Source organism: Acanthochromis polyacanthus, chromosome 2 (genome assembly GCF_021347895.1).
Source record: "Acanthochromis polyacanthus isolate Apoly-LR-REF ecotype Palm Island chromosome 2, KAUST_Apoly_ChrSc, whole genome shotgun sequence".
Classification (NCBI taxonomy): Eukaryota; Metazoa; Chordata; class Actinopteri; family Pomacentridae; genus Acanthochromis; species Acanthochromis polyacanthus.
The window spans coordinates 23,859,563-23,981,458 of NC_067114.1; the positions used below are offsets into that span (position 1 = coordinate 23,859,563).

General features: G+C 40.2%; 5 protein-coding genes and 1 long non-coding RNA gene across 6 annotated transcripts; 1 reads left to right on the forward strand and 5 right to left on the reverse strand.

The window, feature by feature from the left end:
- Positions 1–8,059: 8,059 nt before the first annotated feature.
- Positions 8,060–20,006, reverse strand: LOC110960333 (synaptotagmin-5). The gene is made up of 6 exons (XM_022207535.2): positions 19,369–20,006; positions 18,760–19,047; positions 16,102–17,102; positions 11,248–11,419; positions 9,758–9,924; positions 8,060–9,613 (listed from the first exon to the last, which is right to left on the reverse strand). The coding sequence occupies exons 2-6, from the start codon at positions 18,779–18,781 to the stop codon at positions 9,464–9,466; spliced, it is 1,512 nt and encodes a 503-aa protein (XP_022063227.2). The 5' UTR covers positions 18,782–19,047; positions 19,369–20,006; the 3' UTR covers positions 8,060–9,463.
- A 9,365-nt stretch (positions 20,007–29,371) lies between these two features.
- Positions 29,372–30,485, reverse strand: LOC127532655 (uncharacterized). The gene is made up of 2 exons (XR_007940188.1): positions 30,180–30,485; positions 29,372–29,561 (listed from the first exon to the last, which is right to left on the reverse strand). It is a non-coding gene; the product is annotated as an uncharacterized LOC127532655 (long non-coding RNA).
- Positions 30,486–30,572: 87 nt separating this feature from the next.
- LOC110960335 (semaphorin-7A) lies at positions 30,573–47,062 on the forward strand. The gene is made up of 14 exons (XM_022207537.2): positions 30,573–30,758; positions 32,614–32,747; positions 32,841–32,885; positions 32,979–33,077; positions 33,426–33,534; positions 34,741–34,848; positions 34,948–35,090; positions 35,223–35,401; positions 36,095–36,194; positions 36,696–36,885; positions 38,501–38,616; positions 38,853–38,998; positions 41,321–41,397; positions 43,363–47,062. Exons 1-14 carry the CDS (start codon positions 30,659–30,661, stop codon positions 43,716–43,718), a joined length of 1,902 nt encoding a protein of 633 aa, XP_022063229.2. The 5' UTR covers positions 30,573–30,658; the 3' UTR covers positions 43,719–47,062.
- Positions 47,063–47,703: 641 nt separating this feature from the next.
- Positions 47,704–106,556, reverse strand: LOC110966484 (AT-rich interactive domain-containing protein 3B-like). The gene is given in 10 exon segments (XM_051944912.1): positions 47,704–51,836; positions 51,926–52,018; positions 52,554–52,826; positions 54,403–54,662; positions 62,775–62,960; positions 80,268–80,338; positions 80,952–80,984; positions 80,986–81,027; positions 104,303–104,935; positions 106,207–106,556. Coding segments are annotated over 10 exon segments (1,821 nt in total). The 5' UTR covers positions 106,243–106,556; the 3' UTR covers positions 47,704–51,642.
- A 2,772-nt stretch (positions 106,557–109,328) lies between these two features.
- On the reverse strand, positions 109,329–116,970 carry fam219b (family with sequence similarity 219 member B). Its single transcript, XM_022215852.2, has 6 exons — positions 116,735–116,970; positions 116,134–116,242; positions 113,769–113,862; positions 113,589–113,666; positions 113,172–113,223; positions 109,329–111,709 (listed from the first exon to the last, which is right to left on the reverse strand). Exons 1-6 carry the CDS (start codon positions 116,807–116,809, stop codon positions 111,560–111,562), a joined length of 558 nt encoding a protein of 185 aa, XP_022071544.1. The 5' UTR covers positions 116,810–116,970; the 3' UTR covers positions 109,329–111,559.
- A 1,543-nt stretch (positions 116,971–118,513) lies between these two features.
- Positions 118,514–121,694, reverse strand: LOC110966480 (cytochrome c oxidase subunit 5A, mitochondrial-like). Its single transcript, XM_022215854.2, has 5 exons — positions 121,528–121,694; positions 119,802–119,918; positions 119,498–119,619; positions 118,813–118,935; positions 118,514–118,642 (listed from the first exon to the last, which is right to left on the reverse strand). The coding sequence occupies exons 1-4, from the start codon at positions 121,658–121,660 to the stop codon at positions 118,822–118,824; spliced, it is 486 nt and encodes a 161-aa protein (XP_022071546.2). The 5' UTR covers positions 121,661–121,694; the 3' UTR covers positions 118,514–118,642; positions 118,813–118,821.
- Positions 121,695–121,896: the final 202 nt, after the last annotated feature.

A 121,896-nucleotide genomic window follows, 5' to 3' on the forward strand; every position in this document is an offset into this window, starting at 1 on the left:
GCAAAAACGTTTCTTTAGGGTTAGGCATTGTTTGGTTTGGGTTAATGTTAGGTTAGGGGATATTTCGGCTCTCCCGAAGGGGGTGCCAGTACGAAATGTGCACTGGCTCAGCCCTGGCTCAGGGGGACCTAACTGTCCGTACTTGGTTCTCATGTACTCGTGAAACATAATCATCCAGACTGCATCGGACCAGACTAGTGTGCACAGATATGAATCAGTAGATAGATATATATCTATCTATTTGAGTTGCAGCTCAAATTCAATTCAATTCAATTCAATTCAATTTTACTTATATAGCGTCAATTACAGTCAAATTGTCTCAAGACGCTTTACAGAACCCATATGCCTGACCCCCAGAGCAAGCCCAAAGGCGACAGTGGCAAGGAAAACACCCTTTTAACAGGGAACAAACCTCGAGCAGAACCCGGCTCTATATAGGGAGGACCCATCTGCCTGCTGGCTGGGCGGGTTGAGAGGACAGAGGAGGGCAAGGGGGAGGGATGGGAGAAGAGGGAGGGGTGGGAGAGCAAGGAAAACACAACACACTTTTGGATACATGTATGACAAGATATGTGACACAAACAAAGTATAAGCTAAGCTAAGTATAAGCTCAAAGTGGACTGGAGGATTTTATTAGAGGAAGTCAGACACAGTCACACAGAGAAACATGAGAGCTCACACTGAACCGGAGCTACAGTTCTGTGTCTTGTAGAAGATTTATTTTCAAAGCTACAGCCTTTGATCCACAAAACGTTATGTCCCAGCTGTCTGAAGTAGGTGAGGAGCAACACAAAAACAGTCCAAGCGCTGGTTTCCAGTGGGTTAGACGAGTAACTTTTTGAAAGAGTAAGTTTACAACAACACAACATGTGAGGGGGTTCAAAGCAAATGGGTGTTAGTAAAATAAAAATAAATAAACAGAACTAAAAGTGAACTTCACATTGACATTGATGGGCATTCCAACCAGGAACAAAGTAAAAGATAATCAATACAAAAAAACCTCTTCCTGTTCACCTCTTAACCCTTTAGGCACCAGAGTTTTTTCAATAAAATATTCAGTTTGATATCATTTTTTCTAAAGGTTGTAACTTGAAAATGGTTGGAGATAAAGGCAAAGTGTAAATGAGAAAAATTATCAGTATGACCCAAAGTTTGTGATGGGAGTCAATTCACTCATCTAATTTGCATATTATGACGTCACCAGGCGGCGGACATATGGATTACATAACTTTATTGATGTTTATTGATCAAGATGGCATTGTTTGGCTCAGAATTTGTCAGATCCCTGTCTCCACGATACCCAACAGGCTTATCAAAATGTGTGATCCACTTGTGAAACTCTTCCTCATCTGTCAAGCAAACCCAGCCATCATCATCGTCATTTACGACGGGGCCGTGAACGCCACTGCAGCCTCCACCAGTATTATCAGTGCATTTTCTCCCTTGTCTGCTGCTATTTCCGCGTTTTTTTTTCAACCCCCGCTATCCCCCTCGCCATTAGCGGTGTTTTGACCACCCCTGCTACACTCACCACGTCCCCTCCTGCCACCCCGGACCCATGAAGCAAACCATCGGCGCCAGTATGTGCTGCTTGTGAACTGTCATGGCACCACCGACCCGCTGCCGTTACGCACAGATGCAGCGTCACTTTCTCTCTCACTGGACGACTGAACATCTTCATCAGAGGGTGAATATTTCTCTTCAGAATATGAGTAAGCCATTTTTTTACAAAGTACTTTGTCAGCGTTGACCAGACCTCTTGGTATGGTGAGTTTTCTCGCTCTAAATTGCGCCGTCTTGCGCTCTGTTATGCTCCGACGACGAGTCTCGTCTCCTCGGTTTTCAAACTCTATAAACTCCTAAACTTTGAATGACAACACGCCCACAAATGATGCTCAGATTGAAGTTCCAGATGTCCGCCATCTCCTGGTATAAAGTAGTAACTGCATGAGGCAGTATATTTGAAGCTGTGGCTTGTTATGTTCAGCAATATTGCTTGTCGCAATATTGCGACTTTGGCGATTAAAGGGTTAAAATCAAAAAACACACCGCAGTAGCACCCTAAACTAAAACTACCAATGGGTTCCCTGCAGTGGTGTAATTTAGGTAGGGTTGGTGGGTTATGAAAACCCATGGGCCCTCTTGTGGTGAAATCCTGAAAACCACCACACTGCCGAGGATTTTTGTTTGTTTGTTTAAATCCGAGGCGGAATGAGCGCAGCAGCTGCCTTCTCTCCAGCAGCAGATTAGCGCAGAGTGTAGCGTGACGTCAGACTGGGTCACTGTATTATGTTGCAAGGGGGGGGATACCCCTGCCAATTTGAGCTGATCCATTGGCCCATTGAAACGTGATTGGCTCAGCCGCGTAGTGAGCCAGACCAAAGACGAGAGATGAAAAAAATGACGAAAAGAAAGATGCCGCCAGAAAAAGCCACTAGTGGAGCGGAAAAGGCTAAAAAGAAAAAAATATTCAGAGAAGATGCAGCCAAATGCGCCAAACTTCCGGATCTTTTCCGCCACAGTGGGCCCCCCACTGTGGTGGAAACAGGCCAGGACAGTGACGGTGCGGGTCCGAGGACGGCGACCACAGCTACAGCAGATAGACATGCGGATAAACATGCACTGTCTACTGCAGTGACATGGTGCTACATCATCTCAGTCTGGACTACACAAATACGACATATTCCAAAATGCACATAACGGCTATTTTTTAAACCGATAAAAAGTGGTTGTAAACAGTAATGGCCCACATGTAACAGGCTATATGTTTGCACTTAAGAGTGTTTCCCATACATTTGTTAACTCGTGATTAGTTTTTTAATTATTATTATTTAGTTTCGAATCTGCATTTGCTTCTTATGGGCCATTGATGGTGCTTGCCTATAATGTTCCTCTGTGCTATTTTACATTTTTGGCTGGGCATGACATTTCAGGCTTCAGAGGTGATCGTTTACAGCTTTGCCATTCTGTATGAACAGAGATAATTCTGTGGTGTGGACAGAATTGTCTCTGACGAAAGTATCCACTAAAAAATACATCCATAAAATAATCCATATATGTGTAGTCCAGATAATTGTTCAGGGTACAGACAGAAAAGCCATACATTATAAATCATTAATTTTCTTTGTCAATAAAAATAAAATCCATAGGCTTTATTATTACATTTATTATTAAGGAAATATTGAGGAAGATCCCTGCGACAGACTGGCGACCTGTCCAGGGTGTCCCCTGCCTTCGCCCGAGTCAGCTGGGATAGGCTCCAGCACCCCTTGCAACCCTAGTGAGGATAAAGCGGTGTATAGAGAATGGATGGATGGATATTGAGGAAGAGCATGAAAGTGAGGCAGTGCTGGATAAAGAGGAGGTGGCGGTCAGCAAGGATGAAGAAGGATTTCATTCGGATGACTTTGCGATGAGGATGATGGCCAACACAAGCACAAGGAAGAGGTAATTCTTTTTTTTTTAAAAAAACTTTGTTGCTGGGTCAAAACATGTTGAAACAGTACCTGCAAAAAAAGAAAGCAAACAATTAAATAATACATCTCCGCATATTTTTGTGCAGGATATGGCAACTGAGGATGAGGCAGCCACAGACAAGCCACTATTGAACTACACCCAAGAACATCCCTCAGATCCATTTCTTTTTAAAGATGAGACTCTGAGCACAGCAAAAGTCAGAGCCCTTTTTCAACATGGTCCATGCCAACCTGGAAGGTAACTTTTCAGATTTTGTGACAAATTCTTATTATTTATCTTTATTTTGTTGTTGGCAATAAAACAAGGTGGTTATTGCAATTCTGTCATGGTCATGGTGATGCACTTTTTTGGCTTTTTTTTCTGTCCTCTATTCTTGTGTGCAATGCGGCATGCCAAACATGCGGGCCCCTTCGACACATATGAAAACCCATGTGGAATAGATCCCAGCTACGCCACTGGTTCCCTGTTTTCCTTTCTGAACAATTCAAAGGTCCAATGTAGGGAAAACCAGCCTCACCAACCGCCTGATCAAGAACCTACCCAACTGCTGCATGGTCCATCAGGATGACTTCTTCAAGCCCCAAGATCAGATTGAAGTTGGTGAAGATGGCTTTATGCAGTACGATGTCATCACTGCTCTGCTCATGGACGCCGTGATGAGTACGATCTACATGTGGCTGGAGAACCCGGTGAAGTTTGTGAAGTCTCGGCGTTAATAACACCCTGGACACAGAGATTGTCTCAAAGTCCGACCACAAGGAGGAGGAGGAGACTCACATCCTCCTTGTGGAGGACTTCCTGCTTTACACCTACAGGTCTGTGATGGATGTGCTAAACCAACCTTACTTTAATTCCGTCCCATATGAAGAATGCAAAAAGAGGAGGTGCTCTAGGAAGTAGACAGTGCCAGACCCTCCCCACCCACCCACCCCCCGGCCTGTTCGATGGTCACGTCTGGACCATGGACCTGCAACACAAGAACATCTGCTCACTGAGAAATATTATTGAGAGCAGCTTTTTGTGATTTCTATGCAGAACACTGTGCTGTTTGATGAGCTGTGCACTATTAAATGACTTAAGAATATGGAGTATTGTTGCTGTTCATTATTGTTCTCAGGTTTACTGTTAAATGTATAGTGTTGCTTATTGTATTTTATTGTATTTGATTTAAGAATATCGAGTATTGTTACTGTTTATTATTGTTCTCAGGTTTACTATTAAATTTATATAGGGCTACTTATTGTATTTTATTGTATTTTAAAATTTACATTCCTGCACAGAACAATTCAGATTATTTTACCACAGATCAAGGGTACAGATCATTGTTGTTCACTGTGTATTGGGTAGTGCTCATTTTGATTAAGACTGATTAGCATACAGAACCCTATGGTGTTTCTGGTACACAGCTGAGAACTAGTTGCTAAAAGTACAGAATATTATTTCTTATTATAGGTGTGATAATTGTCAGTAAACATTCTAAGAAGTGGAAATTGACAGGGCTGTATATAGTGCTGTTCTTGCACAATATTTGTCACTTAATTTCCCTCAGGATTCTGTCGTTGAGCTTACTAATTTTCCATAACAGGGAGAGGCTGCAACTAATGATGCTATAATTCACATAAACAAGTCCATAATTTGAATGTTAACAGTCCAAAATCAAAAGGTCATATACAGCTTTCCTATTGAGATCAAGAGCCAAAAAAAAAAAAAAAGAAAAATACTTTATAAAAGTGAGAGGTCGGTTGCAGCTTTAATTTTTTCTTGCAACTTTTCGATGGCGCCCCCAAAATATCTCTTGTACCCCGCTGTGCCCCCCCGAAAATGAATCTGAATCCGCCCCTGGTGTGCTGCAGCTGCTGTCTGGCAGTATCACTGCTCTGGATGTTGAAATGACAGCAGCAGGATGTAACACAGCTGTCAACCATGTTCTATCCCACAAATAACCTCCATCATAAACCACAGGCTGCACACTGAGTCTAATCTCATCGCCAAATAGCCAGATAGCGTTGATTGTGGCTTAAAATAGAGGAAATGGTCAGTGATATGATGCAAGTCATTTTTGAAGCTGACGCTGCTCTGAGACTTTCTGTCTTTAGAGCATTCTGGGAGTTTACTGTGGTTTCTGTGGTTTACCATTAATACAGACAACAGCAGCTCTTTATTGTGTCTGTCAGTTATGTTAGTGAGATGTAGGAATGTTTTGGTGAGATGTCTCAGTGATGTTTTTACAAAAGAAAACACAGTGAAACATAAATAATGTCTGAATGCACGCAATTCAAAGCCAATAGGCTAATTCACAGCAGACCTTTGGACCTGTGAAGGTTGGGAAAGCGTGTGTTTTTAGTAACTTAACCAGCTCTGTCCTAGTGGTCCCAGTAAGCCATGGAGTGATCCAGTATACACAACCGCCAGACCCCTGAAAGTGTCACAGCAGAGTAGAAATCAGCCAGCACCCACTTTATTATTTACACCTGTGCTTTTCCTGCTGTGACAAAATGTCTTCCAGCAAATGGGCCAGTGAATGCAACTCATCCCAACAGTTGATTCTCAAATCTATGGAGTCAGGCTGGCCTTGAACACACCATCATGAACTGAAATCCCTGTTTGATACCTTTTATTCTTCACTTTGTTGATTTTGGATTTTATCCAAATTCAAAGCCATCTACATTTGTTTAGCAAAATTTCTGTTTGATTTACTTTAAACGGTTCCCTTTAGAAGTAAAGACATTCATATACAGTGTTGTGAAGCATGGAGATATGAGATCCCAGAATCAGCCACAAAGGGGAGACTCTGACAGAACAACAGCTAAATAAGGGAACATTGTGATATTATAACCTGTGATTTAGGATCAGATTATGCCATAACCTAATGAATGAGTTTGAACTAACCAAGTGTCTATTTCTTACATTCTTTAATGTTGAAACTTTAGAAGTCAGAACAGCAGCTCACTGTGAAAGCTGATGTGTTTGATAGATTTGAGTAAAAAGAGGAACTTATGCTTTATGAAATGGGAATGCTTTTAAGAGTTTTGATTTGACTACTGTTAAGATAAGAGGGTTTTAACTTTGTATTGAGGTGAGAAGTCACGAGTTAAGTGAACTAGGGTCAAATGTTCACCGTAAAGATAGCTAAACTCAAAATAGATTGGGTTTTTTTAATAAGTCTGTACACATTGTCCAAAAGATTGCACAATGGGATGCCAGCGACAGTTAGAGGCTGACATCTGCGTTTCCATTTCCTGATCAGGAGCCTGTGCTGAGTTGCAGACAGGAGAGATCAGGGGGGGGGGGCAAGATGGGCTGTCTGGACAGTCCAAAGCAGATAGTTTCAGTTCCTTAAAAGTGGAGGTGATCATGGGGTCAGTGTATGGGGCAAGTGTGTGAGTTGGGAGGGGGTAGAGATGAAGTTATTGCTCAAGTTAATTTAGTATGAGATCATGGAGTCATGGCATATGCATAAGGTTCAGTAAACTATAAATTGCATCTGATCGAGACGCAAGTTGGGAGATTGTTGCGGGTATCTGCCTGGGTGCAATCCAGACATCAGTCTGAGCACAGGGGATGATTACCACGTAACTCGGACAGGGAATTCAACATGATCTGCAAAGGAATAACTGTTCTATTGGAATTATGGACCAAAGTACTGCGTTTCCTGCAGTGTTGGAGGATTACTGAACTGTGATCTGGAAATAATGCTGTCTGAAGGAACATTACTGAACTCTATTTTCCATGTGAGGAATACTGGACCAAACAACAAAAATGGATATATGCAGATCTAAATCTGGTCGGACCCCCGTCCACTTCCCCCTGGGCCCCGGCGGGTCTCAGGTGAGCAGCCGGGTATGGCCACACCGTGACTGCTCTCCCTCCAAATTATGTAATCTGGGTGAATATTACTTCTCTTTTATGAAAGCATAGTTCCACTAATGAGTCGTGTTAAACAATTGAAAGAATAGTGATGTTTGATTAACTGTCTGATGATTTATTGGCTATGCTTTTGCCCTGCTAAAACTATATTAATAAAGCATTATTCTGCAATTAAAGACAACAAATTGCAAGTGCTATTTTTATCCCTGAATGAATACTTATACATCTAGCTCTGGATGTAGTAAGTCAGATTACAGCGTGCATAACAATAGTAGAGGTTCTGAAAGGTTACCTAGTCATGGGGGCCAGGTTGGCCCTGTATAAACATATCCTAGAGGTTGTCTATATGTCCATAACCTCTGAATTAACCTAGCAACTTAACAAGTGCAAGATCTATGAGAGGAAAAGCTGTCGTTAACAGGTGTGTCTGGTGGTTAAATTTAACTATACCGAAGTGGCTACTCGGTTAAATTAATTATCAGAGGAAGCAGGGATAGGCATCTGGATGAAGGCAGTGAGACAGCTAGGCGAATTTTCCTCGTCAACCAGCTTAACAGTTCTGCAGCATCCCTCTGAGTAAGATCTCAGGGGGCAGTAGAACCGGACCCGAAGGATGGAGAGCTGGTCCGGTGATTCCCTGACAGCTGAGTAAGTTAATCAGGGGGTCACTGGCCCTGAGGATCAACAACAGTTGAGACAATAAATGCCACCAGCAGACATGGGTGGGATACTTTAAAACAAACTACACAAACACAACACAGCAATACGTTGCCTGAACTCCAAAAAAATAAACATTACATGTTAGTGTTAATAACATTATCATTATTAAGAATGATGCCCAAAAAAATTGAAATATTTGTTATGCTCACACCTCCTGTTGAGGAGATGTTAAGTTTTTTTCAAATATAGCACATTTTGAAATGAGATTTCTATTTTAAAAGAGGATATACTGATAATTTTTTCATGCCTGCCACTGTGGTGTTAAATCTGTGTTCAGCCTCATCCTAACAACTGCTGGTTGTGGTCACCAGCAAGAGAGCCATAGCGGATGAGAACTGCATTATGTGCAGTCACAGCGATTCACTTTACACAGCAACACAAGAGACAAGATGGAAGGTTCTGAAAAACAAACAGTTCTCATTATCATTAGCACTTGTTGTGCATCTTTAGGCTGCCTGCAATATATAACTGCTGTATAGCCATAGTGACTGTGAATCACAACGCTCCCACATGTTAATTGTAATATGGCCTGTGAATGTACAAAATTAAACAATAGTTCAGCAGCTGTGCCTCATATAGTGAATCCACTCTAAAAGACCCATCCTGAAAGCAAGATGTTAGTATGGAATGGCATTCACGGTTAATGGACAAACAGTGGCACAGTTATAAATCACAGAAAAAAAACACAAGCAGTGACAACATACTGTATATGCTTAAAATTTCTGTTCTAGTCAACATTAACTTTTGTAGTCTCTGGGCACGATACAAACAGTACAACATCAGCACAGGTTTCATACAGTACATCCAGAATGGGACAGTTTTACAGACTACAGTTTAAGAAGTCACAGTGGAAATAATCACAAAGGCAATGGGGGGATGCAAAATACTGTTAATCTGGAGAAAACTGCTACACATCACTCCTTACACCATACAGTGATCAATGCTTCTCCCTCTATAGGCCTCTGGTAAGTACACATGAGGCCGTTTGGCCACTGCAGGAACTTGTGGACTGTTTAATGGCAGCACAAACTCTTTGTAAGAGGTTCTGAATGCAGGAAGTTCCCCTGGTGAGGAACAAACACCTGTGTCAGGGTTGGTACTACTGAGCAGCCTTAAAAAACTGTTGGTCTTGATGCTGATTGTTTAAGTTTGAGAAGGACAAGAGGAGCGTGAAAAGCCAATTATGGGACTGATCCTGTAAACACTCACACCACCTCGTGCCTGCCCTGAGCTCCTGCAGTGGAAAGCAGCCCACGAATCATCAACCAGCATCACCAGTTATTCAATTCATCATCAATGTTTGTTGATAGGTTACATGAAAAACTGTTAAGCATCAAAAATCCACCAAACTAAAATAGCAGAGAGACCGTAGCATGTTCTCACAGTCTATCAGCAGGTCCTACAGCACATCTGATTGGATGGTGTGCCAGCGAGCAGTTTCCATTTGCCCTCGACTGCACATTTCCTGCCAGTGTCCCTGTCCTGCCTCTGAAGCGTCGCTGCCAATCAGCACACGGCCCAGAATACTGTTCTTAGTGTAGAGACGACCCTGTAGATGCATGATGATAAATGCATTAAAAATTGGAACTGTAAAGACACAAATGTTTGCCAATGTTTCAACCTTTTACCATATAGCTGCATGTTCTCTTTGATATGCACTGTATAAAGTTGGGACTTTTGTAAAACTTCTTACCTGCATGATGATGAATTCAAGAACCAATGGGAGCTGAGTGATGTCACCAGGAGGCAAGTCAAACAGGAAAGGAGCGTTCCAGATAGGGTTTGCACCACTGGCCCCTTTGGTCTCCTTGGTACCGATGACTTTCCCATCCTGACGCAAGTTAATGACAACGTAATGCTCTGTTGGGAAAATTGACATCCTCAGTTATGATTTTATTATATTTATTTCATTTTTTCTGGCCATGTTATAATTAGATTAAACCATTTAATTAGATTAAAACGTTTCTCCCTACAAAGGTCAACAAACCAAACAAGCAGCTAAATCATTTACATTAATATTTTCAGTTGTGTTAATGAAAAAAGCCGTCTCACTACAGTGTTGTGTCATTAATATTCACATCATATGACCTACACATGCTGATTTATATCCTCTGTGAACTCCTCTTGCCCTGTTACTGCTGCAAATCTGCATCATCACTTGCAATATGTAATTTCCATTCGAGCATGCTAATTGGATTTACTAAAATTAAAAGGGAATGTGTCACTATCGCATAAGAGTCATGCAAGGAGCACATATTTTCACAGATTTCAGGGACCGTGGGCCTCACAAGAATGACACAACTGGCCCTTTGCCTCAGAGTGTCAGGTTCAGTGTTGGAAACCAATGCTTCAAAGTTGTTTTCCTTTTCAAGAATCTCCTTTGTTCACCAGCATCATCAAAGCAGGGCTTTAAATCAGATGCCGTGAGATATCGTGCAGACAGGAGGGGAAATGACACCGGGCTGATGGGCTCCTAATCTGATTATATTACAAGCCAATCAAGGATGCAGTCTGTCTGACTGTAGCTGAGGGAACAGGAGACTGCAGTGTGTTCACATGCAGTGCTGCTTATACTGTAAGTATACTAACAATGTGATGAGGGGAAATCTTCACATAACCACTCACTGAGATGATGGTTCACCTGATCCTGTAGAGGTAAATACTCCACTCAGGGATCATGTAATGGACTAATCATTAATATGGGTCACTTATTTTGTCTGGAAATCCAGACCGTCCAAAGTCGTTTTATGTTGACTTGTGCTTGAAATGGCAAAATGTGAATAATGATTCAAATATGTAGTAATACATTTAAAATCTAAATTTATTCTTAAAGCTGCTGTACTTAAGATTTTTATTTTCACAACAGATCACGTGAATACTACTTTGTAAAAGAAGAGGCAAACCTAAAGAGAATTTCCACTTGAGCACTTCATCTTATCTCTCCTTCCTACCAGCTGCAATCAGGCTTTTCAATGGACAGTAATATTTTATCATGTATATGCTTTGCATATGGGTTTAATTTTTCAATTTAAAAAAATGTACATGCTATGCATATGGTCATGCTTGATGACTATTATTGTTGGTATTCTGTCAGGTTTGTGGGTTGTGTGCATCTGAACATGCTACTGTAACAAAGTAATTTCCCACAAAGGACCAATAAAGTATTATTCTATTCTTATTCACCTGGAGCTCCTGGGATCCGTGTGAGCTTGGCCAGATTTTCAGCCTTTCGAACCATCACCTTGATGCGCTGGGCCAATGTCTGGTACTGCAGCAGGATGAACAGCTGTCCCAACACCCGCGGCACACACACCGAGCTCTTCCTGCGACCCAACGTCTCCTGAGAACTCACACTCTAGTAGTGGACAACAAAAACACAAGGGACAAAGAAGGTTTGCATTTAGCAGGAGGAGGAAAGGACTTTTTCACTCAGCAGATGCTCACTTCATTCTTTGGGGGCTGGAATGAAACCAAAGAAAGAGAAAAGAACTGATTCAAGAAGGGAGGCACTGAATGAGTTGACGCTGATGCTCTGCGGTCAGAATCAGTGTTTCAGTTCCCCATCAGAGGGTTTCACTGTGAATCACTGCCTGTCATAGTAGGAGTTAAACCTGAATCACCTTTTCTTCCTCTCAACAGAGTAACCATGAGGCATCTCTGACCCAAGGAGCTCGGCAGGGCTATATCTGTATCACATCTTCAGCCACTTGAAGCTAATCGCTGTTATAGGCTGTCTTCACATGCAGCTGTCAGGTTTACACATTTCATTTGACCTCCCATCCTACAATAATGGAGACATTCATGTTCTAAGTCACTCTGGATAAAAATAAAAGCTCATGTGCGAGTCTGATGGTAATTTCCATCTGATTTCATGTCACCCCTCATTAGCTTGTATTGTTTGGGGTCTGGTGAGTCACATTCTGCTGTCAGCTGGCTGAGCGTCTGCCTGCCAGCGACTGGCTGAGGTCAGGGAGCACAGTGTGAAGACAATTTTATCCAGCAAGTGATTTCCGGATCACTGCCTCTGTCTGTCGCTAACACTTCACCTCAGAGAGCATCACTTACACCGCCTTTTAGAAGGAGAGACATTATTCTGCAGACAAAGAAACCTTAAAGCTACATTCTCAGACTTGTTCAACAGGCAAAGTCAAGTTTTTCAGATGTAATGGTCATTTCGCACTCTGTGACCATCAGTCTTGTGAAGGCTGTTCCTACAAAATCCAGAATTTTTCAAAGCAGGCAACTACAATGGGGCTATTACAACTACAGGATACAAAAGATACAGAATTACATGTTACACTTTCTTTTTGTAGCAATGACAACCTATAAATGACGTGAAAAGTTTCCTACTCTTGGCACAATCACCAAGCAGTAAAGATTCATTGCTGCTTCACCTGTGTCTCTTTTTCTCTAAACCTGCAACTTTAACTTCGGGGCTGCCAGGTTTGAGGTTTGTTCCTACAATCTGACCATAGAGTCACGTATTTATCAAAATTCACCTTTATTTAAAAGCATGCTCGCATTAAAAAGCCACAATATAGTTTAAACTAGAAAAGCACTCAGAGAGTGCAGACCTCCGCCAAGGATAGAGAGGAAAACAGGAAACCAATGCAGTAAAGGATCATGAGCTGGAATCAAACCTGCATCTCTGACACAGTTCTGTTTACGAATCACTTTCTTAACCAGTTGAGCTATCTGGACACCTTGCTCCAATTTGTTGGACGACATACTAACCTATGATGTTTTTGTCATATTTTGGACCACATACTAAAACATACTAAAAAATTCAAAGTGATCCAGAATCCAGGATCCTTTCCGGATTGCCACCAAAATTAAATCAGCTCTTCCTCTTACCATAGTCTACATCCCCTCAAAATTTCATGTGAATCTGCCCAGACGTTTTTGAGTTATCTTGCTAACAGACAGACGGACACACAAACGCCGGGTGTCACATAACCTCCTTGGCAGACGTAATTAAAATGTGATGACCTAATGTTCTGGCTCCTGCGCGTGCAAATAGGCCGTTCAAGTCTGTTATTATTTTGTAACTCTGCGGACTTTAGATATCTTGAGTTACATAACCGACTCAAACAGACTGATTCTGTGAGTCATTTGTTGATCTACAAAGCATTGAAGCCTTAAATGACAGTGGAGCGAGAAATATACGAATGGCACACTTCTTCCAGACTCCAAACTTCGTTATTCATGCAGGAATGACTGACTGAACCTTCACACGGTGACAGCCACAACTTCATATTCACAATTATTTATACTAGACAAAGTCTGAACACACAGAAATCAACCAACTAACTTCACCTCCAAGGTTTAACCTAAGATATCGGCATGTCAGCCAACAATAAACAAGATATTGTAGAATTGAAATGGTAAATGATTAATCCAGCTGTATGGAGTCACTGAGTTACTTTTATGAACATTCTTCCCTCTGCTGTAGGACTGCATTGTAAAACGACTGCCAGCCCAATGTCTGAGGTCTTGTGTGACTTTGCCAGTCAAATAAAGCCAAACAGTACTGGTCTGAATAAACCATAGGAGCATATTTTCAGAAAGTAGCTGAAACATGTCACACTGACACTGAAGCCTTGCATGAAATTGTGTGGAACTGAAGTAAATGAGAGTCCAAATATAAAAGGTCAACATCTACTGCAGCAGGCTAAAGAGACGCAGAAAATTATCTCAATTATTCCTCATGAAAAGCAAAACACGTGAACAGCTGACGGGAATTCCATTAGGATCAGCACGATAAAACAAAATATGGTGATATCTTGGATTTTCTGTGTACACATCATTTATTCCTAGTTCTGTTGGTATTTTTACGGTATATAAGGTTTTTCATATTCTTATTCCTACATTTTCTAACTATCCATAGAAAATTGGAGTTAGTGGTCTTTTGCCAGAGAGGATACATATCTGATTTAAAAAACTGATAGATCAGCCTGGTCACTCTACTTCTGCTAAAATTTCTGCCACGTCATGCCTCTTATCCCCATGAAATGCCAGAACGAGTAACGTAATGCAGATGAATAATCATCAATACTCCAGCTGGTCCCATCACACTGATTAAAAAAAACTGCTGTTTTACAATAAATCCAGAACGTGACGACATTTAAAGCTGGAGTCACGAGCACACAGTCTCTGTACACACACCCACTCTTTAAAGAATTATTCAGATTGCTGAGCAGCTCAGTTCTTTCTCAACAACCTCCGGCTGCACATCCTCACACATTAACACCAGGCAGCTGTTGTCACTGAGAGAGAGAGGATGATGTACAGAATAACATGGACATGAGGAGGAACCAAACGGAGTACACCTCACTCTGATTTTCACTTAACTGTAAAATGAGTGATGTGATACTGACTACAATGAAGAACACAAAATGTCTTCAAAATGATTCACTGAGCAATGTCCACTGAAACATCAGGCCCACCTCCCTTCAAAAGCCTCTTATTAATGACTTCTGGCAGAGTTTCAGCAGTGCTGCAGAGGGCACGGTGTGGGCACACCGCCAGTTTGTTGCACTCTGCTTGTTTGCTCAGCAGTCGCCAACAACAAAGTCACCGTGACTGACAACAGTGGAAAACTGGCTAATGGGAGAGCTGATTAGACGCTACATTCCTCCATGGTTAAGTGTTAGCGTGGCGCATGCGTGGGTTCCCTATCCGTTAAATCAACTGCAACTCAGGACTTTGCTTGGAAAGATTATTTTTAAAGAACTATAGTACATTCAGGGGCACTGTAAAAGTACGGTGGAGTTGCAATCCCAGTCAGCCACTGATGAAAACACACAAATGTACACCTAAGTGTACACATGCAGACACCCCATGTTCACCCTGCATTACACGGCACTTGAGGTCCTTGGGATTACACTTGATAAACTCAAAACATGTGCACTACAGCTCTTGTAGCACAGTCGCTACCTTACAAATTATGGACTGCATGCGAGTGTCTGCAGATGGGTAGGCACAGAGTCTTGCAGACTTGGGTAGCTGACAATATTTACGGCAATGTGGATGCTAGAAAACCCTTACTTAGTTGGAGATGTAGAAAGTGTAACACTGGCAATTTATTTTCTTGGTCTGCAAGAGTTTGTTAAGGTGTGCAGACATAAATTTCTATTCTAAATGGATCAATATGCAGATGTCAACGTGCAGCCCTACATATGTGAATGCTATGCTTGGTAGCAGCGTGAATGTGCAGAATATATAAACATAATTTACAGCGGATGTAAGGAACAGAGTCCTCTAAGTGCACTAGAAAGTACTATAAAAATAACTATGCAAACATGGTGTCCACAATTGTCTTTGTGCACATCCACATGGGGGTATAGCCAAGGTTTAGCATTGGCCTTGACCTAACCTTTGGCTTCTTTGTGTTTGCTGCAGCATTTAACTCCTGAATACAGTTGAAAGGCAACTATCCATCAATTACATTTTTCTGACTTGTTCGGGTTGGCACCTTACAAGTCAACAAGGCCTCTGTGTGAGCTTACAACACACTGAAAGCTGTTCATTAACACTTACTAGGCTCTGCAGACACATTTATTAAGATTTTAGTGCGTGTTTAGGCTCAGGTCCTGTCCAGGTATTCAGGTGAGCTGGGCTGTGTACTGGCACCGGTATAGTTTTGGTGAGCCGCTCTGGTTTGGTGATGATTTTGGTTGGGTTTTGGGCATGTGGATGTGGCTCAGGTGAGCTGCATTCATGATTATAGACCATGTGTTGGAACATAAATTTGGACTGGGCTGTTTTAGCACTCACATTAGGACCAGTGCCCTAGGCCAAATCATTTTTTTCTGGCCCACAAGATTTGGACCATAATGGGGCCAAACCAATTTGGCTCCTGGGAGGAGTTGAAAGTGAGTTCCTACTGGGTCAGAGTCAGAGGACCTCTAATTAGCCATCTGGTATGTTTTGGGACATTCCAATTGCACTTTTTGTGAATCCTTTTTGTATACACTCCCTTGAAGGCTGAATTCAAATGTCTACACCGAATGAATTAAAGAACCAGATACCAGGTACCTTTTTCAGCTTGCTTTTTGTTGGGTTGAGCTGCCTGGTGTAGGTCGCAGTGGTGTCAGGCTCCCAGTCCATCTGCTCACAGGGCAGCTCCAGCACCCCCAGCGCAGCCTCTCTGAGGCCAGAGAAGTCCCTGCTGTAGACAGCCAGTCTCAAGGTGCAGGTCCGCAGCTCTTCCACAGTTCCCACCTGCAGCACAAAGCTCTGGCTGTGGAGCTCTGGACTGAGGCTGCGTCGCCGTGAGGCTATCTGCTGAGGAGACGGACAGAGTGGAGGAAGGCTGGCCCGAACAAACATCCCACTACGCCTTCGACTGGCTCCCGAGAGCCCCAGGATGTTGACCACCAGATTGCCACAGGCAGAAGAGAAGAGCAGGGAGAAGTGCAGGACAGGAGCTGACTTGGAGAGAATGGAGACAGAGTTGGAGCCATACTGTGACAGACTGGCCTCCCCTTGCTGGACAGGAGATCTGGCGGCAGCAGCAGCCAAACAGCTGCTCTCACTGTAGATTAAACTTTCTCCACTCACAGTGCTGCGCCTTCCCATCGCCCGACGGGATTTAGACACAAAACTTAACTTAGTGATGGATGGCAAAGAGGCCCTGCCATGACTTTGAGGTTTGCTGGGTGAGCAGGGATGAGCTGGAGTGCTGAGGCGCCGCATGGGGAAAGAAGACCGAGACTGGACCAGCTCAGCAGACCTGGTTGGGCTGCGGTCGAAGGGCAAAGCAGTGAGGTCATCCTCGGAGGGAGAAGAGCTGCTTTTAGAGGAAGGAAAGTCCAACACATCCCCATCCAGCTCCTCATACTGCTGCTTGACAGGTTGCGTGCACAGAGATGGAGTCAGTGTCATGGTGACCCTCTCAGCAGGATGAGGAGACAAGAAAACTCCTTCCTTGTCATCCGATGAAACACTCTTCTTTCTGCGACAACAAAGGATGCAGCCAAGAACCAGACAATAGCAGAACACAGCCAGACCCACAGCCAGCACAATCTGCAGGTGAACTGGAGAACAGAGGTTAATATTGTGTTAGTGGGATTGCTGAAGAGCATAAGAAGGTGAGACAGAGTTCATCTGTGAGTGAGCAGGAACAGAGAAAAATTGAGTATCAATATAATTAACATCATCACAAACAAACAAATCCGTTTTTGAGTTTGACTTAAAATGAAGCAAAATTTATGACAAAAGATGTAACTCTAAACCATTATCCTGTTGTCTCTGCACTCTGTGTCCTTGATGAGATTAAAGAGGAAATGTAATCATAATTGTATAAATTATATTGCTGCAGTTGTTGTTCTGATCCAAGGCAGGAACAGAGCTCAGGAAAAGCACCGGTGACAATGCTTTGCTTTCAAATTGTGTGTGTGTGTGTGTTTGTTTATCATTCCAGCATCTGATTACAAAGTGATGATGGGCACTAGGTGCTTGCAGGATTCTCACAAAAGAAAAACAAGTTGAATTAAACATACTAGCAACCTTAAATATTGTGCTTTTGCATAATTTTATTCATATTACCTTCAACTTAACATCAACACACTGTAATAAACACCTTTCATAATGTAAAACCTTCAACAGAATATCGAACTAAACAGATTAAAAGTGTTAAAGTGGAACCGTGATGCTCATTTGGCACCACATATAAGGGTGCTCTGGGATGACTCATGCATCTGACACACTGTGGATAGTGACAAAAATAAGGCTGGAAAGCTGTGAGCGTCATCCAGTGACCACTGCAGCGTAAACAACTATCAATGAGAGCGAAAGCCATTCACCATAGAAGGATTCGTCTGTTTTTGGTATTCACTATTATGTCTAGATGCACCACATCTTTACTCAGAGCAGATTTTATTCACTTCACACTAAACAGGGGTGTGTCCCTCCCATAAATACATTCTCTCATCACAGCAGACTTATCAGAGTAAAAGCACACTGCATGAGGTGCATCCTCAGCTTCTTAAGATTCACAGAGATGAGATCACTATCAAAGTAAGTAGGTGCTAACTGCCAGTGCAGATCCATTTCAGGGCCGACAGACAACCTGTCCAGGAGCAGCAGCTCCTCCATTAGGAGATGAAAGTGCAGAGAGGCTGCATGCTGCTGGGATGTAAAATAAAGGCTGATGGCTCGCTTTAAAATGTGGCTCAGTCTGCTCAGCCAGTGGACATTTAAATACAATAAATGATGTAATGATGAAATGTAATGGGTGCCAATTCATCGTTTAATGCAGGATTTTTTTTTATTCCTGAAGAAAATATTTGCATCTGACTGCTGTCATGTGCATGAGCTGCTATTTAGACTAAATCATCCATAAAGTAACAACAAATAACATACAATTATTTTACCCTTTTGAGCAGAATATTCCTTTATCTGTCAACAAAACAAAGTTATCTAAAACAGTTTGGGACTTCTTCCCAGTGAGCTCCACAATACATGCCTCAGTTGTCTCAATGCAAAGACAATCCATTCTTTAAGCTGCCTCCTCCACTTCTCTCCAATTATTCTTCATGTTTTAAGTCACATTTACGGGATCAACCAGCAAATAAATAATTAAATAAAAGTGTTATGTCCTGGTATTGTATGTATATACCTGTGGTTTGCTCTAAGGTAAACTAACAAAAAGAGAAGAAGGAAGAAGCACATTAGCTCAAAAGCCTGTCCTACCTCCCAGAGTGAACTGCGACATGGTCCCTTCAGTTTGCTGAGTGGAGTCAGTGTGTGAGCTGGTGATTGCAGCTCTCCATCGTCAGAGCACACAGACCTGCAGCCTCCAGCCAATAGCTGTGCTGGCTCACAGAGCTTTTATTTCAGCGGCTCTGACTGCGCGTTGGAAGCAGAAAAGGTCCTGCCTTCTTTAGAACAGTTCAGCCCACCAGCCTCGGTGTTCACTCTCATTTTATCACAGCAGGTTAGCCATTTACTGTTTGTCCTCTGGGCTGATTGTGGAACAAACTGAAACACAAAAACAACTTGTTACGTAGCTCATCATCGTCTTGTAAATTTTTTTCCCAGCAAACTGACTAAATAATAAAGGTTTTTGGTAATTTATTATTACTTTATTATGCAGCAAGACCGTCCTGTAAAAGTACACTGGAACTCATAGAAGTTTATTTAACTAACAGTCATTTGACTGAAAATATGGAAAAGGTAATAAAGTTCTGTTTTTTTTAATTAAGTGTCAAAGCTGTTAAGATAATTACAATCTAAACTGCATAAGGCTGGGAAATGTAAGACTAATGTCCAAAGTGTGCTTTTTTTGTTCGGGACACCCACCTAGCTGAGACAATCCATTGTGTCCGTCTAGTCTTCCGTTTCTTTCTTTTGGCTGCAGGTTCTAGATCAGCTTTCATTGTTCACCAGTTTGTCTCCAGAGTTTTTTAAGTAGGTTTCATTCTGGCAGTGTTAAAGAATCTGTACAAGAGACTTAGCTTATATATTAATAAAAACATGCACAAACAATCCTTTCTAATGCATTCGCTTTTATACCGGCTAAACACTTTTCAGTGACAATAATATGACATATTTAAATTACTACAATATCAGTGCGAACATTTTCTGTTGGATCAGAATTAATTGGTGGTATTTGGGTGAATGGGGGCATTCATGTTGTGGAAAAGCATATACGTAGAAAAACGGATCTGCAGCCCATTATATTGCAAATGCACATTTTCCATTATCCAGATCATAAACCTATCACTGTCTGGAATCTACCACCTCCATGTTCACTACAACAAGAGAGAGTGCATCAGGTCTTTGCATATACAAAGCTGTTGTACACGTTTGTGGACATGCGTCTCTCCTCTTCCAGCTTCTTTTACACAAACAATATTTGGAGTGCAGGTTACAGAGAGCATCTTCATATGCACTGCTTTTTGTTCGGAACCAATCTGAGCTAATGCTTCATCACTGAATGCTGGAAAAAAAAAAAAAAAAAAAAACTCCTTAAAGTGAAGAGGTGGTTCACATTTCAGTGATTTCCGTGTTGATTCATGTCTATTCATCCTATGTTAGTTCACTCTACATGCATTCAAACAAAATTACACTATCACAATAGTCTGCGTGTTCACTCATGCAAATACAGTGTTCTTAATGAAACTATTTCTCTTTTAAAAAGTGTTTCCTTTCTGAACCGTAAATGACCAGCATGCTTATATTCTCTTATCACCCTCTTCTGGTGATCTCTCAGAGGATCAGGGGCTGAATGTGCTATCACCAACAACTGCGTTTAATGTGTTGTTCTGGTGACTCTGTGGGAGTTTGGGTTCAGAGACTCCTGATGTGTAACACTCTGCTTGATCTGCGGAGCTTAGGTGGGTAGTACATGTGAAACATCAGCATGAATGTCAGGAGTCAAGGTTTCCCAGCAGAACGTTGCATTATGACAAGATGATCGATGATATTCACTTCACCGGTCAGTGGTCTTAATGTTGTGGCTGATCGGTGTGTATTAGTACTGGTCTCTCAATCCATGGCCACTAGAGGGCAGAAGGGGATTTTCCACTGCATTAACTTGCAACAGGTTGCAGTGCATTTGATTCTAAGTATTGTATGAGTGTCCATTGTCCATTATTATGACTTACTTTGTCAGCCATCTGTATGTTCAAGAAAGCTCAGTGGAAGAAAATGTAAAGGTTACATAAAGGCCATAGAACCATCCTTGTCTCCACCTCTGATTTTTGGTTTCTGTCATTTTTATCTGCTTCTGTTCCATGTATATCATCTTGTGCCAGTTTTTAATCTTTCCAGTTGAGTAAAACAATGTGGCAAATTAAAGGTCTGTGTGCATGTGAATGGTACGAAATGAGCCTCCTTGTGTTGTTGATACATGAATGCAAAACTGTCTATTCATCAAGCTGTTTAGAAAGTGTAGCAGAAGACAGCAATTTGGCACATGACGGCAGCAGGCCTTTACTTTATGCTCGCTATTTTAAATATGAGACTAAGAGGCTAACAATGTCTTTGCAGGTGCTTTAAGACTTTGTTACTTTGGTAATGATATATTCCTGCCGTTTTCCAGGTTTTACTCTGATTTCACTAAATTATGTCCTTTATCTGATTCACTCGAGCTTTTATGAGACCAGAAATATTTCAGTGCGGTAACGAACATGTTTGATTTCATAGAAATTTTTATCCTTTCAGAATGCTTAGTTTTAACCAATCAATATTTTTTTTAATGCGGTTTGATGGTTCAATTAATTAAAGTGGTGATTTGTCAACAATTTAAAACAATCATACTAAATCTACTCAGGTATTGTTAATAAAACTAATTCTTTTCTGTATATTTTTTAAAAAAGTCAAGTTTATCAAATTATTAGCTATAAACAGAGAATTTCAAATATGTTGTATCAGATAAGTCAGTAATAAAGAGTGCTGTAGAAATAGAATAACACTAACACTTTCTTGTAATGGACCTGGTTAACAAACACTAGTTTCTCTGTCACAACCAAAAATTCTTGCAGGGATGACAAATGCGCACGCTGCATTCCACAGCCTGGATATCATCCACAATCAATAACAATACTGTGAGTGTCACTGTGTATCAAACACAATGAGATGCACAGTTACTTAAAACTGACTTTGGGATGTAGATGCTTGAGATGGGTCATCAACCTATTTTTGCAAGTTAGCTGTGTTGTGTTCATCCATTCATTATCTAAACATCGCTTAATCCTCATTGGGTTAGTGGGGCAAAGGCAGGAGACACCCTGAACAGATCACCTGTGAATCCACACTTCGATCACACTCACCTCATCACACATGCAGCCAATTTAAAATCACCAGTTAACCACAGCACGTTTATATACTGTGGGAGGAAGCCAGAATACCAGGAGAAAGCCCATGCACGCACAGGAGAACATGCAGACTCCATGCAGAAAGCCAAGCGGGGATCTTCTAACTGCAAGGCGACGGTGCTAACCACTGCAGCCCCTTAGCTGTGTTGTGTTTCTCAGCTAAATGTAAATAAAATGGACTATGAAGGGAATTCAGGGGGATCCAGTTTTTTATGTAAACAGTTCAAATGATCAAAGGTCATGACTGGTGATGAATCCACATAAAATTATTACTCAGTTCTGCAGTCTTTTGCAGCTCACAGCATCGTTGACACCTTTTTTGGATCCTGTGCTCACAGCAACCTTGTTTTGACCAGCTGCTATTGGTAATATCACTCTGAAAATCTCTATGTACTCTGCTTGCCAAGCATCAAGTCGCAACACACACAGATAGTGCAGTTCATTGTGCTACTTGTCTGAAGAGACAAATTTTTGTCCACCTCAACACCCTGTCACACACTTTAACTTTCCTGACAACAGACAGACAACAGTATGTTCTGCAGCTTGTAAGTGTAGTATGTTCTTTAAGTCCCTGGTCTTGGGGAGAATTTACATGCCTGGGGCTAACGGAATGTTTATCCATGAACTACAGGCTTTGTTGTGCTATAAATATGGCTGTCCTCAGGCCAGAAGAGCTCTCGACGGAAGCCATATGTCGCTCCGCATTAAGACATTATAGCACTTTTTTCTCCTTTGTGTGGGAGGATCTAATGTACATTCATCCGACTACAGATGAATGAGCATTTATTTCAACAATAAATGCACATTTTAATGTAGCATAGAATTAGCATCAGTGTGTGCTTAAAGTGCAACAAATTGGTTCAATTTAAAGGAAACTCCTTCCTGAAATTACAGTAATAGTCCGCTGTGACCAGACATTTTAGACAGAGAACATAGTAGGAATGTATTGTAGCCACATTTTGTACATATAATATACAAGAACAAACAGGTAAAATGGACATCTTTATGGTATGTACACAGTGCAAGAAGTAACAGATTCATTAGAACCTCAGCTCTTCCTCCTGGGAATCCCACATTCTTCACCTCTCTTTCTTCCTACACATAGACATCCACCTACACTTGTATCTACCTACAGAGAACTACAACAGCAATAACAGGCTTCTACCCACACAATGCAAGAAGTGAAGCTACCACAGGTCCTTCACTCCTTCAGAAGTCTGACTTTTTAACATATCAGAGACCTCATGCTGCTACTTAAAAACAATCACATAATGCAGCACTCTTACTCTTTAGAAAGTACAATACATGTGTGTCATAATTTTGCCACATTCATCCATCATGACATTTCTGTATATGTGAGTTGTTTTTGTATTATGCTTCATTTGTATCCAATTGCTGAGTGAACATGTCAATTTCAAACAAAGTTATCTTATAACAAATCAGAGAAGGAGCAGCAACATGACACCTTCCCTGGATCCCTTGGAGCAGAAAGAAATGACAACTTGTCACACAGGATGGTCTGGATTGTTCTCCTCAACGGGATGAGGCAGGATATATCATAGTAAACATCTGTAGGGAGCTTAGGATCTTCAGATCATTTTTAAAAAAGCGTTTAACCTAATCATTCTTTAAAGCCGACTGCAATATTAGTGAGCTTTGGATTAGTAAAAACATTTGTCCAAATGCTGAATTTTGGCTTAAAAATTAGTAACTTTCTGCTTTTGGGCCGCCCATAGGAGGATGTGAGCAGAGAGTGAAGGGACTAGAACCTCTTCCAGGCCCCTTTTTTTTGCAGCTGCCAAATTAAGTTCTTCCTCACAATGCAAAGCTAAAGTTAAATCTCAATATGTAATTGATTTAGTTTTTATTAAAATGATAACCAGTTGGGTAAACAAACAGGGCAAGAAAAAGAAAGCTTTGTCTCTTCCTCAGACCAGCTGATCTACTGACATGCGGTCACAAGATAACTTTGGCACATAAACAATTGACTTAGTGTGTCAAGCACGTTTACTTAGGATCACAGCCAACTTCCGCTGGTTGATGAAACTCCTCCACTATGACAGACTGTTGCCTCATATTAAACACTCCTTTTGTTCTTTTGCAATGTGCAATTCTTCAATGAGTATCATGACTCTCAACTGACTCAGCTCTAAAATGATAAAACACACACACCCTGATCTCTTTCTATGACTATACACTCCTCTCCTTACATTGTGTTTTTACATTTAACAACAGCTATTCATTTTTGGTGATCCACAGAACCAACCAACAATCTTCAGCCCAATGGAAGTCTCAGAATATCCTCATCCCAAGACACAAACATTTTATTTTAAAGTAAGTTTTGAGGATTTTTCCATCCATTGTGTTCATGTCCACCTTTATTGTGGTTTAAAAAATTGTTTCCTAAACATAATGAACCTACACTGCCATCTGCTGGAGGTCTAGGGAGCCTACAGGGCATTGCTTATTTATTGCAAGAAGCTAAACTATTAAGTCTTCAGTACGGGTAGATTGAAGGTACATCGAAAGCAAATTTAGATTACATTTATTTAAAAGGGTTTTGTATCAAGAAAAATAATCCACCAGGCAGCTCTCACCACCAAATGTAAATAATACATTTAATTTGATCAACATGCATTCACTGTATGCCACTGTGCCTCCTAGAAGCAGAACTTCAAAAAGCTGGTCTCTCCAAAACTAAAGAATCGTCATTGTCATTTTGGAAACTGTTACGCTCCAACTTCTAGGGTGGCTGGCTGCAACAAAACACCCAGCTGTTAATGGTTCAGGTAAATTAAGTTTCTTGCTCAATGGCTAACGGAACATAAAAGTGATCCCACAAAGAAAACAATACTGGTGTATGTTGCCAAATCAAAGAACAGAATAAAACTAAAGCTAACAGAGTTCATAACTAAGCTAAACACAAAACAAAACAACTAAACTCATTAGCCAAACTGAAATACAGGAACAACACCAACACCTGATATAAGTTACAAAAACTAATACAAAGAGTGCACAACACTAAACAAGACTGGTGCCTCTGAATACACATGGTACACAATGACTCTAAATACTAAATAGCTTCTTCCCTAAGTTGGCAGACTGCTGATTGGAGCCTCAGTCTCCACTGAGACTCCGGACTTCACACCAAATCAGGAGTCGCCAACAGAAGCTCAGATTTGTCCATAGCACCCACCACAAGTACTTACAGACCGAAGGACCATGCAAGACAACACTACAGAGACACCAGGGTGGCCTGGTGGCAAATACCAGCCACCCTGAGAGTTTGGCTGTAGATTTTCAGCTCTTCAGGTGTGGCTTGTGGGAGGAGGTATCATGGTGGCAGACCAATCTGATGGGCTGGGAGGTGTGGAGGACCAGGGCTGGGAGGAGGTCTGGAGCTCCAGGCTGAAGCAGTCCTGATGAATCCCAGGTGGGTTCGGTCCTCAGCAAGCTGTAGTCAGTAAGGCCCCTACATGTCAGGCTGTATAAAGTCCATCACCAACCACCAGTAGCAGAAGATGTAACACATCTATTGAGCATTTAACCTTTTAATCATTTAAAATATATGTACAAAATGTCAACAATGTGTCTATGAGTAATGTGCATATCTTGTTTTGTGTTTATTTCTTGTGGATCAGAGGAGTGTTACTATTTAAAAGAACTTAAAAATGGAAGGAAATATTTGTATTGCTTTATTGTGTAATCTCTTTAAATAAAAAAAAAACCCAAAGTGAGCTCATCCTTTCTGTTGTACCTGTTGGTCTTTACATGGAAGGTATCCCACATTTGGATGTTTCTGACACAAGTGAGGGTACAGGGTTGTAGATGTTTCTATCACACACTGAACTCATCTGCTGGTCTGTGATCTGCAGTTCCTCTAAGCTCCATTCAAACCTCATATAGTCTGTCAATGAAGAAGGAGCAGACTGCTCCTTAACCAGCCCTCAAACTGACACATACAGTTGCCACATGCACAAATACGCACAAATATGCACTAATACGCTGTTGGGCTGACTGATGGTGCATTCCATTACAGGACGTTTTATCTTGTCTTTTCATGATGCAATAGTTTGACTCTCTTATCGACCATGCAGGGGCGGATCCAGATTAATTTTAGTGGGGGGGGGGGGGGTGTACAACAGATATTTTGGGGGGGGGGGGGGGGGGCACTGAAAAGTTATAAGAAAAAATTAAAGCTGCTACCGACCTCTCACTTTTACAAAGTATTTTTCATGGTTTTTTTTTTTTGGCTCTTTAACCTAGCTGTATATGATCTTTTCATTTTGGACTGTTAACATTCAAATTATGATGGACTTGTTTCCTTGTTTATGTGAATTGCAACATCTTCAGCTGCAGCATCCGCCTGTTATGTAAAACTGGTCAGCTCAACGACAGAATCCTGAGGGCAATTAAGTGACAAATATTGTGCAAGAACAGCACTATTTACAACCAGGTAGATTTCCACTTCTTAGAACGTTTACTGATAATAATATTCTGTACTTTAAGCAACTAGTTCTCAGCTGTAAACCATGAACATCATAGGGTTCTGTATACTGATCAGTTTAAATCAAAATAAGCACTACCCAATACATAACAGTGAACAACAATTTTCACCCTTGATCTGTGATAAAATAATCTTAGATTTTCTGTGCAGTAATGTAAGTTTTAAACTACAATAAAATACAATAAGCAACACTCTATACATTTAATAGTAAACCTAGGAACAATAATAAACAGTAGCAATACTCCAGATTCTTAAATCATTTAACAGATCAGTAAACATCATAGTGTTCTTCATAGAAATTGGAAAAATCTGCTCCCAATAAACTTTCACAGTGAGCAATATTTACTCTTAAAAATTTCCTAGTGCTCACCTTCAGTCCTTAAGCATTTTAGTCCTGTGCAAAGTAATTAGTCCAGTGCAGGCATGTCCAAAGTCCGGCCCGGGGGCCAATCACAGCCCGCTGTAAGATTTCAACAGCTATCGCATCTCTTTCAATGGAATTTAACAAACACTTTAGGGATTTTGCAGTTATTGAAAAGGACGTGTTGCTTTTCTCTTCTCCCTTCTCCGTGGACCCGGATGATGCTCCTCCACAGCTGCAGCTGGAGCTCATTGAGCTGCAGTGTGATGATGTATCGGCGCGGTAAACACCAGCAGCTTTCTCTTGTTGACTTTTATGGGCAGCTGGATAAAGGCAGGTTTCCAGAAATGCGAACATTTGCCAAGAAAATGCTGAGCTTATTCGGCTCCAAATATTTGTGTGAGCAGACATTCTCTGTCATGAACAAACACAAACAAACATATTCTTGTCATAAACAAGAACCGAATGAGGTCAAGACTAAGTGACTCCCACTTAAGTGACATTTTGCGCATCTCAACCACTTCCGTCAAACCAGACCTGGCCTCTTTACCGAAATCCAGATCTCAGTACCACCCTTCTCATTACTGTCAGCAAGTTATTGGTTTCTTGAACAATCTGAAATTGAATGTTTTGAACATTAGCATCTGTCACTATTATCAGTGAAAAGCCAAAAGCATACTTATGCACTTGGATTTATGACACTTTTTTATTTTATTAAACATCTTGAATAAGATTTGGTTATAACTGTTGATGTAGTATACCTGTAGATGTGACACAAACTATTACTCTATGAAAGATCTTGTAAAAGACGAGAGCAAAATTTGCTTGTTTTAAACTTTAATGATAACAGACAACTTTGCATTACATATAACTCCTGTTTAAAATGTTCATGAGGCAAAGATATTTATCAAACTCATGGAAATTTAAGATATTCCATACAGTTCAATGTTCAGTGTTATCGGACTCTCCAGATATGAATTAAAGGCAGAATTGTGTTTTTAGAGTTGTTCACGTCTGCCTGAGTGGCTTATATTTGATTACACTGGCATTTGAAAAATAAAGAGAATTGTGACAATGAGAATTTTATTATAATAGTGTACATTTGCATGTAACTTTTGTGGTTAAAAAAACATCAGAAGGAACTACTGGCCCCCAGGCATATTCACTTTATCAAATCTGGCCCTCTTTGCAAAACGTTTGGACACCCCTGGTCTAGTGCAATTTCAAAGTTCTCTATAATTAGAGGCAAAACCACAGTAGTTTGCACAGGTGTTTACCAAACTCCATGCAATTCAATCGCTGTTTAACAGATATAGAACTGTCAGAGCCAGAAGCAGATTTCTAAAGGTATTGCCGACATCAGGGTGCTCTCGGCGGCTACAGTGAGCTCTGGCCGTCCGGTCATAGCCGTCTAACCTGGATGCTCACATCTCTGAAACCGTTGAATGTTTAATGAGGCTTTATCTGGATAAATTGACCACATATTTGACGCTACACAACTACTTTCTCACCTAAAATAATCTGCAAACTACATCTTGTATCATAATAACAGTAGTATTGCCAAAAAAAACTTCTGCTACCTCTGATGTTTTCTCCTCGGACTTTCCTGCTGGTCGGCGTTCTGGGTTTTTTGGCTCCCCAAGTCAGTTCTCGTCTGGTGGGATGCAGTCTCGATGATGACTTTTCACGAGAACGTGAGAACGCAAGTTGAGAAATGGCCAGTCTTCTTACCATAGATATGAAGAGTAGATATGCAAGTGCGCTGTAGCAGCCGGCTTAGCGACGTGCCTACGTGGCTGCCATCTTGGAGGGGGCAAAGTTCCCATTCAAAGCAATGCATCCATCCATTCTCTATACACCGCTTTATCCTCACTAGGGTCGCGGGAGGTGCTGGAGCCTATCTCAGCTGACTCGGGCGAAGGCAGGGGACACCCTGGACAGGTCACCAGTCTGTCGCAGGGCTACATATAAAGACAAACAATCACACTCACATTCACACCTATGGGCAATTTAGAGTTATCAATTAACCTTAGCATATTTTTGGACTGTGGGAGGAAGCCGGAGTGCCCGGAGAAAACCCACGCATGCACAGGGAGAACATGCAAACTCCATGCTGAAAGATCCCAGGCCCATCCTGGGATTTGAACCGAGGATCTGCTTACTGTAAGGCGAAAGTGCTAACCACTACGTCACAGTGCAGCCCCAAAGCAATGCATGTACATTGAAAATAAATCATAATTTGCTCATTTCTAAACCGATTTTCGTGTGGGTTACTTTATTGTTAATGTCAAAACATGTGCTATTGATAGAGAATATTTTAATCTGAAAAAAACACACACACAGAAAAAGGCATCCTACAAATGTAGCCTGCAATTTTAGTTATCTTATTATTTAGGTCCAGAGGCCAGGGAATCTTTTCAGTTCAGCCATTACATATATAAATGTAAATACTTAGATATGTAGAAAATGTTTTGAGATCAAAAAATTTAATTGCAAATATAATCTATTTATTTATTTATATTAATTTATTATATATATATATATATATATATATATATATATATATATATATATATACACACACATCTAGGCTGTTATATACATATAACAGGGAACTAGACTTGAAAAGGATAGAGTTTATTTACATTTACAATAAACAACACAATTACAATAAACAATATAATTATTATTAATATTAATCATTATTTATTTATCTCTCTCTCTACGCTGTTATATATTTACAGCAAACCCTTCTCTCCTCAGAGCTGCTTCCCACTTCTTCCTCAACCCATAGTCTTTGGGAAACCTACATGAAGTAAAGAAAAAAGTAGACAGAGAAGTAAATAAGTATGTACACGACAACATATTCAAAAAGAAATCATGCTCATAAATTAAGTACAAAGAACAGAATCAGCCAATATACTGGAGACCAAAGCTATTTAATTTAATATGTATAACATTGTTTGGTAACATTTCAATTATTTGAGAGCAGTCCTAAAGAATTGTTTGTAATCCCAATCATATAATGGGTTTGGAGGAATAACATAGATGTTAATCTGGATATATATGAGTTAGGCTTTTCAACTACTATTGGTAGTATTGTTGGTATTAATAGTAATGCGACTACTAGTGGTAATACACCAACTACTGCTGCTGATACTGTCACTGCTACTACAACTTGTAATACTAGTACACCTGCTAATACTACTTCTACGACTCTAACAGCTACTCATACTACTAATGCTTGTATTTTTCGTATTACTACTACTGCTCGTACAGCTATACTACAGCTACTATTAATCCTCTGGTATTTGGTTGTCCAGCTGTTAGCTCGTGTTAGTGTTTTGCTAGTGGCTAACTAGTTAGCTCTCATAGACTCTCAACAAGATTTAAAAATAAAAAACGAGCCAAAAACTATTCGTACCTGTGGAAATTTATCCCAAGTTTCCTTGTCTTGATCTTCCGACGTAGTGTGCAACTGTATGCAGGACAATGAGCCGACATTCTTCTTGTTTTAGTTTTCGTGCTATTGACATCAATGGAAAACACTGAAACTTTGCCCCCACTAGCTTAGTGTCTCCATAGGCACACCCATGTCCTATCTACTCTTCATTACCACAAAGGTGCATTCAGTTGCGGTCGGACAACGAAGTTGCGTCAGGAGCGTCGGAAATCGGAGTTTCAGTAATGTAAATTTTAGGGGGGGCACACGGGGTGGCCAATTGGATCACGGGGGGGGGGGGGGGGGGCACTGCCCCTCGTGCTCCCCCGAAGTTCCGCCACTGCGACCATGACATTTAAATGTAGGAAATATAACACACCCACCCCCGCAGAGAGACGGGCTTCTCGAAATGCAGAACAGTCAGACTCCACAGTTGCGTTTGAGTTACACTTCACAACACAATGGTTCTCCTGCTTACAGTATATTTATTACTTTCATGCCTTCGTGGTTTGACTGGGAGGAACTCTACACATTCACCAAGAATGATATTCACGGACAAAGGTAGGAAACGTTTCTCTTTGCTTCACTTACACATGTGAAGTCCGCATTTATTCTGATGGTTTCTATTCTGGGTTAAATCCAAAGTGACACGAACTACAAAAATGACTTCACGTCATGAAATTAAAGGGAAAAAAAAGTGCGTGTGTGTGTGTGTGTGTGTGTGTGTGTGTGTGTGTGTCTGTATATATATATAGATAGATAGATAGATAGATATACACACACTTTTTTCATTTTAATTTCACGATATATATATACATATATGTACACACACACATACATTGCACAGCTAGAATGTTCTCCCTGTGCATGCGGCTTCCTCCCACAGCTGAGGATAAAGCGGTGTATAGAGAATGGATGGATATATATATATGTGTGTGTGTGTGTGTGTATTCCGTTACAGTTTTGATGTATTCAATATATCAATCTATAATACTGAATTATTCATCTATAATGTACAAAATAATTAAATTAAAACCATTGAATGAGAAGGTGTGTCCAAATTTCTACTACAGAAAACATGGCATTGTCTATGTTACTCCAAAATTTTGAGGGTAAAATAAGCTTATTCTTTGAATTTTAAAAGTAGACATGATGCCTTGTCATTTAAACCTGCTGGCAAAGGGTGGGCTCTTGCTGTAAATATATATCTGGTTTCCCTTTTTTATTCTGTAGTGCTATTAAAGTCCCAATAATGTGATAATATCAAACCCTCTGCAAAGTGTCTACGTACCGAAAAATAAGAAGTGAAAACTAAAAGCATTTCATAAGGTTCCAGTAAGGGGAAGCTATCACTTCTCTATAGATATTTTGGCATTTAATACAGGCTGAGTTCTGTTTACCTGCTTCTGTTTCAAGACCTGCTACTGTCCAAGCTGGTTCTGTGTCCTGGTTGATTACAACAGGGAGAATAGTACTGAGTGTAGTTGATGTTATTAGTTACACTTGTGCTTCTCCTGTTATGCCAAATCACACATCTTCTGAGAAAAACAGAATATCCAATGAGCATGTTTCATGATGTGATATTCCATCAACAAAAGCTCACATCCATCATGCGCCCCCATCAGCAACTACCTGAGCCAGCACATGTAATATCTGTCCATCCACTCTCTATACACCACTTTATCCTCATTAGGGTCGCGGGGGGTGCTGGAGTCTATCCCAGCTGACTCGGGTGAAGGCAGAGGACACCCTGGACAGGTCGCCAGTCTGTCGCAGAGCACATGTAATATGAAAACCTGAAACTAGTTCACCTGAAAGGACAGCAGTTGTTTTTAATCATATCAGTCACAGCTGCTTTTTAGTGAAACTGTATCCTGCCTAAACTAGAACTTTGGTCCATCAGAAGTAGTTTAACTTGTAAAGTGAAGTTCCCTTCACACAGACTATTATAAGGAAACAGCCAAGTTGAACTATAGTTTACTGGGTCAGTGGCTCCTGTGTTCCTCTTAAAATACTTGCTGTTTAACCTGGGTTGTATGTCTCCTCTCTGCTGAAAAGGATTTGAACTGGCACTTGGAAATTTCAGAATATTAACTTTTTTCTCTTACAACAAAACCGTACTTGTTTGACCAGCAAAAACAAACAAGATTAACAAAAAACACCAAGACTTTTTTCAGCCTGCAGCCATGAACTAAAACATGACTGCATATGAGCTCCCCGAGTCACTTACACAAAATTCTTCTTTAGTTTTTTCTATTTTTCTCTCTCACAAATTCAAACATTGAAAGATGACATTACTAACAACACAGTTCTTCGCTCTAAACAAGTTTGTGTACTGTAGAAATTTGACCCTACTATGTCCACACCCACTTCACACCATGGTTATCATTCTGCATTTTTTTTTTTTAAATTGTAGACACTGCAGTTAAAAGGTCATCTCTACCTGAACACCACAGACCTGTTCAGATTCTCCTGGATAGACAGCCGGATTCTGTTACTGCTGTTGGACAAACACACCTGAATTGGTACAACTTTCAAAACCTCAATAAGGTATTGAATAACTATATTACAGAAAACTGAGCTGTTGAATTACTGCTTTGGATGTGGAGCAGAGTAACGTTCCTGCATTCTGTCTCTCTCCAGACTCCCGTAGAAAGGAAGGTGCAGTGGAAGGAATGCCCTACAAATGTGAGTGGTGCACAATGACGACAGAGCAGAGCATTTGGGTTGTTGGTTGGATTTGATCGTGGGTTATTAATGAATCTTCTTTTCATCATTTAGGATTGCGGCTATAACATCACCGTGGTCCACCAGAGGGAAGAAGGCCACAAAGTGTTTGTTTGTGGAAGCAACAGGAGAGCAACCCTGTGCTGTGACGTGGTAGGATACAGCAGAGATGTGCTACTGGGCACTGCTTTAACACTGGGAATAATTAGCGGTGGTAGAAAGTCAGCCCTAGATGTGTTTAAAAGGGCTTGACTCTCTCCACACTCGGCACTCCTTTGATTAAGACGTCTTTATTATGTTGACTTCTCCCAGTTGGATCCCTCCACGTGGACATCTGTTTAACAGTCCAGCAAGGAAAAGTCAATATAATAAAGAGCTTATAATCTCAAGTAATGCCTTTAGTTTAAAGAGAGTCTTTTTTTTCTGTTGTGCTGCCAATCATGCCGAGCATTGGTAATGTTTAAAATGTACTGTGTTTTTGTTTTTGCTTTCTTTTTGTAGAATTTATCAGAGTCGTCACCCATATGCAGTCCCTCTGAGAAAATGCACAGCTTATCAGAAACCATACAGGAATTTGTCATAAAGGATGGTGAACAGTTTGCACTTGTGGGTGGGTTTTTCTGCACACAGGATTTTTTTTTAAATCTGCTGATGAATCTCTGATTTCTGATTCACCAGTCTTCCATGGTGGCTGTTATGCACCGATCAGCCACAACTTTATGACCACTGACAAGTGAAGTGAATAATATCGATCATCTTCTTATAACGCAATGTTTGGCTGGGAAACTTTGAGTCCTGACATTCATGTGGATGTTTGACATGTACCACCCACGTAAGCATTGCAGGTCAAGCAACCCCTAAGCCCCCTATGGAAACAGCAGTCCTTGATGCCAGTTGCCACCCTCATCAGAGCAATGCATTCCAACACACCACAAAAGCGGCTCAAGAGTGGCCCGGGGAACACGACAGAGCTAAGGTGTTCACCTGGGCTCCACACTCCCCAGATCCAAAACTTCCTAAGTATCTGTGGGATGTGCCAGGCAGGATAAGCCTGATCTGGGTAGGTCCCACCTTGCAACCCACAGGACCCACAGAATTCACTGCCACCATCCAAGAGCCACACCACATCCCCAGAGGTCCTGTGTCCATGCCCCACTGGGTCAGAGCAGTTGTAGCAGTATAAAGGGGACCAACACAATATTAGGCAGGTGGTCATAATGTTATGTCTGATCGGTGTAAATCCATCCATCCATCCATTCTCTACACACCGCTTTATCCTCACTAGGGTCACGGGGGGTGCTGGAGCCTATCCCAGCTGACTCAGGCGAAGGCAGGGGACACCCTGGACAGGTCACCAGTCTGTCACAGGGCTACACATACAGACAAACAAGCACACTCACATTCACACCTACGGGCAATTTAGAGTTATCAATTAACCTCAGCATATTTTTGGACTGTGGGAGGAAGCCAGAGTGCCCGGAGAAAACCCACGCATGCACAGGGAGAACATGCAAACTCCATGCAGAAAGATCCCAGGCCCACCCTGGGTTTTGAACCGGGCATCTTTTTGCTGCAAGGCGAAAGTGCTAACCACTACGTCACTGTGCAGCCCGGTGTAAATCCTCAGTGGTTAATTTTCTGTCCTTATTCATCCTGTCCTGTTTGCTGAACATCTGCTCTGTTTTGAACTACTAACCTTCTTTGCTGAGCTCAATGTTGTTCTACTTCGCTACCATCTGTTATAATAAAAACAGCATTTGTGCCTCCTGTTTACAGCTACCTGTGATACCTTAACATGTGCATCTGTTTGTTCCAGAATCAGAAAAAAATGCAGATCTCTACATTACATTCTCTGGATCGCAAGGACATGTTGGCATTTTTAAGTTTGGGGAAAAAAGAGTCAGACCAGCGACCACTGCTAAAGGTATTTCTACAGAGAGAGCGACTCAAGAAGTTCATTTTGTTAAGTAGTGTCAACTTAAATGTTCAAATACAAATGATTCTTTTGTTTTTCTGTGTTTAGAGCAGTACTATGTAGGTCTGATGCTCAGTAGACGGAGAGAAGATCCCCTGCAAGACAGAGTTTATGCCTTTTATAAGCAGAAAAACAGAGACAAAGGGCTGTACAGTGAGATGTGGATGCCCTTTGTGACCCAAGTTTGCATGGTAAGAGATAATTATTATATAGTTTTAATATTCAGTATTATATATTCGATGTTTTTGTGCTTTAACCATGTTCGTATACTAGTCATGTATTATGGAGGAATCTTTGATGCTTTAGCTGTGCGTTGCTTCCAGGCAGATATTGGTGGACCCAAGAACAATCTGCAGTTCAGCTGGACATCCCAGATGTATGCCAAACTCTTCTGTGGAGACTCTGACAACAAACAGCATTTCTCCGAGCTGGTAGACACGGCCATTGTGCACGCAGACCGGTGGCGGGACACCAGAGTTTATGCACTCTTCAGAAACGAATGGTAGGATGCAGTTGTCACTGACTGCTTTAGAGGAAGCTTGTATAGGATGTTGCAAAGTAAAAACACTACTGATAGGTTATGATATTGCATCAGTTGAAGTGAGAGAATTATCTCATATCTAACATGAAGCACATGATAACCAGTCAGCTACTTGCGTGTTGACATCATGTGCTCTTTCCAAAGCGTCTACTAAGCTTTGCCTCAGAATCATAAGATTACACGCAATGATAAACAGTTAAAACCAGAATGATTCATCTGCCATGTTTAGTCTTTCTAGAAAAAAGCCAAGTCACTTGTTATGTTAGCTATTTAAACCAAACCAAATTCCACAACCACAAACCACCATGACATTGGAAGAAAAACCCTATAAATAGTTGTTTACACAGAAGTGCAGGGTAACTTGAAGACTTCAGTAGACAAACAGAACAAACTGTGGTTCAGCATCATCCTTGTGCTGTGGATATCACGTTTGATTTGTTAAAAACAGTGACACTTTTTTTCAGTTCCTCTTTTGTTTTGTCTACAATGTTTAGTTCTGTTTCCTTTTCTTCACTGCTATCATGTCTGTTCAGCTGTTTTTTTTTTTTGTCACAGTTTCTAACCAGCATGACTGAAATCTTGCTGACCTCTGTGCGGTGTCTTGTTGCTGCAGATGTGTCTTTGTAAACCCGCTGACTTCTGCTGTCTCTGCAGGGGAATGAGCGCTGTGTGTGTCTACACGATACAAGACATTGACGATGTCTTCAGAACTTCCCCATTCGCCCCAGACGACGAAATGAACCGGTCTAGAGAGGTATGAACCATTCTAATGGATCTGAAGTGAAAAGTGTCCTCATTTAAAGATCCCTGCTGTGTTTTGGCTTCTGTCTTTCAAACCATGTACTGATGCGGTGTTTGATAGATAAATCAGTGTTTCAGCACTTTGGGAAGCATACCATGACATTTTCACAGCTTTGCTTGGCCTTTTGCCATTTTTATTTTTTAGTTGTTTTAACAAATTAAAATACAAAATTACTCAAAGGCCTTGAACCTGTATAAAGAAAAGTCAATTCTAAAGTTAAAGAAGGAAGCTGGAGAGAAGTTTTACCACCAGCTCATGATTCTGGTGACAGCTTTAAAATGAAAGCTGTCAGAAAATGGGAAAATAAAATAAAATAAATTTAAATTTCCATCATTAATAATGTAAATATGCAGCATAAAAGCAGAAAGCTTGACAGCGAACAAGTTGATGAGAGTCATGGAATATTTAATTCGTGTGCAGCAGCTATTCTAAACATGCACCTTTTTTCTTCAGTGTGTTCTTGATAGCACCAAGATTTCCTCTGAGATCCTGAGGAACATCGAGAAGACTTCAGAGATGAAGGAATGGGTCAGGCCTGAGGGGGACTCTGGCCCAATTCTCTTTAATCATCGCAACTACACTCACATCTACATTGACAGTTCCCAGCACAACAGGAGCCACACAGTTTTGTTCCTGTCGCTGGGTGAGTAATACAATAATGTCAATCTGGAAGGAAGAAACTAAGAAAATTGAACTGTGTTGTATACTTGTGTGCATTTGAAGATGACGACATACACAAGTTCCCCAAAACAATTTGTTTCACTGAGGCAAAGCATCTGAACAACCTAAAAGTTTACTTTAGTACACAGTGAGACACAACACAGTACTGCAGCACTCAGTACTACAGAGCTTATTCAAAGTTTTCACGCCCTTTGAAGTTTCCTCCGTTAGTGCTTTTTAACCTTAAATCATGGTCAGTTTAATTAGGGCTTACAAGCAAAGACAAAGCCACTGTTGAAAAAGGGTCATATTGTATCTCAACCAAAGTTTGCCACAGGCCATGTGGGAGACTCTGAAGTCCAGTGGAAGAAGCTTCTTTGAATTGATGAGACCAGAATTGAGCTTTTTGGTCATCAAACTAGATGCTAAGTTTAGCAAACACCAAGCGCTGCACATTATCACAAACACACCTTTAACGGTAGTAGCAGCGGGCCCTGAAAGACTTGTAATGGTAGAAGATGAGATTAATGCAGCAAAGTAAAGGTAAATCCTGCAGGACAACACTGCTACTTGGGAGAGATTTGCTTTTCAGCAATATAATGACCTAAAGCAATGGTATTAAGACTAAATGAATGCAGTGGCTGAGTCAGAGCTCACACCTCAATCCAGCTGAAAATTTGGGACTTGACTTGAAAAAGGCTATTACCTCAAGATTTCCCTGCAGCCTTATAGTTTGATGTTGCAAAGACAGGTGGGGTAAAATTGTAATGTTTTAGAGGAGGTTAAATGAGACCTGTCCACACAGGCCTAATGCAGTGTTGTAATAATGGCCAAAGGTGCATCTACGAAATACTGAACTCATCATGATTAAGTGTGTTGAAAAGGAATAGAAGGGAAAACCCTCCATGGGGAGTGAATACATTTTAGAGGCGCTGTAGTATCTGGCATGGACATGTGTCAACAGAACAGGACTGAGTAGGGAAGGGGTGTAGAGAGGAGAAATAATCACCTCAAAGACAAATGTAGATGTGTGGTGGGACTTACTGAGGCCTCAGACACAAAAGGTTTTCTGTATGGATCCTCCAACTTAAAGGCTTGGCACAAAGGTGACCATTTACACAGAAAACCAAATGGAAACACAACACAAGTCTGTAGTTCAAGTAAACTCCTTAAAAAAGTTTCCACACTGCCCTGTGACCCAGAGTCTGGCCTCAATATATATGCAACACAATGAAAAAATATCTTTAATGTCGTTAATGTCATCTTAGAGCAAATGAAGTCCTATAACATCAGTACTCCGTATATCACCCTGTGAGCCTCATAACTGCACTAATGACCATACAGTGAGTGATGTGGGCAGTGCCAAGATCACACACAGTCCTCTGATAACTGTGGACGTATAAGGAAAGCTTGGAGACAGCGTTTCACAATTGCTCAACTGAATATTTTCCTTAGGCTAAGTTTTTATGACAGAGGGTAATGTCATTTAAGGTCACGAAACCTGAGGCGTGTGAGTGGGATGGTTGATGTGTGTCAGATGCTCTGGCTGCTTGAGTGTTTAGTAATCATCTGTCTTTCTGCCTTTTGCTCTCACATAGATAATGGAGCGATTCATAAGGTGATGCAGAGTGAAAACCACAGCTTCATCATTGCAGAGTATCGACCTTTCAACCACGGTGCGCACACTCTCGGAGTCATCTTACAGCCGTCCTCTGTGAGTAACACCTCGCTAGCAACACATCCGTCCCACACACCAAGACACGAAAGTTGGAGTGTGGAAAGGTTTCACTCATAGGGCAATAATGGTTTTAACTAGTGGAAATGATGATACCTGTAAAAGAAGAGCATTCAACTTTGTTCTTTGGATGAAGTTCAAACTTGTATTTTTATTTTTATTTTTGTCAGAATATATAAGCCCAGCACAATTAGTACATTTGTGTCTCATTGCAGAAAAAGCTGTATGTCTACTCGAGAAGTCAGCTGGTCCAGCTGGATGTGGCCAACTGTGCTCAGTATGGAAACACTTGTCAGGAATGTGTCTTATCCAGAGATCCTTTCTGTGGCTGGAACGGCACCCACTGCATCCCTCAGACAAAGTAAGACCACAGAGCTTCATGTAGCTGCACACCAGTAATCTACAGCCTTGTTTCCAGTGTGGGTTCTTTCCACAGTAACTAGGAACATGTGGAGGGACATAGTGTGTTTCCATTGCAGAACCTGGCATCTAAGTTTAAAACCCCATACAGTGAAAATGTAGTTTTTCACCGTGTTTAAATTAAAGAACTTAAAGAACCAATCAGCAGGGTGGAGCTTTCTGTATCAATATTCCTCTTCACAATCAGTTTGTATATGTATAACTGAATTACTCCAATATCACAACTTCCTTTTGTAGCATAGAGTAGTTTACAGTGGTTAAGTGTTTTTGCACTATTTGAGCTGCATGGACAAGGCTGATCTGCGCATCCTAGAATAAGTAATCATGTTGAGTTACATCTAAACCATTTGAAGGCAGGAAGGGATTATTTTCATGGAATCACCCACACACACACACATCGATGAGATTTTAGAGGGACTTTACATTGCAAGTAAATTATTTTACCCTTCAAAATGTCCCTGCTTGGTTTGGTATTACCTACTGAAAGTCCAGGAAATTTAGGCTTGGAAATGTTCAGCATGCAGCGCTGAAGATTTCTGACTGGTCGGCAGCACTTTATCACAGACAGTTATCTCATCTGAATCTACGCCGTAATTCATGAAATCTCTTAGCTTACTTCAGGGTTGCATCAGAGGCTTTTAAAATCTGCTTTGATGCTGCTGCTCTGCTTATTTCCAGTCAGTGACCTCATTAATAATGTGATGAATCCCAATCATCAGCCACTTAAATCTACTCCATGCTTGCTGCTGTTGCAGTGTAACCTGTCCCTTATTTCTTATCGTCATCAAATGTTGCTTAGCAGCACTTTCAGTGGTCAAAACTTCCTCAGCTCAATTCAAACGGATGTGAAACACCACAGGTTCAACCAAACCAGCCCTACAGGAACACACTGTATGCACACTAATGTTTATTGTGTCTTGGCATGCTCCATGATTTTAGCAACTACTTTAATAAGAACTTAGTATAAATCATTTTAGCACTTTTAAACACTGAACCAATACCAGCAGCTTGTTATCTAGTCGTCAGGCCCCGTGTAGCTTTTTACTCTGTGCACATTATTGAACTTTTAACAACCTCTTCCGTGAAGTTGCACTATGTTTCTTGTTAGTAACACCCATCTGCACGACTTACCTGCTAGCTAGCATCGAGCAAATAACCACCAGAGGTATGGTGTTGCTTTAGTAATAGAAAAAAATATCATGTTCAACAACTTTTATCAGTCAGGAAATACAAGCTTAAAATGTTTGCTTTTAACTGTCTAGAGGAAATATGATTTGCTTTAAAAATCTTATCATGTCAACTGACAAAGTGGGAATTTCTGGGAACTTTTTTGGGACTTGTTTTGAAACATGAACAGTCACTTAAACTTTCCCAGTATAACGATACTGCATTTTATTTATTTATTTTTGCTCACATGGCAGCTTTGTGCTTCCAGTATAATCATCATTATTGTATTCTCACTTTGCGTTGACAGTTTTGACCCACTTGATTGATTTTAAAATGTACTTTACCTCTATACATGACTGACTCACTTCTCAGAAACAGGAAGTAACACTTCAGTAAAAAAGAGAACAGGACAGATGAGTTAAACTTAGACTTCTCGGCATGTGTTAGCAAGCCAACAGAACAAGTAAAAACCTACTTGGCACCCATTAAGTCACACCTGTGATCACACAATATGAAAATCCAATCAAACAATGATTCACTCATGGGCTGCACAAGAGAGGAAATGACAGTGATATCGGTCATAGATTATATTTCCCCACATGTATGTGGGTGGACCACAACTGAAAACATTCACCATGTTCTTACTCACAGTATTTACAAGATGCAAGGAGAACTGTTTGCTGTATATAGTATGTTCTTATACACAACAAATAAACTATAATATCAAAAGCTACAGCCTTTACTTGCTGCTTTGCTATTTACAGAGAATAGGACTGTATGTGCAGTTTTTTTGATATGCCATTTGTTTCTTATGATAAGCAGGCACAGTCAAAGAGTAACAGAATAAAGGAATAATACTTGTTAAGATGTTTCATTTATATTATACACACTACCTAATGATGAATAATGCTCATTTGAAATGTTGAAAATCTAGCTCTAGATATAGCTGTGTTGTGTGAATTCAGTGTGAGACTGATGTTGTGTACCCTGTTTGAAGCTTTAAATGAAGTACTAATTCAAATGTCAGGCGTTCTTGCATACGGGTGAAGGGTTGCATAGGAGAGATACTAAATGATCTGCACCGTTTCCTTGACAGTACGACTCGACAGGATGTGGCTGGAGGAAACCATGCCATCTGTGCATCGCTGCCAAACAGTCATCGGCCTGAAAAAGGTATTTGGATATTTCTGTGTTTTACAGCTTGTATCATTCAGTAGCAGCGAACTATAAATGTATATGGTGAAGCAACCAAGAAGAGGGTCTGTTGATTTGTGACTTGATTAGCTTCAATGTGACTCTGTGGTTTAACATAAACAGCAACTACGGTAAATGCTCATTTCATGTGACTGCGGTGGAGTTTTCCTTGCACGCAAGAGAGAGGGAAAGAAAGAGAAAGAGAGGGAGTATTAAGACTTTTTAGAAGAATAGGCGCTCAAAACAGAAACAGAAAAACAGTTCCACCACTCACCACGCTACAACACTCCTTACAGTCTCTGTAAAAGTGAAAGGAGGGATTGTAGAGCGGGGGGTTGCTCAGAGACAGACATCAAAGAAAGGAAGGAAATGCCCTTTTCACAGCCACTGTCCCAAAGCAGGCAGGGAAAAAGACAGTCATCGGATTTATTTAGTGCCTTGTTCCCCATCCTGTGCATAAACCTCTTAAAGACAAATGTAATTTTCATGAAAATACCAACAATCCCTTTCTCTTTACAAAGTTCCTACAGCAGTGTTCTGTCTTTGAGGAGTGTACTCTACACTGGTATAACACAGGTCTAGAGAGATCACCCGGTACCTGCTGCCCTAAAACAGCGTTATTCAAATATACATGTAAAACATGCTGGAAATATTACCTCAGAGTAAACAGAACTTTACTTACTTTACTGCCTCAAGATCTCATTTTGTGCAATAGGGCAACATTTGGTACCAGCCTTAGAAACACATACTGCCCACTGTTGTCAGAAATCAGTCATCTCTAAACACACAGTCTAATACACCTGCCCACAGTGTTTCTGAAGACGTTCTTGTTAAACCAACCAGTCCACTTCTGTACTATAGTTTTTTTGTATATATAGTTTCTGAATCTGAGGAGTCCAACCTATTTATATATGTATGTATCTGTATGTTTTTATTTTACATGTAACAGCACTGCTTTTACATGTTTTTCATTTTTATGTAATTCCGCTCAAACACACTTTGTTTTTGAGTCTGTTACATTAGTGAGGAAATGAGGCTAATCTGAGCTGATTCAAGCCTGTGTGTTTGTTTAGGTTTTCATACGCCTCATTCAACGATAAAACAAATGTGTCTGATCTTTTGGAGCTCTGCTTATCTCACATCCTCTGTGGATACTTCCTTTACCAGCAAGAAACCTACTTTAATAACAGATGGTTAGATTCAGACTATGCACTAATATCAAACCATTGTAAATCAGCACCAAGAAACTGTTAACCTTCCTTCCTTCAATTGTTTTTCTTAAAACACAGATTGCCTGTTTTTATAGTTTTGTGTTACTTAAGTTGATGGAATCAGGAGGATTAGAGCTGTGAACAGTAGCACACAGCATCAGGACACCCAGATGTTTTCAAGTCAACTTGCATAATTACAATCAGAAAGTATTCCTCTTATATATTCGCCCATATGCTGATGATACATACAGCTGTTTGCGTTGTTAATCTCTTCAGAAATGGTGAAACCCACACAGCTGACCAACTTCTTCATTTTCAACAAAGCTTGTTTGACTTCTTTGCACTTTGCCTAGATTAATGTTCACATGCAAATGACAGTAGAAAGAACATTACTTCTGTTTTATATCCTATCATCATAACATTTGATTAAACATGCTCCCTCTGTATAACCACTCGCCTCACTAGTGTAAATCAGCCTTACTCCTTTGTGTTCTACTCTGATGTTAGATGCATTTTTTAATTCAACCTACTTTCACTGCACATTTGTTTCTCATTTTCTCAGATTCATTTTCAGGTGTAAAACCCTCCCGGCTATTTCACTACATCCTGAAAGAGGATCCGGGCACTTTGCCGCTCCCTAAACGAGATTGAAACCAAACGGGTTTCAGATTAAATAAAGGAAACAAAGTAAATGTACACCTTAAAGCTAAACATTCTTTTGTTTGTTTTTCAGTATTTAGGCATCCCACTAAAGCTCCACGTCCACAAGAGAACGTGACCAGCATCACACTTGGGTCAAAGTATTTCCTGCAGTGTCCGGTGTCATCGCGCCACGCCGAGTATAGATGGATGTGGGGCCGTAAAAACGTCACGTTCTGCAGCTCGAGGGAGGAGCAGTGCCTCCTTCTGATCGACAGCATGGGGCCTGAGCAGGAGGGAACTTACAAATGTGTGTCAGACGAGATGGGCTACAGCAAAGTTCTGGCACAGTACCAGCTGCGGGTGGAGAGCAGCGCAGTGGGTCGACTATCAAGCCCAGTGGTCTGGATTTGTCTGATGGTTGTTCTGATTAAGAATTTATCATGTTAATGCAGAATATTACAGCAGAAGTGAGTACATCTCCGTGTAGTGTCACTTAAATTTCAGGCCTCACAGTAGGAAGTCAATGTGACAAAAGTCAGTACACCTTTCATTACTGCTACTCTACTTTTGTCTTTAAAATACTCCAAACATGTTCTGGATGCCAGTCAGGTTACTCGCCTGTAGTAGTCTTGACTTATTTCTCTTTTCTGTCAATTCTTCTAACTACAACTGATCTCAGATGTATTCACTTTTTGTATTGAGTTTCTACTTTGGGGCCTGTATTTTCAGCATTGTCCTTTGAAACACTTTGCTTTTCCACTGCTCATGAGAGGAAATACCGTGAGAAGTAGTATAATTTTGACTTACTTAGCCAGAAAGGTGATATTGCACAGGGGTCTACTGATGTCTCTTGTAAACTGCATATTGAATTGAATTTTGTTATAAATAGTTTATTTTGCAACAATTTCTTTCCTTTAACTTAGAAAATTATTTTTACTGTCCTTTTGGCATTTACTGTCAAAAAACAGACCTCTCAATCTTTGCCAAAGGAATGTAGAAGAATAGAAAAAAATGTGTCAAGGCTCTAATGTTATTCACGCTTCTCTGCATTTGTCAATGTGTGTTTTATCCCTAAACCATGCTAGCCACGGTGCTAGCTTCAGTTTGTGACCGCCAGCTATTATTACATCGAGCTACGAAGTCAAGGATGAGTCTTTAAAACTGCATGCTTGTTTTGTATGACATATTTATACTTTTACAACAATGCAAAGTATTGAAAAATATGAATAATTGCATCTAATAATTAACCCTTCTGTTAGGTTTGTTTCTCAGGAACAGCAATAATGTTCCTCGGTCAGTTTAATTATTCAGAAGTGTCAGAAACCAAAAAATCCCACTAAACATCATTTATATTTCATTTTGACTCCCTTAATAGCCAATTTATCGATCAATATTAAGTGTAGTGGTGTTCTTTAGCTCTCACAGATCATGGTTCAATGAAGATAATTCATTAGTTTTTCATAAAAAATACATGTTAAAACTTTTTTTAATGTGCTTTGGAAAGATCTACATATAAAATACAAGTTTTACATGACACTGATTTTTTTTGTCTATATTTAGATTTTTTTCTTTTCATGGAGTGATGTTGATAAATTAACACTAGACACCTCTTCGATTTAGAATCAAATCGACTGAAAGTCAAGACAAACGACTTCTGAGGATTTGTGTAGAATATGCGTTTCATACTGAAAAAAATACTTTTATCAATTTTTAAAAGATTATTTATACTTTAAAATGGGTCAGTTTGTCCTGCAACGTAACAGGAGGGTTATCTTGCTACTGTCATACAAATCAAGCATGAAGAAAACCAATGTACTGCAGAAACTAGGCGCTTTAGTTTAAAAAGTGTGTCGAACCTGTTTACCTTCAGGGGTTTTGAAAGACTGCCAGATGCTTAGCTGAAATGCCAGTCATCATGATGCCCCTATAACAGTATTTCATTGTCTTAGTTCTTTAGAAAATCACCTATAAAGGTCTTCCGTCTTGTTTCCTTTGCTGTGAAATTCTGTTCAAATGAACATGATGCACTTTTTGATGATCTGCTCTTGTAAACTACCTCAGAGGCCTTTGGATGACGACAGACTGAGGCTTTTTTTTTTTTTTTTTTTTAAAAAGACTTCTCTCTTTCTCATTTTAACAAGTTCACACAGTGAAATACTGCTGAGATGTTGACTAATAGGAAGCTGTGACATCCTTTTTTCAGCTGCGCCTGTTATAGAGTGTGAATCTGAGCACAAATATCACAGCTTACCCTCCAACAGGGTTTTCATATAGAAAGCAATGTGCCATAATGCCTGATAGTTGAGCTTATATGAAAGCCATACTGTTCAGTGCAATATCAGTTCACCTGCGTTCCTATACTTTACAGCTTTCCGTTAACTTAAATTCAAGAAGTTGGGTAGCACTTTACTTTTTGTGTGTATTGAGTTTCACATTGTGTATATATGAATAACATCAATAAGGCTCGTTGGCTGAGTTGCACTTTGATTCATTCATTTAATCAATGAAGCAATACTCAACTATTGCACCACTGCAAATTGCACTCACATTATTATATATTTTTCAAATGGCAGTGTTCTCATTTTCTCACTTACCTCTGGAGGTATTTAGCCATGCAGACAGCTTTGGTTTCATTGAATGTATCCATCTCTTATGTTTGTGCCACCATCTGAAAACAATGAAATAATTCATTTCTTTTTTAATAATGTAATAGTAGACTCTAGTTTAATAGCTAGTGTCCTGTGTGAATGTGTCAGTGAGTGGTTGTGTGTCTGTGTTGCCTTAGGCCTATGACTGATGTTACCACTGTCTTGCTGTTGTCAGGGCCCTGCGACAGTTCAAAAGATAAGCAGGTTCATTTAACGCCTGGATCAGAATGTCAGCATTGCTATATCAGTTACTGCTTCTGATAAATGCAATTGTCAGTTTTTATGCAGATGCACAGTAAAGTATGTCATGCCATTGTTAAAGTTTACTAATATGTTGCTTCTGCTCTGTACATACTAGGGATGTAGAATATTGGATTTTTGACACATATATGAATAAAAGATATTTTTGGTATGATTCTGGATGATTGCAAATGTTCATGTTTTAAGCCTAAACTTTCTTTTATGATGGCCCAACAGCAGATGCAGTCATAAAATATCATGCCTTTAAAATATACACAACACTTACACTACTGTTCAAAAGTTTGGGGTCTCTTAGAAACATCCTTATTTTTGAAAGAAAAACATTTTTTTTCGATGAAGATAGCATTAAATTTGTCAGAAATACAGTCCAGACATTGTTAATGTGGTAAATGACTATTTCTAGCTGGAAACATCAGATTTTTAATGAAATGTCTACAAAGGGAAACACAGGAACATTTCCAGCAACCATCACTCCTGTGTTCTAATGCTACATTATGTTAGTTAATGGTGTTGAAAGGCTAACTGATGATTAGAAAACCCTTGTGCAATTCTGTTAGCACCTGAACGAAAGTGTGAATTTTCATGGAAAATCTGAAATTGTCTGGGTGAGTCTTTTGAACATTAGCATACATGTAAAACATGCCTTATTTATTTTATGCACCGTTCTCAAACCAAAGTGCCTGTCAATGTCAATTTTGTGCCAATCCTGATATTTAATTCTAAAGCTTTTTATTGGCCAGTGTCACGACCATTGTGCATCCAGAGTGCATAGCTTTAGGTTTTGCAGTGTTGTTTTAAAATGTTTTTTTGTAAGGTAAGAAAATATTTTAAATGTATTTGCATTTCTTTCTTTATATAAATAAAAATCTGTTTTCATTCTGATATTGACTGTAATTGTAATATTCAGTTCGGTCCTCCAATCTTGGCCAGATCAAGAGCTATAAAATAAGAAAAGTAGGCTGTGTATCCCCTCATGTTTTACCTTTAATAATGACATGCCACTTGGTCACTAAACACGTTTCAAAAACACACCTGTACTTTCAAGGGAATTTTGTCACCTTTAAACCAATGTACTCGCCCTAGTCTTGACGTTGTGATGAAAATAATACAGAACCAGTCCTTGAGTAACCAAAGTGCTAACGGGAAGGCCACATTTTCACAACTTCATGGCGACACTTCAACATGATGCAAAAGGAAGCTGTTGGTTTGGAATGTGACTGGTGCAAAGCAATGAGTCTGACACTTACCAAACCCAGAGTAAAGTCTATAAGAACGACTTCTGCTTGTGGAACAAACTGAAGTAACTTATTTCAGTAACTGAGACAGAAAGCTGCTTGTGTACCCTTTATCGAAATGAGCTTATGGGAGTAAAAATTTAAAGGGTGTAAAAACATGTCCAATCTAATCTTCGTGTTGCAGTGAAGCAGGAAAGCAAGATAAGCAGTGATGGGTGTGAATCACATATTAGCAAGAAGCATATCTGATGATTGCAGAAGAAGAAATAAAACAAACACACATGGAAATAAGATATAAAGTAAAACTTTATCATGACATACAAGTTTAAAGCCCTGAGAACCATATCTTTATATTAACTAATATGAACAAAACTGAATGTGTGAAAACCACTTTGGAAAAGTGCTCCTCTTAAATACAATCAGCACAAACCAGTTTTTACAAGCATTCATGTGTTTTGTCCCATTTTTTTGTTTGCTTTAATCAAAGAGAAAACTATAATAATATCAGTAATATCATTATTATCATGTCCATAATAATAACAGTACAAAAATATGCACAAACCCCACAATTGAATTAATATACGGAGCATTGTACAAGCCAAAACAACAACATAAAATTGATAAATGAGGTATTCGATAACCACTTGCATATGCACCTGTTTTTACACAGATCAGGTTAGTTTTTAAACAATTTAAAACAGAATCAACTCCACAATCATCGGAGAGACAAAAGGTTCCGTAGACTTCCAACTTCACAGCTTCCTGAGTGACGAGACCTTGCCTGCAGACACACAAAAAAGCAACCAAACCCAAAGTAGCATTCAGCGAAGTGACCACAGCTTCTGTCAGAACTCGTCTCTCAATGCAGCTTTAACATCAAACAACAGCGAGTGCAGCCCACTGCCCTGAGGTACTGTGGTGTGATGAGGTGGGGGGGTTTCTAACAGAGGACACACACACTGATTCACACACACAGATGTGGGTTTACAGGCATGGCACAATACACACTCATCCACACAGCAGGCCAGGCGACAGGAGCCTGGAAGTTAGCTAAGTGACCGGAGGATTGAAGCTTTGAAAGGCTGACACTGAGGAGAAATCCTACCAACAAACAGCAGAGGAGGACCGTGGCTGTACTGGGCAGTTTCAATAAAATAGATGCAACTGTGGCGCCTCCTGTAGTATCTATAATGTCATTACAAGTGTTGTCACTGCATATACTGAATATATAATATATCTGCTTGCACACACACAAACACAACCACACAAAGGCAGTGAAGCTACACTATCAAGCAGTCATTGCTTAGACTAAGCAGATGAAGCAGAAAGCTTGGACTTAGAAAACAGAAACTGTTTTAGTTACACAGCCTAAAAGACTAAGCTTAATTGTTACTAAAAACAAGGTCCACCAGGAAAAAACCCCAACACAAATAAATATCAAAACTCAGTTGTTAACACAACAGCATGAATGAAAACTCTTGTCTGATTAAACTGTTTCCCCCCAAAATAAGTGATGACTCTCCAAAGGATTAAGCTTGAAGAGACAGACTTTTCCCAGCCAGCTGAGTAGTGAAACCTGCACTGACCAGATCTCACCAGCAACTACTTTAAGGCAGCATCTATAATTCTCACTTTTATAAAATACAGTTATGTGTCGTACAGGGTTGTAAAGAGTACACTGAAAGACCAACAGCACCGTCCTCAGAAGTCTTCAAACCCTGAACTGTGATCTGAACTGCAAAACGTCTGCAAAACCTGACACATAAATGGCTAAAATACAATCTAATAAAAGCAACAAGGCTGCCCACATCAGATCGCATTGGGCTTAAAGAGGTTTCTAAACAGTTAAAATGCCTCACATTCAACACAGATAAAGCTAGAAAATTTGTTTTAATCCTTTGTGTGGTGTTTTAAAATGTTATAAAGTTACTGTAAAAAGGAGAAAAGTTTTTTACAAGAAGAGGTACAGAATAATCCAGCTCTCTGGATAATCAGGAATTGGATGTTTTAATAAAAAGGGCTTTTTATGGAGGCCACCGTCCACACTGATAGATGAGGACTGCATCCACAGTGGGTGCTGTGTTAAAAAGCAGCAACAATAGCCCTAGACTGTACAAGATTAAATTAGGGAACCAGCTCAGGAGCCCATGGTATCCGACCTTCTGTTCTGAATAATAAGAGTTGAATATCTGCTATTGATGACCTCATCTGTATATGTCCTTTAATCAAATTTTGAGTCTTTAAATCCAGTTTTAAAAGTACTTACTTTTACTGGAAATTTCCAAAAAGCAAGTCATGCCCTAAAATGTTGAAAAAATGGATTTACTACATCTCACCTAAAGGGATTTTTTACTTGTTTCAAGACGCACTAAAACCAGATTGAAAGAAGTAAGATGCAACATTTTTTGCAGTCTAAAAGAGACATCAACCTGCCTCGCTATGCACCACAGCAGGCGTGAGCAGGATTGTACATGGGATCATTCACCGACTGGGCTAGTCTTTGGTATCTAGCTGTGCAATAACCAGAGGATTAAGGTGTTAAAACACTGGTCACATGATTGTACACATGCATATCATTTTGCCACCGTCATGACTGAGATTTAGGTGTCTGCAGTCAAATTTAAGGTTGACAGGCTTGTTTTCATGTTTTTTGACCGCTGTGACCTTGAAACCTTTTAACAATCCTAAAAATCTGTCAGTGAGGAACAAACTTCTGCTCCTCTTCCCTGAAAAAATGCAGATATATCACTCTTCTCAGACAAGAACTTGAGAAACCAAAAAAAAAACCCAAAAAATTCAAGAAGTAGCAAGCATTAAACAGGTTCTACAAGTAAATACAGGAGAAAGAGATAGCAAGCCCGTCCCAGTTCTTTGTCCCCAAAAACCACCAGCAGTGTCAGCATGTCTGTGTCAGTTTCAGTTCAGGTAGGATTTGGGGCATCAAGTCTCGATGGCTTTGCAGCCGTATGAGGTATGTAGTGTCGCTCCCCTTCTCAAGAGAGTCTGATGAGGTATTCGTGAAACAGTCATGTAGGCTTGTGCATTCTTCAGGTATGAATCCTTTTCTGTTTCTCTTGAAATTAACAGTGATTCCTTGCAGTTGTCACATTGCTTCCTGAGAAAGACACCCTCCAGAGCAGAGAGGCCAGTATGAGGTGTGAGAACTATGCACTGATGATGACGCCTTCCCTTCGACTTTTAGCCATGTGGCTGTAGCTGGGGAAAGGATGCACGAACAAAACGGGGAACAATAAACTCATATCTGATTCTGTAGCAGGGGCAAGGAATGCCTCAGTATGACCTCTCTAGGAGGAGACATGAGCTCGGGGTCTACTAGGCTCGTTGTGGGTCGATGAGAGTTGCTTTTCCCCCAGCTTTGTGCGTTAATTCTTTAAAGACAGCTTGTTCGGACCTAGGAGGGGTTGAATTTTAGATTTGTACTCCAACCTGTCTTGTGAACTTCACATGATCTCAGCTGAGGGCAGTAATGAAATGAGGTATTTAATGCGCTGATCTACAGCATCTGATCATTCACTAGTTTGAATTCAGCATGAGGCTACAGTGTGGTATAGAAACCTGAGTGGACCCGGTTGGAGGCCTGTCACTGTGAGCTGGGTGCTCTGTACATGAGGTTCCATTGGTGAGAGTTACCCGACTTCCCCTGATTGCAACTAGGTCAAAAAGAATACAAAAATAAAGTTGATTCAGGTTAAATATACTGCAGCTCCTGAGGTAAAGACACCACTGCAGGTTACTAGATTTGAGGTATGTAAAAAGAGAAAAACTAAAAACAAAATCATCAACACAAAATCAAAAGGACAACAAAATGGCAACAAACAAACAAAATGTCCTAAGATAAAACTTTTCAAGTTCAGTTGTGACTACACCTGTCAGTGGGTTTTGGCTGAGCTGATTGTGTTTAGCGTGTATATTAGGATTAACAAGTGTGGATGTGTGTAGGCTGTCTGTGTGTGTATGTGTGCATGTATGTCTGTATGTGTGTGTTTTCGCTTAAGATTAAATGCATAGCAGTGCGTTTGGACACATGTCATTGAATATTCTCAGGCTCTGTGTTCAGGATTGGACAGCCAAGAGGTTGACAGGGTTGATGAGGTAATTGTTGTGCAACAGTTTCTTATTCTTTTCGGTTTCTCATTGTACTGTATTTTCATGCTGGCCTCTTGGAGGAATTGAGGCCTGGGAAGCAGGTACAAAGGGCAGCCGCAGTTAGGGTGACCCACTGGGGGTTGGCTCAGCCGAGCAAGGACCCTTGGAGGAGGAGGAGGACGTGGGGCTGAGGGTCTGAGCCTGGGGTGCGGAGAAGCCAAAGCTAGTGCTGGTTCCAGCAGGGGAGGCTGAAGCAGCAGCAGCCGACACTGCAGGCCCCGGGACCCCACTAGACTTCTGGGCAAACAAGGTTCCTTGGAAAAGAGAGAAGAAAAATAGTGTTATCATCACTTTAAGGCTACATTTGTAGGCACTGAAAATGGCATAACCCAGCCATACACACCTGAGTAGATTGTGCCATTAACCTCCACTGAAACAGCGATGCTGGCATTTCCATTGGTTGAGATACTCAGAGACATGTCCTGCGGCTTCTCATCTGTAGAAACAGAAATCACAGCACACTGATTATTCTTGTGTCTCTTCACACGACATTTTACTTCTAAATCCCAATATTAAATAAATAATACACGTGCTTATTCAGAAATAGATTCAGAAACAGTGGGCTTTAAAATACTATGTTTCCAAGCAATTTGAAATCAACTAAATACCAATCTGCAAGGGCTAAACACTTAGGTGATCATTTATTTATTTTTTTATTTTATGTGTTCATTATTCAGCTAGAGTTATAGGAATTGATTTTAACATTGGCATACATTATTTTGTTGACCTGACTAACTGAGACAGTATTTTGAAATTATCTGATGCTCGTTGGAGGTCTCAATGACAGGTTTCAAAAATGTTCACCCACATTTCTAGAAACACTGACGATCTCAGAAAAATGTCAGATGCACGGTTTCGTTGAAATGAAATCTGTCAAACTGTATACCTTGCTCCTCCTGTAACTCAATGAAAATACATGACATTTATAATATTTCCAGTTTTGTTATTAAAAAAAAAAAGGCAACACTGACCCCTGGTGGTGATGGTGGGGGCTCCCAGGCGCAGGTTCATGGGCATTTGGGAAGCCATGGCCAGCAGGTTATGTTGGAAAGCCTGTTGCATCAGGCGCTGCTGCTCTTCTGCCAGGCGGGCCATCTTCCTCTCTGGTCCCTCTCCACCTCCAGTCTCCAGCTTTTCTCTGAGCTGCTCCAGAGTGGCAGCTCTTGCCAAACCAGCAACCTGCTGCTGACCCAGGGCCAGCGCCATGGAGGGTCTCGCTGCCATGATTGTTGGAGTCAGGTCATCTGAGAGAGACAGACAAAAAAGATTAGTTTTATCAACTCTAATGCAATCATTTTTGAGTCTGTGTGGACTAAAAACTGAAATTCAAAAATCTACACAGTGAACATAAATTGTTTCTCAGCCCTGTGGTAGGGTGTGTCCTGTCTAAGAGTACAGAGTACTTAAATATCACTAAATACTTCAAATGGCATTTTCGTGTCAGAGTACATTTGCATTTTTTGGTAACAGCAGCTTCTGTCTGACATTTTCTGTTAAACAGTTATGAATAAAATTTTGTTTGACTTGAAACTCTGGTGGAAATGACCTGAAAGCACCACAAGTGCAGATAAAATAACCTGAATAGAACGACAACATACTCAGAGCACTCCCTACTTTCATGTGTTCTACTGACATCAAGTTATTCTTTCGTCAGCTAATTGACACCCTGTAACTTTTTCAAGGGACCCTAAACAGCTACATTTTGAAAACCACTGATTTAAAACAAGAGACCTCATTTGAAGGCAGCACAGCAGTTTTGCATCAACAGCTACTGGATCAGCAAAACTATGTACCATGTGGCTATATACTCACATAAAATACGTGACAAGTAAAAAACAGTCCATTACTCAAGCCAAACCACGGATACTGCCGGGGTCCACAGCAGAGTCACATTCCAAACAAGTCAAAGTGGCATCAGATAACACAGCAGTGTAATGACAGTTATCAACAGGATCCTACTGATGTGGACTAGACGCTTCAAAGTTCATAAAGTCTCCCCCCGGTGTGGGAACCATGTTATTAATCAGTAGTAAAGGTAAGGGCTCTCAGTAGCCTGAGGCAGAATCGGCTCACGCATGAACTTTTAAACACCCTTATGGACTACACACACAGGGAGGCATACACTCAAAGTAATATACACACAGATGGTGGGATACAGTGGAACGAAGGAATGTGACTTGTTAAGAGAAGATAATAGCACACCCTCATAGCACTACACACCCATACATTCACATCTATTAGACAAAAAAGTGAACAGGACGAGCAGGATGAGCAGCTCTAAAGAGGAACATTTTGGTCAAGTGTCAGGGACCATATATAATGAAAAAGCCTCCTTAAATTACAAAAAATAGAGCCTTATTTGTAAGTACTTTTCTATTTGTGTGCCATCCATTGCTATGCCTCAATGTAGTTTTTCAAAACTGTGACAGAGGGCAGTATTTCTCTACAAATACATTCAAGGTCTTGGCACATGCTCGTCAAACACTGTAGTCCAACCAACCAGTACAGAACAGCTACAGTCTGCAGAAAACATTTACTTGGTTTAATAACCTCCAGTAACCCAGAGAAGAGTTGCTGAGCATACATCCTAATTTCTTTTTCCAGCAACACCTGCTTCATCCGCACCCACAGGTGAACCTGAGAGTCTGAAAGCTTGCTGGCAAGCTTAGGATAAACCACAAATACTGTGAATTTATTTTCCCATCTTTTTAATGTATTTATCAAAAGTCCATATATCAAATAATGTAGATTTAAAAAAAACAAAACAGCAACCTACAACTGAAAGATCACAAACAATCAGCACAGTTTTAAAGGGCCTACCTTTCTTCAAAGAGGGTCCTGGTGAGGCCTGCAGGCCATTAAGGGCTGCTGAGGTCCCTACGCCCAGACCTGAAAGGTGCATCTTGGGAGGTGACAGGATGTGGGGGGCTGTGCTGGGAGAGGGGGAGAAGCGGAAGAGGCTGCTGCTGTAGCTTGGGCGACGACCCTCACGTCTGTTACTGTCAATGGCAGCCTGAAGCTCACCTGGGGAACTCAGACCTTTCCTCTCGCACTCATACGGGTACAGGTATTTCATGTACCTTAAGAGAAAATCAAACACATGGCAACACATTAGATAAGCAAATTACATTCTCATGGAAAGTATCAGCATTAATACTTCAATATTGGATAACATTAAATATTACTACCAAAAAATGAAAACCAACTGCATGGATTACAATAATAAATTACAAAATAATAATAAGTAAATTTACTTGTTTTGTCAATATGTTCACACATTTGACCATAATCTCCAATCAAAACCAGTAAACAAGGCTGTCCATTTTTTTGTCAATTAGTTTCATAGAATGCAGCTTTCTTAAACTTTTGTTGTTGTCAGTGCCATCTGACTGAATATGCAATGGAATGTACTGAAAGTTTTTAATGTGTTTATTCATTTTTTATAATACATGCTATTTATTTAATGATTTTATATCCATACATACATACATACATACATACACACATATAGACACTTATATATATGCATAGGTTGTAAAATCAAAGAAAAACAACATTAATTGTCTTAGTAAGGTGTTGTTCCACAGTGTGCTGGAATAAAAGCTTCAATGCTCCTTAGCACCGATTCTCCAAGTCTCTTAACCCTGCTCGAGAGACAAACATGTTTTTTTTAAAAAACAGTCCCTCATTTGGTGTTTTAATGATGATGCCAAAGAACACTATCAAATACGGCAGTCCAAAATCTCCGATAGGTGCTCAGTTAAGCTGGGATGCAGTGACAGTGAAAGCTGGAGTGTATGACTTGCATAATGCTCATCCTCACTAAACCATCCAGTGACCCTTCATTTACTATTGATGTGAGTATTGTCATTCTGGAAGAGACCACTCCCGTATAGAAATGTTTCCTCATAAGATAAAGGTGATCACCTCAGATCAACCTTTTACTGATTTGCAGGGACTTTTTCCTCTAAAAGGACAAGTGGATGCAGATCTAGGCAGAAAAACACCTCAGTGTTGCATTTTTTTTGTTACTCCATCAAGGAATGTGGAGTCATGTGATGACTGGCATTGGTTTGTCCGTCTGTCTGTTAGCAACATTACTCAAAAACAGACCGACGGATTTGCACAAAATTTTCAGGGACAGTCAGAAATGACCCAAGGAGCAAGGGATTAGATTTTGGCAGTGATGTGGCTTATAGTCTGGATCTATGGATTTGTTAAAGATTTCTGTATTATTGTGTGATGGCAGCACAGCGTCACTGTAATTATCCTACTACAAATTGACTGCTGCTGACTTATTGGGACGCATCCGTTGGAAATGATACAATGAACAATTGATTCAACTGTTGGGGTGTTTCTGAGTACTATCAACTATCGCCGTCCACTACATATACACACGTGGACAAAATTGTTGGTACCCCTCAGTTAAAGAAGGAAAAACCCACAATTCTCACTGAAATCACTTGAAACTCACAAAAGTAACAATAAATAAAAATGTATTGAAAATTAAATAATCAAAATCAGCCATCACTTTTGAATTGTTGATTAACATAATTATTTAAAAAAACAAACTAATGAAATAGGGCTGGACAAAAATGATGGTACCCATAACTTAATGTTTTGTTGCACAACCTTTTGAGGCAATCACTGCAATTAAACAATTTCTGTATTTGTCAATGAGCGTTCTGCAGCTGTCAACAGGTATTTTGGCCCACTCCTCATGAGCAAACAGCTCCAGTTGTCTCAGGTTTGATGGGTGTCTTCTCCAAATGGCATGTTTCAGCTCCTTCCACATATGTTCAATGGGATTCAGATCTGGGCTCATAGAAGGCCACTTTAGAATAGTCCAACGCTTTTCTCTCAGCCATTCTTGGGTGTTTTTGGCTGTGTGTTTTGGATCGTTGTCCTGTTGGAAGACCCATGACCTGCGACTGAGACCAAGCTTTCTGACACTAGGCAGCACATTTCTCTCCAGAATGCCTTGATAGTCTTCAGATTTCATCGTACCTTGCACACTTTCAAGACACCCTGTGCCAGATGCAGCAAAGCAGCCCCAAAACATTACTGAGCCTCCTCCATGTTTCACCGTAGGGACAGTGTTCTTTTCTTCGTATGCTTGGTTTTTGAGTCTATGAACATAGAGTTGATGTGCCTTACCAAAAAGCTCCAGTTTGGTCTCATCTGTCCAAAGGACATTCTCCCAGAAGCTTTGTGGCTTGTCAACATGCATTTTTGCAAATTCCAGTCTCGCTTTTTTATGAGTTTTTTTCAGCAGTGGTGTCCTCCTTGGTCGTCTCCCATGAAGCCCACTTTGGCTCAAACAACGACGAATGGTGCGATCTGACACTGATGTACCTTGGCCTTGGAGTTCACCTTTAATTTCTTTGGAGGTTGCTCTGGGCTCTTTGGATACAATTCCAACGATCCGTCTCTTCAATTTGTCATCAATTTTCCTCTTGCGGCCACGTCCAGGGAGGTTGGCTACTGTCCCGTGGGTCTTGAACTTCTGAATAATATGAGCCACTGTTGTCACAGGAACTTCAAGCTGTTTAGAGATGGTCTTATAGCCTTTACCTTTAAGATGTTTGTCTATAATTTTTTTTCGGATGTCCTGGGACAATTCTCTCCTTCACTTTCTGTTGTCCATGTTCAGTGTGGTACACACCTTTTCACCAAACAGCAGGGTGACTTCTTGTCTCCCTTTAAATAGGCAGACTGACTGATTATGAGTTTGGAAACACCTGTGATGTCAATTAAATGACACACCTGAGTTAATCATGTCACTCTGGTCAAATAGTTTTCAATCTTTTATAGAGGTACCATCATTTTTGTCCAGGCCTGTTTCATTAGTTTGTTTTTTTAAATAATTATGTTAATCAACAATTCAAAAGTAATGGCTGTTTTTGATTATTTAATTTTCAATAAATTTTTATTTATTGTTACTTTTGTGAGTTTCAAGTGATTTCAGTGAGAATTGTGGGTTTTTCCTTCTTTAACTGAGGGGTACCAACAATTTTGTCCACGTGTGTATAGGTCACACTATTTGGTAGATAACGTACACATGTATGACACACGCCTGTGCGCAGCACAAGGTCATTTTGTTTGCGAGTACATGCATATTAAATGGCCACATTCCATGTTGTTGTGATTTCTGATCATCAATAACAAACAAATGTTGCATTTCTGACAGTGCCATATCAGGGAACAGCCTTGGAGAAGTACAGCGCTCTCTGAATGCTTTTCTAGTTTTTTATTAACTCTCTCATTTCAAACTGAAATTTTCATCTCGATTGTCAGTCCTGTGATTTATCATCTCCATTTTAATTACAGCTGCTTAATTGGCATGAATATCAACTTAACAATATTGTCCAAGCATCAAGGATGGTGTTATTCCAAAAAGGGGAGAACAGAATGAAAAACAAAAAACTATTTGAACACATTCCTTTAATTATGTCTTTCTATTTACTTAGTTGAGGTACCAGTGGTTTCAGACAGCTTTTTTCATCTGCTTAAGTTTCACAGTCTAAAAATTATGAAAAGATAATTAGCAGTTTGACAAGAGAGGTGGAGCTCTACTATGTAATAATTGCTCACACCACAAAAAGATGATGCACTGAAGCATGTTGTCAGTAGTTTCACATATTTAACACAATATTACTGCAAAACCGGACAGGAAAAGAATTTGGTTGGCTTCTTCCTCCATTTCTTCAACAACACCTAAGAATTACCTCCTTAGAGTTTTTGCTTGAACAACAGATGTTTTAAAGAAACTTTTCCAACAGTACCAAATTAGGGTCATTCATTATCAAATCAGCAAAATGCCTGTCAAATTTACCTTAAACACATTTTTTTGGGTGCAAACTGGTTCTCAAAATATAACTAAGAAAATAATTTTGTTAATATGGACCATATTTATTTATTTATTAACTTTCTGACATCACTTTGAAGGTCTAAATGTTGGTTTGGAGGAGGCTTGTCTTGTAGTTTGCTGTAATTTCTTTAGGATTTTTTTACTGCATTAGGTCAGAGAATGATGGCAGCACAAAATCAAAACGACCAGATACAAAGATCTGGGGGATAGTGGGCTTTTTCAGGTGGAACATTTTCATGTCTTGGCATAAGTTTAATGGTAATCTGATGTACTTATTCCATTGGGAATAAACTTGGCTTTCCAGACCAATGACAAAAGCTTCGCTCTGTGCAGAAGGTTAGGGTGTTAGCACACATGTATTGATAATAATCGCTTAACAGTTTGCCTTAAAGCATCTACTGCAAAAGAAGAAGGGCAATGCATTGAGCTGAATATGTAATGTCCAAAACAACCTTACAAGCATGTAATAAAAATACTTCTCTTTGTTATATTTGCAGTTTCAGATTTCACTGTTTAAAAAAATGCGCTGAAAGTGGTTCAACATGCCAATAAAAATAAAGAAAACTTGGAAAGCACTTGACATATTAATCTAAAATTTTCAGTTTAAGCACCACTTCAAATTCCTATCTGCCTTATTCAGAGCACTTACAATAAGGAACCATTTCTTCTCCCTATCATGCACAGATGAAACTTCCTGCAAAGGCACAATAAAGGAATAAAATGCTTTAAAGAGCTTGTAAAAATGGTGTGTTTTACAGCTGTACAGAATTCTCCATCATAACAATCTAACCTATTCTGGTACTTCACGCACAAAGTTGTGCAATTTCCCTCTTTCCAAATTATTCCTCAATACCTCCTACACCACCATGAGAGAATCTTTTAGATACAAACCCCAAAGTGAGATGACTGATCCACAGGATCTATGGAAAGCTTCTGTCATTTGACAAATGGTCCCGACCAAAATAAGAGCTGCGTGGGAGCATGAGCAGGGCATAGAATTTACTGAGGAAGGGTGGAAAGTGGCTATTGATAGGACACACAAGCTCATTCATACAGTTTAAAGATTCATCTTTCTGAAGCCCAGCAACCTAAAATATATCCAGTAGTAGGAAACAGATGTGACAGATGTTATGTTTCTCCACGTAATTTAAGTCACATGTTCCATTTGGGTTCAGTGTTTTTCATTAATTTTTGACAGGACTATTTTGAGGAAGTCAAAAATGTAGAAAATTTTTGGTGATCCTCAAGACTGCAGTACTCTTTGACAGACATTTTAGCTTTTACATGTTTACCAGCATGGTCATGTCTATTTCTCGTTATCTTTTAGATGTCATGTTCTTTCCAAAACTAAAAAAATATTAGCTATGAACTGAGGATCAATTATGACAATTTATTAGGGAAATGGAAAACTTGCATACTGTACTTCAGCTAACTGTAGGTGCAACTATCAGACTACACTTCATTACATTTTTCTCCTTCTTGCTTTGATTGTAAATTTACTTTTTCTTTTATTCTTTTTCCTCTCAGCTCTGACGGGGGTGGGTAAAGGTGAGATAGGGGAAGACAAGCAATAGAGGGCAGGTGCTGGAATTACATTTTTTTTTCTGCAAAAAGCTGGACTCATTTATCATAGCGGTGTGTGAAAATGCAATTCAAAAAAGTCCCTAAAATATTGGTTAAATCTATAAAAGATAACAAATAAAGAAGTGATGTAAAAACAAAGTGCTTTATAGAAGGATTCAAAAAGGATTACATTATTAAAACAATAAAAAATAAATTAAATATATTAAAATTCAGGTATAAATGTTTCATGTGTAAATTGAAGGTTATACATAGAAGTGCTTGTAAAACTAAAAATTTCATACAGTCTCTAAATAAGATTTGTAAACCTGGACATATCATTTTTTTTGTCTTATTTATAACGACAGTTTGATCTTCTGCTACTTCTGGATAATACTTTTTCCCCCTATAGGAGTTTCTCATTTTTACAGTATATACATCCCCTGTCAAAAGTTTTAGGACACTTTGTCATTCAAATAAAGTAGAACCTGTCCTACAACTTTTGACAGGGGGTGTATCTACCAAATTTGGTACACATATGCAGCACATCAGGCTGAACAAAAAAGTCAGTGACAGCCACATTCCAAACCCAACAGGAAGTGAGCTATTTTGTGTTGAATGTCAGATTTTGCCCATTTTTCATTTTTTTCTAGAGCGAACTCCTCCTAGGCGGAAACTCAAATTCACCTCAAATTCAGCCAGTACATACAGGAGGCCTTAATGATCCAAAGTTATTAAAATCTTTTTCCAAAGTCAAAGGGCATGTCCGTGGCAGCCTCTGGAATTTTGATCCTTCGCCATGAAATTTCAAATGCTGTGTAAATGCCCTGAACATGCTCCAATCTGCCTGAAACTTTACATGTATGATCAGAGTCCTGCCCTGATCACATCCATATGATGAAATACACCACCTGTCAAAAGTTGTAGGACAGGTTCTACTTTAGTTGAATGAGACAGTGTCCTAAAACTTTTGACAGGGGGTGTAATTTTTGGTAGTATTTAATTATATTTATTTTTTTGCTGCTTTATACCAATTTATGAAAATGTTAGTGTTGCTGTTTATGATCTTTAATACATTACCTTTGTTATTCTTTATTTGCTCTTCATTCAAACAGTTTCCCAGCCAGTGTCATGGTACTTCTTTTTTGCCAAAGATGGGTGCCCTTTCTATTTGTTCCATAGCAACATGAGCTATTCTTTTTTCCTTCTTTTTTATAAACATTTTTATCCACTTTGTGTTTGTCAGAACATTTTTCAAGTCTTTCCTGAAGTCTGATTTGTTAATTTATAGAGTTATTTCTTTCCCTTTCTAATTGGTTTCTCTTGAATGAAAAAAGCTTTCATCTTCTTTGCAAATTTTTGAGAGATTTGAAAGTCTTATTTTCAGCTCAAGACATGCATTTGCTTAGATTGCAGAACAATCAGTTTTGTTTTGCTATCAGTGTTAGTTTTTATCTGAGCCTTAATTGCATTTTGAATAAAATGTTATACTGCTATGAAAAATGATCTTTCCTTTTATGCCAGAAACAGCTGCCACGGGGATTCAGCCCCTCCCTGAAACTGTTCATGCACATTCACACATGTAAAAAACACCTGGTTATGCGTATACATGGACATAAAGAACTGGCTTCTGCAGGAGGAATCTAGATGCATTAAGTGTGTTTCTTTAGTGTCCTGCCTTTATTATAAAATCTGGAACACTTGCTCACTTGGCATTTACAAAATTAAGCTATTCCAGGAAGCTGGTTTTCAACTGAAATTTAAAATACACAAACTAACACTGAATTTAATACAACAGGTATAACAATGACGCAAAAACATTTTGTATGCCGAGTATACTTGGATGACATCACAGCAGCAACGAGTATGCACAGTCACAGCTCTGTTAGGTTTTCCCTCTCATAAATGAACACACTTTATGTGTCCTGACTGTATAATGGTGGAATAGAAGCACCAAGGATCAATAAGCAGAAGGAACAGCAGCATCCATTAGATAGAGGTAGTGGAGAGACGCCACACAACAGCTCAGCAACATTAAAAATACATAAAGGTTCATTAGGGATATCTGCTGGTGGACAGAATAGAGAGGTGTTACTTCTACTGAAGGGTTTCCATCGAGAGAGTGACAGATTTTTCGTCGAGGCTCGGTATATAAACTGTCAGTCAAACCCCACCTTGGTCACTGTGAACTATGACCCAAATCCAGTCAATAAATCTATGGGAATCAGTGAGTTCTGTGTGATGTAATGCTTGAAGGGATTGAATGTGAAGAGGGAAGGTGGCCCGGTGGAGAAAACAAACATGCATGTGTATAAACACACAGGCACAGATTCGTATTGACATTCACGCTTATATCAACACACACACAAAGCCAAATACACCAACACAATATATAAAAGATAAAGGTGTCAATATAAAAGGTGTAGCATGAGTAGCACGTTAGCAGAGCAGTTCCTTTTGCGTCTACACAGGAGGCGGGTTTCCGTGGACAAGTAAAACGTGAGCTGTTGCGACGCCTGAGTAGACAGCTGGACTGATTAAAATAGGAGCGTATCCGTTCCAATGGGCACGTGTGAGACGGATGACGGAAAATCATGGCTGAAAGCTTTGTGTGTGAACACAGCTTAATGCTACACACATATATTCATTGCATTTGGAAGGTGTTGCGTTCTAGCTGAGAGACTATGCACTTGAGATTCTTTACGCAGTTTCAAAAAATGTATTACTTTGGTTGCTTTGTGACACAAATACAAACACTTACTGAGTACGCAGAGTAAAAGCTGCACTGGTGATAGAGGTAGGCAGGTTGAGTCCCTTTGTGATTTCTCTCCAGATCTTCTTGTTGATTACCTCCACAAGGCCTCCCTTCTCTGTCACTAGCTTGTACAACATGTACAGATCCAGGACCTGCTTGGCCATGATGGGAATACGATTGACTGGGGTTCCTGTGGCGGAGACACAAATAATAAGAGAAATCAATACAAATCATATATCTGAATGAGAATAGCTTAAGGCATGGGTGGATGACTGTATTTCAAAGTGCATTTGTATGTCAACTGTATGCACAAATCCAATAGAAGTGGAACCCTTAATGCTAGCAATTTTTTGTTATGCGGTCCCTGCAGAGACATTATAGCATGCAGGCAACACATTTAAAGGCTGCACGGTGAAAAATAAAGCAGGATGCATTCTAGATTGCGCATTAATTCATCCAAATGTCCATGTCGAATCATCCAGGATAATTTTGTGACTTCTGTACACTGATCTAAGTGCTGTCAGGATGATGGTAAGACAAGGGTGGCAAGCCTGCTGCCGGCACGCCTGTTAAATTTGGCTTCAAAACATATTAGCCCAATTAAGGCAATCTGGCTTGACCTGGAAAAGGGGATTCACAAACAACACAAAGCAAAGCGGCTCTAGACTTTTGATACAGATGCATTAATCTTGTCAACAGCTTATCTGCAGTGAAGCTTTCAGGGAGCGTGTGGGGAGTTGGTGGTGGCTCCCATATGCAATAGAATCAAAAAGTGCAATGTGCAACAGTGTAAGCATGAAGCATGATGAGGGGACTGGGGATTGTGACAACCTGCTAATCCATGAGCAGCTGTGGGTGGGGTCTCCTGGATAGGCCAGTATAATGAGGCTCATTTAGAGGATTGTGCCGAGTAAATCCACACCCCTGTGCTGATAGTGTTGCCAGACCCAGTACAGCGAGTTGTACAGATTTGCTCCCACAGTTAATGCCAGCCAATCCTTCAGCCACTCCACAGGCTGCTCTTAACCTGAAATTGGACTCATTAATGACTTTGTGAAATAGCAGTGTGATCAGGCCATGACGATTAGCCCCGATTCATTTTCTTAAGTTAGCAACATGTCTTTAAGCCATGTGCAGAGGGCCGAGGTGAACTCATGGACCCATGAAGTGTGGAGATCAGGAAGGTGCACTGTCAATGCACTATGGCTCTAAGTCTCGAAATGTACGATTTATTGTTGGTTATAGTGTTGGCGGTTAGACAAAATATTTTACTACTGCTGTGTCTACTGAAAAATTATTGCTTTTTTAAGATATTGTTTTGGGGCATTTTATACCTTTATTTCACAGTAGCAGTGGACTGAGACAGGGAATGTGGAGAAAGAAGAAAGAGCGAATGACATGCAGCAAATGGTCCTCAACCAGGGATCGATCCAGGGACTTGCTGTTCAGGGTATTTGCACCCATGTGGTATGCGCTCCAACTATTCGGCTATCAAATCACCCCCATGAAACCCCCTCTAATGTTTGTCTCAAAATACAACATGCAAGTGGGAAGGAGTAAAGGCTTACAGCCAGTTATGTACTGTATACGTCAATATAGAGCAATAGTTCTTTACATGGGGTTTGGGAAAACCAGTGAACATTTTGTTCATTTGGTACAATCAAGTGGGTTTTGAGAAAATTTAGAGAGAGAAAGAATTAGCTAGTTAAAGATAATCTGTTGCCAGAGATTTAAGCATTCAAACAGAGCAGTTAGCAAGCTGGTCGTGTAACAAAAATAGGAAATACACATAGGAATGCAGTATACACAAAGGAACCCATTTAGTATACCTGTAAAATCTAGTGCAATGTCTTACAACATCCCAAGGAAAAATACCTTGCCTTTGTCATTTGTTTTACACAAATGATTATTCCTTTGAATGGATTGCATTAGATGCTACTGATGTCCCTAACGATGCAACAATCATACAATTTATTAAACTAAAATTTCATTTAAAAGTGCTCACAAATACAACTTTATTAATCCCACAGCAGGGGGAAACTTCCCCACTGTGGGATTAATAAAGGTTTAATGTATCTATCTATCTATCTCTCTAATCATACATGTAAGACCTGCTCTCACCAAGTATTAATATTATCATCCATAGTACCACAGCACTGTATATGCAGTTAACATTGTTACTTTGTTTAAGCTGTAGAAAATTCTGTTCGGGGAAAAAAGGCATCTTATCTTCAGAGCCAATTAACAGATAAAAACACAAGAGGGCCACTGCCAAGATGCTGGCTTTTTTTTTTTTTTTTTTTACAGATTATCTGAATTAGCAAAGTACAGAGTGAGAGAGAGAGAAGGAGAGGAACAGTCATTTAGTTTGTAATATATTTTTAAACATCAGACCTGTATTCCATTTAGTTCATTCAGAAGTACTCTAAGTGCACATTCAGTCTCTTTATGTTTTACTTTTAGCAGTCAGTGACTGTTATTACCAAAAGGGAATTCTACAATTTTAGAATGACATCCACCTACAATATACCTATTTAAAATGAATTGCAGCCAAGTTAAAAGTATAAATACATGTGTATATAAACGCAAAAATTACAACTGCTCATGATTTAATAGTCAATTGTTCAATGAATCATGCATTTTAAAAATGTCCTGTCCACCTGAAGATTACAAATTTGATTGTTTACATTTCTATCACATTGGAAATTATTTTTTATTTGGAGGCACTGTAGATGTCAGAACTTTAACTACATTTTTGGGCAGCAACAACATTTCTAGAACACGCAGTGCATCAGTGCACCAGGACTGTTTTTCTCCCAGTGCTTAGTCAGTTATTTAATGCAGCGTTGGACATCATTCCTGCATTAAACAATTAGTACAACTAGAGGGGTCAGAGATCAGCCAGGGGTTATTGATGTGTGAATTAAACTGCAGGTCAGCAGGAAGCCATGTTTTCATACTGGCCTGGCCACGAACAATGACAGCACAACAGATGAGACACAACAGCACTGGCCCCATAGTGACAGGCCAGCAGTTAGTTAGGCTTTAATTCACGCCTCTGCTTTTGTCACCATCTGTTGTCAAATCAAAATCCGATTTTATGTATTTACAAGGCACTAATTTAGGAGCCCATAGCCACACAAAGAAAGCCAAAAATGTACTAGTTTCAGAGACGAGAGCAGCGTGTGGTTTGTGTACGAGAAGAAACCAAATAGCTATCTGTATATCTTAAGTGGACCAAAGATGGTTTTAAAACCAAAAACATCATTAGTCAACATGTGACATCAGCTGGATATCACATTTCAACACGGCCAGACCACATGTGAAAGCACTGGGAAAGAACCTTTGATAATACTCTAATTGACCAAAAATCACATTAGCAACGCTTGGGCAGTTAGCCAGAGAGCTCCCTCATTTGAGAGAATCAACATGTCGCCTGGCTTTGGTGTCCAACATCTGCTCCGTTTCCAACCCTGGAGACAATTAGCTCTAACAGGCTTAATTAGAACAGGCCAAAACATCTCTTTTGATCACAGTAACACAAGGTCTCTGCCTCATAACAGCTATATTCTGCTGTTATACTTGTTCCATTCAAACCTTATTGAAAAAATCCTTTAGTGATGACTACAGATAAAAAGATTGACCATGATACAAAACCACTTTGTGACATGAGGTCTCAAGTACACAACTATTGGGTATTTCATCTCTCTGTAAAGCCCTGATTTGTCCACTCCGCTGCTCTGAGCCAATCTGTAATTGGCTGCAGGCTTCACCTCCCATCATCCTTTGCCCTGGACTGATTTTCCCCCAGGGACAGAGCCATCAGGAGCCTAGTGATTAATGGCACCAGAGGTCAGAAGTCGCTGTGGTGGGAAGTGCCGAGGCTGAGGGCCCCTGAACCACTCCCTAAGTCCTTCCTTCGACTTCCACCATGAAGGCAAGAGCCACACAGTTAGTCTTCAAACGACTAGACTTCAAGGGATAAAGATAGTGAGCCAGACAGGAGAAAAAAAGCAAACACCAGTATTAACACTATATAAATCCTTAAAAGTTTGCCTTTCAAGGACTAATATTTGTAATTGTGCGAAGATAATCAGTATGTATATATTTTATGCCTGTGATGTCTTTCATAGAAGCAAAAAATAATTTATAGTATAAATAACAATGAAAAATTAATGTCTCGTCTGACACAGAATAAAATGGGAATAAAACACATTTGTGCTAACTATTATGCAGTAAAATATGTAAGTAAAAAGCTTTTTTGTCCATCATTTCAGAGACTAGAGATATTTATCAGGCCATAAGGAATTTGTGATCGAAACAGGCTGTCCATCTGAATGAAACAAAATATTGTGCCCTTGCATTACATGTCCAGCTTCCTATCTCAATGTGAGGCCACAAAAAAGGAACAAGGTCATTTTATCTGACCCCTGACCTATTTTTAGCAGGAAACAGCTGTTCACATTAAAGGGCCTCTATAATAAATCAATTTGGTGGCCCTGACGCCAGTAGTGGTAAATTAAATATTGCTGACTTCACTTGATGGGCATTTCTTTAAATAATTAAGTGACAAAGCGCCAGCCTCACAGCGGACAACACACAGGAAATGAATTTTTTACTAAATGAGCATTGGCTGGTATAAGGTTTCACTGGCATTTACAATAAAAGCGATAGCAAAAAGGAGTGGGAAAGAAGAAAACACCACATCATCTCATGGCCTGTGGTTGCCTTATGTCTTCTCATCAATTTGAAGATTAATCTAATTCAGTTTTTTGGTATGACAGTAGTTACCATGAGCATGAATGCAAAGTGAACACAAGACAGAAAAGCATGCATAGGAATTAAAAAGAAAGAGTATGAAAAAGCAAAAACTGAAGACAATCAGCACTTGCTCCATCGGAGGCAGGGAAGGAAGGGAGGAAGGAAAAAAAGGATGGAAGAAAGAAAAAGAAGGGGGAGGTGTAGTAGCTAGCCAGCTGGAGAAAGAGTGGATTACTGCTGTAAAGAAGGTGTCAGCCAACACAAACAGCCCCTGGCCTCATGGCAATGTCTGAGTCCTTTTAGAGCACCCCCTACACCTTCTTCCTCCTTTCTGCCCCAAACACCAGATCAGACCAAACCAGGGCCACGTCTCACTTCTATGCACTTCAGACCATTTCCTCAGTTCAATTTAAGCACATTCACTTGCTTTACATGAACAACTGCTGGTGAGAAACACTGAATAGCAACAAAATGACCACAAAATGTCAATTAGTTTATTTAGTTGAAGTTATAAACTGCACCAGTCTTGCTGCTGCTATTTTAACAGCCTAAAGTGTTGCAATACAGTATTTATGAAATACTACATTCTTAAGATGATGTGCTGTTGGAGATGCTTTTCTATATTTATATTATATATCCCACCATTTTTGTACTGTATATATAAAATAAAAAAAAAAAGAATTTTAGAAAGGAGCATCCTTTTAGAAATTGTTGCATGTATCAACACTGAGGCAATTTTATGCTTGCCACCTTGCAGTAAAAGTGTTTTGACTTTAAGAGAATACCAACACAGAACAGCCCATACCCTTCATTAAAATGGGGCAGAGAGATTCTGACAGGAGAGACGAGTGTCTGGGCTCCACATGCTGGGAGTTTACTTTATGTAGGCAGCCCCTGGCTGTTTAGTTTATATGTTCATATGTTGGGCCAGCATATTGTCAGGACCCTGCTATATGCTGGGGCATGTTTGTTTTATTTTTAATGCATGGTCAGGGACATAAAAGGTAAAAAAGCCTTGAGTGCATGGAATTTGCTATCTTTAGTCTAGGCAGAGCCACCACTCGCATGACGGACCAATTCATATCAAGTGTTAAGATATGCAACCCTCCACATAAGGGAAGTTAAATGTAACGTTACACTATAGATACATTGCTATTCTAAGCATGAAGCTAAAGCCACAGCTGGTAGAGACACATACAGCGAGATAGAAAGAGAAGGACAGTCATCTAATAAAGTCTACAATATCAGTCAGTTAAGATGCTCTAAAGCTTTACAGAGGTTGCATTCATGTTGTGTCAATAAAGTGCAATTAATGTGAAGTGACAGAGGGAGAAAGGCAGACAGAGGCAAAGAAAATGAAAGAGGCAAGGCAGGAAAGAGAAAAAAAATAGTGAGTTATCTTCTGTCAACTGTATTTAATGACAATCTGATAACAATCACAAAAAGCAAGGAAAACAGAATCTTTCCCTTGGCCTGCGAGTTTAAACTAAATAAACTACAGCATGCAGAATGAATAACATGGCATTCAGTAAAAGCACAGGTAGCAACATAAAAATATTGTTCTACAACAGTACAGGTGAGCAAATGTAAAGACAACACAGTGTGATACTATGTATGCTCCATCTGTGCAGTGACAAAGATGCCAGACTAGCTCACAAGCATAAGGGGTTTCATCATATGAGAATACTTATCACTTTATTGATCAGCTAAAGAATTAAATGTATGAGTTTTGGACTAATGCAAATGACACATTTCAGTTTAAGTTTGTATCTTTTAAGATCCAAAACAAGCAGATCTTTCTCTCTTGTCTCTTCCTCAAGGTTTTCCTTGCAGAACAATACTGATGGGAGAAGAGCAAAGAAAAAAAAGCAAACATTCAATGATGGATAAGTCACTTGAAGCTATATTTACTCAGGAAACAGTGAGAGTAGCTTCATAGCAAGAATTATTACAGTGAGCAGGTGGCCAGTATGTTAAAGGATGTCTTCTGTGCACTGTCAACTGCTTCGGTCTGTGGTGTAAAACATTACAAAACTGGCAAGTATCCAAACAAAAGTCAGAAGCTGTAAATCTCACTGGGTGCTGTTCACACGCTGGGGAGCATGTCAGACTACACACGACGACACACTTTAAAGCTAAATTACAGGATAAGAAGTTCTTTAAGTCCAACTGTACAATAAATCTCTGCACTGATAAAGCTAACAGATTTTCCATGATGTTTAAAGTACTGCTAATGGCAGTGCTAATGACCACTCAATCTTTTAACAGCTTTGTCAGTAAAGCATCTTGGAGCTGAATTAGAGAGACGTACAGAAAGAAAGACAAAAGAAAAGAGAAACATGACTCCTGCTCCGTAGGTCATGAAGACGGGTCACCTGGTGAAATAGAGGGGGAAGGGGATTGAAAAGGTTGGATGGCGCGAAAAGTGAGATGGCCTCTCTAACTGTAACCTAAGTCCCCACAATCCCCAGAGACCCAGCAGATCATCTGACTAGACCCCAATCAACACCAGCTGATATGGAGCCAACAGAGAGAATGATGAACGGATGGGTGGATGGATATACAGAAGGATGATAGAGGTTTCTAAATGCTTCTAAATCATGGTTATTCAGAGTTCTGGGCATTTCAATTTCTAAAGGATGTCAGGCAGGAAGAGAGAGACATTAACTGACATCTGAGAGGTATATGCCAAACATATTTTACAAATAGCTGCACATAGTCATGTCAGACAGTGGATCTCTGATGTTTTCCTTCACAGTAACTCCAGGAAAACATAGAAAGAACCTTCTACTAACTGAAATAAAGCTAGGAATACAAGATTTGGACCATAAAATGCTGCAATTTGGTGAGGAAAATTCAGACAAAATTTATACTTATAGGTAACATAATGAACGGTCATTTGATAGTTGAAGGGAATTTGACACGTCTGCAACACATATCCCCTATAGGTGAAATTTGCTCAATTTGTGCTTGACAAAAAGGAAAATTACTGACTGACTTACTGCCTATGTTTACACATCTACTAGTGTTTCAGGCTGTTTGTTAAGATAATGCACACAGAAGCTTTTTATTTAAAATACACATCTTATCTTGGACATGTTTGTCTTCTATAAACATTAATGGTATTAGAAATGTCTAGTTGGTGAATTTGACATTTACTAGCCAGAGGTTGGTGTTTTTAATGTGTTACTGTGAGGTCAGCATTTTGCAGATGCATCCTGTAATTAAGAAATCAGATAATAAAATATCCATTGCATTGTATAGACCTACTGTGAATTCTTAATTTGGTAATACTGGACCTTCATAAAGACTTGAACATTTTTTAATAATGTTATGTCTTCATCACTACATGCTATTTGCTTTCTGTTAAACTACAGCAACCACTAAAACCTGTTGCATTGCTCACGCACGAGACATGCATGAAACGTGTGAACAACATTTCCCCGCCCTCATTGCACAATTCTGGGTGAGCTTAGTATTGTTGCAAATGCATAGTGGCACTGCTATTGCTGACTGAATGTCAGTGTCCCTTTACTTTTTCTGTTGAGCTGACACTGTGATTAGACTGAAAATATTCCCTGGCAAAAAAATAATAAATTATATATATATATATATATATATATACACACACACACACATGAGCAAGCCTTCGATACAAGGACAAGCAGCAGATGACAGAGTTTTACAGACTGTTGTTGCTGTGGGGGGAGGTAAAATCTTTGTTGATGCAAACGCAGTTGCAAACACTGATGATACAGACCTGTATTTTGAGTTAGTCAGTTTAGAAAAAGTTGTTTTCTATCCAGGATAAACTATTCAGGCATTTGGGTTCTGTAAAGCGTCTTGAGACGATTTGACTGTAGTTGACGCTATATAAATAAAACTGAATTGAATTGAATTGAATTGAATTCAAAAACAACTGAAAATACCTAAACATGAATTCAGTCAACCAAATTTCAGCATTTTTTAGCATGTGCTACACCTGCTATCAAAACATAAAACACAAGCTAAAGTCTATCATTTTCTAAAATTTTGCGTGAAATATAACAACACTAAATACTACAAATTAAATAAGAAAACATGTTCTGACAGAGTAGATCGTAATTTCTTAGTGTCACCATTTTAAACTTTACAACTTTACAGCATGGTCAAATAGAGTGGTTGACCTCTGCTCTATATTTACATCTAATTGGAAAACCAAGTGAAAGAAAACCCAATAGCGTGGCCCTTTAAACAGCTCTGATCTTGCAGCAGAAAATGTCAAGAATGTATATGTGACAGCAACATGACAATGGTACATTCAACACATAATAGAGGGAGGGGTTTTTGCACTAACTGAAGATTCCATTGATTAAGATTAAGAGGGGATACTGTTAACATTTTCCATTCCATTAAAATTCAGTTCAAACCAAGAAAGTCTGTGAGGGGAAGGAAAACACTTAGAATCAATAGAAAAGGGATAAGAGACCATGCATAAAAAGACAAAGTAAGGAAGAATGAGCTTATGGAGACATTCAGACAAAAAGAAAAAAGAACCAAATACAGGCTACACTATACTCTCTATGAAACAAAATTTCACATGACCAACACCGATGACAGTTCATTGGTCTGGTCTTTAATTGGAGGTTCAAAGGGTGTGACAGTGATGTCTTTGCTGGCATGGAGGGGGCCTCTCTGTCCCTTAAACCAAGCTTTATAACACAGCTAACTGCTTCAGTCGATGACCACCCGGACTCACAGATAAAGCCATCAAGTGACGAGCCTCATTTGGAGCCCAGCACCACTGATCAATACGAGAGACATCAGCTGCTATAAGCAGAGGAGAAAAGGAATATGTTCAAACACAGAAAGAGATAGGTGGGGGTTGTGCTTCCATCTTGCAAATTTTAACTCCCATCAATGCTAACTACTTTTGGCTCTTGGAATCCATGACAATGGGTCGTACATTTAGCTTTCAGGGATTAGCTGGAGCTCTTAATATAGAGTAACATCAAAATGAGGTCCACACTAGAATACTATTTATTTTCAAAATTAAAGCAATACAGTTACACAAGAATTCACTGCTAGTTACAATATTTCAAACACTTGACTGTTTTTGTGTTTATATAAATAACATGGACATTTAATGCTATTATTTAAAGCTAAAGTTACACAATATAATTTAATACTGGGAATAAGATCATGATATACCATATACTACAGCATGAAAAGTCAAGTTTTAAGCCTAACTGAGGAAATTAAACTTATCTTTACACTTATAAATCAACATGACCATCACCTATCTAATCATGTCAAACAACAAACCACATCAACTAAAATGTCACTGGAAAGAAGCACTAGCAGCTGTGTGCTTCACATCCACTTCATCCCTCAAATCAAGCATCTTGTTTTCCATAGGCCCCTTTGCATTAAGATCGTGGTTACTGTGTGGCTTATGGAACGTTGCTGCAGAGCTGCACTGGAAGTGAGCTCAGGGCTATTGTACTGGTGTAGGGCTCCTCTGGGGGCTGTAATGCATTTCATACCATCCATCACAGAGGGTGTGGAGGCCAGGAAGCATTGCTTTAAGAGCACACACAGGACACAGATGGAGAAACAAGACATGCAGATATGCAGAGATAACAGAAGTTGAGAAATTTGTTGATCACAGGAGAGTTTAGTGTGCAAACAGCTTCACAAAGCAACCACAGAACATTCATTTTGATTGGCCAAAGAAATGAATATCTTGAAGCTGCGAGCACTGTTTCTCACATACTTGCATCTGTGATGCAGGCACTTCTTAAAAAAACATAATATAAACAATATTCTTGCTTTATGGGATTGGACAATAGTGTGAAGAAAACTAAACTATTTTTTTAATTCAGAAAAACTGCAGGATGTGAATAGGCAAACGAAAAAAGCTTTTCATTAACGATAAAAACAGCACGTATGTATGATGGACACACCCTTTGCACTGATTGGTTTTTCTTCACTGAGATTAAGGTTTGCTATACAAGTTGAATCAAGACTTCATATTTTTATGAACAGAAAAAGAATTGACATATTATCAGGAAGGCACAATAGAATGCATTTTGGTTTTTTATTTTTGTTTTCCCCCCAAATTTTGTTCTTTTAAATTGCACTGTTCCATGTGAGTTTTAGTCATATTTCACTTTTCTGAATACTGTCTTCATTTCCTGTCGAGCTTGTGTGTTAACTGACTATTCCTTTCACAGCCCTCCCCCCATGTTTTTTCCTATTCTGTCTTTGATAAGTCATTCTCGGTGCTGCCCATTCCTCCACTACCTGGATGAGTAATGGTGACATTTGTTTTCAGAGTACTTGCAAATGTATTCCACTGAAGACAAAACAAGATGCGAGGATGAAACTAAGCGGCCAGTATTATTTTACCCTGACAATGACCTCGTTGGGAAGCATGAATCTGCTTGAGCCTGCACTCGTCCCCTTCCCTGCTTACTTACTTACGACACATCGTGCATAGTGATTAAGAATCTCTCCACTCTGCAGCTTAGAGACTCAAATCCCTGTACAGTATGGTCGTAATTAAAGATGAACAGCACAGTGGCAATCCAGGCCTGTGGAACAGTCTGGCTAAATGACAGAGGAAATAACAGGGAGGTGGAAGGGATTGGGGCAGGGATGAGAAACACAGAGAGGAAAAGACACAAAGAGTAGCCTTGGTTGGTTAGAAACAAACAAAAACAAAAAATAAAAAAGTCTCAAGATTTTAATCTGACATCCCCCAATACACCCCCAAACACAAAAACATCAGGAAAACTACTATTTCCTTTTGTTTGAAGGAAGAGCATAACCACTGCAGATGCTTGTTCCCCAAAGGCTGGCTGTAATTGCCAGGCGACGGGTGGAGTCTACCGAAGGCAAAGATAATCTCAGCCCTCAATATATCAACATGGCAACCACAAAATTCTTTGATCACAAATGCAAGCAGGATGTGCCCAGAAAGAAAGGTTTGCCACATCTTTTGGAGTCTGTATTGGAGCAATGATTAGAAAGCAGCGGTTGGAATCCATGTATCATTTGGGCTACCACCCTTTCCTGACAGTAGGGCCCCTCTGCTACAGTTTAGTCTTCTTGTGTGATTTTCTTGACAATTTTTTCTGTATGACTGGCCAGCACAGTCAGCCTCAAGCCCACTAACAAAGTGCTTTGAAAGGGAAACTGAAAGAGCAAGGCCTTGTTTCTACACAGCTTGCTGATGTCTCCTTTAACCTCTCCTCAGTCACCCTGGCACCCCATCTGCCCTTGTCTCCTACTGTGATTTCCATGTCTGCCCTCTTCATCCCTCAGTCTCTCTTTTCTCCCTTTTCACACATAGACACGCGACGGTCACCTCCTTTGTCTGCTGTCCATCACGGTTGACCTATCAAAAAGGTTGTCCCCCCACTTATTTAGAGATCATTAATCATCTTGTGTAGGACAGGAGGCCCCTTAATCCAGCCACGCCTCCACCCGGCCTCACCAAGCAGGCCACAGTGCGGCCCTCACCCCTATCCCCCATGGTGTTATCAAGTTCAGTGGTTGTAACTGTAGCACAACAAACAGAGGGGGGAAGGAGAATACTGGTGTGGGTAAAGGAGAAGGAAGGGGATGGCGACAGAGAAAGACAAGAGAGGACGAATGTCATTTCCTCATTACATTATTGCTGCATTCTATGTATAGCAAGCTCTTGGGTCTCAAAACTGCATTATTCCTGACCATATCTGTCACGGATTAGATTATAGAAACCATTTTAAAAAAAAAAAGAAAAGAAACTGATCATTAAAAAAAACCAAACATCTAAAGTCTACCAGTGGCCCAACAAATTCACTATACCTAAAATATAAAATTAGAACTGCAATCCAACACTTTATCTAAAAATGACAAATGTGTTCACAATACCTAGTGTTTTATTGTGAAACCAACCAGGTGCTGCCACGTTCCAGAAGTTGTGGAGTGTTAACTAAAGGAAAATGAGGCCATATCAAAGAGCCAGAGAATGTTCCTATTGTAGTCTGGTGTTTGTACAGAGGGCCTGCCTGTTACGAGGGCCAGTGAGAGGCTGACCGGGGGAGTAATATAATGCATACATGGATCCCCAGAGCCCATTCATGGTTGTAATTGGTGTGGACAGAGCTCTTGGTCTCTGGGTTACAGTTTGGGAACTTCCTCTAATGTCCTGCTGGGAGGCCACATTTCCCACACTACAAATACAGAAGAAGAATCCAGCTAAACCTGGACAATAAAATCTTTATTGCTTAAAATGGCAGAGGCATGATCTATCTTTGTTTATAATGCAAATCCTTTCTTTGCTCTTTTCTATGTGACTGCATGGCTCTGAAATCTCAGTCAAAGAATATACAAATATTGCTATGATGCAAAAGTACAGGCAAACTGCCTCAGTTCTGATTAAAGGCCAAATAAAAGCCCTATGTGGCTCCTGAATACGTTTCTGACACTTCAGAGGAGCGTTACAGGAAAGAACTGAAAAGCTAATCAATTTCATATCAATATTGTGACTTGAAATAATGCAAATAGCAAAACCTCAAAGGCTGAAATTTAGGACAGCATCTGACTCAGTGCACACTGATTCTGTCAATCTTGTGTGACAGTCATGCTTTTGGTAGCATCTAATGTCACACTTACAAAATAAACAAATAAATTAATAAAGTCTGTTCAAGAGTGAATATTCAACTGGGGCTTCCATTTAGGAAAATTACATCACCAAAAAAACTGTAATCAAAATATTTTACCCAAATCATTTGGCCCTTCTACAGCAACCAAAACTCTCTAAAGTACATTTCACTCTGGAGTTGCAATTAAATAAGAACTCTTAATTTAATCATTACCCATCTTCCCTTTTATAGGACTTCCTCTAATAGTATTAATCTTTCTTCAACCCCATCAAGACCGCTAAAACTTAAAGACACAGACAAGTCCTGCTACCACTTTATAACTATTAACACACCTAATCCGGTCCGTAGGGATTTCCCCTAAAATAACTCTTAAGGGCAGTGATAGCACACCATGTGGTCCCTCTTAAGCTGAAGTTACACTTCCCATTAAGAGTGCTGCACTAGGATGGGATCTTTCCTTTGCTGGACCGCGACGTGTGGGGTTTCTGGCTGGAGGAGAAGGAGGTAAAACACTTGTCTTCACCACCCCTCCCCTTCCCTCTTCAACTGGTGATTTCACTGAACAGGAGCCTCTCTCTCTGGCTCCGTCCATCACAGCCTGTGGCCATTAATCATCTCAAGTGGACAGCGCTGACCAGGCAGTGGCTGTATCACTCTTTTATTTCTTCTTCTTTTTTCTCATCGTACACCCGATGCTCCTGCAACTTCACATATTGCCCCCCTTCATAACCCCACCTCTTGCCCCAAACCCCCTTCACCAGTAACAAAGCGACCGCGTGTCAAACCAAAACAAATAATCACCCATCTGCTTAATCGAAACCTTTGAGGTGGTTAATAGCGCAAAGCCAGCACTGAAGCTTTTCTCTGCAGTAAGTGGGGTGAGACAGGAAAAAATGTAATGGATGTAATGAACAGTGCTGTTGCAGAAATTCATCATAGCTAATATCCTACACCCACACAATTTTAACGTAAACAGTCCTAGTGCATTTATTAGATGTACATGTCAGGCCAGTAGCTATTGTTTTCGATCACAGTAAATGACAAAATATATACATAAGGTTCTCCTAAAAAATAAGAGAGATCCCTTTTTAATATTACAAGACACAAATAGTACACAGGTCCGTTTGTGAAGGTCCAGCAATGGATGTAAAAATATTTCTGTGACTCTAAATGATGGCAAAGTAGTCACATAGTATGAGAGCAAAGAAGTAAAGGAAGAAAAGGTTTATATACGTGTCCTCTGTCATTTTCTGTGATTCAGAGCCCATCAATGGGCCCCTTTACGCACAGACACTATTTAGGACAGCTGCTAAAATTCCTCAACCATTAACACACACACAGACACACACACATACACACACACGCTTGCTTTTAAGCGGAAAGGCAGGAAATGGGAATCCCTCGTAAGTTTTCCTTCCGCCGCTGCTTTCCTCTCAAGACTTAGAGGCCCCACGCAAGGTGGGGAAAAGCACTTCACCATTTGTCTCTCTTTGTCCAGAGATTCCACTGAAGTTCATTTACCTTACAATCTCCCTGACAAAAAGAGGGAGCATTGTTAAGCATTACCCCTTAAAGGTCAATGAAAATAAAAGGCTGACATTTTCCCATATGCCGTGCTTTAATATCCTGTCTTAGAAATAAAAAAAAAATACTTAAAATCAAAAAGGCTTTTAAATTTAGCTTGACCTTATATCTGTGAAGTGAAATGGAAGGAGGAGTGAATGTACAGTAATTAAAGGGTACCAACAGCAAGGGCTTAGTGAGCCATGCACTTCTTCTCATGTATTCTTGGCACCAACAGGAAAAAGGGAATCCAGCCAAACAATTCCCTGTGATTAAGACTCTGGTTTGACAGGCAGCACAGGTCAGCCAAATACCCCATGTCTTAAGGGAGGGGTGAAAGAACTCACTCTAGAGTGGCTGAAATTATACCCTACTCTCCCGTTCAATGGTTTCTGGTCTCTGATGTCAATAGCAATGTCCCAGTTACATCCTTTTTGCTGCTGCTCTTCCAATCTGCCAAATGAAAGAAAAAACCTACTTTCTGTCACCATATATTTTCCTTTGTCTCATTTCTGTCCATTATAGATGAGCACAGTGGAGTTGCAGTAATATTTGTTACAACTGTTGTCCAGCACTGACCCTTGCATTTCCTCGCCACAGGTCACTCAACTAATGATGTTACAGGAACTTGATCCATGCAAGCTTATTCCAGTTACACTCACTGCAATTCACTCTGGAAATGGTAATTCACCTAAACAAGTTAAACAACTTGTCACTGATGAGACTTCAATTTCAAAATTAAACTGTCATCAGAGAACCTGTGTTTTGTTTCAGTTGCTTTTGGTGAGGCGGTTCTACAAATACCATTCTCATTTTAAAAAATCCTTGTGAAAATTCATGCCACATTTATATTTAGCAGTTACACATTTTTGTGAAACTAATGTAACGTGGGCACACTGTAATCAGCCAGTTATCTGCTGTCAAGTGGCATTTTAGTCAGCTTGATGGATTTTACCGTCTGACCAGCGTGAGTAAAGGGTCAACCAACCACCCTCCAGGTCTGCCCACTGGACAGCAAGATGCTAACAGGACCCTGACAGATCCTGTCCCTCCCTTTCTGTTCTAGCTTAATTTCATCACCCTCCAAAACAAGACCTATCGACTGCTAACACCAGACCAGACACTCAGAAGCTGATGCTCTTTGGCAAATGTTAGCTCGCCAACATAATCGTATACAAGCTACACCCACACCATACATCGTCGAGGCATATGGGGCCCTTCTTACAGAAATGTATGCATAACCATCATCCGCTCCACAGTTCCTGGCCAAACCAAACAATTGGGCCATCCCCCACACACATATTCACATACATAAGGCCATCAACCCATTACAGGTTGTGACAAAATGTCATCTGAGAATGAGCCTGCATACCAACACACCACAATTACCCCATCACAGCCATGCCACAAACATTACCGTTAACTATGTAACCTACTGCCTAACAACATTGTGATTCACATTTGAGCACGCTAATTGCCTGAAGCCTACGCCAGCTTTGCTTTTGGGGGGGGCCAACAAAGGGGGTTTTTTTTGGGTCTGATAAAGCCTAAAGTGCCCATTAGCAGCCATGGTCAGAGGATCTTGCAGGCAATGTGAAAGCAGCACAAGGTCAGGTGAGCCTCCCTGGTGTCGGCCAACTAAATAAGTTAGGCCACTGCCAGATCCACTTGACTCTGATAATGCAGAAACACCAGATCAACTGAGCCAATCTCACCTGCTGACACCTTAAAGCTTTGCTCTTGGGAGGGGAATTGGTAAAGGATTTTCTTAGCCATTGCAGTGTGAGTTACAGCATGATTTTTTTTAAAATTGATCAGTGACAAGCATGCCTTGCCAACATTGGACAAGCAGATACACTTTGAAATAGTAAAGCCATAAAAGAAGAGAACTATAGTATATAGTATAGCACAGTTTTATGGATTAAAACAGTTGTATGGTCAACCACCCCAATCAACTCACACTGCAGTTCCAGATGCTCTTTGTCTTTTAAAGTATAACCTTCTCTCACATTGAGATAGGACTATGCATCTTAGACAGCAGAAGTTGTGTGATATTTGCTTTTAAACCTGGGCAGAGGGTGAGAAATTACATCTAACCAATATCACATCTGTGGCCAACTCATACAGACACACTGGCAATACACAATAAATGCATTTTTTCTATGACATTTAACAGGGCCTATGCCCCTAATAGTTAGGCGGAAAAAAATAAAAGAAAAACATAAGATGAGCCAAAACCTTTAATTAGGATTCAAGAGACATATTACACTTTAACAAAAAATGTATTTTCACAATACTTAGAACTTTCTTTGTAACCAAGTTAAAAGAGGAACATGTTTTAGAAAATGTCATAGCATACCGAAACCTCTGAATCTTATTTATCTCCCAAATGGTACCTTCCACTCATAAACTCCTGACTTATATTCCAAACCACTGATTCTGATACTAGTTAAAAAAATAATTTATTCTGCTATAGAGATTCAAAGTGAAGAAGCAGCTGTTGCTTTAATCTGCTGTCAATTTGTGGAGAGACACTTACCCCCTTTTCTGCATGAAGGTAAAGAGATCCATCCAAAAACTCCTTCCTTTTGGGGTCATTGTCAGCTCATACAGCTGTAAGAGAAAAACAAAGCTTTTTAGGACACACACTACTTGTTCTAAACGTGGCAGTCTTTTCAGCATGTAAAATTCTTGGCTGAAGAAGAACTTCCTGACCCTGTTTTACATGTGATTATGGGCTGAAAATGCCAAGCCAGAACTAAAAAGAATCTTTTAATTACAGTACTGGTATCAGATATATCTCTAAGTTGACGATCTTGGATAAGAATTAATACGAAAATTGCACGGTTTATGTCTCTGCAATGTTCTTGATAGTAAAATTGTGACTAATTCTTTCCCCTCACACAGGTAAAGCACATCTAGCTGGTATCTTTGTAGTGTGCTCAAGTGCAATTTTTAACATGAGATGTGGCAGCAATACATAATGCATCCTTAAGGCTTTGTCACTGTTATTTCTTTGAAGCTTGCGTAGAGATTGAGGGCCTTAGGGAAACATTTACAGCTAAGCATTTGGAGAATGCTTCAAAAGGTTAAGCTATACACAATTACTAGGCAGTTTGACTTTCATTAGAATGGATGTCAGAAGACAATTTGTGTAATAGTGATCTTGTGTTGTTCTATGAACGTAACCACTGGAAATCCAGTGATCGTATTTTTAAGTGCTCACCTTAGCAAAGTCTCTGGAGGCCTCTCCTCTTCCCTCTGCTACTGTCAGCCTCATCTGCCCATCCGGCACTGCCATTCTACAACAGATAAGTGAGAAAACACAGATAAGGTCAACAAACAAACAAAGCAGGTATCTGTGTTTATCTCAAATCATTACCTTGAACACTTTAACATGACTTTTTACCTTTATTTGATATTGACAATAGAGCCAGTGATGGGAAAAATGATAAGACAGTGGAAAAACATTAAATGCAACATAGCTATTGCTCAAATAAAACCATAGATGTTGTTTGGCTCCATCACTGATGTAGATACAAACTTGTACTTCTTAAGAATCAATTCTGACCTCTGTTTTTCTTTTTTCACAGTTCATGCTAGTCTAAAAAATTAATGAACTTTAAAGCTAGTTAGAACAAACAACATTCTTCATTACAAACTAATACATACTCCAACTCCAAGAATGCATTTTCCAGGGGTTGGCGCAGTAATCTCTGGAGTTATTGTGCCCCTGAGCTCCTATATCCCCCTCCCCCTTCATCCTCAAACATCTCCATTTGACCTAAACCATCTGCATCTGGGCCTGCCCTGCCCCCACCCGTGTCTTCCGACCCAGCTGGATACAAGGGCCCCCATCCTTCAATCTTAACGCAGCTGTGACGGCTGGCCAAGTTCAATGAAGTGTAGCTGGCTGTCAGGAGGGGCCAAAGGAGGGTGGGCTGGTCAGTAGCCTTAACACACACACCCACATGTGCAAATGCTGATCATGGCTGTGTGTATGTTTGTGAGTGTATGGAGGATGGGGCATGGCCCCACAAGACGGGAAGGAAGGAAAATAAGGGCAGAAAGGGGTGCACGGTATGTGCCGACCAGGAATGTCTCCTAAAGACAAAACCTATAAAAGCATCAGGAATCAAAACAAGATCCGTTTGGAGGGGACGTTAATAGCTGCAGCCTGGGGTCTAGTTTCAACCAGGAGCCCATTGGTCAGTGGCAATTACAGGGCCTGAAACGACAGCCAGGAGGGCAAAGGTTGTCAAGGCCCCTGAGAGCAAGTCATTTTCACCCTCTCACTCTCTGTATGTGTAACGGTTGTCAACATTCATTCCTCCCTAACAAATACTCATCAGCCATCAACTTGTAAACTCACTGAAATGGTGTATTTCAAGGTAACTAGTTGAATGGACTTTCGTTCCAAAATTCAAGAGCTAACATGCTCTCTAACATGTTAAAAATGTTTATATTTACTTACATTATCTATAATAAGTGATTGAGATTACAACAGGTTGATCATGTGATGGTAAATATAGAGTATGGTGGTACATTTGGAGGTCTTGTAGACCTTTGCACACAATTTGACCACCTCTGTTAACTTTAACCATTATAATTGACTACTGTATAACAGAAGATAATTCACATTGCAGACATGTTCAGTCCCACATTTTACTCACATAAAAATCTTACAGCATAGTTTGTGCATGCATGATGTTTCCCCATTCTATCGGCCAGAGGTCAACACTGGGTAATCTTCCTGACAACAACCAAATAATGAGCCGTTAAGCTACATGGAAGATCCTACTACTGTGCTAATTTGCAAGTCAGTGTGCTACATAGCTAATTAACAATGACAGTTAGATCAACCTGTATGTATGAATGTCACCAAAAAATAATACCAAACCCTTAAATGCATTAAAATACTTCTGTCTGCACATACAAGACGTACAGATAGATATATTAAGTGTGAACTTCCCTTTGTGATTTATAATGTCTAATATATTCTTTTTAATTAACATGAGCTGTAGTTGAAAGTACATTACTATGAGTCTCCCAAAACTGGTACTAAAAGGACTTCAGACTAACTTAACTTACAATCTAACTTTTTAAATTCAGAAGCACCCCAAATTTTTCTTCACAACTGTTGGCCGCCACTACTGCATTTACTCCAGTCACATTTGTCATTTATTCTGACAGCCTGCTCTGACAACAACAAACGATGAGGGGAAACTCTAATGTAATAGGCTGCCCACTGTGGCTCCTCTCAGGAGAAAACGTACAACCAGGCTGAGAATGTGTATGGACAATGGGTGTGGGGCTAGCAGGGGGGACTAGTGGAGGTTTGATTACTAACTGTTAAACAGTGCATTCATAATTACTAAGGGCTACTGGCCTCCTCCTCAGAAATAAAGCTGCACAAAGACCCCATCCAACCAAAATCGATTAGACTCCCCACATGGTTTTGCTCAGACATAGGACAGCAACAGTGTAGGACAATACTGTGTGAAAGCAGGCAACAGACGCTGCAGCGGCCCCATGGACCAGAATGGAATAAGACAAATAAAGTAGCAGCATTAAAACATTCAAAAAAACAAATGTTGTAATTTGCTATTGTCGCTAACATATGCAGTACTTAGCTTGCACACAAAATAGCATGAACCTAAATAAAACACCAAACTGCAGTGACTTAATTCTGCAGACCAGCTGCAAAATGTACAAACACCTGTGAGTGAAGGTAAAGGGCACAGGGGCATTTACGGGTGTCACAGCACCCTGACCAACACTTAGAAGCACGAGAATCAGTGGAAGCAGAGCTGATTGCCAATATGCCACATAACATAAAATTTAGGTGGGAAAACAGTCAGGCACCTGAGTACAACTAATGGAATGCTCAACCACTGCAAATATTTGTGTCATGTCCGACCCAAATGGCCACAAGCAGGAGCCCTGATTAACTTCCAGCTAGAGTGCTGTATAACCAGAGTGGTGACATGACAGGTCCAAAAATTTTGGTCACGTGATCTATGGCGCCATTTGTTTCCTATTCATGAACGCCGGGTTTTCCTGTTAACGTTGTTTACACCGCAGAGAGTAATTCTAGGTCCTTTTCACTCCCTAAATACTGAAAATGACGGGCTGTTGTGCCTTTGGGTGCACAAATCGGTCAGAGAAGGATCCCACATGTTTTGGTTTCCCAGTGATCCAGAGAGAAGGAACTGTGGGAAAATAAAGTCGGAGAGTGGGATGGAAACCGACTTCATCATCATTTTCGTGCCAGGTTAGTCCATGTATGTACTTTCATGTTATGATGTATGGGTGAATGACAGATAGAAAGTTTGATGTGATTTTAGGCAGTTGTGGTTATTTTGACTTTGATCATTTTCATGCATGGAGATGCATGAAGTACGGGTCGCTGAAGTTTAACGGGGTAACCCATTAAACTTCAGCGGCCCGTATGTGCAAATGTATTTGCTAAATGACCGAAGCTGCAAACTCGATGATAGAAACATTATACACCCATGGAAAGCTTAGATTCTCATGAATCCGCCGGTATAACCACTTTCAGATGTGATTACCACAGCGGGTAATTAAACATTTGTCCAACAAACAGCAAATACGTAAACAGCACAACTCACTTTTGAAGGCTCATAACTGGTCACAGATAATATTCCACCAAAAACGCCATATCCAACCTTGGAATCCAGACAAAACAAGCCAGTAATATTTGGCCAAAACATGTCTTGAATCAGTAAGCAATCCACAAATAGCTAGTTTTCGTGAATGTGCACCTCGCGCTGCGCGTCCCATATTGAGTGAATGGAAACAAAATGGTGTCAAATCCCAGTTGTCGCCACTCTGTTTACAGGCACTCTACTTCCAGCTCACCAGTATCAAAAGACCGGGCAGTATTTGCTGGGTTACCGACCATGGATTTTGTTAGGGAAACACAAACATGTTATACACAAACCCACCTACACATACCACACACCACATACTCCTGCCTCCCTGAGGGACACTTCGTGTTATGGGAGTGCAGGGGTCAAGGTGTTCATGACATCAACTGAGAACAAAGGTCTAAAGTGACAGAACATCACTGTCCAGTGTCACACTTTGGCTTCATGTTCCATTCTGTCCTTTGCTTTAACCACATATTCTGACGTGATTATAACAGATGAGATTAGACATGTAATTCAGAATTTTTAATCACCTGTTATTTTATAAAGAAAATGTAGATTTGATTATATAGTCATCACACTTTGCTTCATGATGCAGGGAAGGTAGGAAAAGGGGTCAAATCTTTAATCCTAATCAGTGAAAAAGTACTCTAAAGCTTAGCTTAAGTTGCATGATGTTACTCGCATCTGAGAATTTACATTAATATATTTTGGTGTTTGTTGACAAAAGGTTTTAATTAAGACAAAATTGATACTGTGATATAATTCAGATTATAACATAGTATCAAATTACAACATATTGATATTAAGTTAATATCCATATCTTGTAAAATCTACCACAATAGAAACTGTTAAAATTGTTTTTATTGTTTTACTACAGCTAACATCAGAATAAGTTGTCTCACTGAAAAATAACTCTCCTAGAAACACTGGTTGCAATCTCCAATCCACGAGCACAAACTGGTTTCGCCTCTTGGCTGCATAAAGTATAGAGGGCAAGGTGAGGCTGAGTTACTGTTACGATGAAAGGGCAGACGGTGGAGGATAACCAAGCTGTCGTACTGCTGCCTTCTATGTGATGAAACAGGCATGCTTTTATTAGTGTGAGTATCAGTTCTGTTAACCAACAGTCCTAACAAAGCCACAACAATCAACCACGTCTGCAATAAGACATTTCTGCATCACATTGCTAACTGAATGATGACGTTGGTAAGAAACGTCTGGTCTCTCCAGCATGGGATTTGAAGACAACTATGAGAGATTCTCCATGAATAAGTCTTTAGATTTTATGTTCTGTTGTCATTTGTCATAATGCAAATTAGTCCAGTTGCATCAATAGAAAACATGTCTGCTACTTTAGCTGGATCAAAAACCGCCAAAACAAACAGAGTAATAATAACATGGAGCCGTTAACCATGAATAGACATGCTGGCTCTGAATTGGGACTTGTCAGCTGAGGAATGTTAACACTATGTTGCTTTTGTTAGAGTGGATACTGATGTGTTTGGACTGCTCCTTATGATCAGTCACCTCAGCCCCTTCATCACTCAGAGCACTCCACCCAGAAATTACTTCTTTAAAAAAAGAAATTCCCACACCCTACATACAGTCTTGACAGATGTACAAGGCACGGCTTGCCTGATATAATCATAACTGTTTCAATGATCGCTTTAAGCATGTGACTTTATGTCATGTAGGTAGACTATAAGTGAATTTCTTACTGCAAGTAGACTTTGGACTTATTTTCCTACTTAAGACAGACTTACACCTAGACATTTAAGAGTATATTTGTGCAAACACAATTTCAATTAGGTCAAATGAAATTATAATATTCATCTAAAGCTTTAGGCATGTCTGTGTGTCTATGCATGTGCATTGCCTGCACATGCTAGTGTGTGTATGTGTGTGTATGTGCTGGGTGTAGGATGAACAGAAGCTCATGTTTAAGCAGCCCATGTTTCCTCTCCGTCTCTCTCATGCTGTTAGCAGGTTTACTGGCCAGGCGGTGGGTGGCCTAATCACATTATGGCCATACGTGACTGACTGGCGCAGTGCCAAATCAGGGATAAGAATAAGGTAGATGACGAGAAGTGAGAAGGCAGCAGGTCATCACAAAGGGGGAGGAAAAAAACTGTGCACATGTTGACATGCAAATAGTACCTCTGTGCAAGTACAAGTTCTCTTGATGAAAGGTTTTTTTAGTGGAGCTCCAAAGGTCCCCTGAGGTTATGATGCACATTTTAGTTTGATAAAAAATATAAAATAAATATGGCAAAGCAATAAACAAGAACCATTCCCTGCTATAATGCAAGTTCTGACAGATGAATTTGTTCACTTCTTTGCTGAATCTCTCCTAAATAAAGCCTTTCAGTCATTTTTTAGATTGGTAATAACGAAAGCACCAAAGTTCTAGTGCTCATTATTGCAAGAATTTTTGAGTAAACAATTCGTGAAATGCAGGCATTTGCATTCTAAAATGTGGCATTATATGCAACATTACTTCTAAACATTTCAGTGGACAACCTTCAACAAGCTGACATTCTTTGCATAACCCGCTGTTGGACAAGCTACGCAACACACTCCTACTTGAATGTCGACGCATAGCTTGGAGGTAATTCTACTCAGCCATTATAGAAAGATGTCTGGAGAAGAGCCACCATTTTAGTGAGGGCCAGGCATGCCGGAACAAGAAGGGTTAATGGCTGCTGCTTGGGGAGTGGGGGATGGATGGGCATTGATTGCTAAGGATGTTGACAGCACTTCTCCATTTGATAGTGGAGCTGTTATTAGATGAAGAGGCTTGCTCTTAATAAAGCCTCATGTGATTTGCCTTCACTCATCTAGTAGGCGGATGGGTTGGCTCAAATACGCGGCCAATGAGTTAAGGCAATATTCACCGGCTAAACTTCACTTTAAAAATCATCTCAAGAAAATAAAAGCTGTCAGGAAAAAAATTAACCAAGTAAAGTTCCACACGTAATGTTAAACAGGTCAGCAAGCATTTACATGGAGCATAAGCACTACTCAACCTACGTAAAGTAGGTCATTTTTATACTAAAGATAACAGGTTGATGAGTGACTGGTGGGATGCAAAAATAACAAGTGGCACCATTGGTCATCCTAAAAACACTGAGTAGACCTGAAATTGTTTTGCAGCTTGTCAGTGTGATCCTATGGACTAAACAAAGACTAATGAAGAGAGGCACATGTCTCTGCCAAATTAGAGCCCTGTTAGCCCTGAGCCATACCCCTAACCTCTGTCTTCCTACTCCAAGCTACTGTCATAGCTCTCTGTGTCCCATCCTACACAGCTACACACTGCAGACCAAGTCCCCTGGGCCACAGTCATTGAATGGGCAGCCCAAATCAATAGCCCTGGATGTGCAAACACAAGGAAGTCCCCAGCCCCCTCCGGACGCAATCTCACAGCACACGTCAATACTCATCATCCTCTGTCATCTACCGCCATGCCAGGGAAACTGAGATCAGGGCAGGACCCACAGCTCCCAGGGTGACCTAACCCCTTTACCTCCAGCAAGACACCCTAACTTTGAGTAACACAGTGAAGGTTTCCATGGGAACCCCTCATCAAATTGCAGTCATCTACAAAAAAAAAAAAAAAAGTGTAAACACAGCCACACCTATCCTCAATGAAAACAAAATACATGCTCATTACAAGCAAAATCCCTATAGCAACCCCAGGCAATAAATCAAGGGGAATGAAATGTTACAGTGCTCTCAGTGCCGAGCTCATCCAGAATAGAGACAAGAGGAGGCATGACTTTTGTCAAATTCACCACATTCCTGTACACCAGAAACAGGATCTCACAATAACAGGAGAGCTCCTCTCATCCCACAGGTACTCTTAACATCTCATTCCTGGACTAATCTTTTTTAGCCAAATTGCTGCCTGTCAAACAGTTCAGCAAGGGAAATCTTTTAAACAGACACAGCAGCAGTAATTTAATCACAATCAAGGCCTCCAGCAGAAATCTGGACTTCAGCCAACAATAGTGATTAAATAGCAAGCCTTCACAAAAAAAAAAAAAGCTTGCTTAATTGGTAAATCGGATAATGTTGGAAATTTTTAAAAGTAATTAAAAACTATGAATGCTAAAGGATTCTATTTTTCTAAAAAGAATCTGTAATGTACCGGTAGACCTGGGATCAACAAAAATGATAGGACGGCAAATATTTGCTTTGTATACCTATTTGTGGAGAGAATTGGATCTGGGATTGAAAGAGATTACATCAACAACAGCAAGCTTGTTTCCACATCTACTAGAGAACAAAGCCCTGATGCCTTCAGTTAAAGTCCTTCTGCAAAATTGCATTCATTCTATTAATGAAAGCGAATCTCCTTCCTCCCAGCATGGTTATGAAAACGAGCATTGTGGGGGGGCAGCAATCTCTAATCCAAATCAGATAATTGGGGGCCTTGATCCCTCTGCGGGGCTTCTGGAATCATTTAAAGGGGTTCTTTCCAGTGGGAGGGGGCAAGGGGTGAGGGGCGGATGTGTGGGGGAATTGGGCTGAGCGGATGGCGTCATTTATCTGCTAAATACTGTAAAGGATCTCATGGTGAGCTGGCCACACGCTACAGTCAACAAAGGCTCTGGCTAATTCGTGATCCCATGTGCGACGAAGGAAGTAAATCTCACTGCCACTCAGGAACATATGGTAGAATTCCTACTTACAACCAGATCCACTGCTGATTGTGTGTTCTCATAAAGAATTACTATGTAGCATAAAAAGGTCACATATCACATGAGAGCAGGCCAGCAGCAGACAACAGGACCCAGAGGCATTCCTGACTCTGAGTGTCCAGTCATGTTTGTAGCTTGAAGAGATTTCAGGCTTTTGGGGGAATAGACAAAGTGGCGGGGACAAGGGGCAAAACGTCCAGGGGCAGAACGTGTTGCTACCTGCCCTGGTCTCAGCGGCGCTGCACCTCTAAATAGGCCACTGAAAAACAGGCCTCCAGGCAAGACCACCCCTCCCTCCATTAATCACTCCAATTACAAAGCTGGAAAAAGAAACACAGGAAGAAGAGAAAAGGGGAGGGGGGTTCACAGATAGAAAGACAGAAGTAGGCACCTAGGCAGGTAGACAGGCACGCATAGAGGAAAAACAAACATATGTGCAGATCAACACATTTTTTTCACCTAGTTCAGTTTTATAGCCGGCAAAAGAATGAAAGAGAGCACACTGTAACCAAAAGAGACAGACCTAAGCCTGAAAGAAAGAGGTGGATCCGCATATTTAGTTCCTGGGTAAACATGTCTGTTGGTGACCAGCAAGTCTGGTTTGCCAAATAAACTGACTGCATTTGTTCAGCTCCAGCCCTTTCACCAAGACACCACATTCCACAGGCTGAGGCCCCATCCCCCATTACACTAGCTGGCCCCTTTCGCTGCCTCACACAAATGCAACATTTATAGGGTGGTGTGGCCAGAAGTTCACACTCACTGGTTCAAAGACCCTTTCACAGGCCGAGCAAACATTTTAGTGAATCACATCTGTGCCACCACATACAGTACTCCATAAGTTAACCCCTTACACTGCAGTGTTTCAGGGCTGTAAGAAAGCCGATCTTTAAAACTAGATTTTCCATCTAAACTGTACACATTTGTATGTGCCCTGCCCTTGCCCCTCAATGTCCACTCACAGATAACTTGATGTAAAACCATTACATTTCTATGTGAAGTACACAATGGCATAATAAATTGTTGCCTATATGCAATATGTTCATATGTTATGCTTTTTTTCAAAAGGCACATACATATTCTCATTGTGCTTTAAGGCAAAGGATTGTACAATAAAACATTTTTGGTCCCCTTGTAATAAGCAGCGCTTTCAGCTAGGAGCCATACTACAGCATTCGGGCCCAAGTAGCTATTAGCTGTGTCTTCTGGGTTAAAAGCTTTGGCTAAAAATACCTTGCATATCTCACATCTTTCAAAGAGCAAGCATCCACTTCACCCCCATGCTAATGGCAGCTGGAGACATAACACGGACCTGATAGGCCTTTATATACATTCTCATTATACTGACAGTGGCAGGAACTTGATACATTTACAATCAACAAAAAACCCTCACTGCTATTAGGACACATCCCATTTAATTGCATATGAAATGACAAAGGTCACAATGACTGCAGTCAGATGGGTAAATGAGTTCTTTGTCAGGCGTATAGCAGCGGGGCAGAGAAGTATGAGGGGTGGGGGAAGGTCCTCTATCAGAGAAGTAAGTGTTATGACTGTGTCTCTGAATCTTGAGTATCAAATGTTCAAACCATAAGCGCAATTCACAGCTTCTGTAGAGTCTAATCGATAGGGAGCGATTTCTCTGTTGAGAGCCAGGGATATCTGTTTCCTCTCAGCTAGCGTTAAGTGTGCAGGGGCATTCCACCTCTGACAGGCCAGTAGCCTCTGGGGACCTGGGCTGGGATGTTGCAGCCCGTCACGCATCTGGAGCTCATCTCCAGAGGCCGACAAGAAGCTACATCTCTACTGGACGCCCAGAAGACAGCAGAGATACGAAAAAAAACCTGTGGGAGTTACTGAGCGAAAAAAATAAAATAAAATTCACAACGTTATCCGTCTTTGCTGTGGAAGTTGTGCAATACTTATGCAACCATTATAAAGGTAGGAGCTATCAAGTTCACTGGTGTTGTCACACTGTGCAGTAGTACCTCACGGACATGTGTTTTCATTTGTCATTTAAACTTTTTGACTGCTTAAAAAATAGAGAACACATTTTAGTAACTCAATGCTATGTGTGACTCATTAACTAATGAGTCATGGTTATACTGACACTTAATGATTACAATGGCAACAATAACGTAGTTGGTCAGTGTATTTAGGATGTTGTATCCATGCAAAACACTGCATATACCTTTGAAACAATGTTGTGCTAAAGTTTTGGTTTGTATATTCTTGACCAGTCTTAACTGTGATTGATTAGTCTTGGGGTAGTAATTCCAGATACTCTGAACTCACCCTTGTGCTGAATCAAATTTACCAAGGAAATTATAACGCTTGGTGAAATTAGACATTTAAATTGCTGACGGCATCAAAATGAAGAACCAAATCACATACTTGCTTTATACAACTCAACACTGTAGTTCAGTCTGTCCATGAACAGACATGACAGAAGTGCAGAGTATATATGATGAGATTAGATAAAACTGTAATGATGCTCATGGGGAAATTGGGTTGCTAGAGCAACAGGGCACACAATATAGATAACAGCGTAAACATACTGTACTGTATGTAACAGCAGCAAAAAACACCTATCAAGACAGTAAAATACATTAATGTATAGATTGCATTTCCAATGACGGATTTACAGGTAAGCAAATGTTTGAACAGCACACCAATCACATTTAATCAATTCTTGTTTGAAACCTGCACCCATATTTTAAACAACTGATCTGACTACACATCCTCCTTCAACTGAAAGGTATGAAGCTTCCTTAGGGTTTCTAATCACATTTATTTAGGGCAGGAAAACCTGAGATGTCTTTGTTTGACCAGATGGCAGGCTAATCAAGGCTGGCTCCACTGGGGGTTGGGACATCCCAAATCGGCCACAGACATTTTTGAACCATGTTCCACATTAATATGCTGATGTTTATTACATAAGAGCTTCGCAATCTGATACACATTCAGTACAATTTTAAATGCAGAGAGTTATACCTACTACCTGCTTAAAGTCTTCAACTGGACACTGACAATGATGCGTTTATCCAGATTATTTTCTGCTTTGAAATAAATAATCGCAAAGGGAAAAACTCTACACAGCAGACTGCATCTCACTGAGTGCCATTTCTTCAGGCTACAACATCTAGTTCTTGTAATAACCTACATTCATTGTAGCCCCTGCTGTTAATAATTCAATTTTCTGTGCCACTCTTTAATCATTTACTAAAGTGGCTTTTGAAATTATCGACTAAAGTTGACGTGGTCCATAGTTCTATTCACAGTGTGACTGTCTATTAACCAGATCAGCTATGGGTCAGAGCTTGTTTTTTTTGTCAACTGAAATGATTCAATCCAACCCTTTCAATTAAATTCAAGTAGTAATTCCAACAATACATGTGTTTCTCACACCCATGCAGACCTTAACTTAAAAGAAAGGCCACTTTTTCATTACCACCTCTAAAACATTTTACTTTTATAACATTAAATATATAAACTGATATTTGAAATTAAGTGCACAGTCTGATGCATTTCTTTTTTGTTCATAAAACTTATAGCAGTGTCCTGCATTTGAAAAATACATTGTAAGTATGTGTCTTTTTATTTAGCGTGTAAAACTGTTTTTGGGCAATATTGCAGATATATGAAATCTAATCTCACAAAATTTGATCTCTGAAAAAAATCCGTCCTAAAGAACCAAACCATTGTAATATCGCATAATTCTTTAACATACCTCGGCTGTCCAATAACCAGTGTAAATGAATCACTATTACAAACAGGACTTTGATCGGACCACTGAGAAAAAGCTTGTTTCTTATCCTATGTGAACCTGTCTACTCACTAGCGCAACATTTGGGATTTACCCAATAATTGCTTGAGACAGACACGCTACTTACTGTCCACTTCTTGTGATGATTGTGATTCAGGAAGTGAGCAGCTTTGGGGGATGGACAGCCCTGATGGAGAATGTAAATGCTGGAAGCTGAGCAGTGAACACATTGCTTTTAGTGTAATGTGACGTTTCCTGGGTAGCAGCCAGGAGTTTTTGTTTTTTTTTTCTTCCTTCCTCCTCTGCTGGTTGCTCGCTCTTACAAGTACATGATTACACTCAGCTTGTGTTTGAAGACTTGGCAGACAAACAACCTGGCCACATGCTACTATAAACTACATGGGATTTTGGCAGCCAGTGAAATGCAGACTGAAAAGCAGGCAGGCTATAGTGAAAGGAAAGCCTCCTGAACCTCTTTCAACTCCTTCTCCTCTGCATGGCTTTGTGCCAGGTCCCAGTCAGCTGCTGTGTTTACTGAAGTGCCTTGACACAGTGGCCCAGTTAGCACCTACAGGCCTTTGACACTGGCCTGGAGCTCAGCCAAATCAGTTGCAGAAGACAACCAAGAAAGCCACTAACAATAGACAACTCTCACCCTTCACCTCGTCACTGCCTGGCCCTTTCTGCAAGGTACAAAACACAGGCCAGAACCCTGAGAAGCCATATCTTTTGTCTGCAAGTGCAATTTGCCAATTACAAGATGTTAATGGCTACAACACAGAGAGCCTCATATATGTTGCATTGCTTTATGTCCCTGATATGACATTGTCTACACCTTAAATTTCATTGAATTCTTCAAACACCTGCTGACTTCTATGTTCTTGGACATTGTGGATTAGGACAATATAAAAGGGAAAGCCAAATTAGGATATTCCTCTTCGGTAATATCCTCATCGATTTAAAAAAAAAATGCATATTTCGACAAATCAACGACTCCTTTAACTTTCAGAAAACCTGTGCGTTCATCAAAATTGAATAGAAGCAAATCTTGCACAGTCATTGCAATGATCAGCTCTTATCTTTTCAGGTTGATTAGTGTTGTTGTGTCTGAAAGTAAACTGTTCTATTAATTTACAGATGGTGGCAAAGGTTGCCACTGCTAGCACCAACAACTTTCATTCTTCGCAAGTTAATGTTCACGTCTGTGCTGTGTATGGTTACACATTGCTCTGGCAGAATGGTTAAATGCCAGTCTACTCTAACACAGCCTTCAGACAATTCTCCTTTTCCTAGATAAAAATACTGCCAATTATGCATGTCATCTTTCAAACTTTGCATCTTACTACTTTACAACATAAACAAGGAGAGGGCAGTAGGACATGATGTGTGGCTACAAAACAGCTTAGATGAAACAGACAGCCAGCACTGTACATTAATGAATTTAAATAATCAGTTGAACAGACTAGTATTTCTGGCAAGAATTAACAACACTGACATGTTTAGTCAACTACACGTCTGAATCACATTCAGTCTGCATGCCCGTGAAACACTAAAACCTAAATTTGCATTCAATCCACAAAATGTTTACATGTGAAAATTACTTTTATCCTATGATTTTTGTGCAACAGGTTTCAAATTCACAATGAAATGCCACAAACAATAAGAAATGAGCTGTCTGATGAAAAGAATGATGTAAAGGGAAGGACTTGCCTGTGAGAAGTGTCAAATAACAAGCTGATTTACAATTCAAATAACTTTTCAGGCAACTCTAGACTGCTTTTTTAGGCAAAGTTCCAGTTGCTTGTTTTTTTTCCATTTTAATTTTTGCACACTTGCAAAAAGAGAGAAGGTGTTGGTTATAGTCCTCAAAAGAAAGTGTCAAGAGATATAATAATGTAGTATATAATAATGTAGGAGGAAGGTTGTACTAAGAAATATGTTTAGCTTGACACAACTTCACCCTGATAAAGTCAGGTGTAGTGTTTTCGGTTTCATCTTAAATGGGTGGTCACATCTCTTTAAATACCAAGGAAAGGCATCAAGTGGGGTGACGACAGACCAACAAGTTAAATATAAAGTGTATTGGTGACTGTACATGCCACAAGGACAACGGGGCCTCAAACACTATGCCAAGGGTCACTGCAACACACAGTGTGAACAGTAGTCGATATACATGGGCACTGTATATATCACTATATGCCGTCAGCCTATATAAAACTCAAGGAGACTTTCTCAACAGTGTCATGGCTGGCTCTGCTTCCTTGCAGCTGCCAAAGGCGTTGGTGGATGTCTTTGTTTCATTTGGCTATTCCCCTCTCTCTGTTTGCGTTCATTAAAGAGCAGGTGTTGAGATATGTTCAGTGGGAGTGGTTGTAAAGGACGAATGGAACCAGCAATGGTGTGTGGAGGGGGGGGGGGGGGGGGGGGCTTGTGGTTTCACTACAAACTGATCGAATTACAGCAGACATCAGTAGCTCGGTTTCCATTAGAGGCAAGAAAGTCAATCCTCCAGAGTCGATTTGGGAAAAGGAGTGACAACTCTAATGGGCATACACCATTTGCATTCAAATGTGAGAACTTTTTTCTTTCAATTAAATTAAATGGAAAGGAGCAGTGTGGCTGTAAAGTGCCAGCGCGCATAATACATTGTTAAAAATGTCATTTACATGATGTGGTAAGAACAATCCTTCACAATGTCTGAGCTGCATGTCAGATGGGTAGATATCATGGGGAATCCCCTCCCCTGACATCTTTTCACTGTCCAACAGGATGACTGTGTCACTATCCGTAAATTTCCAAAACTGACTGAAGTTCACACCCTGATCGGCCAGCTGTGTAGAGGTGAGAGAACAGTGAGGCACCGCACTTCTCTTTAAGTTCTCTTTTTTCATTTACTAATCGACTTGTCATGGCACTTAACGTGTAAGTAACTCAACAGTACTGATGTGTCCCTGCAGTGAAATTCTGAAACTACGTGCCCGTTCCCCCCCTTTTGAAATGATATTGTTTCTCCTCCTCATTAATGATAAATTACTTCTTCATATTAATGACTATAAACACTTGTACATAAATGTCCATAAAGCAATGAGGAGATCATACAAATCACTAAAATACCAAGTAAATCATCATTCACACATAAAAACAGCAACATTTTCTAACTCTATTAAGCTGATATTAACATAAGTAACATGGAAAAGTATAAATATAACCTATGATAGAATGTAATTTTTATTTGTAAAAAAAAGACCAAAGCTTTTAATTAGATATTACAGGAGTCGTCACATGCATTTCAGTGGGCACGATGAGAGTAAAACTGCATATAGTCACAATAGCCCGAGCTGCCCTTTTTCAAGCAAGGGTGCCACAAGGCTTCATCTGACACAAATTTGGTCAGAGTATTCTCAGTCAATTGTCTATATTTTAAGTACGGTCACAGAGAGCAACTACTAGTGTAAAGCAAATCTCAATTTGGTGGAAAACACAATGGGATCCCCTCAGAGATGACACTACCATGAATCTATGAAGGAATAATCTAACAGTATAAATGCAGTAGTCTTGTGTGTGAATGGCAGACTCATAACAGCAGACTAGACACTGCCAATTAGTGCTGTATTTGACCAGGCCATAGTGTGACAGAGGTGAGGGGACTGGACACACCACGAGAAGCCTCCTCCCGCCTGTCAGCAGCAGATGTGCCCTTTGGGAGTCAGACAAATAAAAAAAAAAACTGTCTCTGCCTTCAACAGTGGGTCCTCCTATCCAGCTCCTCCCATTCAGGCCCTCTGGCTTTTTTCTTTTACAGCCCCTGCGACACTGAGTCAAATGAATTGAAAGATCACCAATCAGGGACACGACTACAACATGGACATGCACCAACCCACCCCATCAAACCCCCTGTCTCTTGTTGGGAGCCCCCGGTGGGAATGTTCACTGTTTGAAGAGTTAACTCTTTAATTCCGTCTGGAATGTTTCCTCTGGGTGGGGCAGCGTAGTGTGCTGAGCCAGATCACTAACCCCTCTTCTACTTCCACAGCATCTCCTCCCCCTCTACCTCCCCCTTCATCTCCCTACTAAATTCAATACCTCTATTTCTGGGAAGGGGGGAATCTTCTGCACTTAGCTGTTAAGAGAAGGTCAGCACAAAATGAAGCTTGTCCTATGCCAGCCAAAGCTAATTTCACACTCAGCTTATACACTAATTCAAACAAAACTAATATTTGCATGTGAAAAAGTTGTCACTCACACTTGTAATAAATTTTTTCCATTCACGTTAATGGAATCTCAGGAAAAGGAAAAATGTTAAAGTCTCAGCTCAGTACGTTATACATCACTTGAGTCGGCAGGGCTGGGCTTAAACATATGAAAAAGTGGCAAAATGTAGTAAATATTGCTAAACTACAGTGTAAAACTGGAGATTTTAATATATATATATCTCATTGCTAAAATGTCATCAGCTTAGTGTGGAAAGATGGTTCAAAGTAGCAAAAATGTGGATTTTCACATCATAGAGTAATTATTTTCACAAACAGCTCACGTGCTTGCCTATTTGGATAACTATTCTGTCAATGAATTTTATAGTTTGAAGATTTTGATTGTATATGCTTGTGATATTTTGATCCCATCAAATGCAAACATTTAATACAACAGAGTGCTGAAGTGAGATCAAATCCTCCAATTCTACTTATTACTGGAAACTAGAAGTGCAAAAGACAGTTATGCATCACCTTTATTCAGCCTGTCCTCAAACAAAAATGACCACATAGGTCGTCTGTACACGTATTACGACCGAGTGTTACGTTTTGACGTTTAGCGACTTCCAGTTCCTCCTCCACGTCAACTTGTTAGCTGGAGCCGCCGAGCTATCACTGGTCGCTGGGCAAAGTGTGCCTTAAAACCCCCCACGGCCGTGAAAAGTCACCCACGAATGAGCAGCGCATTGTCCGGAGCTCCTAGCAGGCGACTGGGACGTTGACAGCCGGAACAGGTGCAGTTTGTCCCGGGCAGATGAGCGGCGAGGAGCGGCAGGTGTTAGCCGAGCAGCTAGCGGAGGATAGCTAGCCAGCCGGGGAGTCTGAGCAGTCTGTGACCGGGTAGAGCAGCCGGCGGACCCACCGAGTTAAAAATGACAGCTCCAGTGGCTTGGTGCTTTCCTTTCGCGGTGCTCAGGCTCAGTTGGTGCTGTCCTCTGGATGCCGCCACCACATTCTGGGCTGGTTCTGGATCCGACGGAGTCTCGCGGACTCAGTAGCCCAAATCTAAATATTTGGGCCCCTAACCAGCGTGTTTTTTGTCATTTTTGGTCGCCAAAATCGGTTTTTAGTCGCAAATGGCGACCTGGCGACCATCTAAATCGAGCGCTGCATCCAATCCTACCAGCCACTTTCTGCAATCAGTAATGTAAAGTTTACACAGTGTTCACAGAGTGTATACAGAGTATAGCACCATAAAAACAAATATGTAAATACTTTTATCACCTCAGTGTATTAAACATACCATACAACCAACACATACCTTGGGAAAAGATGTGTTGTAGTTTTGGGAGTTTAGAGCTACAGGCACACACACTTCTGGGTTTATGACTGTATCAACATAAGAAATAAAATGTAACTCTTTAATTATGTTGATCTCGATAAACAGTGCAAGAACCCTGACCCTCTACAGGATGCAGTTTGCAAAGGTAACAGATAACTAGATGGATTGATGGAAGAAAACATTCATATTCATTGTGAAGTTGTTGAGGTTCATGTAATATATGAAATGAAAACAGAAATTAGGAAAGAAATGGCAAGTCGGCCAGCAAGTTGAAGAGAATTTCACACCTAAGAGCTAAAAAATGTAGCTAAAATCTGACAGCCAGCGTAATCCGTACGGAGATCAGTGAAGCAAATTTGGAATTGAGATTTACACAGTTTAGAGTCAAGGCCATTAATCACAAAAAACCAGTAGTAATACAATTTTGGAGTCTTGACATCACCCAGATGACAAAGAAACTGAGACTGTATCAAAGAGATATAGATACACAAGACAGAATGAAGGTTAATATCGCAAAGAACTAGGGCTGGACCCGAATATCCCGAATATCCGAATATTCGTTCGCTACGGCACTATCCGGATATTAATTTTGGTATTCGAATATTCGTCCCCCCCCCTCCCGCTGTTGGACGTCACCGGGCAGAAAGAATATGCAGCGTTACTGTCTTCCCTCCGCCTTCGGCCCACATCGGCTCATCTCGTCCTGCGATCACATAAACATATACACATGTGTCTATAACATATACACATATGTCGATGTGATCACCCCCTCCTCCCCCCAGACGAAAATATTCGGAGCTCATCTCTTCCCTCCGCCTTTGGCCCATTTCGGCTCATCCCGCCATGTTCTTCGGCTCATTTCGGCTCCTCCATTCGTGTTTGTAAACACCACCCGAATGGCCGGGTGGCTGCTGACTCTGACGTCACGCTTCACTTCGTTGCATAAACACAAGACAAGATGCTGAAGACCGGTGTTTGGGAATTCTTCAGTTTAACTAAAGACTAAACGAGGGCAAAATGTGGACCCGGGAGACCAGACGAATGGATCCAACTATTCGGGCCGTCTCCACGCCCCCCCCCCCCCAATTTATATGCAATTTGACATACAAGATCAAAGAACCACATTCTGATGATTTCAAGTCTCACATCTCCCATTTTCTGTATCACAGTGGATCAAATTTTACCTTTCTTCAAGGGACTCAAAAATTAAAACTGTATGAACGAAAATAAAGAAAACTTACTGCATTGGTGTGCTAGTCCAATATTCACCAAGCGCTGAATTTTTCACCCACTAACAGGAAATGTTAGCTGCGACACAGGTTCATTTTACCCTAGTGATGATATCTAGTACATGTAAAATGTAGCTGGTATATGTGCCAGGCTGAGAAGCCAATGGTGCAAAGCTATCATCTGTTGTTACCACCTCTAAATCAGAATCCCACCTAGATGTAACATAGCACATAATCTCACACCACAACACTTGCACAAAACCTGACTGGTGCATGTCTTTAAATGTAAACCCGTGACCAAGTAAAAGCAGAGTCCTGGATAGTGGCTGGTGGTGTGGTTTACCTAAATAAATAAAGGAGTGAATCCAAAAACAGGCTGTAGAAAAAACAAAGATGGATTAACCCTTAATTCCTGCCATATATTATGCATGCAAGTTAGGTATAACGCACATGCACTGTTAAAAAGGCTTTAGATTTTTTTTTTTTAAAGCTCAATAAATACCTAATATCTCCAAAGCATATAAATAATCTGATCAAGAATGATCAAAATAATAGAAACTCTGAGTTTTGCCATAATCAAGCAGCTCTAATTTGTGTCAGTGTTCAAACAACAAGTGAACATTCTGAGACTTTCAGTTCCCTGTGTAATTCAACAGTTGGCGCTTGGCAAGAAAATATAGTGCCCCCCACACTACAGCAATGCTTCTTGTTCTAAACAAGTACGTTGCTTTAATGGACCTCAGTCTTAGTCGTTATTTCTCAGCTGAATGACCTCCATTTGTAGGCGGTTTGTACAGACGGTAATTCCAGCCTTATTACATCAGCATAACAGGAAGTCCAGTAAACACAATAATACTAAGTACACCATTTAAAACCCACTGACAGTTATGGCATGTGAGACACCAACATAACAATTAGAGAGCAGAAGCCAGGCCATGTTGGCATATACAGCGTGATCGTCAGGCAGAGAGGCCTCCTGGCTCCCATTGCAACAGTGCTGAGAAGCACAGTGACACAGTTGTACATTTCTAACAAATGCAGGCGCTTTTTTCAACACTACTGGTGCGGTGTGCTGATGCACCAGGGCAGACTTGTTGCACATTCCACTGGTAAAATGAAAACTTGAGTCCATCTGCTAAATACAATGTCCACCTCATTTATCATAAATGAGTGGAAAACAAGGCCAAACATTCCTGCCTCTTAAAGCTCACACACAATCCTTATTGATCTCTTCGCTGCAGTCGTGCAGCTCACCACTTCCTGGCTGATGTGTTGCTGGGGCGACAGCTAAATTATGCAACAGTGCTGCCTCAACAGACAGTATTCACTGCCTGAACAGCAAAAGCTGGGCTCAAGGGTGACAAGCGATGGCAGGCTTTGCCAATAACACAAGTACCCCAAGAAACCAGATTTGGACCACTGTGGTCTGGTAGGTCTATTTTCTCTTGTGTTAAAAGCATTCCTTACCCAAGTTGCATGCGAGTTGTGTTTTCCTTATCTGTCTTGGCAAGTGCGCTCTATAGTTGCACTGATTTACTTAAGTCCCTTGCACAGCGAGATCATGCTATAACTAGCTAAGAAGACCCTTTCATTATGTCATATTTGTTCATTCACACTAAAAGCAGCAAAATCAGTGTAACTCTTAAGCACTCTGTGCTTGGTGGTGTTGCGGAATCAGTGATAATGTGCAACATAACAGCATCATGATCTTGCCTGGCAAGTTCCACCGCTACCAATGGCCTTGTGTGAAAAAGGCCTTTAGTGACATACTGAAATTGCTTTTGCAGCTTTTCCTGGTTTGCAGAATCTCTAGAACGGAAACTAGATCAAACAGATAAACTACAATTTAATAATTAGCTGCAAGGTTTATTTATTCCAAAAATAAGTAACAACTAAAATGTGGCCACGAATCTGTCAACTTTATTCGCAGTTGCACACTTGACAAGCACTCCAAAAATGACTATTTAGCATGTGATGTGATGAGAGAAGTGCTCAGCAGTTTCTGAATCTTGTGGCTTTATCACCACTCTCCCTCTGATCACAGGAATGCAAATGTAGAAGTGCTCTGCTCAGTGCCTTTTGTCTCATTAGTCCCAAGTTGAAATTGCACAAGAGCAAACAACATGTGAACACAAGATTTTCAAAACTGTGGAACAAAAGCCACAACTTTCACACACCACCTGTAAGCATACCATCCAACACTTGTCAGTTACAACACCCAGCTAAACTGAACTAATGTCATCGCCAGTATATTGGGACACGATCTGTGTGCTGCAGGCACGATTAATACTCTATTAATCACAGACAGATTATCGCAAGAAGAGGAGGGGTCTATGTGTGTGTATGTGAGCAGAAGAGGTGGGGTGGGTGGTGGCTGGATTACAGAGGTCATGCAGCCTCTGTCTCACTGCAGTGAAGGCCAGTCGGTTGCCTGGCCCTGGTCTCTCTCTCCACGTGACGCCTTTGTCCAGCCTCTTGTTTGACAATTATTTACTCTGCCGTTTCGAACAGGGCTGAGGTCACCACACGTATATCACTGACACCAAAACCCTGGCTACCATGCCTGTCCACCCCCATCTGACCTATACAGGACATTACCATTCACACAATCAAGAAACTCAGAACAACTCCACTTCAAGACAAACTACTCAAATGATTGTTGGTCAAGTTTTGCTGCTGAATGAGGCAAAATACAAACAGGTGTTACATCATTACCTCAGAGATGTACTCTAATGGCTCATTTTATATCTGCAACACATCCCTGGGTATGTGTCTGTAAATTGCTCTGGATTAAATCTGGAGCCACACTCTAAGTATAGTTTGCTATGACGCAACAGCATGGCAGCATGTCTGTGACTGAGATCATGGCATTCACACACAGACGGCTTTGGATAAAAAGCCCATCCAGTGTGAGTCATTACACAAAACGTAAATGTTAATGGTCTTCTGTAGAATTGTCTCCTTAGCTGGGTATCTCATCTACCTTCTGTCACGGCTTTTAGAACATAATAAATGTGCTTCCCCCATTATTATAAAGGGACTGTATTTGCGGCATCTGCCAGGCTTGTCTCTGGCTTCTCGAAGACAATGACATCAAAAAAAAAACAAAAAAAAAAACAACACAGGTCCCCTGCCTCCTCCACTGTCCCCCTCCCCCCGTAGCGGGTGCAACCTGAAACTGCCTGAAGAGATGAGCCGTCATTAAATACTGCAGAGCTGACATAATGACAGGAAAGATAAAAGAGAGGAAACAAAAAAAGGCCAGACCAATTCTCGTCCCATAATGCTTCCCCCAACCCCCAGGCTCAGCCCGCCTCTGCTAATAAAAGACACCAGGCCATAGATTGGGCACTGGTCAGCTGCAACTTTTTTGCTATGATCTTCAGTTATGACAATATTTAGACAAAGCCAAGAGATTTTGTAGAATAATACTACTCTATTCTTTTTGACAACTCCGAAAACAATAAACAGCAGTGAAACTCAAATTAATACAATGTTTATATTCTATGCAGCACTGCATTTAGTCATCCCCATTAGACCCATGTGAAGGCAGAGATCTATGAAATAATAATAAAAATACAACAACTACTGTACTGCTTCACAACACAACTGAACTATTGTATTCACTCAGCATCTATGTAATGTAGGACTCCTGTGTGTTTTTTCCAAAGTTCATGCTCCAAAGCTAAATTTGGAAATGTCGTCAAGAGAAGGACCATTCAAAGACATTTACCTTTAAATAGACAGTAATAAAATCCAGACACATGATAGTCCAGCACCCTCAGCCCACTGATCAAGCACAGATATGTCCGCTGACACTGCCCACTCCTTTACAGCTTAGGCTTTTTATATCACCCACGGGCCGCTGAGCTCCCTTCAACCTGCTAGGTCTCAAATTATGATGCTAAACCACATGTAGCTCAGCTTGGTTCCCAGTTGGCATTCGAGTGCTCTGTAACACTGTGCTGAGGCAATATTTACCTTCAAGGTAAAGTACTCTTGGCACACAGCCGAAACTCTTAGGGTGGTGAGAGTGGGGTGTGACAGGTTGCTACTGTGTATTACATCCAACTTTTCCACCCACCCCAAATCCTCGTGCTGACCTGGCCAACCACCCACAGCCTCACAGCAGCAGCGCTGCCCCCGCTGCCTGATTCCGCTACCTGGACCAGAGCCAAACCAGAGCAAAGCGCCAAGAGGGACAGAAAGCAAGAGACTCACACACACACACAGAATGTGAGCGGAGGGAGAGAGAACTAGTGAGCGTGAACACATTGCGCCTCAGCCTGGCTCGCTGCCAGGGCTCACTTAGGAGGATTTTTCGCCACAAAAGCCAATCGGCGGTCAACCCTCCATAGAGATTTGAAATGTCTTACAAAGATACTGCTACTTGTACAGCAGCAAAAATGAAATATTCTCTCACAGCAGGGGGCTAGACTGAATAATCAAACCCAACTCATTCAAGTTCAGGCCATTTTTATGGCAGCTGTATTGGCAGTGAGAACTCTTCAGAGATAATCTTCAAACATCATTTGAGATAAAGTGGTCATACATGGCAGCTTTGGTTTTCCGAGCAATGCTTCACTTCAGGGGAAGAAATAACCAGGGAAAGACCAACACAGGACTTTATGCGATAAGGAGGAAATAGTGTGGCAAAGTTGCAAAGCACTAACCTGTCTAAAGTGATCATCAAAGCCCCAGTCGGCCTGTCCGTTAGGAGAGGTAGCAGAGTTAGGCCCTGCAGGAGACAGACCCTCGTCAGGTTCCTGCTTCACTCTAATAGGTGGTGATGCAGCCCTTTGGGGGGCCGATGCAGAGTAACTGCCAAATGGACGGGCTGGGATGCGGGAAGCATTCTGTTGCAAAGCAAGGGTCTGCTTGCGGAGGAATTCCAGACCACTAGCACTTCCTTCATCCTCATCGCTGCCTTCGTCCCCGTCCATCATCTCATTGTCGTCGTCATCATCCCCAGAATCCCGGCCTCTGTCCTCGTCATCCTCTCTTTCTGAGTCTACACTGCTTTGATTGGACACCCGGGGAGGTAACCCTCCACCAGGGATGCCTCCAGCCAGGCCTTTGCCCAAGAAGCTGGCCCCCGAAGCCCGGGCAGCTGCTAGAATGGCCTGCTGGGCAGCAACCTGCTGAGCATACATGATGTGGGCCTCTCGTAGCTTCCTCTCTTTGCGCTCCATTTCCAGTCGGGCCTGCTGCTGGCGCTGGAGCTGTTCCATCACTGCCTCCAGCTTCATTCCACCCGTAGAGGTGCTCTGAGGAAAGGCCACACCGGGCTCCTGAGACATGCTGGGCTGTTGGGAAAAAAAAGACGGAGTAAAGGATGATCTGACGTATACTGAAATCTAATTACTCTTTAAAGCTACAGTGGAACAAAGAAGCCTGATTTAACCATTAACTGACACAGATGCTCAAATATGGATAATTCAGCCACATGGTTTTCATCAGGTTCAGCTCGTAAAAACTTTATTGTAACTTCTTGTCCTCATTTACTTAAGTCAGTGTTTGAAATATGGGGCCTAAGCCCAGTGCCACCGAGTGTAAAATCTGCACCACCACCACCACCACAACTAATCCACATAATTATTTGTGAAATAAAATATACATTGTTTCAGCATAGGTTTTCAACTTTTACATCTAAACTCAAAGGCCCAACCATGTGCAAAAGCAAAAACACTGAAGCTGGAAAATTCACTTTCTTGATTCAAGCACTGAATATAACCAGGTTGGTTACACAGTAACAAAGTCAAGCCTTTTCAAAAACGACTAAAGCAATTCAGAAAAAAACACTTTCAAAGTTTTGGTGGGTAAATGTCAATTGCAGACTCTATGGCAGCCAGCCACAGAAATTTCCTTGATAAGAGCGGAGATAAGTAATTATTTGGAAAAAACACTTTAAGTATTACCGATTTTTAGTGGGAGTAGTTCAGTGGTCTCATAACGAAATCCTGAGTAACGTTTAAACGTCTTTATCAAAGGAATGGGAGAACACTAGTCACTACTAAAGTTAACAAAGTTATTTCATACAGCTGTGGTATCCAAACTAGTCACTCCGAAAGGGAGACAAACTGATTCCAAATAGCCTGCAGCAGAAAGCTCGGCATTAAACGAACAAGAGGATAATCTCCCGTGATATTAAAAATACAAACAATCACTGAAAAGGGGGAAAAACAGTTCAAAACACCTTTTCCGCATTTAGCTAGTTAGCTGCCACATCCTCAAAATACGTGGATAACGTATGCGAAATAACGTATGCGTAATAGGTTTGAGGTTAAGTTACCCAGAAAAAACGCAAAATTAGCCTACCGACACGTTTGTAAAGATGTACATATGACAGTGTTATCCTAACAAAATACAATTAGACAAAAGCAACGTACCATAAGGTCAAATTATTGCCTCTCAGAGTTTGCGTTTCTCTTTCTTTAGGAAACTGTAACGTTAAGCTAGCTCACTCTTTTCCGTAACGTAAATAAAAGACGGTTAAAACTGTGTGTTTCGGAGGCTTTTTGAGCTCGTTAACGGGTCAGAGAAATGTGAAGGGATGCCAGGCAGGACCGCGACTCACCATTTGTGCCTTACTACTGCTTGAATTGTCCACCATCCCTCCTTCCTTGGCTTTATCCTCCTTCTTCCCTCGTTTCTGGCTCTGGTTCAAACACTTGTAAACACACGCGCGCACGCGCACGTGGGGAGCGACAGTGAGCGTGCACCGCAGGCTGAGATCTGCGAGCTGAAAGATCGTCTGTATTCTGCACGAGCTCTCCGAACGGGCCGCTGGTCCTGCCGGTGTTTGTGTCCCCGGCGAATTTCGTGATTTTCTTCTTTAATAGAAAAGGGGACCGAGTGGAAAATAGCCCGTTCGCATGTCTCGGAAAGTGCTGAGGTAACTCCCAGTCGTTTTTTTCCTCCCCTTCAATTGACACCCCCCCCCCCCCATGGCTCACAACTGCATTAGGCCCGCCCAGCGACAGCAACAAGTATCAGCCTTTTCAGTTTCATGACACTTACTTAACACTTCGTCTGTAATTTAATCATTCCAAACGTTTCATTACTTGTATAAAACAGTAGTCGGTGACCTAAAAACAAAATAAAGGGTCTGGGGTGTCTATGAGATGCCCTCTGAGCGGTATAATCTCAGCTGAGGTATAAATTTACCACTAACTCTAGTTTTGAAACGGCGCCAGATCCTTTAATCATTTCAGTCTATTAAAACGTGCATACACAGAGAGAGATGGATTCTATCAGTGGAAATGTGTATATTTTAAAACCAAATTGCACGATTGGAAAGGAGCTCTGTGCCAACTAGTCTTTCACATCAGGACAAGTTGTACACGTCCTGCTAACAGAAACAGATCTCTTCTGATGGTACATAACATGCCAATGATTATAGAGTAATGTTTAAATGAGATGATACCAAAACCTCATGGAAAATGTCAGTGAAGTGCAACAGGTATGAGTGCAGCGTGGCTCCATGCTGCCCCCTGGTGGAAACATAGACCGACACGTTCATCACGATCAGTTTCATTGCCAAGTAGCTTTTCTCCTAAGAGGGGTTTGGTGATTTACAGTAAATGGTGACAATTGGAGGGCTTGTAAAGCATTTAAAAAGAAATTAAGTGCTGCAAGTCAGTAGACAGTAAGTGGAGGAAATAGCTGATGTGCAGAAATGTACAAAAGTGCAAACTGTTCGCTTTAGAATGTGCAAATTTATGAGGCATGTGGTGTAAATTCAGGGTTTGGTGCTGTATATTACCATATTACTCACATTTGTATAACTAATTTAAAGTAGGGGTTGTGAAGTTTGTGAACTCCTTAGATTTTTCTGTATTTCATAAATGCATATTTATGCATTCAAATAAATACATATTTATGAAACGTGTTTCTTTTTTTAACTCATATTTATGCATTTATGCATAAATATGCATTTATGCATAAATATGCATAAATATGAGTTAAAAAAAGAAACACGTTTTCAAACAACTCACAAGAGAAGCAAGAGGCAATCCAGTTAAACTAATTAGACAAAAAATATTATACTTCATTATGTATTAATGGAAGAAAAAGATCAAGTATTACATATATGTGAAAGGTGAAAGTATGCAAATTCATAGGATTAGCAAGGGAAATTGGAGTTAGTTATTTTCAGTCAAAACAGACAATCAGGTGTGAGTGGGCACCTCAGCGAGGATCTATTAATGTATGATATTCACAGCCTTTTTGTAGAATGTATCACGGTGCAAACAAAGGAGATTTCTCAGGATTTCTGATGAAAAAAACTCTTAATGATCATCAGAGGCTGAAGAAGATTACGTGTCTCCTGAAAGAGTTTGAGCTCCACCAATCCACAGTCAGATTGTGTACAAATGGAGGAAATTCAAGACCATTGTTGCCCTTCCCAGGAGTGGTTAACCAACAGAGATCACTCCTAGTAGAGCGAGGCGTGTCTGCTAAGTGACAAAGGAACCCAGGGCAACTTCTGAGCAGCTAAAGTCCTCTCTCACACCAACTAATGTTAATGTCTATGAGTCCATCATCAGAGAGCTCTCAACAGTAGTGTGTATGGTAGGACTGCTGCTCTCCAGAAAGAACAACGCTGCTGACCTGTGGTTTTACAAACAAAAAAGAACTTTTAGGCTTAAATGACAAGTGTTATGTTTGGAGAAGGAAAACGCTGCATTCCAGCATAAGAACCTTACCCAATCTGTGAAACACGGTGGTGGCAGTATCATGGTACTGGGCGGTTTTGCTGCACATTTGCACAATTCTGAATTCTACTTGTGTATTCTTAAGGAAAATGTCATGACCTCAGTCTGTGAACTGAATCTCAACAGAGAGTGCATCATGCGGCAAAAAAAAACAACAACAAAAAATGAACTCAACACAAAAGCCATTCCAGCAAACAATGGTTAACTAAAAATAAAGTTAATGTTTTGAAAGGCCCAACTCAAAGTCCTGACATTAATCTAATAGTAATGTTGTGGAAGGACCCAAAAGGAGCACTTCATGTGAGGAAACCCACAAAATTCTGAGTTGAAGCTGTTCTGTACAGAGGATGGGCTGAAATTCCTTCAAGCTGGTATTAGCAACTGATCAACATTCCCTGATAACATTTAGCTGCAGTTATTTGTGAGCAAAAGGGGTCACAGCAGATACTCAAAGCAAAGGTTCACATATTTTTGCTGCGCACAGAAATGTAATATGGTATCATTTTTACTCAATAAATAAATTAGTGTTGTCTATCTATTTGTAGAAATTGTGTAAAAATCTGATGTTTTGGGTCATATTTATGCAGAAAACTAAAATATTCAAAACATTCACGAGCTCACCTGATTCTGAAAATTCTAATCACAGTAACAGACATACAGTTATAATTAACTGAGTTTTATTTAATAATGTAAACCAATAAACAGTACAATCAAATAATAAAATATTTGTGTTTACCATTGTAAAAAAAAAAAAAAAAAAAGAAACAATTATTGCATTTTGCACTCAATAACCCTATCTTGTCACAATGACATATAACAAGCGGATTGTCCCAATAGTTGCATAGCACAGGTGAGTAAAGTGTACTTGCTACTGACCACACTAAGTGCAACATTTTTTGTACATAAAGACATCGTGCAGAGCCAGCGCCAGGGTCAACACACCTTAAATTCAGCTGGTCCATTTAAAGCATTTTGCTCACACTTGTGTAATAGCAGAATCAGCTTTTATTCCTAAATCACCCGCATTACAACCATAGAGTGCTGGGGGGGAGATAGTTTACATTACAAATGTTAAAAGGGTAACATTTTTAAGCATGTAAATAAGCATTTCCATTGCAAAGGTTTAAACAACCTCAACTCCTGAATTCATGAACTGATCCATCTATGTGAAGTACAAACCAAGGCTTCTACTTTTTGTTTTAACCAGAAGAACATGCTCTTTCCAGTTCTTTACTTTGTTGTGGGCAAGCGCTCTGGTAAACCATCTATTTATATGACTGAGAGTTACTACATCTGACAAACAACATCACTGTGTGAGAAATAACAGTGTGGCCTGCATGTAGGTCAAATAGCAGCCACACATTTATCCTGACCTAAAACAGGTTTGCACTGAACCGTATGTGCAATTTTCAATCTTTCATTTTACAAATGTATGTGAAAGGCAAATTGTTTTCTATCTCTGCAATCACACACACACACACATACACATGCACACATCAGTCTCCTGAAAAAGTGATCACTGTCACTTACTCTGATACTTAACATGTTTTGTTAACACAGTTTCATCATGAACACCAACAAAACAAAGAATAGGAAAATATGACTGGGACAGTAACTTTAGTGAAAAGATACATTTTCTAAAGTGGAAAAGAAAAATCATATACATGTACTTTTGTTTGATTAAGTGTTCATAGCATATCTCCGTCTGCCGTACAGGAAACGACGACAGATGCATCGTAACACAAACAGAAACTGACTCCAACACATTGTTTAAACTAATGCATGTAAATATGGATTACAAAAAAAACAACGGTAGACAAAAAGCTCAAATCATATGCTAAGCTGGTCTCATTTTAACCTGTAACAACGATTTTAGTGTCCCCAACAAATGTACTAATAAATACATAAATAAAATAATGTAACTCAGATCTGATGTCTACACACATCCTTCTTTAGAGCTTCTGGATCGAGTTTTAGATCAAAATGCTACATATCCCAAAAAGTAATCAACACAAAGCTACTTTGGAATTCTTATCGTCCACATCAAATTATTTTCTAAAGTATATCATTGCAAAAAAAAAAAAAAAAAAACAGAAAGAAGGGGGGAGAATTTCAATTACAGATGTCACTATCATGCTTACAATCTTTTTGTAACAGGTTTTTTTTTTGCTCTGGCACATATTGGTGTCTGGAATGAAACCCTCTTCTACAATGCAAAGACTGTAATGTCACTGGTTCATCAATTAAAGCACTTCAATCTGTTATCACTTCAAATATGTGTGCCGCATACAGCAGTGTGACTGGGTGCCAAGTGTACGTATTACTTTTTTCTAACAGTGGAGCTCAATAACAGACAACTTGCTTTTCTCTCACTGTAAATCTTCTACAGGGGAGTCCTTCTGGGTATGTAGCAGTTTTCTCAATGGCTGCTTGTAAAATGTAATAACGTTCTTGTACATAGTAACACTTAATAAAGAAAATATTAACTCAGATGCACATAAGCCATGAAATTAAGGAGTTTTACTCAAAGACTACACATCCTATTTTGATTCAGTGCTTTGCTTGCAAGTTGTTAGTTTTTGTTGAAACAGGTGTTGTATTCATGTGATGAGCAGGTCACCTAGGAATGAAACTTAAATGTGAGTCCTGGGAACAGATGCAGTAACAAAAAGGAAAAAAAGGGGGAATGTCAATGCTTGTGTGAGATGTCATGACTTCATTTCGCAGTTAGTTAATAATTGGGACATGCAGATTCACCAAAGGGCTGAAACATTAAAACACAATACATCATACTTGTATGCATGTCGTGCTTAGAGGGCTGCAGACCTGTTTGCCAGAGAGGAAAAGGCGTAACTAGCTCTCTAACAAGGGCGCATCCCAAATGTTGACTTACTCTGCCACTGTATTTAAAGCAGTGGCGTAGTTAGCATTTCATGTAGTTTTATAAAAAGAAAAAAGAATAAATAAAAAAATAGGTCAAGCTTTGGGGTCACAGTGGATAAGGCTTGTTCTCACGTCCATCTGCGTTTTCAGAAAGATTCAGCGATCTCAGTGCACGCAGTCCTCCATGAAACGTGGTTCGGCTTCAGAGCTGGAAGTCCTTAGGCAGCGCAGCAGTGGAGCTGGGTTAGAAAGAAGGCGCCAGGCAACAGAGATGAAAGTCAGCTGACGCTGGAGCCAAGCCTTTGTAAGGTTCGAGTGGCACCACAGCCATCACTGCAAAGGGCAGGACGGGCTCTCGGAGCAGCAGCACACAGAGGAGCCCATGGCTTTGGGTGGAATCAGGTCCAGGTCCTCATCATCAGGGATCTCATCCAGTCGGTAACCATCCTGAAGCAGCTGCCTGCTTAAATCAGGATGAACCTAAAGAGCAAAGACAATAGCCACAGTCAGAAACACACATCACAGAATAATAATTAGATAGATGGTCCACTCATGTTTATCTTCTCTTTATATTTACAGTTACTGAAGTTCCCAGACAAAAAAATATTCTTTGTGAATGGTCAAATGATTGGCAATGAAAATTAAATCCATCATTTTGTGGTTATTTCTCATGCAAAGTGGGATATAATGTCGGCCCTTTGTCAGAGACAATGCAGACATTTGCTGTAATTTCAAAACTAGATTACTTTAGCGCACACAAAGAAAAATCTGGAAGGTTGTTGTTGTTAGCTTTGATATGGAGTACACCGACATTACTAGACATAACAGACTTTGAAACCAATTCCATTGAAATGCATAGTGTGAAAACGGGTATTTAGTAAAGACATAACTTTGCAGAAGTTTGATCTGTCTTCATACCAAGATCACTTAAACATGCACAAATATATTACAAAGCTCTGTTTCCACTTCCAGATGAGCTTGGACATCAAGTATGTCTGTCAGGCACCAGGGGGTTAACTTTTAAACTGATATCAATTTTTTTTATGTCTTTTAGGTTTTATGAAAATCCCTTAATTACTAAACAACAATGCAGGAAAACGGGTAAGACTGAATTTTAACTCGATCTTTGCTAAAAGGCAGGTTCAGCAACGCCACACATCTCGACATCTGATGTCAGAAAAACAGCCAGCGGCTCAATGTGTGACTGAAAAACAACAGCAGCAATAAAACACATTTCTTTACTCTTAAATTTACTCATGTTCAGGCACTCACTTCAGTATGTACAGTTCCCACTGAATGTATGCAAACACAAACGAGATCTGCCAAGTTTGAAGTGTTTTATTATATAAGTTGTGTTTTCAACAACTTCTTTTAGCAATATGCACTCTGAGACAAACCTGTTCCTTTAAACCCCTTACCTATTTGTTTAAACCCTGTATAATTTGGTGGTACAACTATCCTGCAAAGTCGTTTTAGATAATTTGCCATTTTTCTTATTGTGCAGACAGATGTATCTCTATTGTAGTGAATATTTACATTGTAAAGGTTTTACAAATAGAAGGGCAGGGCTTTCAATAATCCACTTTCAATAGTGTGTGCTGACAAGCTAAACCAATGTGTAGGTGAAAGACAACACAAAAGTCACACTGATGAAAGGACAAAATGGAAAAATAAAGCCCATGTTATCCTAGGAGCTTCAGTAAAAAGCAACTGGGCTTTTTTACAGAAGCTCCGAGGATCACCGTGACTCGGATGACTGAAAATCTACACAAATAAATCCCATGTTGATAAAAACACAAATTATCTTACTGCATATTGTATAAGGACGGCCAAAAAAAATGTGTTTTCCACACCTACATAGCAATAGTCACACAGCTGGTTTGACAATGTGGTAACTGAGATTGTGAAAGAATGTGAAAAATGTCCCGCAGGGCAAACTCACCTCAGCTGAAGAGTACCCTGATGAATACTGCTCAAAATCAATCTCTTCATCACTGTAAAGACAGGTAGGTCACATTCTATCATTCTGTCGAGAGAAACTCAACCGTCAACTTAAACCCTGGGCAGGGACATTAACTTTACTCAAAAATGGAACTGCTCATTTTCCAGGTGACACAGTTTTATGGCGAAAGTGGAATATAGTGAGTTTCACTGGGAAATGTTCTCTGTAGTTGATCTTGGATTGAGTAACAATCTTAGGGAAAGCACTGAAACTTTTCAGACAGACTTCAGAGAAATGAGAAGCAATAAATAGCAATTATTATAGAAGAAAAATCTACTAAAAACTTGTAATATCAAACCATTAGCACACACTTTACTTCATAAAGTAGGAATCCACCAATCCCTGGTGTGACTTTACCTGTCTGAGTCCAGTGCTATTAAAGTATCCTCGGCATGTTGACTCAGAGCAGCGTAGCCCTTGTTGTACTTCACTGTCCTAAACAGAGAAGAAGAACAAGTCAAAGAAAGAAATCATTATTTTTGAATCACGCTGACATCTCAGAAAGCTGCTTCCTGTTTCCCCATGGAGCCTCCTCACCTCTTGGCTCCTTGTCTGGGCTGATGTGTCACTGCAGGTCCTGGAGAAAGGGCTTTCTTCTTCAGCGCTTTCCTTGCCATCTCCCTGTGTTTCTCTTTGGACAATCAGAACAAGAGACATTATTGTGCTGACTGTATGGACAGGGGAGACAGAAAGTAAACATTCACATAGATTACAAGTTGTGATTTGTACATTTATGCATTTTTGGAAGCACTGTCTTCAGTAAGGAACACACCCAACCATTGTGACTCAGCCTCCAAGCAAAGAGAACTTGAGATTATGAAGCTTCCGACTTGCACATTGTTTAATAAGGAGCCTAAGTTCTTTTCTAATGCTGGGTTTAGACTACAGGAGTTTTAAAATCCAAACAGCTTTTGAGATCGTCATGCATCATACGCATAAGAAGAAACGTCACAGGTATTTTTCTTACTAATCTCATGCACAGATCTCAAGATTTAAAAATCATGATTCATCAAACACTACAGATTATTATTCGGATTACTGTGCCAGAGGGAGCAGTTAGGGAACAGTGCACTACCCAAAGTGATCATGTGGCTAAACAGATGGGGGAAAAAAAAAATAGAGATTGTGGCGCAACAACCTGGTGGGACTAGTTTTAATTTCTAGAGCTAACATTAGCCTCAAGGGCTAGAATGTTTAGCAATTCAACTGCATCTGATGGTACAGGATATTTAGTAGGAATCATAACCTCTAGCTTGGGAGGTTTCAAAATATATCTGTCAAGCCCATGTATCGCCAAATAATCCCAATTCCCCATGCCACATTTCTCTGGGATATGGTGAAACAAAAATCTCCTGTAGTGGGAGCCCAGCATGAAAGCGGTTTGTCACCATGTTAAGATGCTTAAACACTTACAACAACAACAACAAAAGAAAAACACATACAATTCTAATACTTGTATCATATACTACAAAGAGAAATGCTAAAGTAGTTGGATTTTCTATGCTGTTTTTCACTGTCTAATTTGTCCATATTAAACAAGTCTTGGCCTTGATGATTTTGGTCAAATACATTGTGTGTGATAACAGATCAACGTCATGCAAAATCAAATACAATTAATTTACTTGAAGAAGTTAGTGTCTGAAAGAAAAAAACTTAAACATCGTATGTTTTCACACCTACTGGACTGTGTGTGCTACTGTTCCTTCTTCCATCCTAAATGTTTAGCAGGTTTGAGCAGCTGTCTTTGAAAGCTGATAAAGCATCTCCGCCTACTACATTACACCAAATATGTGTCGAACTTTTGGTCCATCTACTCTGAGATGTTTGATAAGTTTCGACCCACACAGTTTGTGTTGGTGCTTGGGGCTCACTGTCTGGTGCAGTCTGGTTGAGGGCTTCTACAAAGATTTGAAAAACTGTAATAGCTGACAACAGTGCAGCGGCCAAAGACAAAAAAAATCCTATTACATCCGCACTGCCTGTAGGCACCAAGGTCCTATTACCACAGTTGAACTTGTTTTATGGAACTTATCCAGGTTGTTTTCTCCTAACTAGATCCTTGCTTGTGTTGTATGTATTCTCAGATGTATGTCGCTTTGGATAGAAGTGTCTGCTAAATGAAACAGTAGAATTGTAGAACCATGACATGACCATTTCCTCTTTACAACTGAATGTTGTTTGTCTTTTTAGAACACAATAAAATACATGAATGTGCTCTACTTAAAATACAATTATGTTGAATGTCACGAGTAGCAGGCAGTAAATTGTCTGACATGTCAGGCATGTCAGACATTCACAGTGGAGTGAATGAAATATGTACTGTGTCTTGTGCGATTTGTTTTGCCAACCTCACATGACAGATTCTCACTACAGCCACTTCCAAGCATGAAACGCGACAACAATTCTTCCGTGTATTTAAAGCCTCCGCATGACATTTTCCTGGCTTAATGCAAAAAATATGCAGCTATACAAAGTCTGTTGTAGATACTAAATGCATATTGTAATTCGATTCAGCAATCAGTGAGGGCACATTTAAAGCACATTTTTGCTGTAGAAACCTTGAGAGCTTACATTTATGTAGCACTCTCTGATCTACACAATTTAAAAACATGAGGTATTTGATGCAATGGAAGTAGGCAGTGGATGACATTATGGAAGAACAACTATAACATCTGCTTTCTATAAGCTCAGTTTGAGAGAAACTGTGGGCGGACATCACTGTCATATGACTCAGACTGTCTAGCTAACTACACATTCAACACTCTTAAGCTGTCCTATCTTATGGTGCACACGAGCATGAACCACACATGTAAACAGCAATCATGAAAGGACTCCTGGCAGACAGACAGGCGTAATATGGACCTGATTATGTCACTGGCTCATGAGTCAAAGAAACACTTACGTAGTTTGAGGTGGATGGCTGGAGCTCTGGACATGATGTAAGGTCCTCTTTTCTCCACTGGCCTGATGCCTCCATCGCTGGTCTTAGGTCTTGTACCACTACTTGGCCCCTGAAGTTTCAGAAATAAAGAAAATGTGTATCGCACATTAATTTCTGGTGTCAAAGAACACGACAAAGCATATGACAATTACATGATATGTAATAATTAAATTACAAGATAAAGTTTTAGGAGATTTCTTCAAAAAGCTTTCAGCGTATCTCATTTTGATCTATTTCTGATTTAGCAACACTGTGTGTCCAGAGGTAAATCCCTGTATTGTAGCAGGCAAATGAAATTTTGGAAATCGAAATCAGATCTAAATCTTCCAAGCAGTTCCTGTGATTTTCAGGAAGAGATCAAGATCTAAAAGTCCGTTAGTGATGTCAATGAGTATAATTTACAGTCAAACTCAGCAGCAACAGAACGCAAAGCCTCTCAACAATCACTCTGTCGGCTAGTCCCATGTAAACAACTGTCAAAAATCACATGCTAGGCTAGTTAGCTAGCCTCCCTCTTTCTGTTTACAGTGCAGCGTTAGCCGTTAGCTTTAGCTGACATTACCGACAAAACTTGTGGCTCCTGCTGTGCCTCCAGCAGAGTGTCCTTTTCAGGCTCCTCTATTATGTCGTTCATCATCTTGGCGTCAGTTGTCACAGTTTACACCACAACACAACCATGGTGACAGCTGTCCCACAGGAGAGGGACTTCAGAGTTGTTCTTCAGGAGGAGGTACACTCTTCTGTTAGCAGCTAAGCTAATCTGCTAGCAATGACATGCGCTAGACTACTTCCGGGTAAAAAAAAAAAAAAAAGCTTCTGTAGCAAACAAGTCTTTAAAGTAAAAATGTCAAATATTTAGGACGAAAAGTGAAAGTGAGCATTAATACATTAATAACATATTCCATACACCACTACAGCAGGTAGACAACCCTTGTGTAGCTCAGTGGTTCTAAACATTTTAGTCAGAAAACTCACCTTTTACATAAGATTATATGTATGTATATGGATTTGTTTTACAACGTGTCTATTTGACATTTTTGCAAAATGGTCCATATTTAATACATAATGCTGAAGATAGTGCCTCATTTGTATATTAAAAAAGAAAATGTCTGTAAACATGTAATACAAAAAAATGTGTAATTAATCAAGTGTTTACCAAAAGTGCCTAAATGAGGTGAAAATAGGTTCAAGATTAACTGAAATGCTGGAACTGCTGTATGTATCTTTTTTTGACCCAGCAGATTTTGTCATGTTTCCAGAAGACTTATAATAAATCGATGAAAAAATGTGTGATTGTTTCTTTGTGTGTGTGATAAAGACAAACAAGTTTCAATGATACCATTAAGGAGAGTTAAGAGTCATAGAAGTTATTGGAAGCTCAAGACCGCCATGATATGCATGTACTTTTTTTGTTAGTTTTTTGCAAATAAATGTGTTTGCTCCTGTATATACATATCAGTCATTCCACTTTTATTATCATCTTTATTCTGTTAAGTTTTTTTATGGATATATCCAAAGACTCCTCAGGACATGGCAACAAAATGAAATAAGAGTTTTGAGCCTCACCGACACACATAAGACTGCTGTTCTGGAAATGGATGCACATTAGGTTACGTTCAGAAAACACAAATTTTCAAAAAGCCTGATGTCGCCATCTGGTGGCTGGCAGAGAAACGATCTAAAGCCTCGCTGAGGGACATGTCAGTCTGTAACTGGCTGAATGACTGTACCAATGAGAAAACAACATTTTCTGCATATTGAGGTGCAAGCTTTGAGAAGGTTCTGCCTACATGTAAATTCAAACAGTTTCAAATACAAATCCAATAGCCCAGTCTGGACTGTAACTTTTGGTAACTAATGAGGCTCAACTCCTCAGTCAAAGGTCAGGATAAGCAGGAGGGCAGCAGCTGTTACGGTTTCTTTTGTTCAAACACTTCTGCTCCGTTTCATCTTTAACTTCACAGTTGTTTGTGACCCTACAGATCACACATTGTGTATTTCCTTGAGAAAAAAATATCAGTAATTTAAGCAATTCACTGTGAATGAGTATTGAGCATCAGCAGCAGCAGACAGCTTTGTTTGATTATCAACTATAGAGATGTGTTATTTTTTTCACTTGAATTTATTTTGTTATTTTTTGTTCACAATTTTCAATCCAATTGCACACAAATTTATTTCCACGGCAGCTATTTTGACTTTTCATTGGCAGGGGAAGCAAAGGCATCAGCAATTACATTGACAACAGCTCAGTAACCCACACCTTTGAAGGAGCATGCATTATTTAAAATACTTTTACACCTGTGCTGCTGCTGCAATCTTAATGTTCCAAAAAACACACATGTTCAATTATTGTTTTCTTTATTAGGTTCATTATTTTGTACATAACAAGACAGCACAGGTTTAATCAACAATATAGACATTTTTGACTGGAGAGAATCAGCAGAGCTCATGTCTTTATACATCAAATGACCTGTAGAGAGAGAAACAAAACATCCTTTTAACTGTAAGTAGTGTGCAACATAATCCATGATCTACTGTACAGTCAGAGAAGGTCAATATTTTGTTTGAGGCAGCACTGGACAGCATCAGTTATTTATGCCTAAAAGTGGCATGTTGTAGTTTGGTTTAGTGCAGCCTTACCTGGACAGTCTACAACTTGTCAATTCCCAGCTCTTCTGGTGTTGAGATGCCAAGTTCTGCGAGGGTGGGCTTCAGCTCTTGAATCAGGTAGGGATAGATGTCTTTGTGAGGACCTGCTTTGTCCTGGAAAGAAAGCAAAATGCCATCAACGATGAGAATTTTATCATGGGCCATACATGCAAACCCTGCAACAAGCAGTTAAGTCATTATTAGTCTCTAACAACAGGGTCTAGCAATTAGCTTCCTTCTAGTGGTGTCATTTTTTTGTTGTTTTCTTTGGGAAGTCATTCTCTTTCAAATTCTGGATTTGTCAAGAGATGCACCTCTCCACCGAAACAAAGTTCAACAAAAAGACTGATGCAGACCCTAAGACCAGTGTCATACTTTAGGTGTGAAAGAAATTCTGTTATCTGTGAGAATCTGTCTGATCCCGACTGTGTAGGTTCACATGTAGCCCAAAATTTGTATCTGTGTGGACACAAGGCTACGAGGGCAGTAGTGTGCATACATGGGATACACTGACACACATCTATTGAATTTGTATGGCACAAATTCCACCAAGTGGACTACAAAGGAGTATAATTAGAACAACTACGTGTCCATGGTGTCTGCAGCTGTCCGTGTGCACGTCCACAAAGGGTTATAATCCCAGATCAAATGAACCTATGAAGCGAATGTCACTCACCTTGACAGCCTCAAGGATGCGGATGGCGCTGGCCAGATCGTTCAGTCTCCGACAAGCTCTTAGTGCTGAATCCAGGATCTTGGGTTCAGGTACCAGGTCATACCCAATCAGGGTGTTCATGCCTTCAGGATAAAATTATTGGAGGGGAAAAACTCATTAGGTAATAGAGGCAGCAATATAATTAACAGTGACATTATTACTTAATGATTTTAGCGTGATTTCAGAATGATCTCAAATGGGGAAAAAGAGAGAGAGGTGGGCAATTTCACTATAATATGAATAATATCAACTGTAGTACAGTCACCTTTCCTCAGCTCCCAGGCATCGATGTCAGGTTTGTTGAAATAAGTGACCCAACGGGAATCAAACTCCTCATCTGTCTCCACCTTGCCATGAGAGTAACATCTGGAGGCCAGAGGAGCTGGAAAAAAAACGAGTCAGAGACTTTTAAAATAGTGACAATGAGGTAATGACCAAGTTTAAAGAACTTGTACGCATTTTAAAAAATCTAAGCACATCTCTCCATTATCTATATTGTAGAAGGTGTGGTGTGTTGGAGCCTATCGCAGCTGATTTAAAGTGAAAGGCAGGATACACTGTGGATAGGCCAGCATTAGGATATGGAATGTAGAAATATAAAAATGTCTTTCTATGAACCTAGTTTGCTACTGAAAAAAAAGGCAGATTATAAGCAGGAACACAGTAAGTTTGCCTGAATGAAAAATAATCTATAACTGACTTAATTTTCATTCAAATACGTAAATTGAAACAAGACATAGAAGGTGACCACCAGTCATTACGTACCCACCTCTGTGTTTTCTACAAATACTTTGTGATTGTTTACACAGGTATGACAAATTTTACAGACTCTTACTCAAACATACAGTAGCACTTCACACTATAACACTGTACAATTTTACATCGACCACAAATTGAGAAAATACCTGGTTGATATGAAACAAAAGGTGTGTCTCTTTGTACGCAAGGCGTACAATCATTAAATGCTTTGAGGAAGTAAAGTCAGGATTTTTCCTAGGACTTGTTCTCATGCAGCTGGTTCTGTGTGTAAATACCATTTAGAGAATAAACAAGTACATGAGGTTGGTATCATTTTTTTTAAATACACAGTGGTTAGTTATATGACTTCCCCAGTACATATATATCGATATCAACAGCATGAAATGAAACCCACACACAGCATTATAAACACTATGCTCAGTCTGCACTTCTAACAATTGCATTTTTTTGGCTGTAATGTACCATGCACAACTATAAGTTCATATCCCAACATGCATTTAAATAGGAGTTGAAGTAATTGCAATTCCAGTTTAACTAGTACAGTATATCCAAGTTCATTAATTCATACCCAACACTCACAGTTGCAAAAAAAAAAAAGATATATTCTGAGGATATTTTTTTTTACAAAAATAGAAATACAGACAAACATATTTTGGGAACGAACAAGAGTGAATTACACAGTGGTGACCTAGTCTGCACAGACAAACATACTGGAAGCTAACTACAGTTGACCTGAGCAGGAAGTTCAGGTCAGGTAATTTGAGAATATAACAGCATCTAAACAGATTAGTAGCAAGTTAATTTAAAACGTCCATAGTATGCCCTGTGTAAAAGTTAACTATACCACTAAGAACATCCAAAACGATATGCTGTGAGTTAACTTTAGACATTTCAACGTGTTGATATAAGCTGCGTCTGAACTGCGGTCACTGACACTCTCGAACGAACTAAGGAGGGTCATCACAAGGTCGTGACATTTTAGTTAAATTTCACTTCGCGCCTTGTCATTTAAATTACAATACGAGAGGCTTAAATGCGAGACAATTTTAATATCAAGCTTACAAAGACAGCTACTCACAAAAATGATTCAATGTCACCCTATGTTAGCATTTAGCTACACTGAAGCAGACAGCGGTGGCTAAGCTAGTTAGCTACCCAAGAAAACGTATTGTAGTCAACGCTATGGCAGGGGTGGGTCATTTTCACGCCAGGTGTAGAGCGGACAGTCCTACCTGAGTAACAGGGTCGTGACCGAGCCAGGCTCCGGGCCCCGGAGGCTGACAGGCGGATAACGGCTTGGAACATGTTACCGCAGCGGCTGCTAACCGTCCTGTGTCTGCTGAAGAGGGAGACTGTGACGGACATACACGAAGAGAGCCGCCAGGATCACGTGACTTACGGAGACAGCCGAACGCTTTACGTCCCAATCACCGATTTGTCAGTCGTTTCCTGATAAACTTTCTGCAATGATTTAGCCATATAATCTCTGAACTATATGCATATATATATATATATATATATATATATATATATATATATATATATATATATATATATATATATATGGCATGCCGTTTAGGAAATTATATATATAATGAAAC

Excerpts from the sequence above, each read along its gene's own strand:
- LOC110960333 (XM_022207535.2), bottom strand. The coding sequence starts at position 18,781 with ATGTCGCAGTTCACTCTGGGAG. Across the intron at positions 17,103-18,759 it reads GTCGCAGTTCACTCTGGGAG|TTCACCTGCAGATTGTGCTG; the intron begins GTAGGACAGGCT and ends TCTGTTCTCCAG. Across the intron at positions 9,925-11,247 it reads ACGGATCCCAGGAGCTCCAG|AGCATTACGTTGTCATTAAC; the intron begins GTGAATAAGAAT and ends TTTTCCCAACAG.
- LOC110960335 (XM_022207537.2), top strand. The coding sequence starts at position 30,659 with ATGGTTCTCCTGCTTACAGTATATTTATTACTTTCATGCCTTCGTGGT. Across the intron at positions 33,535-34,740 it reads TGAACAGTTTGCACTTGTGG|AATCAGAAAAAAATGCAGAT; the intron begins GTGGGTTTTTCT and ends TGTTTGTTCCAG. Across the intron at positions 36,195-36,695 it reads AAATGAACCGGTCTAGAGAG|TGTGTTCTTGATAGCACCAA; the intron begins GTATGAACCATT and ends TTTTTTCTTCAG.
- fam219b (XM_022215852.2), bottom strand. The coding sequence starts at position 116,809 with ATGATGAACGACATAATAGAGGAGCCTGAAAAGGACACTCTGCTGGAG. Across the intron at positions 113,863-116,133 it reads AGCCATCCACCTCAAACTAC|AGAAACACAGGGAGATGGCA; the intron begins GTAAGTGTTTCT and ends GATTGTCCAAAG. Across the intron at positions 113,224-113,588 it reads ATAGCACTGGACTCAGACAG|TGATGAAGAGATTGATTTTG; the intron begins GTAAAGTCACAC and ends CTGTCTTTACAG.
- LOC110966480 (XM_022215854.2), bottom strand. The coding sequence starts at position 121,660 with ATGTCCGTCACAGTCTCCCTCTTCAGCAGACACAGGACGGTTAGCAGC. Across the intron at positions 119,919-121,527 it reads GTCACGACCCTGTTACTCAG|CTCCTCTGGCCTCCAGATGT; the intron begins GTAGGACTGTCC and ends TTTTTTTTCCAG. Across the intron at positions 118,936-119,497 it reads GCATCCTTGAGGCTGTCAAG|GACAAAGCAGGTCCTCACAA; the intron begins GTGAGTGACATT and ends CTTTCTTTCCAG.